Source organism: Paracoccidioides brasiliensis (genome assembly GCF_000150735.1).
Source record: "Paracoccidioides brasiliensis Pb18 unplaced genomic scaffold supercont2.5, whole genome shotgun sequence".
NCBI classification, from domain to species: domain Eukaryota; kingdom Fungi; phylum Ascomycota; class Eurotiomycetes; order Onygenales; family Ajellomycetaceae; genus Paracoccidioides; species Paracoccidioides brasiliensis.
The window spans coordinates 1-137787 of NW_011371362.1; the positions used below are offsets into that span (position 1 = coordinate 1).

At 44.1% G+C, this 137787-nt stretch overlaps 38 protein-coding genes and 1 non-coding gene across 39 annotated transcripts; 21 read left to right on the forward strand and 18 right to left on the reverse strand.

Moving 5' to 3' along the window:
• Nucleotides 1-8026: 8026 nt before the first annotated feature.
• On the forward strand, nucleotides 8027-9481 carry PADG_04463 (uncharacterized protein; the record flags this gene model as incomplete). The annotated part of the gene is made up of 4 exons (XM_010761699.1): nucleotides 8027-8196; nucleotides 8401-8627; nucleotides 8673-8856; nucleotides 9325-9481. The coding sequence occupies 4 exons, from the start codon at nucleotides 8027-8029 to the stop codon at nucleotides 9479-9481; spliced, it is 738 nt and encodes a 245-aa protein (XP_010760001.1).
• A 2016-nt stretch (nucleotides 9482-11497) lies between these two features.
• Nucleotides 11498-13374, forward strand: PADG_04464 (CK1/CK1/CK1-G protein kinase; the record flags this gene model as incomplete). Its single annotated transcript, XM_010761700.1, has 7 exons — nucleotides 11498-11626; nucleotides 11708-11777; nucleotides 11844-11992; nucleotides 12058-12463; nucleotides 12526-12799; nucleotides 12859-13127; nucleotides 13322-13374. 7 exons carry the CDS (start codon nucleotides 11498-11500, stop codon nucleotides 13372-13374), a joined length of 1350 nt encoding a protein of 449 aa, XP_010760002.1.
• A 2052-nt stretch (nucleotides 13375-15426) lies between these two features.
• On the forward strand, nucleotides 15427-17571 carry PADG_04465 (uncharacterized protein; the record flags this gene model as incomplete). The annotated part of the gene is made up of 1 exon (XM_010761966.1): nucleotides 15427-17571. One exon carries the CDS (start codon nucleotides 15427-15429, stop codon nucleotides 17569-17571), a length of 2145 nt encoding a protein of 714 aa, XP_010760268.1.
• A 410-nt stretch (nucleotides 17572-17981) lies between these two features.
• PADG_04466 (uncharacterized protein) lies at nucleotides 17982-18365 on the reverse strand (the record flags this gene model as incomplete). The annotated part of the gene is made up of 1 exon (XM_010761701.1): nucleotides 17982-18365. One exon carries the CDS (start codon nucleotides 18363-18365, stop codon nucleotides 17982-17984), a length of 384 nt encoding a protein of 127 aa, XP_010760003.1.
• Nucleotides 18366-22965: 4600 nt separating this feature from the next.
• Nucleotides 22966-23337, reverse strand: PADG_04467 (uncharacterized protein; the record flags this gene model as incomplete). The annotated part of the gene is made up of 2 exons (XM_010761702.1): nucleotides 22966-23098; nucleotides 23156-23337. The coding sequence occupies 2 exons, from the start codon at nucleotides 23335-23337 to the stop codon at nucleotides 22966-22968; spliced, it is 315 nt and encodes a 104-aa protein (XP_010760004.1).
• Nucleotides 23338-27552: 4215 nt separating this feature from the next.
• Nucleotides 27553-28467, forward strand: PADG_04471 (uncharacterized protein; the record flags this gene model as incomplete). The annotated part of the gene is made up of 1 exon (XM_010761703.1): nucleotides 27553-28467. One exon carries the CDS (start codon nucleotides 27553-27555, stop codon nucleotides 28465-28467), a length of 915 nt encoding a protein of 304 aa, XP_010760005.1.
• A 1345-nt stretch (nucleotides 28468-29812) lies between these two features.
• PADG_04472 (uncharacterized protein) lies at nucleotides 29813-30432 on the forward strand (the record flags this gene model as incomplete). The annotated part of the gene is made up of 4 exons (XM_010761704.1): nucleotides 29813-29870; nucleotides 29948-30009; nucleotides 30036-30215; nucleotides 30238-30432. 4 exons carry the CDS (start codon nucleotides 29813-29815, stop codon nucleotides 30430-30432), a joined length of 495 nt encoding a protein of 164 aa, XP_010760006.1.
• Nucleotides 30433-31256: 824 nt separating this feature from the next.
• Nucleotides 31257-33713, reverse strand: PADG_04473 (uncharacterized protein; the record flags this gene model as incomplete). The annotated part of the gene is made up of 7 exons (XM_010761705.1): nucleotides 31257-32039; nucleotides 32107-32151; nucleotides 32244-32581; nucleotides 32665-32728; nucleotides 32789-32801; nucleotides 33098-33195; nucleotides 33552-33713. The coding sequence occupies 7 exons, from the start codon at nucleotides 33711-33713 to the stop codon at nucleotides 31257-31259; spliced, it is 1503 nt and encodes a 500-aa protein (XP_010760007.1).
• A 255-nt stretch (nucleotides 33714-33968) lies between these two features.
• On the forward strand, nucleotides 33969-34754 carry PADG_04474 (uncharacterized protein; the record flags this gene model as incomplete). The annotated part of the gene is made up of 1 exon (XM_010761967.1): nucleotides 33969-34754. The coding sequence occupies one exon, from the start codon at nucleotides 33969-33971 to the stop codon at nucleotides 34752-34754; it is 786 nt and encodes a 261-aa protein (XP_010760269.1).
• A 1493-nt stretch (nucleotides 34755-36247) lies between these two features.
• Nucleotides 36248-36716, reverse strand: PADG_04475 (uncharacterized protein; the record flags this gene model as incomplete). The annotated part of the gene is made up of 2 exons (XM_010761968.1): nucleotides 36248-36546; nucleotides 36635-36716. 2 exons carry the CDS (start codon nucleotides 36714-36716, stop codon nucleotides 36248-36250), a joined length of 381 nt encoding a protein of 126 aa, XP_010760270.1.
• A 2098-nt stretch (nucleotides 36717-38814) lies between these two features.
• Nucleotides 38815-39816, forward strand: PADG_04477 (uncharacterized protein; the record flags this gene model as incomplete). Its single annotated transcript, XM_010761706.1, has 2 exons — nucleotides 38815-39359; nucleotides 39471-39816. The coding sequence occupies 2 exons, from the start codon at nucleotides 38815-38817 to the stop codon at nucleotides 39814-39816; spliced, it is 891 nt and encodes a 296-aa protein (XP_010760008.1).
• Nucleotides 39817-40243: 427 nt separating this feature from the next.
• Nucleotides 40244-42294, forward strand: PADG_04478 (polynucleotide kinase 3'-phosphatase; the record flags this gene model as incomplete). Its single annotated transcript, XM_010761707.1, has 9 exons — nucleotides 40244-40424; nucleotides 40499-40665; nucleotides 40722-40834; nucleotides 40909-41217; nucleotides 41282-41409; nucleotides 41511-41647; nucleotides 41743-41803; nucleotides 41876-42021; nucleotides 42121-42294. 9 exons carry the CDS (start codon nucleotides 40244-40246, stop codon nucleotides 42292-42294), a joined length of 1416 nt encoding a protein of 471 aa, XP_010760009.1.
• A 1072-nt stretch (nucleotides 42295-43366) lies between these two features.
• Nucleotides 43367-43819, reverse strand: PADG_11773 (uncharacterized protein; the record flags this gene model as incomplete). The annotated part of the gene is made up of 1 exon (XM_010762196.1): nucleotides 43367-43819. One exon carries the CDS (start codon nucleotides 43817-43819, stop codon nucleotides 43367-43369), a length of 453 nt encoding a protein of 150 aa, XP_010760498.1.
• Nucleotides 43820-44009: 190 nt separating this feature from the next.
• PADG_04480 (uncharacterized protein) lies at nucleotides 44010-44629 on the forward strand (the record flags this gene model as incomplete). Its single annotated transcript, XM_010761708.1, has 2 exons — nucleotides 44010-44237; nucleotides 44261-44629. 2 exons carry the CDS (start codon nucleotides 44010-44012, stop codon nucleotides 44627-44629), a joined length of 597 nt encoding a protein of 198 aa, XP_010760010.1.
• A 2048-nt stretch (nucleotides 44630-46677) lies between these two features.
• On the reverse strand, nucleotides 46678-48318 carry PADG_04481 (uncharacterized protein; the record flags this gene model as incomplete). Its single annotated transcript, XM_010761969.1, has 2 exons — nucleotides 46678-47918; nucleotides 47994-48318. 2 exons carry the CDS (start codon nucleotides 48316-48318, stop codon nucleotides 46678-46680), a joined length of 1566 nt encoding a protein of 521 aa, XP_010760271.1.
• Nucleotides 48319-49048: 730 nt separating this feature from the next.
• Nucleotides 49049-49309, forward strand: PADG_04482 (uncharacterized protein; the record flags this gene model as incomplete). The annotated part of the gene is made up of 1 exon (XM_010761709.1): nucleotides 49049-49309. The coding sequence occupies one exon, from the start codon at nucleotides 49049-49051 to the stop codon at nucleotides 49307-49309; it is 261 nt and encodes an 86-aa protein (XP_010760011.1).
• A 6140-nt stretch (nucleotides 49310-55449) lies between these two features.
• Nucleotides 55450-56597, reverse strand: PADG_04485 (uncharacterized protein; the record flags this gene model as incomplete). The annotated part of the gene is made up of 2 exons (XM_010761710.1): nucleotides 55450-56439; nucleotides 56538-56597. 2 exons carry the CDS (start codon nucleotides 56595-56597, stop codon nucleotides 55450-55452), a joined length of 1050 nt encoding a protein of 349 aa, XP_010760012.1.
• A 643-nt stretch (nucleotides 56598-57240) lies between these two features.
• On the forward strand, nucleotides 57241-60035 carry PADG_04486 (uncharacterized protein; the record flags this gene model as incomplete). Its single annotated transcript, XM_010761970.1, has 3 exons — nucleotides 57241-57366; nucleotides 57435-58271; nucleotides 58329-60035. 3 exons carry the CDS (start codon nucleotides 57241-57243, stop codon nucleotides 60033-60035), a joined length of 2670 nt encoding a protein of 889 aa, XP_010760272.1.
• Nucleotides 60036-61262: 1227 nt separating this feature from the next.
• PADG_04487 (chorismate synthase) lies at nucleotides 61263-62630 on the reverse strand (the record flags this gene model as incomplete). Its single annotated transcript, XM_010761971.1, has 3 exons — nucleotides 61263-62083; nucleotides 62179-62540; nucleotides 62596-62630. The coding sequence occupies 3 exons, from the start codon at nucleotides 62628-62630 to the stop codon at nucleotides 61263-61265; spliced, it is 1218 nt and encodes a 405-aa protein (XP_010760273.1).
• Nucleotides 62631-63026: 396 nt separating this feature from the next.
• On the forward strand, nucleotides 63027-64567 carry PADG_04488 (uncharacterized protein; the record flags this gene model as incomplete). The annotated part of the gene is made up of 3 exons (XM_010761711.1): nucleotides 63027-64040; nucleotides 64101-64208; nucleotides 64334-64567. 3 exons carry the CDS (start codon nucleotides 63027-63029, stop codon nucleotides 64565-64567), a joined length of 1356 nt encoding a protein of 451 aa, XP_010760013.1.
• A 693-nt stretch (nucleotides 64568-65260) lies between these two features.
• Nucleotides 65261-68233, reverse strand: PADG_04489 (uncharacterized protein; the record flags this gene model as incomplete). The annotated part of the gene is made up of 1 exon (XM_010761712.1): nucleotides 65261-68233. The coding sequence occupies one exon, from the start codon at nucleotides 68231-68233 to the stop codon at nucleotides 65261-65263; it is 2973 nt and encodes a 990-aa protein (XP_010760014.1).
• Nucleotides 68234-82102: 13869 nt separating this feature from the next.
• PADG_04493 (SUMO-conjugating enzyme ubc9) lies at nucleotides 82103-82875 on the reverse strand (the record flags this gene model as incomplete). The annotated part of the gene is made up of 4 exons (XM_010761972.1): nucleotides 82103-82356; nucleotides 82443-82466; nucleotides 82565-82725; nucleotides 82838-82875. The coding sequence occupies 4 exons, from the start codon at nucleotides 82873-82875 to the stop codon at nucleotides 82103-82105; spliced, it is 477 nt and encodes a 158-aa protein (XP_010760274.1).
• A 1182-nt stretch (nucleotides 82876-84057) lies between these two features.
• PADG_11774 lies at nucleotides 84058-84129 on the reverse strand. The gene has a single exon. It is a non-coding gene; the product is annotated as a tRNA-Arg (tRNA).
• Nucleotides 84130-84739: 610 nt separating this feature from the next.
• On the forward strand, nucleotides 84740-85517 carry PADG_04494 (uncharacterized protein; the record flags this gene model as incomplete). Its single annotated transcript, XM_010761713.1, has 3 exons — nucleotides 84740-84978; nucleotides 85293-85348; nucleotides 85387-85517. 3 exons carry the CDS (start codon nucleotides 84740-84742, stop codon nucleotides 85515-85517), a joined length of 426 nt encoding a protein of 141 aa, XP_010760015.1.
• A 1049-nt stretch (nucleotides 85518-86566) lies between these two features.
• Nucleotides 86567-88559, reverse strand: PADG_04495 (uncharacterized protein; the record flags this gene model as incomplete). The annotated part of the gene is made up of 6 exons (XM_010761973.1): nucleotides 86567-86634; nucleotides 86702-86738; nucleotides 86873-87741; nucleotides 87803-87839; nucleotides 87890-87912; nucleotides 88055-88559. 6 exons carry the CDS (start codon nucleotides 88557-88559, stop codon nucleotides 86567-86569), a joined length of 1539 nt encoding a protein of 512 aa, XP_010760275.1.
• A 497-nt stretch (nucleotides 88560-89056) lies between these two features.
• PADG_04496 (uncharacterized protein) lies at nucleotides 89057-91499 on the forward strand (the record flags this gene model as incomplete). Its single annotated transcript, XM_010761714.1, has 6 exons — nucleotides 89057-89240; nucleotides 89338-89787; nucleotides 89850-90634; nucleotides 90715-90807; nucleotides 90870-90940; nucleotides 91205-91499. The coding sequence occupies 6 exons, from the start codon at nucleotides 89057-89059 to the stop codon at nucleotides 91497-91499; spliced, it is 1878 nt and encodes a 625-aa protein (XP_010760016.1).
• A 2460-nt stretch (nucleotides 91500-93959) lies between these two features.
• PADG_04497 (uncharacterized protein) lies at nucleotides 93960-95561 on the reverse strand (the record flags this gene model as incomplete). Its single annotated transcript, XM_010761715.1, has 5 exons — nucleotides 93960-94126; nucleotides 94227-94442; nucleotides 94506-94553; nucleotides 94629-95254; nucleotides 95389-95561. The coding sequence occupies 5 exons, from the start codon at nucleotides 95559-95561 to the stop codon at nucleotides 93960-93962; spliced, it is 1230 nt and encodes a 409-aa protein (XP_010760017.1).
• Nucleotides 95562-98561: 3000 nt separating this feature from the next.
• PADG_04499 (uncharacterized protein) lies at nucleotides 98562-99964 on the reverse strand (the record flags this gene model as incomplete). Its single annotated transcript, XM_010761716.1, has 3 exons — nucleotides 98562-98829; nucleotides 98908-99745; nucleotides 99901-99964. 3 exons carry the CDS (start codon nucleotides 99962-99964, stop codon nucleotides 98562-98564), a joined length of 1170 nt encoding a protein of 389 aa, XP_010760018.1.
• A 4111-nt stretch (nucleotides 99965-104075) lies between these two features.
• On the forward strand, nucleotides 104076-105593 carry PADG_04500 (DNA-3-methyladenine glycosylase II; the record flags this gene model as incomplete). The annotated part of the gene is made up of 3 exons (XM_010761974.1): nucleotides 104076-105172; nucleotides 105291-105413; nucleotides 105533-105593. The coding sequence occupies 3 exons, from the start codon at nucleotides 104076-104078 to the stop codon at nucleotides 105591-105593; spliced, it is 1281 nt and encodes a 426-aa protein (XP_010760276.1).
• A 539-nt stretch (nucleotides 105594-106132) lies between these two features.
• On the reverse strand, nucleotides 106133-107003 carry PADG_04501 (ubiquinol--cytochrome-c reductase subunit 7; the record flags this gene model as incomplete). Its single annotated transcript, XM_010761975.1, has 4 exons — nucleotides 106133-106222; nucleotides 106430-106483; nucleotides 106595-106703; nucleotides 106888-107003. 4 exons carry the CDS (start codon nucleotides 107001-107003, stop codon nucleotides 106133-106135), a joined length of 369 nt encoding a protein of 122 aa, XP_010760277.1.
• A 745-nt stretch (nucleotides 107004-107748) lies between these two features.
• Nucleotides 107749-109077, forward strand: PADG_04502 (uncharacterized protein; the record flags this gene model as incomplete). The annotated part of the gene is made up of 2 exons (XM_010761717.1): nucleotides 107749-108229; nucleotides 108299-109077. 2 exons carry the CDS (start codon nucleotides 107749-107751, stop codon nucleotides 109075-109077), a joined length of 1260 nt encoding a protein of 419 aa, XP_010760019.1.
• A 2918-nt stretch (nucleotides 109078-111995) lies between these two features.
• PADG_04504 (Atypical/ABC1/ABC1-B protein kinase) lies at nucleotides 111996-114154 on the reverse strand (the record flags this gene model as incomplete). Its single annotated transcript, XM_010761976.1, has 4 exons — nucleotides 111996-112246; nucleotides 112314-112886; nucleotides 112955-113565; nucleotides 113745-114154. The coding sequence occupies 4 exons, from the start codon at nucleotides 114152-114154 to the stop codon at nucleotides 111996-111998; spliced, it is 1845 nt and encodes a 614-aa protein (XP_010760278.1).
• Nucleotides 114155-115351: 1197 nt separating this feature from the next.
• On the reverse strand, nucleotides 115352-120568 carry PADG_04505 (STE/STE11/CDC15 protein kinase; the record flags this gene model as incomplete). The annotated part of the gene is made up of 12 exons (XM_010761718.1): nucleotides 115352-116243; nucleotides 116314-116764; nucleotides 116841-117045; nucleotides 117125-117403; nucleotides 117493-117627; nucleotides 117763-118260; nucleotides 118326-119171; nucleotides 119242-119674; nucleotides 119749-119813; nucleotides 119896-119925; nucleotides 120061-120195; nucleotides 120344-120568. 12 exons carry the CDS (start codon nucleotides 120566-120568, stop codon nucleotides 115352-115354), a joined length of 4194 nt encoding a protein of 1397 aa, XP_010760020.1.
• An 896-nt stretch (nucleotides 120569-121464) lies between these two features.
• PADG_04506 (dihydrofolate synthase) lies at nucleotides 121465-122745 on the reverse strand (the record flags this gene model as incomplete). The annotated part of the gene is made up of 1 exon (XM_010761977.1): nucleotides 121465-122745. The coding sequence occupies one exon, from the start codon at nucleotides 122743-122745 to the stop codon at nucleotides 121465-121467; it is 1281 nt and encodes a 426-aa protein (XP_010760279.1).
• A 798-nt stretch (nucleotides 122746-123543) lies between these two features.
• On the forward strand, nucleotides 123544-125342 carry PADG_04507 (uncharacterized protein; the record flags this gene model as incomplete). Its single annotated transcript, XM_010761978.1, has 2 exons — nucleotides 123544-123554; nucleotides 123749-125342. The coding sequence occupies 2 exons, from the start codon at nucleotides 123544-123546 to the stop codon at nucleotides 125340-125342; spliced, it is 1605 nt and encodes a 534-aa protein (XP_010760280.1).
• Nucleotides 125343-128407: 3065 nt separating this feature from the next.
• PADG_11775 (uncharacterized protein) lies at nucleotides 128408-129221 on the forward strand (the record flags this gene model as incomplete). The annotated part of the gene is made up of 3 exons (XM_010762197.1): nucleotides 128408-128575; nucleotides 128688-128836; nucleotides 128945-129221. 3 exons carry the CDS (start codon nucleotides 128408-128410, stop codon nucleotides 129219-129221), a joined length of 594 nt encoding a protein of 197 aa, XP_010760499.1.
• A 951-nt stretch (nucleotides 129222-130172) lies between these two features.
• On the forward strand, nucleotides 130173-131030 carry PADG_04508 (uncharacterized protein; the record flags this gene model as incomplete). Its single annotated transcript, XM_010761979.1, has 2 exons — nucleotides 130173-130212; nucleotides 130357-131030. 2 exons carry the CDS (start codon nucleotides 130173-130175, stop codon nucleotides 131028-131030), a joined length of 714 nt encoding a protein of 237 aa, XP_010760281.1.
• Nucleotides 131031-131812: 782 nt separating this feature from the next.
• Nucleotides 131813-132508, forward strand: PADG_04509 (uncharacterized protein; the record flags this gene model as incomplete). The annotated part of the gene is made up of 3 exons (XM_010761980.1): nucleotides 131813-131907; nucleotides 132059-132204; nucleotides 132279-132508. The coding sequence occupies 3 exons, from the start codon at nucleotides 131813-131815 to the stop codon at nucleotides 132506-132508; spliced, it is 471 nt and encodes a 156-aa protein (XP_010760282.1).
• Nucleotides 132509-133476: 968 nt separating this feature from the next.
• Nucleotides 133477-136326, forward strand: PADG_04510 (ribonucleoside-diphosphate reductase large chain; the record flags this gene model as incomplete). Its single annotated transcript, XM_010761719.1, has 3 exons — nucleotides 133477-133728; nucleotides 133807-134747; nucleotides 134808-136326. 3 exons carry the CDS (start codon nucleotides 133477-133479, stop codon nucleotides 136324-136326), a joined length of 2712 nt encoding a protein of 903 aa, XP_010760021.1.
• Nucleotides 136327-137787: the final 1461 nt, after the last annotated feature.

Sequence of the window (137787 nt, forward strand, 5' to 3'; positions counted from 1 at the left end):
ATTTTCAAAAATACTTTTATTAAAATTTTTTTTATATTAAATTTATTGTTTTTATTTTATTTTATTTTATTTTGTTTTATTTTGTTCTGTTTTGTTATTTATTTTATTTAAATTAAAAAAGAGACTAGATTAAAATTGAAATTACAAATGTGTCTTTTGTTAAAAGATTATTAAATACTATATTATTCTGAGATGAAACTCTATAAGTACATGAATTGATTGCTATTTATTAGTTAGATTAGTAAAATAGTTAAATCCTAGTTTTAACTAAGTAGATGTCATCATTACTAACTGAATACATCTTAAATGAAGAATAATAATAATAATAATAATAATAGCCTCATAGTTACTGCAGTATGATGAAGCTTACTGATGAGATATAGCTTCAATCTAAGCTTTAATCTAAGCTTTAATTTGAATATCAAACTGTTGAATATTGTGATGGCGTAGAACGGAATCCGTCCAGAGACTAACTGACCTCGTAAAGTAGAGCAGACTAAAACAGGCTTCGTCCGAACATCGGCATAGCAACGGCGCTAAGGAAAGGGGTAAGACGCTTAGGGGTAAGGAGCTAAGAATAAGGCGCTAAGGGCTATATAAAGCAGGCCTTGCACGGACCCGTCTTTTAGGAATCATCTTAGTATTTTGTTGATGTAGCTTACATAGTTGGCAATCAAACACCTGTTTACCTGCGCCTAGATTGAAGTTGTGACAAATATATCTATAATCTTTCTGTATGAATAGAATAGTATTTTGATTTAAATTATTATATTTCTATATTTTTTTTATCTTTTACTATTCTCTACTTGCAGAATCTTAATTTCTTGATAAAAAAGATTTATAGTTATCTATATAAATTTTTTTTAAAATATTAAAGATAAGATATTAAGCTACTAAATAGCTATCTTTTATTAAAACTTCTTTGTAATTAATAAATCTTATTATCAAACTAATAAGTGATTTAAAATATTTAAAATACTGAAGATATTAAGCTGTAATTATTAATTAATAATAATAGTTATAGTGTTGATGTACACAGTTAAAAGATCATTTTTAATATAACTTCTTATACATTTAATAATTTAAATCTTACTTTAGCTAAGTTATTATAAATATTTTTTTATAAAGATCTTCTCTCATGTATATAAATTTAAAAAAAAAATTATTTTATTAATATAATTATTTTTTACAATTATTATCTCTTTAATCAGCTTTCTATATATATATTTTAATAGTTTTAAAATATTAATATTTAATAATTGAAGAAGTTAAAATATAATAACAAATATACAAAAGTAAATAATTATAGTATTTTTATAAAAATCATCAAATTTACAATTCAATAGCTATTATAATTATTAAAAATAAAAAACTACTTTACAGCTACTAAATAGCATTTAAAATATAATTTAAATACTTTTTTTAGTTAATATAAACTTGTTATATCTATGATTCAATAATTAATACTTATAATTATTTTTTAATTTTGAAAAAACTGATTTTTAATATTAAAATTTTTGAATTTTTTTTTAAATTATCAATAATAAAATAGAATATTTACTTAATTCTATATATTTAATAATTATAACTTATTTATATTTTTTTAAAATAATTATATATAATCTCTTACTATATTTTACTGCAATAATAACTTTAAAGATTATACAAAGCTTTATTGCAAAGTCAATATTATCAAAGTTTTAAATATTATCTTTATAAATTTTAAAATTTTAAATAATTTTATATATTAATATAATTCATTATTTAGTCAATCAGATCATCTAATTGATCAGTTTATCACTTAAAGTATTTCAGATTAAATTAAGCAATAATTATATACAGAAAGTAGTAAATTATATTAAGAATTATTTTCTGCATGCTGAGAGTATATACAAGTAGTATATTCAATAATCTCATATACACTACATTGTGATGCTGTGTGTTTTTATGATTAAGAGTTAGTAGCTTCAATCACTCTTTCTTCTTATTTATTGACTCTTTATACACAATTCAAGCCTTCTTCAACTCTCAAAGCATTCTTTTGAGCTATATATATATGGTTTGTTTCTCATACTCTCTTTTATTTGCATTTACAGCTCTTAGTTCCTTGATCTTCTGCTTCAAAAGTGCCATTTTATGTATGATTATTTGACAGTTCTTGACAAGCTGGCTTAGAGTCTGATGAGTAAGACTGAGTGGACTCTGCATACAATGTTTGATATATTTTCTGATTTTCTCAGTCTGCTGCTTCAATTGATGTATATTATGTGATGTGACTGTGGTTCAGAAAGCTTGGAAGCTATGAGAAGTTCCAGAAGAGGTAAATGTATGCATTGTAATATTAAGATGTGAGAGAATCTGTTCAGAATTGTGTCACGGCTTCAGCTAGGCGCAGACGAACTGGTGTTCAATTGCCAACTAGGTAAGCTATCTGAGCGAATCCTAAGATGATTTCTAAAAGATGGGTTCAGGGAAGGCTTTGTTTATATATCCCTTTTTCTCTAGCGCCGTTGCCAGGCGATTGCTGTTTACCAATCGCTTTGGCCCGTATGATGACCGATCGCCTCGTCCTGTATGATGACCGATCGCCTCGGCCTGTGGCGATTACGCTGTCGGGAAGGTTGGACATAAGCCTGTTCTGCGCCATCACAAATTGTATGAAATCAACCCAGCAGCTCTAAAACTGCTCTTGATTTTGTTCTCATTCAGAATCTGTATATGAGTAGTAGAATATAAAGTCAAAAACTTCTTTTTGTCAATGTGATTGATTTCAAGCTGCATCTGCTTCTCTATTAGTCATCTGTATACTGTTTTCAGAGAGGAGAAGTAGCCAACATTCAATGACTGAAGAAGATAAGAGAAATAAGCTGGCATGTAGAGAGCAATAATATTGTTCTTAGAGTAGAATCAGTCAAATTCAGCTGAAACATAACTTTCATGTTTATCAAGAATCAACAGTCAGTATTTGCTCTTTGTATGGGGTAGAGTGTTCTTGTTGAACATTTTCTTTAGTCAATACAGACCCAGCTTGTCAGTTGTTCAGTCATTATCACTGACTTCAATGACTTAGTTGCCTGACAGCTCTTCCATCTCATATTAACAGAATTGATGCACTTTTTCTTTGAGAATGATCATTGTATGAAGAGTTTAATCTGTGATATTGATTTCAGCAATAACAGTCATTCATTTTCAATTTTCAGATTGAATCAGTTTTAAATAATTAGTTTGTTCAGACTCTGTCATCACTCTAGCAGTGCTAATAACTTTCATCTGAAATTCAGTCTCATCAAAGTTGTAGATATCATCTTTCAAAATTTCATACTTTGCAATGATGTTTCATACAAGTCTAAATCACTTATAAATAATCTTAAAATTCTCACCTAGAGCTCATTGATGATTGTACTTGCATGAGAACTTGAATTTGAGCTCAGAATGATGATTAATAAATTGATTAACTCAGCATTTATCAACTGTAGATGAAGATTTGACCTCAGTGCTAGAATCTTAATTGATAAAAAGAAAATTGACTGTTTCTTGTACAGTATACACTCAAGAAAACTGATCATATTCATTCATGAATAAAATTCACTATACAAGAACTGACTCTTCAGTAAAGATTAATTTTCAATTGTTGAGTTGAGAATTTTCTTATGTTATATAATTATTCAATCAGTTTTGTAAAATGATAAAAGAAATGTTGTACAAGCTTGCAGCTTTCTTACTACTTAAAGTTTGACCTCTTTTTAATATCTGAATAGTCAAAAGAATTTTTTCTTTCTTAGTGGAAGCTTGAAAAGATCATAGAGTGAGCATTTTGTTGATGTGAATGCTAGACATATACATATTAAATAAATCAATCAACTAAATGATTCAATTAACTAAGTGATAAATTACATTATCTATAATTATTATTATATAATTTTTAAATTTTTCTACTTTACTTATTGATAAAATATAAAATAATTATAATAAATACATAGTTAAAATTAATATTGAATGAATTTAAATATTCAATTGACTTTAAAAGTAATAATAAAAATATCAAAAGTATATATTTAAAGTATTATATATATTATTTTATATAGAAATTTTGATTAAATTAAAAAGTTTTATTTATATACATTAGTAATTATTTAAGAAGATTTTTCTCTTCAAGCTATATTAATTTATAAATATTTATATATTTTTAAAATCTTTATCTTTATTATATATTTTAAATTTATATAAAGTAATAATCAACTATATATAAGATTCTTGAAATAAAAATATTTTTAAAAAAAGTATGAAGAAATAATATATTAAAAATAATTGAATTAAATATTTAATAATTTTTAGAGAGAATTCACTACTTAATAATAAAGTATATTAATTATATTAAATGATTTAATCAATGATAAAATTATATTTTTATAATCTTAAAAGTTTTAAAATGAGATTCTCAATTATTATATTGATAATATAAAATAGTAAATTATTATTTAAAAAATTTCTTCTAAATTTAATTTATATAATATTAAAATAATAATATAATATCTTATTAGAAATCTTTACTGTGTCAGAGAATACTTTTAGAGCAATGTATAAAAGTGAAATATGAAACTTAAATTCACTTTGAAGTTAACTAAACATCACATCTCTTAGAACTTACTAGATAAAGTAATTTCTATTATGATATGAACCCAGATATATTCAAATTGTCAATCTTTGTTTTGATTTTTGATTGGCATATTGATTAGCAGTAAATGGATGTTCTTTGAAGAGATTCCTTCATAGTGGTTTTCCCAGTCTCAGAGAACGGATGACACTGGCAGAACCAAGAGTGAGTGCAATCGCAGCCATTTAAAGAAAAGAAAAGAAAAGAAAAGAGGGAATCCTGAGATTCATCTCCAATCAGAAGGCTGGCAAGGAGAGGGAAGAGGCAATGTCGTGCAAAAGATTAACGAGAGATGCATATATAACTAAAAAGGTGCAGAGTAAAACGTTTCAGATGATCTTGTTTTGCTTGATATTAGAGGTCGCCCTGAGCCAGTGAGTGAGCAAGAACAGCACACTCTCCCATAAAATAGGGGAAATGGTCAATCAATTGGCTGGCGACGCCTAGGTGCAGGATTCCAGGGTGGGCACTCAGTCGAGTATGCATAGATACTTGCCGGTTGCATATTGCAAGTGGTGTCCGGTATCGAGTGGTTCAACCCAATAATAAACAAACAAAGCCTGTTGATGGTGACAGATGCGCAGGATGCAGGCAAAATATGCAAGAAGGTCCATGTGGTGACCTTAAGAGTAAATTTCCGGCAGCGGAGACCTAAGAGTGGATAATAGGTTAAATAGAGTGCCTGAAAATTGACCTACGGCATTCTGCATAGGCAGGTCTGATGCTGTTTGGTCCTTTGTTGAGACTTAACAACCTTGGGAAGGAGAAAAGGTGTGTAATTACAATACGATATGGAACTGAGTCACGCGCCAAGAGCAGCCTTGGCCAGTCACATGCCAGCAAAGGACGGTGTTAACGCCGGGTTTTGTGTGTTGTATTGGCAAAAATAAATAATACCGCTAGCCCCTTTCTGGCTAAGCAAGCATGGGGCCATTGAGCACAGCAGCACATCAGCATATATAGCATATAATGAAGTGCCTTGCTCACCTCTTTTTGAAATCAGATTCTACTCAACATTAATTTACAATTTGAAATTATTTTTATTTTTAATCATTTTTTTAAATTTATTAATTAATATATTATATATATATATTATATAATATTTTTATAAAAAATTATTTTTATTAAAGTTTATATTTATATTTTTTAATATTTTAATTTTAAATTTTATAAAAAATATTAATAAAATTTTAAGTTTTAATTTATTATATTAAATATAATTTATTTAATTTTAACTTTATATATAATAATAATTATTTAAAATTTTATATTTATATTTATTTTAATATATTTAATTTTAAATTTTTATAAATTTTTTAAATAATTTAATATTATATATTAAATTAAAACTTAATAATATATTAATTAATAAATTTATTATTATTAATTTAAATAATTAAATTTTTATTATTTTTAAAATATAAATTATTTAAGTATTATTTAATTTTTTTAATTTAATATTTATATTTATATTTTATTTTTAATTTAATATATTTATTTATTAATTATAATATATATAATTATATAAAATATATTATTATTATTATTATTATTATTATTATTATTATTATTATTATTATTATTATTATTATTATTATTATTATTATTATTAATATTTATTATTATTAATATTTATTATTAATTTAAATTTTATTAAAATTTATAAAACTTTAAATAATTTAAATATATTAAATAATTATATAATAATAATATAAATATAAATATTAATATATTTTTTATAAATTTAATTTCATTATAAACTTAATTATTTTATAAATAAAATAATTAAATTATATAATATATATATAATATTAAACTTTAAAAATATAAAATATATTTATTCTTTAATAAATTTATAATAAAAAAATATTTCAATTAAAAATTACTTATATTTCTTTAAATCAATAGTTATTTTATTTATATAAAGTGAAATAATATTATATAAAAAGAAAAAAATAGAAAATAAAACTCTAATATTTTTTATATTTATATCATTTAAATACTATAATCTTATAATGAAATATTATAGTTATATATTTTAAGTTATATTATTAATTAAATTTATAAGATTCTTAAATTTTAGTTCAATTAGATAGATATTATAATTTAACTATATATATTTATATCATATAATATTATAGTTTAAATAGTCAATTAAAATTTATATTTACTTATTTTAATATGATATAACTTTATAAATTTTAACTAAATTTGTATAATCTAATAACTTAATTTATAAAGTAATAAAATCTATAAAGATTTAAATATGTTACTATTCAGAAACTTCATAGTATTAGTTTAAAAATAAAAAAGTAAAAGTTTAAATTAAAGTAAAAGAATAAAAACTTTAATGAAAAAGTATAGAGATTGAAGATAAAATATTTTATAAACTAGTTAAAATTTTTTTAATTAATTAAATTATTAAAATTTATAATCATTTGAAGTCACTTTTATAAATTAATTATGAAGTTTATCATTAAATATTAGTTAAATTTAATATATTAAAGAGATATAAATCTTTAGAAATTAAAAAAGTTTACTTATTTTTAATAGGAATTATTATATATGTGTTTAAGTCCTTTTTCTATTTCTGTGAAGTTTCTTGCCTTTTTACTGCATATTGATGGAATTCTCAAACATTGAAGTTGATTAACTAGCAAGATTGAGGGTATTTTTGGCTTGAAATGCCTGCTCAGGGTAGATTACGTTATTGAAGTTATTGAAGCGGGGAAGCCACAGTTATCAGGCAATCAATCGCATGAACATAACCCTGGGCCACATATAACTAGTTACCTAAGGGTCGTTCAGCTCTTCTCCTCTCTAGTGCACTTGCACTGTTTGCATCGGAGTGTGCACCATTCCTAATCACCGTGTTTATCTGCTCAAAATCATTCGCTGGTTTAGAGACGACATCTACAAAAACAGTTTCGAAAAGCGCAATGAAGCAGAGAGAGCGATGTGAAAATTCCATGACATAAACAGAGCAAACATGGAACAACGAGAGGTTAGTTAGTTTACCGAAGCGATTGTCACGTGGGAAACCCTCTTGGAAGAGATGAAATTTACTTCCTAACGCTCCCTAAATGATCCCAGGAATCCAGACCCTCAGGGTGACCTCTAGAAAATGGTCACGGACGGAAAGCAGCGGGTTTGTGACAGAAGAGGCATGTGGGAGCTACCCTGAAGCCGAGAGAGACTATACGAAATGGAGGGGATAAGAAATGATGTGTGACTTTTTCTACATGTAATAATACATGGTTTTTCGGTGGTAGTCTTAAAAATGATAGAGCAGCAAACCACCTTGGCAGCTTGCTAGTTACATACTCTTTGAGTAGTTAACTAGAGCTACTCAACTTAGTTGAACCTATGAAGATGGAGGTAAATATCACATTTTTGCACATCCAATACTGTGGTATGAAAAAGCAAAGACCACATGAATGCTCCCACAAAGGTCAAGTTTATCGAAATGCCGAAATCATCACAGTCATCATGGATGTTCCATGGGTGCTCAATGTTTCGAAGGGACGTGTTGTGTACATCAAGTAAATACCTAAATAGGTAGTTAACCGGGGAGGGCCATCGTTTCATCTCAAAAACAGGGAAGAGAAAGCGGCCCTTAAAAAAGAGTGGTCTCTTTTCAGAGGATGCTTGTATCATCAAACTCAAGATAGTTATTTGTATAAAACTAGATACAAATATATCGGGCTTTCATGCTGGTTCAACTAACACTGGATTGATGATTCCAGAGTTTTCAGAAGCATAATTAGCTATAACTTCCAACGTGCTCCAAGGTTCCAAGGTCTCCATATTTCAATTAGAACTGGTGTCAAATCAACTGCGACAGCTGATTGGCTTATTACCGGGCGCATCTCGGAGAACGCAGACCACCCAGTTCTTCGGTCACATGAATATTCGACCCGCGAAACCTTAACAAGGGTTTTTCCTCTTCGTGACTTCGAGACTTTTTGTGCTAGTTGGTGGTATTGAACTGCTGTCGCTACGATGACGAGTTCATTAGAAGGGTCTTTAACCCAATTTCGATCTCGAATCTCGAAGTTCTTTGGGACGCCCTCTCAACTGGCATCATTAGAGCGTGTGAACCCTTCCTCGGTCGTAGAAGAGCCGGACTATGACCGAATCGGTGGTTTCATCCCATCTCTCCAGGCGATAGCTTTCCATCATAAGCAATACGGATTTTTTAAGTGCGTCGTCCGCAACCGCCACATACGAAGCTAATATAGGATAAGCATCAGAAATATGTAGCACTCAAGGTGCTGGGGGCCGCCATAACAGTCGGCCCTCAGCACATCTTTGAGAGAGGAATTCTCTCAAGAATATCGGAAGCTCCTGGGCAAAGTTCTCATCAAGGCCCCAACCACGTGTCTCAATCTTTCTCGAGCAATTCTAACATTCAGGACCCATGGAGATCATGTTTGCCTATTGTTCAATGTCCTAGGACATCACTTGGATTTCCGAGCCGCCAAGTATGAAAAAATGGAAAATTATTTTGTGAAGGCTGTAAAAGTAATCACACAGCATCTGGGCTTGACTTTCTCCACAGAGAAGTGTGATATATTCATACCGGTATGGCAAATTACAATTTCCAGCCGCCCATTTATAATGCCGACATCTCCTATCTTATTGATAGATTTGAAGCCAACAAAATATAGTTCTAGAGATGGAGAATTCGAACAGAACGATTTCCCAGTGTCTGTCGGAAGTTCCCGGGCGAATAGGCTCTCAACGTGGTGTTACAGCACCACTTCGAGAGGTTATCCCGACAACACTCGTCTCAGAAACACAAAATCTCCACATCAGGATAATTGATTTCGGCGTCGGTAGGCAGACCATTTCAGTTGCATTCGTACATGAAACTTATTATGGTCATAGCATCTTGGAGGGAAAAGCATTTGTCGGATTTACTTCACTCATCCGTTCTGGGGGTTCCTGAAGTAACGATGGGCGCTCCCTGCGATGCTGGTGTGGTTATATGGAGTCTCCTATGCCTTGTAAAATCTTCTTTTTCAATACAACTTCGCATCACAGAGCAGTTCATTCTGGCTATACACTGTAATAGATTATGTAGCTTGTACAAGGAATAGTTCTTTTCTTTACTCCGGAGAAGTATCATCCAGGGGAACGTGGACGGCTGAAGATGACCAACTAGCAAGAATGACTGAGAGATCCTTGGTCAATTTTTACTTAACCTCTTAGAAAATGGGCATCGCGCAACACACTTTTTTGATAAGCAAGGTAAGTTCTATTAATGTCTGCTTTGATAATTGCGTCATCATTTTTATTTAATGTGGCTTCATTCTAGCACATCTCGCCGAATTTATAATACGAAATCCACCACCCTTAAACGCCTGGTAAATGGCAAAACAAACCCTTTCCTAAAAACCTATTAATATGTGCCCGACTCTGAAATCCAATTTTTATTGATTTTTTATTTTAAATGAGTGCTTGAAATCGACCCAGGGCGTCGAAAATCTCACGGCTGACCTGCTGCAACACAATTGGATTCGTCTGTAGAATTTAGCAAAACAGGGCTGTAAATGAATTTGAGAAGACTGTATTGAAGATGAGCAACTCATCGGAATTGCAAGTAGCAAGCGAGGGAACATGAAAGCGGGCGCCTTTTCAATTATAAAAGGATTAAATGTTCGTTTAAATGTTAAGAAAATTGAGCATGTCTTAAGAACTTCACTTTTAAAGAGAAAAGTTAAAACTCTTTTACAAATATTTATATAAGTAGAATGTAAAAAATAACATATAAGATATAAAACAATTCTAATAATGTTATTAAAATAAATATAGAAAAAACAATCACTTTTAAAAATCTAAAGGGAAATAGTATTAGTTGATTAAATGAAATAGAAGTCAATTATCAAATGCTACAGATATTGTTCAAAGCGCACAGCCACATCTGTGAGGTCTACTTACATAATGAGGTCAGGTGGGAACTTAACTTAGTTCATCAATGAGGTGCAGCACAGCCATAGGTCTGCTTGCACTTACTCATTCTGCTCTCTCAGCCTCTTTCACTGCTAGCCTCCCATCCTCAAACCTAACCTCGATCTTATTTTTCTCTCACCTCAACCCTCTCTCGTTTGCGAGGTTGATCCTCTCCCAGAATGCTTATCGTCGCACTTCCTATCCTCCGTTGCCTTCGTTGACACCCTATCTCCCGTTCTCTCTCCCCTTCTCTCTCCTTAATTTTACTCTCTGGTTGTTGAGTCTTCGTCTTCCTCTCCCAGATTCTCCAACATCCTCTCTCCTCCCAACCTGTCAACCACACGCAGCTACGACACAAAGGAACCCCTGATCCCATTGACTGCATACATCCATCGCTCAGTCACCCCCCCCCCTCCCCTTCAGTGGCTGGGTTTGATAGAGGTGCCATATTTTGACGCTTGGGACTGTCGCAGGACCTATCCCTGGCCCATTTTTCCAGTGTGGAGAGAGCAGTCGTTACTCTGCTTGCTACAACTAATTGTTGCTGAGACTGGGCAAATCCAACACACTCTGTAAGCCCCTTATATACATACATACCCATATCCCTTTGGATATTTCGTTCATCATGCATCATGTGACTGTCATGTCGGACTATTACAACGACATCTGGTTTCCCGAATTGTCAATTTCATTATTTGGAGGAGTCATCCGAACTAACCTAAGCAAACCCCCCCAAGCAAGCATTATATGCCAAGCCTCAAATCACGCACGACCTTCAGTCCTGCGACCTTTACCAACCCAACCTAACCTCTCTCCCACCGCCATATTGCCTTCCCACATTCATCCTACCGACTTGCTCCAAGACTTCGATCATCACTGCCATTCGTGATGACCTCTTCGTCGTCAAATGTCGTCGGTGTCCATTACCGCGTGGGCAAAAAAATTGGTGAAGGCTCTTTCGGTGTGATCTTCGAAGGCACCAACCTGTTGAACAGCCAGCAGGTTGCTATTAAGTTTGTATGTAGCTTGGAATTCACTGTACAAGATTTCCATATCTGTATAGATAGATCTGTGCTAATTACTTTGACCTGACCTCAGGAACCCCGGAAAAGCGATGCTCCACAACTTCGCGATGAATATAGAACGTATAAGGTTCTCGTCGGATGCCGTAAGTCGAGTGAATATGACCCTGAATTTCTGAAGCGACTTTGTTATTGATATATTATCGTGATAGCTGGCATCCCCAACGTTTACTACTTTGGCCAGGAGGGCCTTCATAACATCCTTGTAATCGACCTTTTAGGCCCGAGTTTAGAGGATCTCTTCGATCATTGTAATCGAAGATTTACCATCAAGACAGTGGTCATGGTGGCTAAACAGATGGTACGTATCACCTCTCCTGCCATTTAAAATTGTTGTAGTTTGTTAACTGTGTCCGTCCTGTTTAGCTTTCGAGAGTCCAAACGATACATGAAAAGAACCTAATCTATAGAGATATAAAGCCAGACAACTTCCTCATTGGCAGGCCAAACTCCAAGGCTGCAAATGTCATCCACGTGGTGGACTTTGGAATGGCAAAACAATATAGAGACCCCAAGACTAAACAACACATTCCTTACCGGGAGCGCAAGTCACTGTCCGGTACCGCAAGATACATGAGTATCAACACTCATCTTGGACGAGAGCAATCACGACGAGATGATCTTGAAGCGTTGGGCCACGTTTTCATGTACTTTTTAAGAGGAGGTTTGCCATGGCAAGGCCTTAAGGCCGCTACGAACAAACAGAAATACGAAAAGATTGGCGAGAAGAAGCAGACAACCGCAGTGAAGGATTTATGTGAAGGATATCCTGGTATGAAACAGCTCTAATTATATTGATACTTGTTAAGATGCGCTAATAAAAGCCCGAAACAGAGGAATTCAATAAATACTTGACATATGTCCGTAATCTGGGATTCGAGGATACCCCCGACTATGACTACTTGCGCGACCTCTTTACCCAGGCATTGAAGAACACTGGAGAAGTTGAAGACGGCGAGTACGACTGGATGAAGCTAAACGGCGGAAGGGGTTGGGAAGCAGCCAAGCAATATCCCACCCAACACCACCTCCACACGTCGAATGTTCCAAATACCTCAACCCGTGATATTCACGGAGCTTCAGTGCCCCGGGGGCCGCACAGACCAGGGTGTAACAGCTGACCGTTTAAACGCCGCGCAACCCCCGCCCCCTTCTCCCGCGAAGCAGGGAGTTGGGAAAGCGCGAGAGCGGCAAAAACGCCCCCGGCGGGCCGCAAGTCAAACGTCAAAACGGAGCGGCGGGGGTCCTCGAAACAACACCAGCTGCGTCGACTCAGGCTCAATTTCAAAACTCCAACACCCATCTTCCCGGTCGCATAACCACCCCTGGTGGTAATAATCATGCCATGAACGCTCAACCCGCCACGCAACAAATGCGACCGGCGCAAGACCCTGATCCGACGTTCGTACAGAAGATAATGAAAGCTTTGTGCTGTGGTAAGTTTTAACCAAGCTTCGTCCCCTTCTCACATTTGTGCCGCATTCGGGTGTTCTAATTCGTTTCACATAGGCTGAAATTAACCATCTGCAACTCTGGTGCATTTCATTGCTATCCCAGTCAACACTTCAAACTTCAACCTCTGTCCTGCGCACACCTTTCCTTTAATCAACCTAATTCTTTCTATTTCCAGTCGGTAGAGCCATTGGAATGAATGGCATCGGTATTTGGGCTTCCTGTATCTAATATACAGCTTTTCTCTCGGCTCTTGCTGGATCGACTAATTGCATAGCTAAAACGTCCACTTACGAAAATGGGCTCACGGTGGAGTTTTCCTTTTTCATTTCGTTCATAATATTTCCCTTTTTCCCTTTCCCACACTTCACGATCTTCACATTTCTTTTCCTCCTTTTCTCTTTTTTCCCTTTTCACCTTATCAAGCGAAGATAGGAGTTGGTCAAATATATATTTTTTTTCTTTCCTCGTTGAGAAAATAATTTCCTCCAAGTCTGTTAGTTTCACACTCTCACTTCTGTCCCACATGTTCTCCTTTGTGTCTGTGTGTTATACGTACGGCTTCCTCAACTCGTCCCATCTCATCCCCAACATGAAAAATGTTCCACTTAAAAAAAGTGAACGTGAACGCGAAATCCTTCTGTCTCATTGAGAAATCCGCAGAATTAACGCGGGCCGCATTTTTATTTTCTCTGTTTAATATTAGACTTCTATTTCCATTTTGTCTCTTTTACTGCTCTCTTTTCCGCCCCCTCCATCGTACTCAGCCTATTTTCCTTCTTGAAGGCGTTTTCTTTAATCATGCAGTCCACACGCAGCAGTTTCCTGTCGAAACCGTAACTGCTTCTGATCATTACGGCGTATCCATGTCGCAGATTTCATTGCACATCAGTCCCAGCGAAGCGTATATGGGTGCAGTCATAGCAAGCTGCGACTTGTTCGATATCATATTTTGACGGGGTTTGTTAATTCAACCCTAGCGTCGCTTTGGGTTGGATTGGGGAGTATTCAAAACTACCTTCCCCCCCTCAATCTGGAACATGATAACTCCAATGCCGCAATTGGCATTTCGCGGGCTTCATTGAATACACGAGGAAGTGTCCCATGATGGCAGCAGCGGATGAGATGAGCAAACCCTACATTTTTGCGTCTCTTTTATTTCCTTTTCTTCTCCATTCCTTATCTCCTTGTTGCGAACTCCCATCTCCCTCCCCTTTTTCTCCTTGTTATAATTGTCCCGAACTGTTTTAGTTTCCTGTTGTTTCCTTCCGCCTTGCTCTCCGGGCTGTATTGATTTCATTGCCTGTAGTTCCCTGCTTTTCTTTGCTGTCAACTGTCATGTTTCTTCGCGTGGTTATATTTTATAGGGTCTTTCCTGCTGTGTCCAGAACCTTTTGTTTTTGTTCTTGTTTTTTTGTAGAGGATGCACGCACAGAGCTGGATACATCGGATATTATTAAATACATAAGGACCTTGTGCAAAATAGGATAATTAATCATATTGGTTTATTGAATGAAAGTTATGGTTTGAAACGTCTACAGAGGAAGTGTGTAAATGTTTGTTTGAAACAGGATTATGGAGTGTGCCCTTGACTTCCGGAGTTCAAGTGTGATTTTAATTTCAACATGGTGTGCATTTGAAAAACTTAAAATTTTTGTTGTTTCATTAACTAACCCTAGTTAACCCTGACCCCAAACAACCCTTAAAGCGCCTAAACAAGCATAGTGATTCTATTTGTATTTCTCTCATCTTCTGGTATACAGTTCTCTTTTGGTAAGCCGAACAATCCTCAAATTATGAAGACCAGTTGGATTAATAATTTAATAGTAGTTGTTGCGGGACGCACATGGAGCCACAGCCAAAATCCTCTCACTGCGAACAACACTCTTAAGGCGCCTAAGAACCTCAGCTGGACTGTAAGCACTGGAATAATTGGGGCCATGCCATCGTGTTCAACTAGCCTTGCGAAGGATTCAGAGGCCCCCAACCAATCAAGCAAGCAAAGATTGGGTCGTCACAGCCTGACTGATAAGGGAGCTGTTTTCGCTCCCAGCCCAGCCCCTTGTTTTTGCATGCTTGGACCGCCTGTTAGTTTCTAACTTGGGGACATAGATCCGCTCCTTTTTCTTGCCAAACTTGAGATGGAGGGGGCCAGAGTGTGAATTTGGGTCTTGACTTAAAAGGAGGGTCATCAGATTGCACGGGAGTGTGTCTGTCGAGTTGTCAATTGCTTTCTCACCCTGATATCAAACCTCAGCCCCTTTTCGGCATTGAGCTACGTCAATGTCTTCAACGGCAACAACGCAACGCTCTGGCTCCCCTAGAGAGACTTCCAGTTCCCCTATGCAGTACCATCCTGTACCATCATCTCAGAACGATGGCTCGTCTTCCTCTGTGGCCATTATCTCCTCCGAACCCAAGTCCGATAGCCCAGCAGGACCAGGACAGCCAGATGAATCTCCACAAGGATACCCGCTCAGGAGATTCTATCTGAGGTCTGTGTTATTGGTGCTCGTGCCACCAGCGATCACTGCTTACTTTTGCGTGATTGAATGGGCTGTTATAACGAGAAATGCAGAGTCAAATCAATATGGTCACCGCACTGCTCTATGGGTTTACTACTCGTGGTTCATTATTGGTGTCTTCGGCTTGGGTATCTCCAAATTTGGACTCGCTGGCGTAGAGGCAGTTATGCTTCAGGACCGCCATTGGCAGGTCAATGATGCTATGGTTCTTCTAATGCATAGTGGACAGTCTTGGTCTGGCTTCTCGGGATGGACGGAGTGTTTGCAAATGTCAATTACGCAGAAGAGAAGTGTGCCGCAACGGTTATGGTACTTGCTTGCCTTCATAAGTTTGATGATAACAATTGCACTGCCGATTTCTGGTCTTAGCATGGAACTGTTTGATGGATTTGTTCATACAAACGAACGTGCAACAGTAATCGGACATACTAAGGATAGCTTCAATGAGAGAAATCCAGATCAAGTATCCAGGCGTGGTCGTCTCATGTTGCAAGCAAGTACCCCTCCTGTAATCCCAGGTGCAGGAGTAGTCTACACACCACAATACCTGGATCGCAGCCAATACGGCTATCTGGAGTCTTTTCCAAACTCTCTTCCACTTGATGAACAGGCTCCGGAGCTTTTTCTCGCACCGCAGGGTGAATACCCAGTTGCTGGAAGTACATGGGGACTCCGGTTGGGATACAACTGTTCTGTGGTCACGTCTGAATCCGAATTCACGGTCGTGGGACGTAAGCCCGAGTTAAATTCAGAGGGGAAAGTACTTTCATATACCCTGGGGCTAAGTTCACAAACCTTCAACCTGCTTGCGTACATGGAAGTCGGCGTAAGAAAGGTCACATCCTATGCAACCGACCAGGGTCAAAAGGAGAGATTCTCCCACGACGAAAAGCTCAACGATGTCGATATCTTCGAATACGCTATGTGGCAGATTCGTACGAAGGCTACTTACGAAAACGAACGTCCAGTCAATTTTAATAATACAATCGCTTCGCCCATTTCCGGCCTGGGAGGTCCACTGATCAAATCGGACAACGGCTCCTATCAAGTCAACACTACCTTCTTCGAAGAAGGCCAAGATCGATTGTTTAACCAAAGGAGGTATTTCAACCTAACAACAGATCAGTTGCTCGATATCATCGAACCTGCTCCCCCCATCGGGGTCCGCTGCCGCTTTGTTTCCCAACCAGGCGTCGCCACGCTTGACCCATACCATTCGACATTCCACTCCTTCATCCACACACTCCCCAAACCTCTCGATCACAAAGGATCCGAATACCATGCTGACCCCTTCGGGAGTACCATTTCTGATATGCTCTTTACCGCCACCTACGGCGCCGCCTCAGTGAAATACGAAGCATACGAGCAGCTATTCCAATCCACAAACTCGCCCCCACCGGAAGCATATTCCAACGCCTCCCGCTACCTAGGCTTCCTCCAGCCGCACATAGTACTCCAGGCGATCATGCGCGCATTTGGTACGGAAGCTCTACAGCTGATGTATGATGGCATTCAGGGGTTTGAGCAGGCGTACGAACATGAGAGTCTAACCGCTTCGAAGCCCGGAAAGATTCTTGGACCTGGCTCCGTGCCGGGTGTTTTCTCCATTGTGCTTTTCTATATTTGGTCAATTAGCTGTGTTGTGCTTGGTGTCGTATATGGCTTCAGGCGCCGTTGGGCAGAAACATTGGATGGATATAGTTTCTTCCGGTTTGGGGCGGACCGGGTGGAAGATATTAAAGGACGGCCGGACCTCGTTGGCTGTAATAAGGAGTTGGATCAAAGTGAGGGGTTGAGGGAGATCCCTGGGTTGATCGGCGATATGCGCGTGGGACAGCCGATTGGACATATTGGATTAGTGGCAAGGAAGAATGTGGCAGACAGAAGTAAACTGTATATGTGATCGTTAAATTCTCTCTTTTTTTTTTTGGTTTTTTTGGGGGGGGGGGGGGAAATGGAAGGATTGGGGTATTACTAACCGTTAATGATTAATTATCATTAATTATCATCTATTTTGCTAATCAAAGACAAGGACGAGCTTTGTGCCTTTGAAACCATGCGAGTATAAATTCTCAATGGCATGCCGTTGACGTTACTTAGTAACAAATCACGGCTTTTTCACGGAACAATTCAACAGGGGCGGAGTGGAGAGTGTCTCGGAAGAATGAACACTTTTAGTATTCATAATTACTACTACCTACTTAGACGGACACATCCATATGAAAAGCACTTTTACCCCATTCCCTTTCCTTGGCTGTACTTTTTTTTTGCAATCCAACCCAGTCATATACACATATATTTCTTAAATTATTGTTACCACGCCTCCCCGACGCTGATATCAACAAACCCAATGGGTCCACTCAGGCTGACTGACGGTATTCCCACCGAATAGTTCGTGTTCGTGTTCGAGGCATACAGATAATTGCTGCCGCTGTAGGGACATGACCAATTTATTGTGCAAATTTTGTCATAATTGGTTTCATCATACAGCTCGAAGGACCCTTGGGTGCCAACCGCCGTATCTTCTCTGCCGCAGCTGTACACATTGTTTGAGCCCCCATCCTCTGCGACCACAATTTCATCCACTTGTTCAGCACTGATCTCGTTGTCCTTGTCGTCGTTTGTGTAAAATTTGCCGCTGTACAAAGGTGGCGTCAGGTTATTTAGCTTGGTCAATTCAATCTCAACCACAGCCATTCCCCTCTCTCTCCTATCTTTCGCCAACGGCTTCAGGGTTTATATGTATGTTTGGGAGGTGAATGGCATGATGTTGCCTACCTATCTAACTGGGCATTTTGAACAACGATGGACCCATCAAGCGTATTTGTAAGATGCATGTCAATCCAGTCCCCGTAACCCATGGTGGCAGGATATGAAAAGGATACTAAATAAAAGCAGTTCTTGGTTGTGTACGTCGGTGGTTCGTGAAGCGGGCTGTTAGAATCATCAAAGCTTGTGGATGACCCGTATGATATGAGAAATAATCCGATGTCATCGAGCCATTTTTACACTGGACTTTTGAAAGAATACACATTTTTGCAACCATGGACAGCGTACAACAAGGAGATGTCATAATCGCGTCAGTGAACAACTCAATCCAACGAACTTACCAGAACAATATGCTTCAGAGCTTCCGCTAGTTGGACTAAATACCTACTTTTTGAGAGGAAGCCCTGGAGACCTACGGCCTTGGACAATATATCCACCCTGAGCTTAAAAAATTTACCTTTTCACATTGTATTCGTCATTGAGAACCATGCCTGAAGTTTCTGACGAGTCAATCTCCTAAATTGTGGAGTTTCTCAGAATGTCGGTGTTGAACACGCTTTGATGCGATGCGAGAACAACCCCTTCGCTGACCACTGGTCAACTGTGCTTGTTAGGTGTTAAATATGCATCATTGCGATGTGGCAGTGTGCGCATTCCACTTTTCGATTTTTTTACGCTGTTCGAAGATAACCTGATGAGAGAAACAATTTGTCAGAAGTTACATGAGGAATTGAACCTTCTATGTCATCCCTATCCGGCTGTCGTGCCATCAGTCCCCTTCATTCACAGCGAACAGTTATACGGATATATACACTGAAGGTAAGCTGCGTGACGATTGCATGGTCTCTACAATCCCTCAGACACTGACCTGTCTGAATAGATCGAGAGTTCTCTGTATGCAGCTCAGTTCCGTCTGTCAGGTCAATTAGGGCCTCAAGATAGTAACCAGTGCCCTGTACCATTAATTGCTGAGGTCAGAAGGATATCATGATATTGGTGAAGAGGAATCCTTTGGTACGAATTTGAAAAACCAGCAGTTCGAGCGACTCACTCTCCACTCATATGCTCTGGGGGTTAATTTTGAAATAGATACATGAATTTTCGATGTGGTGGTATTCACAATAAAATCTTCGAAGTCAACCTGGATCAGTAGGATTCCACCAATAAGCACCCCTGGTGAGCGGTGATTGCGCGGTCTGCAAAAGAGATACGACTTCCTCAATCAGACCACAGCAGCAGGTAGAACTGTGCTCTCAGACAGCAACAAATACCTGTCGAGAGTGAGTCAAAACCAGAGACGACCAATCGTTTCACCAAAAGGTGTATCAAAATTGCACTCTGACGTGTTCCTTCCGGGCTTACTGGGTCCATTCTCTGCCTTGTTACACTGATATTCTAATCTCCCGGTGTAATGTCGTCGCAGGTCTCTCAACCGCCTGGAGAGAAAGGATGACAGCCGATAATATTTGTTGCTTTCATTCTAACCCACGGGATTGCTTGTGGTATTTTAGAAGATCTGTTAGCCAGCTGTGATGGGAACAGACAGAGAGTCGACAATAAGGTTCGGTAATATTGTCATCCAACAAGGAGACGTCAGAATCTTGCGAGGAACGTTCGACAAAATGTCCCTGCTTCATTTTAGAGGGGGGATGAGAAGAAGCTTTAATCAAAGCTTAAAGTTCTCAAATTCATGGGCCGAGAGAGGGTCATGGGGATGATTTCCAATGGATTTCCGGGATGGATGGATTCACTGGACAATTGAGCAAAACCAATTGACAAGGTTGCTATATAATGACAAATGAACACAGAATAACAATCCGAGAAAGGGTCGAAGCTTCGCTCTACAAAACGGGCATTCCTTCTCTGATTTCGATCGCTATTGCTTCTCCGCGGCACTGTCCCTCGACAATACACTGCGTGCACCTCGGAAGACTTGTATTACGATACCTTTACTACCCCTACTGTGCAAAGATTGAACTTCAAATTGTGACATATATCCAATGTGGATTTCTTTTACGAGGCAAATGATCAGCGTTGCCAAGTTTGATTCTAACTGAGAATGCGGCTAGTACGGGTATTTCTTTACTTGATTCCTCTTGAGGTTCCGCCTTTCTTGCCTACCGCCCAAGAAAACCCACGTTCAGGGAGAGGAATTTGGGCAGTATGCAGAGTACGTGTATCATAAGTGCACTCAGACACATGCGTGGCAAACGATAGGTTGTCACCTGGAAAATGATGCTTCAAAGATAAGAAGTCGGAACAGAACATCGCAGTCATTCGACAGAGGCACATTCAAGGAGAATAAATGTGCAACAGTAGAACATCTTACCCTAGCAACTATCATCGCTCACTCCCAGATGGCCATACAGGAGGCAAAATTCGCCTATTCGCCTCCTGATTCATGTCCATGCCTTCATCTTTGAATAGTGACTGGAAATACGGCGCTTGTTTATCACCATGCTAGGAAAAATGTTAATATTTGTGACGTTTGCCCGACCCCCCCTGACATCTAAGGCGTATCCTTTCTTCTGAGACTCTCGGCCGAAGTTCTGCCATACCTACCTTTTAATAATGAGTTCATAGTCGTTTTGTTCTCCCTCCGGAGCCTAGCCATCTTCGTGGGAATTCGGATTTCTCCGTTAGGCGTGGCGGATAAATTTAGAGAGAATCGTTATCTTGTAAAATAGATTGCAAAGGGATACGCTGGATACGGGCATGTTGTTATATCTGTGTGTATACATGTCCTGTACATACACCATACATATATCAATAAACATTTAACATAAAAAGGGCGGCAACGGACGGCCTGGCGGTCACCGGGGGTATGCATGACTTTGCATACAAGATCAAGATCAAACCAAAAGGAGAAGAAAAGGCTAAATTTTAGGATGCCTGCAAATTTCAGCTTCAGTAATAAATAATAACAATAAATATCTTGATTAAAATATCTCAAATCCTTCCATTCCGGTTCTTAGTGTGTTCCATCGAAGTGGATTACTTGCGCCACTGATAAAATTCCTTCTAGAAGAGTTCTGGAAGGTCTTGACCTGAAATGAAGCGTGGCATGTTTTCTTGCTTGTCCAGGGAGGCATCCATGTATCTATCATATTGGAGGTTGACTTTACTGGTGACATGGATATGGCCTTGTTTGGAATTGTCATCAGCAGCCCATAGTTGGTGTAAAATGTCTTTTTGCTTTTCAAGTGGCTGGGTTCAGGGTAGCTATTAACATCGGTTATACTTTCATCTTGGGTGGAGGGAGGAACCTTGTATTCGCAGGACAGATGGATGTATTATGTAGAATCCTTCTGGAATGAGGACCGGGAATTGATGCATGTTATGTTGCCCGTGTATTTTGCTGTCCACTCCTCATACATACATATACATCATCTTCGTCTTAGGGTTTGAACATTCCACATGCCCTGGAGACTGTTCGAGACTGTTCTTCACCTGGACACTTTTTCCATTAGTTATTCATTCCGTACTTTCCTCTCGTTGTATGGGGGTTTTGTTGTTGGAACTACGGAACGCAACAAGAAGAGGAACTCCTAGCCATGACAAATAAACAGTATCCTATTGGTAATCTATGACAGCGCTGATGAAAATATTGCCTGCATGAAGAAAGATAACTGGTGCTCACCACCAAAAGTCAAAAAAGTCTGACCATGTTTGAGCTTCCAGTTCCCTCAAGAGGCCCAACTGTGAGACTCCATTTTCTTAATTTTTGAATTTCGTATATGTTTCATCTTTGGCGACGGACGACGGGTATTTGCCTGAAGATAATGTTTGAAGGGGGGTCACAGCTTATATCACCTCTGTCTAGGTTTTTTTGCCTGTCATGGCTTGCATGCATATGCAGAATAGGGTTTTCAATTGAAAGTGCCCAAGAAAAAGAAAGAGATGAGAAGAGATGGAAAAAAAAAAAAAAAAAACCTAATGGAAGAAATGAATATGTAGTGACATTGGGGGGTGCACGAAATGTAAAACATCAAGGCATCTCCGCATATTTGTAATATTTGGTCTCATTCAAGAATACCTTGCGATACCTCAGTATCCGTATATCCAGCATTATTCTGACTAATAAATAGCTCCAGCCCCCGAGCATCGTCGGCCTCTCGCGTTTGAGACGAGAATTGGAAGAAAAATGTGAGCTGCATAGGCGAAGGGCTCGCTCTCATCTATTTGCCGAAGATGTTTTCGCAAACGGAAGAAGCGAGATTAGGGTCCTCGCCGACAATGTCAGACAAACCCGTTCTGGCCCAATCTTGTCCGTTTCCATTATCTATCTGATAACCTGCCACGAGCATATACATACGGCTTTGAATGCTGGGTGTATCCTTGGTTTCATGGTTTGTTCAGGAACGGGATATTTGGCATAAACCACTCGACTCGAACCAAATTCTTGGCCAGGGAAATGACGTGACATCCTGGAGGCGTTTTATTGGCCATGCGGTATTCATCACGTGGCCATCGTCTTTGTGCGCTTCCCAGGATCGAGTTTCAGCGCTAACCACAACAGGGAAAGTATTTATTTTTCGCCGCCGCTGGCGTCATTTACTTGCTTTTTGCTGGACGAACCCGTCGACGAGACGCGGGCGTGCGTTGATCCATTTTTGATGCGACGACAATGGCAGTATTCATCTTCCGATTCTCGCCATTCACTGCTGTGCAACAGTGGTACTGACGTCAAACACACACACACACACACACACACACACACCCGGGTTTCTTGGTACATGGTTTGTGGAGGTGGCTGGTGCATATATCCATGCCAACTCACCCGCAAACAGGCCCTCGAACTGACTGCCTTGAAGGTTTCATGGTTAAAACACTCCAAGGCTGATTGTTGGCCAATAGCAGTGGGACGATCGTCCTGGAAATACTTTTCGCTGAGGTTCATTTTTCATGCTTGAAGAGAACCAGGCGGCAAGGAAAGGGAAGTTATCCTATTGCTGCTCCAGCCCGCTTCCACCCCATGACCATAAAATAAAGTTGCAAATACCGGCCTGAAAACCATTCTTCCTTTTTATTTATTTATTTATATTTTTTGGATTTCCGTTTCTAGCCATGAAGAAAAGTCGCGGGAGTCTTCGAGAAAGATTAATATCTTCTTGAAGTTGTTCCGGGTGATATGCACCACTTGGGAGTTTTGGAGATTGCAATTATTATTCGCAAATAGCGGTTATCAGTAAATTGACTCCAGTTTCTTTAATTTTATTTATTTATTTATTTTTTTTTCGAGCCAGAGGCGTAATGGTTAGTGCCAGAGGATTTCCTGGTCATGGCAATTTCTCACACGATCCTGTCGAACCATTTTTGTTTGGTAGTGGTGTCTTGGTGCCTCATGCTGTGGGCTATCAGAAGACGCGGCGAGCAGCGGTCAGGAACAGCATCTTCCCACATCTTGATATTATCCTATGTCATTGCTATGTATCTGTGAAGTAAACAATGCAAAGTCCTTGCGCCGTTCGGGATGAAATTCGTCCGGGCCGTGAATTATATTCCCGACGCGGCTGCTTTTGATCCTCTGTGGCTGGCCCTCCTGCCGCGCCGCGCAAACAACCACACCAACATACGGCATTTGTGAAAATGACGATGAGTTTGGAGTAATTAGAGAACTCCAAGATTAACTCTCCACATTCGGGAAACAGGGCAACGCAACAGTGTTTCAAATAGCCTTTTTTTTTTTTATTTAATATGGCGTTCGTTTGCCGGAACCATGTGGAATACCCTTTTGTGGACACACGTGTGGTCGATCCATCCATGCATGTCTTTCTTCGGGAGCCACCTCGTTGCCAGCTTGCCAATTGTCTGCCTGAGAAACAGAACCTGGGTTGATGTCGGGGGTGAGCAAGTTGTGGGGTTGCGCGCCGGAACCATTATTATTCACCGCCAATCAGTTCCGGCACCACGGTGGGGATCAACATCAACGCCCGTAAACGGCCGTAAACGGCCAACTGGAAGGTGCTAGAGAGCGCCGGAGACCGGGGAGATGTCCAGGCCAGTGACCAAATCCGGCTTCGAGGGGTGATAGGAAGATTCACAATATGACCAATAATGTATTACGGAGTCGTCCGATGGGAGGACTTGGGGGGAAGAACTTGTGTTTTGAATATGACGAGCAAATGGGCAAGTAAATTCTGGTTAGCTGCCTTGCGGAGTCAGAGAAAAGTCTGTTTGGTTTTAGGTATTTTTTCCGTGATGAAACTAATTTTTAGAGCTTGCTGCTTTGCTTGGCTCTGCTTCTACTGAGGCTAGTTTTAAGCGTAATTTTTAGTTTCTCGAACAAGAGCGAAAGTACGGACGGATTCATGGAAGAATCCTTGAGGGCCTTACGGTCTGACATACCTCCGGAAGTATAAATAATAGCAACTATCGATAGCCTTGACTGTGCACTCATGAAACCCTCTTCCCTTGACACAATACAAAAAAAGGGGAACGCTCACGTACGTAATATCGTCGGCTCCTAATGCGGAATGCATATCCGACCCGTGGAGATATTTTTGTGATAGTCACTTGACGACGCGTAGGTAAGGGACAGGGTGGCGCTGGCGGATTTTATTACCCTTTTGCATGTTTGTTGGTTGTTGGGGGGGGTGGGGGAATGGGGAGGGGGGGGGAAATGGGGGGGTTGTGTGGTGTGTGTGGTGGGTTGCTGTTCCGTATGGTAAAGCATCTGTGGTGGTATTACAGTTACAAGGGTACAAGGGCACAGACACTCAAGAAAAGAACAGCCAGAGAAGCTGGACAGAATGAAAATGGAAGCAGTTTAAGGTGGGGCGCCCAGGGCCCCACCTGGTTGCAGATGTGCTTGAACTAATTGTGGATCTTTGTACTTATTGTTGTTACTAAGGCTTCGAACCTGTAGGTTATTTTGGAATTTCTTTTTTCTTTTCTTTTTTCTTTTCCCTTCTTTTTCTTTTTCTTTGGTATTTGTGTCTGGTTGTCCGGCCATTTCGTTCAGTGATGATCTTTCACATTGGGCACGACACATTGCAGAAATGAGATCATTTTGTCCAAAGTATCAATTTATGTATGTGGAATCCATGTTGGCTACTTTGCTCCAACCTGGCAGCTTGCAGGAATGTTCCTAATTTTGCTCGTTATTTACATATGAGTATGTTTGTTCCCATCAGTGTGTCTGTTTTCATTTTCAGCCCAACAACATAACCCGGCCTATGGAATGACTTAATTGTTACCTGCTAGGGATTTTTGTGTTGCTGTGATTCGCTCTTTGAGCTTCCATTTTTGAAGTCACTTCGGAGTACCTTGTAGTTAAAAACTATAATAGTAACCTAAGGTTCTTTTAGCCGTGTGATTTGCCTTATAGGGAGGATTTGTTCTGGAATTCCGGCTTTTTCGCCACACGGAACATCTGAGCAACAGGCCTTCGCCGGGGGGGGGGGGGGGGGGGGGGGGAGCGCACTTCCACCCCTGTCAGCTTTTGTCGTTGGATAACGACTGGGGGTTCAGGCCTGCATGGAATTTTCCAGTTGTTTCAATAGGGAACTTATAATTATCAGTTATCCATGGACTGAAAGGTTGTTTGCCTGGAGGCCTGTAAGGGGACTGACATTATTGGGCTCCACGGGCTGGCTACCAGATCAACCATATTAATACTCGGTTCAAACAGCCTAACCAGATCTGCGACTGACTGTACCATACATACGCTGGCAGTGGGTATGACAATCCCGTAATATTCTAGAACAAATTCATTACCATGACCCCTGTAATACCAGGTATAGGTTTCTAAACCAGCAGAGTCAACCACCCAACCCAGTCATACCAACCCAGGGTAGGCTGAAGATAACCATGGCAGCCCACGGTAGCCCACGGTAGCCCACGGTAGCCCAGCCAGTCCAGCCAGTTCGGGGCTCTCCAGGCATGGTTCTCCCGCCAATCGATGATGAGTGGGCGCTGTGGGAGCCTTTACGCGCTCTCTGATCCTACAACCTGCAACCTGCAACCTCCAACCTCCAAACCTCCAAACCTCCAACCCTACCTCCTACCTACCGCCTACCACCTATCTACCACCTACTACCTAACCACATCTCTTCCTCTCTTCCTCTCTTCCTCTCTTCCTATCTTCCTATCTTACTCTCTTCCTCTTTCTCCTTCTCTTCCCTCCGTGACCCGTTATATGCCCCCTCCTACCTCATTCTTTCTTCTCAATTTCTGACTGTCTTATCTTAATCGTCGTCATCGCCGTCGTCGCCGTCGTCGCCGTCGTCGCCGTCGTGACCTCACCTTCTTCACCTCTATAAAATCCTGCTACTCCATCGTTGGAATCGCTGTGGATATTCCTAAATCCCCACCTAATTTCCCTATCCTTGACGTAGAACACAACCCCACTAACAACCCGTCTTTATTATATTCATCATATCATTTCTGCCCTTCACGACAATAATTTGCCTCCTGTCGTTCAGCCTGGAAATATTTATGCTTTTGGTCGCGCAACCTGTTGCGTTCTTGGGCGGTCCGTTGGTTAACTGTAACTAACCGACCTTTTTAAGTCACATTACTGCTGAGACGTCCGACGGAAGTAATTATCTAGAGTGTGTGGGCGGGAATTCCAGACACTTAAAAAAACCTGTACTTTTATATTGCAAAGACGAGTGATTTGTTTCGAACTAAAGCGCATTTTTGCGGTCTTCACTCCGAGACATACATATACTCTGTTTTTGACATTTCCCTGAGCTCCACAGTCCGTCCTCTCACCCTTGGGATTTTGTCGTGCAGCCTTACTTTTAGCCTGAATCGAGGTTCCCATTCCCGTCTACCACCCTGAAGTCTCTGATACTACTGAGCAAGCAATCTATATACGCGAGGGTTGTGGCGACTTTTAAAAGGCGGTTGTCGGGCGGCGGTCGAAGAGGGACGAACCGAATCCCTAGAATAAAACATCTATAAAAAAAGGAAGAAATCTCTTGAAGAGGAAAGGCCAGGATCCAAGTTCCCTGGGATTAAGAGACAGAGGGGGGGTCGGTCGTCCTCTGGGCGCAATGATTGCGGGTACATCCCGATTTACTTCACTGTTGTCCTGGAATTTCACACCCGATTCTACACCTCGACAATACCCTGAGCCCTCGGACTGTGATCAGACGAGGAGCACGCTATGGAAGGTTGGCAGCCCTCTTCGAGGCCTCTCAGTCTAGCTATCCCGAATTTCGCTCCTCGACCCACGCTCGATGATGTGCTGTCCAACACATCATCACCACCTTACACACTGTCAGCATTCATGGCCTTCCTTTCTCAAAACCACTGTCTAGAGACCCTCGAATTTACTATGGAGGCAAATAGATATCGGGATAGCTATTACGCCGATCCAACCAAAACACAACATCTGTGCATGCTCTTTCAGAGGATATTGAAGGCGTACATCGTCCCGGCAGCACCCCGTGAGATCAATGTATCAAGCGAAGTCCGCGACGATCTCTTAAGCCATTCAAACTCACCGACTCCGCCTCCACCGGAAACATTACACCCCGCTGTCAACAGAATGCGAGATCTAATGGAAGAATCAATATTCATTCCATTCCTCAACAGCCAAAGCCCGCCCTCATTGCCCGATTCACATTACGACGAAATGACAGCTCAAGATGATAGCCAAATGGGACTCCACGCCTCCATGCGCCGGCAGCTATCCCCACAGCCATCTTGTTTGTCACCACGTTCACCAGCAACAGGGCTTGCTCTACAGCAGCTCAAAATAACAGGAGGGATAGGCCGGTCCGGATCTCGAAGTTCGGGCTATGCCCTCTCCCCACTGAGCGGCGACTCAGGCTCCGCCAATCTCACGGACGATTCTGGAAGTATGACTTCCAGTCTTGGTGCCGGTGAGCCAATGACACCACCCACGACGCCACCATCAAGTGATGTACCCTTACATTTTGGTCCCTCAGGCCACAATCCCAAATTCAGACCGGCAGATAACGCTTGGAAGAAGATGGGCTTGAAGCTCGGTTGGAAGAAGAGGGCTGGAGGACCTGGTTCGAAAGATGGGCGGTTTCCTGCCACGGAAGAGGAATGATGCTTAGGGGTCTTTTTGGCCCCATTCCCATATTGATTGATATAAATCCCCCCCCCTTTTTTAATTTTTTTTAATTTTTTTTTTTTTTCAATTTTTGCAGTGTAGCGTTGTTACCAGGTGAGCGTGTATATGAAGCGTCTCAACCATGATCTCCCTCGCCGCAACTACCACACCCCACAACCCCACAACCCCACTGTTCTTCTTTCTTTTCATTTTCTTGTTTTTTCTCACTTAGTTGCATGCTCTTGACAATGCTTTCTCTTCTCCTCTCTCTTTGGTCTAGCCTCTTTAATTTTTGTTTTGCATGTATCGGACGGTTTAGCATGCATTTCTGTTAATATCTGGTGGATTGCATTTTTTTTTTATGCCTGTTGTGCTAGTATGTTTTGTTGATTTGGTTGTTAGGGCATGTATACCCATTACGTGCGTGTTCCCATTAGCATGCGACAGTTTATTTTGTTTCCCCTCTTGCCCCCCCAAAAGGATCTGCCTCTCAATTCTTCTCTCTCTATCCTTGTTTCTTTTCTTTTAGGTGGGTTTTGTCTAATTGCTTTGTCCACCGTTGGACTTTACGAAATGTTTGGATGTTTTTTATTGTTGTCTGCTTGTGGCATCTGGGCATGCCAGTGCTCATGAGATTTAGAATAGATGATTATTTCCCACATACCCTTCCCCACAATATTTCACTTTAATTTATCATGATCACCCTCCTGAGCTTATCAGTATTGCAGCTATTTTCCACCTGTATTTTATCATGAACTACCGGCCATTTTCCTAGGGGGCATTAACTACTACGGTAGTTACGCTTACCACGAAAAACTTGAAGAAAGCTCAGTGTCTCTACATTTCTTTTCTGTCTTGCCGTCTCATCTGACAAAAGTCAAAGAACTGAAAAAGCTCAAGGAGAATAAGAATGTAATTTATTATTCATTTTTAAAGCAATTTGCTATACTTTTACTTTCTTTGTCCTTTCCGCCCCCTCCCTGAATTGTATTTAAATAAGTATTAAAACGTGGTGGCTGAAAGTTAGGGGAAGACGCTTCAGCCTCCTTTCCGCCGTTCCGCCCCTTTCTACTCCTTTTTCTTCTTCACCAGCCCCACGCAAACGTCGATTCTTCCAAGGTTTGGTTAACTGGTCTTTGCAAGACCGCAAAAAGCATAGGAGGGAACCAGGGGAAAAACTGGGTATAATTTTGCAAGAAAGCGGGGGGGTTATCAGTGCAACGTAGGGAATAGTCGGGTACCCACAAACGTTCCCTATCTCCCTATATATAACTAACTCTAGCCTATTCTCCCCCCCATCTTATCTCCCTTCACTTCCATATCTCCATCTATTTTTCCCCCAATGGCCTATAAAACTCAATTAAGCCCCCAATACACATCGCCAATCAGCCCAACCTCAGGTATGTGGCGTATCAGATATAACCTTCCTTCTCGTAAGCTATAAATAATAAAAGACTTTTTTTTTGGCTTTCTTTAGCTTGGTTGGTTCTTCCCCTCAAACTAACCCCACCGCTACCCGCTTTGAGTTCTGCTGCCGCTGTACGGTAGTTACGTGTTATCTACAGTACATGTATTTTACGTCAAGCTCACAACTTTCTCCCGGGGCAACTGGCTGCATGCGTAACAGGAATGTTGGGCATAGCCCTGCTGGCCCCTGTTGCGAGGATACGAAGACGACGTCCCTTGACACGTTTTGTGTGCCATGTTTGTCAGTGGGTTTGGCGGGAAAAGGGCAGGCATTCTTAGTAAGTGCTATCTATCTATCAGCATCTGCTACGTAGTTACATGCAAAAATCGCCCCACTCGAATAGGCCAAATAGAGAGCGGGAGGGGTTCATGTCTTCTTCACAAACTGGAGACCGATTTTCGATGTATTTCAAAAGCCCCCCACCCACAGGCTATTCTCGAACGGGGCCCCATGGAAGCAACAACGAGAGCCAAGGGAAACGAGATGAGCAGTAAACACATCAATCCCCAGGCGGAGCTTGAAACATTTGAAACGGTAGCACATTGAAGCCCGGTTTTTGTTTGGTGGGTGAGGGGTTTTTGGGGAAAATCATTTCTACTTGACTCTTTGAGTGCCGTTTATATGGAGTCTTCACTTAGATCAGTTGCATGTGATTCATTATAGTGATTGGAGTTGGCCGTTTCAATGCTCTTATCATCTAAGTTAGGATGTTATAAGAAAGGTGATTCCCCAGAAAAGCTCACTACAGAAGAACCATGCGGCATGCCTTATTCTTAACACGAAGATCTTGCTAGAGTGTGGGACATGAATCTCATGGTTTGTTAAAATATTGCAGCTATGGTGGTATTATTTATGGAAAAGCATTATTTGCTGTTGTTCTGTTTAGAGGGTCAGAAGTAGCCTGCCTAAAGTCATACTTCAAAGATTGTTAGAACATTTTCTTCTATATTCAACCCCACTGTGTTGAAAGGTTGCCGGTTCGTTTCTTTAAATTCCAACATTCGATGTTGGCAAACTGGACTGTGGTTAGGCTGCAGGTCTTCAGGAGCGGAGGTCTCTAGTGGCATCGTCCACATAGTTGAGCCATGGGATCGGGATCTATCATGGCTCTATTGAATCACGTCCCTTCGGCGGGTGGGATGGATGCCACCGCCCCATGCACAACATATTTATCCACGCATCGATACCGGGGCACGTACGGGCGCATGACATGAAAAAGATGAAAGAAAGCAATAGGCGTGCTCGTCGGTTTGCCATGAATCCAGAACTGCGACGAGCCCAGAAGACAGCTATCTATGGCATTGGCCACCGAAATATCTCATCCTACAACCTCAAGCCTCCTACCTGCGGTCGTTTCTAGAGACGGCGTGTCAATATCCCACCCCGCATCTTTCAAGCGTGATATCTGGTCAGCGAAATTCATAGAATGTGTCTGTAGCGTGGATTCAAGAATCGAGAGCATCGTGTCCGGATTTGTGACGTCAGCAGCGGTGTCCTTATAATTTTTCTTGCGGTCTTGACGTTCCAGTTTCACCTCTCCCTTCTTAATTGGGCTATTGTTGTTCTTTTCAGCATCTTCCGTTGTCTTCGTGAGGTGCTTCGCAACCAGAAGCGCATGGCTCCATGCTTTCAGTTGCGAAACAGGTCTCACATCATTCTTCAGGACAATGGTTCCCCTTCTACTAACAGGGTTGAACCATAAAATATATTCCTCTTTCTCAAAAAGACGTAACAGCCTGGGAATATCAATTGGGGCGTCACGGATGGAATTTGCTCGATAACTTCCGTTCGAGCCACAGAGTAACTCTTGGAACGAATTTCCTATTCGACAGAATCCCAATGTCGTGGAGGAAGCTTTCCAGCGGAGAATTCCATCACGCTCAAAAATCCTTTCACATTTGGATGTTTGTTTTGGGGTTAGAGCACGGCCTTCTTCGAAGAGCGTTGAAAAGACGATATTAGCTCGTTGACGGTTTAGAGTGGTCATGTTGACTGCACGCACTGCAGCGTAGTTTGTTGAGAGATGGATTAGAAGGAGAAATATGAGGGCTAACCCTGTCGTTAAAGGGGTGGAGATGTGTGAAACAACGAGACTTCCGCACTGTGATTCAACTAGTTAGAACGATGTAGAGCACACTAGGAAAAAGACAACTCTTTTATTTACTTACCAGCATTCCCATAAGTGAAATTACTGTTTCCTGACTTGAATCTTTCTAAAAAAAATACTTTCGTTATTATGAGTCTTATGAAAACTAGATTGATAACTAGGGTTCCAAGAGGGGAAACAAGCCATAAGAACACTAACAGCATTCAACTCCCCCAAATTACCCCATTTCGCAAAATGACTGCTCAGGCTTGCCTTCGAGCTCCCCGCAGCCACTCCACACAGGGCCCTTAAGATACTGGAGAAAGTCAAAAGCACAACTCTCAGGTGTTTCGGAAATGCTGGGGATAGACAGTCAACCACCATTGCCGAGTCATTGAGGACGTCGGCGGCAAATCTGTACAACTTGCACTCAGGCTCGAGGGATGTTCCAAGCCGGTGGGCAAACAGAATAGTGGCTATCCTGCCTATGCTTTCCTGAAGGACGCTGTGTAGCAAAGCTACCGTTGGGGATGCGGATGCATCTCCGACTCCTACACCTAATATATAGCATTTAGGTCAGATTATTACTTTATTTATTTATTTACTTTCTGCGGCTAATTCATGGACATATTTAGCGTACCTTGCAGCACAGCACGGGATGCCAGTAGTCCGGCAATTGAGCTTGAGAATGCTTGTAGTGAATCCTAAATAGATGGGCTATCAGCTCAAATATCCTTTAGGAATGGTAACAGTGGTGCACGTACATATATTTGATATCTTCAAATACGTATGCAGAAAACCAGTTAGCTTGGTACCAGAGAAGATTAATATAGCGAATGTAATAGGGGAATTCGCTCAGTTTGAGGCCCAACAGAATGCACTAAACCTCCTTGGACATTCTGACATACTAGTGCTAGACACAACGTTACGTATGCTATCTATTCCTTTGATAGCAAAACTTTATATTTGCGGTCATTTTCGAGAGCAAGAAATAACAGACTGTGTCAAGCTCCAGTAAACATTGGGCGAGGTTTGGGTATAGATGCAAGGGCCGAGACCAGGAAATCACTTACTCCATGTAGTCATCGCTGACGCTATGGGGATAGCCCGCAGGGAGGAAAACGATCAGAAGAGAGGTTAGGTATGAAGGAGACTCCTTTCGTGAAGGCCTCTACAGTTATATAAGTATTGTAAGTTAGCTGTTGGTAGTTGCGGCTTTGGCGATGAAGTCCAATATTTCCTCATTGGAGAGTCCCATTTTCGCTCCTCTCCTCCCCCCCGGCCACAAAACCACCACGCAGAAATGGGGTAGATTGAAATAATAACAATAATACATGTGCAAGGACGAGAGAAATAGCTAGCAATATAGTTGTTCTTGTTTGTATTGTTAGAAGAATTCATGCGGAAACAAGTAAAGCAGAGAGCGGAAATAAACACGAAAGAGAGACAATGTTAAGGTGTTTGTTGACCGAACTTCGCAAGGAAACAAATAGAAAAACATGCTTGCAACCTAGGAAGAGAACATACGACAACATCAACTCTGCGCCTCTGACGGTGAAAAGCAGCACCTTCAGGAGAATCCGGAATACGAGGTTGTAGGGATTCCGTCGTCGCCGAGTAGATGTAAGTTGCGGTTGGTTCACCTATTTCATTGGTTTCTCTGATGGTTATTGCATCGTTGGAAGGCATTGTCGTTTGCTCTGCCTAATAATTAGCTCGATGGTACGTTCGGTGTGATATCTCCATCCATAAATCTGTTGTTGAGTATCGATTTCGTCCTCTATTTAAGCCATAGTTGTTGAGGAGATGTTGAGGTCGTGGAGGCGGAGGGTCATTTGCTCTTGTTGTTCTAGTCTTGACTAACTAATTGAGTTGTGGAAATTACATATCTACCCGTACTTGGATTCCCAACCGTCCTCAACTGATCTCCTCCTGTCGATTCCAATGGCCACAGACCCACAAGCCCAAATAACAAACCATCTCCTCACGACCAAATCCCTTCCTGTTTCCCGCACTTGGCTCGCCCAATTCCTCTCCTCGCAGCGTGTAGCAACGACTCCCCTCTCCACTCTCACGCAAACCGCCTTATTCCGATTGCTAGCTTCCGATTTTACAACATCCCTCTCTGCAACAAACCCCTCACACACTCTCCCGGAGGACATTTCAGACCCCACTATCAAAGAACGGCACGTTTCCGGGCCGGTCCCGTTGCAAGTGCTTGATATAGAGGATATAGAAAGCAGTCTATGGAGCCAAGTCGAAGCAATTGAGAAAATTGAGCGGGGAGAAGAAACGCATGGACGAGAAATAATCCACACTGTGACGCGCGATGAGACTGGGGAGGTTGAGGCTGTTAATAACAACGCTGGTAACACCTCTACGAATGCAGCTGGAGCAAATCGCAATGCACCAGGAGCACGGAATACATCAATTTCTAATTCTGCTAAGGGTGGGACACATCGGTTGGTGCTCCAGGATGTGAAGGGAACAAAGGTGGTCGCAATTGAATTGAAACCTGTTGAAGATGTTGGGATTGCAAAATTGCCCATTGGTGCAAAGATGGTAGTAACCAATGCAACAGTTGCGAGGGGGATGTTGTTGCTTGAGCCAGATTGTGTTGATGTGCTCGGGGGGAAGATTGAGGCATTGTATAGGCAGTGGACACTGGAGAGGAAAAATAGGCTTCTGAGTAGGTTGGAAGACCAGGCTGCTAATATCACAGCTCCATAAACCTTTAAGTATCAAAACATTTCACTTATTTTCCTCCAAATCACTAACCATCAGTAAAATCAATTTTGGCCAATTATGACTCGGATATAAAGTGGAAAAGTTCTTTTCCAATCATCTAATTCCCAAGGAGCTATCGTTATACTACGGCATCTCGATGACCAGAATGGATGTAGTATTTAAGATGCATCAAATGTTCAACAAAGTCATGACATCCAAAAGAGTTGCGTCAACATGTGTAGGGATGCTTGCAATACAACACAAAATGTTGCACCTTGAGCTAGCTGCGTCTCTTCCCCCCCCACCCAATTAGCCCACAAGACTTGTATCAGGAGGCAATACTACGTCTGGCGAGCTCTTCACTTCCTGCAAAGCATCGTGGAACAATGTCAATTGCCCTTTCGATGTCTTTTGAGATAAAAGTAAGCCAGTCCGTGACGAGAGTCACAGCTTTTGATTAAGCTTAGAGTTAAACTCTTCTTAGCCAACCCTCAGAGATAAGCTTAGAGCCGTCTCTGCAACTTTCAGCAGTTAGCAGCAGCTTCACAGTCCAATCAGAGCTAGCTGCACCTGAGTCACATCTGCCTTTGCCTGAGCAAAGCGTGATAATGATGATGTTGACTCTGATGATTCATACTACTCTGTTTCCAATAGCAGTGCACCCCATTTTCAAGGCTCGAATCAGCAGCGGTAGAGCTTCCCATTCTCCCAGCCAAACATGGGCTGAAAGATGTGAAATCGGGAGGTTTGGAGGGTGATGTGCCCTTTCCTTTATGCAGCGGTGATTTGCTGAACCTATTTCGATGTTTGCTAGGACTGCAGATCGCACATGATGATTGGTGGCAGGAAAATACTATATGCTTTTTTACTTTTTCCTTTTGGGATATGCAAGCTCTAGAGTTGAACTACGAAAATAGCACGGGCTCTGGCCCTTTGACCGCTATTGAGGGGGGGAGGAGAATAGTTTTATGGAAATTGGAGTGATTGTGATAGAGTACTGCGGAGAGTGTATCGAAAGCACCATCTGACACATCGTGAGATTGTTCGAAGAAAGAAAAGCCTGGCCAAGCAAAATCAATACCCAGAGCGAGGTTGCAAGTAACATCAGCAGAACTGTATCTTTTAACAAACAAGCCAACAACGCCCAACAGCAGATAATAGCGTAACAGTAGTACCAAGAAGACCAGAATCATATATGTCTGCGCATCCCATAACCCATGATACCTTTGGAGAGACGAACCCATAATAACGCTGAGATAAAATATATTGGTGATACAACAGCGGCGACTTGAAGAAGAGAATGAGAAGAGAGGGGTACGCACGGGCACGGCGATGTCGACGGCACCACCGACTGCCCAACGCCGAGGATGTCTAGCCTGCTGGGATGACTCTCGTCGTTTCCTAGCAGCCCTGGCCCTATGGAAGCCACAAGAACCACCACGGACGTCCTGGTAGAATTCATATACGGGGGGAAAGTATCATCACGACTGCCCTAATCATGCGAACAAGCTGGCTCCGCCCGTCTCGACCGCATCGATCTCCTCTTGCGACCAGGTCATGCGGCGGAATCTCTCCGGCAGCTCGTTTCGGTCGAAATATTCGCCCTTCCTGGGTGCAACGGTCCCGAGAGATGCGCCCGTCTGGCCTCCGATAGCACCTCCGTATATTCCGTTGGATTGCGGGGTGTAGTTCAGCGGACCGTGCTGTTGTGCCTTGGCTCTGTAGGAGGCGAACGACTCGGGGAGAGATGGGGAGGGGGAGGCAGGGTGGACGCGTGGGGAATGGTCAACGGACTCTGAAGAACGCACAGGTTAGTTTAAGGGATGTTGCAGATGGCCTATATATATATATATCTCCTTCCTGTCCTTGGGAGGGGTACATACTGGGAACAGAGCGTTTTCCAATGAATTTAATCAGTGGAGTTCTAGCGGCGGCGGCTTGCTGCAGAATAGATGATGCACGCATTGTAATGTATTGAGATTGTGCGTGTGAGGAGTGTGGGATCGATGCTAGGTCCGTGCTAGGAGAGAGATGGAAAGGTGCTAGCTGCCGCAGGTAGTGACACAGGATGGAATATATACACGCGACGCCCGTTGACCAACTGTTTTCTATTCTCCGTCTCTGCCAGCTGAGGAATTGATTTGTCTGTGTCTGTGCGGGAGTGACAGGGGTGAGAGGACAGAAGAGGGAGCGTTTTGGGGATGGTTATTATAGTTAATACTGGAAGTTGGCACTAACTATGAATTAGCAGAGGCGGCTTGTTTATTTAACTAACTAGTTAGGCCCTTTGGGACGTTGTGGCACAGCGCAAGCCGTTGAGATATTTAAGCGTTGCAGCAGCCTTTGGTTAAACGCACAAATCAAGGCGGAGCGTTGCTTCAATTGAAGCTGTGAATGATGAAATTGCCCATTGGAAAGGTTCCAAGATTTAACGAACGGCCAGCAACGATTAATCTGCTTGCCTTCTGCACCGCCCGAGCAGCACAGCTCCAGAACCAAACATTGCGCATTCCTCTTCTCCCTCTTCCTTCGCGGCCCGTCCCCAGCTGGCATCGGATCTAACACAAGGGCCGGGCAGCTAAATAATAGCACCAACCATCGGCGGTCGTTATCACCAATGGTTGGTTGCCAGCACCAAAATGTGGCCTGACAATTCACTCTTTTATTATTAATAATAAATTAACTTGTTAACTTGTTAACTATTAGTTAGTGAATAATAGTTAATAATATACCCGCGTTATCATCGTCCATGCGGGGTTGCTCCCAACCCGCGGTCGTTAGACTCATATCGGCGGTAAATTGAATGAATCACTCGATGCTCTTATTGCGTACGTATTATTGCGTATTACCGATGTGGCCTTTGTCAGATACAAACCAACGCCATCGTCGGCTTTCTGACAAATCCCCCGTTTCCCGCCTCCCTCGTGGCTTTGGCATCCGAAAACACCCGGACCGATTCCATGGCTTGACACAGCTTTCCTCCAGGTAGCTGCGCCTGTTTCCGCCTGTTTCCGCTAATTATATCTCTCCCCGATTCCTTCCTCCCCCCTTGCCCAGTGATCCAACGAGCCGCCGCAGCCGATCCAACCACTTGGATCACGTGATTGCCATTTCATGTGATTTTATAAGACATATGGGGCAGTTTTGGAGGCTGTATCATAAGTTAGTTATCGTGTGACCGATTGCGCACGAGGCGTGTTGAGTGCGAAGCCGCAGATGAGAACTTCAGCCGACTGTACCCTTGTGATAATATTCCGCCGCTATCCTTGCGGAACGCCAAGGCGTGTCGGGCCTTTTTTCAACTCGGAAGTTTTTTTTTTTTTTTTTTTTTTTTTTTTTTTTTTTTTTTTTTTTTTTTTTTTTTTTTTTTTGCGCGCCCAAGTGATTAGTTTAAGGTTTCCACAATTGAAACTCATGTTCCTGACATTGTTAGGAAGTGTGTTGCCGTAACTCTTAAGCGAAAATAAAAAATTGCGGAAAATGTCAACAGTGGAAGTACTACCAACAGGATCTTATCCAAAAAATGCCCTCATAATGGCCCGAGAGATAAATGGCACACTGTAATCATAGGGACATTTTCAAATCAATTCCGCTCATAGCAGAGACAGTACCTAGAGATCCTCGATCTGAGTGGTTTAGAGGAGGACAGCCATTTAGGTCACGTGACTTGGATGTCGAACTTCATCTGGAACCTAAGCTTCAATATATCTATACAATCAAGCAGTAATATCATTTGACATTGAAATTCGGAAACGTCATTAACCTGGGGCTTCTTTTTATTGAGTCTGTTTTTTTCCCCTGTGCTCTCCGATAACTACTCTACATAGGGTGCCCGTCTTCAATCTGCTTGCTTCATGAGAACACGAGAACAATCTGCGAACGTGTTCATAAACATCCTCCCTACAATATATCTAGCTTTCACACTTCCAGAGAGAAAACATCTATCAAAAGTTCTATCGGACTAAAAAGGCCTGACAGTCTCTCTATATCATTGGATGATCTCTATGGAAATACATACAATAAACTTCAGGACAAGAGAGTGCTGTTGTTCTACGGATATCATATGCATGAACTCCTGCTCTTCGCTTCCGTGCCAGCGAAGCAACATCATGATTTGCTGCAACAGCTCTCCGGCCTCACTGCCATGCAGCCGACCCGCACTTTAGAGCGGCATCTGGTTTTCAAAGCCTACAGGAAACCGGGCTTTATAAAAACGCGCCCAGGTGGTAGCCAGGATGTGCAAGCTCCCGAGGTCCAGAGGCTCAACAAGCTTCTGAATGGAGGATTGTATTATACGCAGGTTGTCGGCAATGTCCGGGAAAGGGACTTTGGCTCCGTACCTTCTCCTTCCTCTGTGTCGGCATCTGCGTCTGCTTCACACCCAAGAGCAGATGATAGTGCTCAGGCGCACGAAGCATCGTCATTGATGAACGGAACTGCTCCCGCCACCGTGGAGGGCGGATACGTTGCGGCGGATCAGTCATGGAGATTGGAATTTAAGGATACGCCGGAGGCTGGGCAACGACCTGCAGTTACTTCGCGGTTTGTGGGGAGTGCGAAGCTCCCTTTTGGAAATATACTTGCTGAAATGAAAGCTTGGGGGTTTAAGTAGGTTTTTTTTTTTTCTTTTTTTCTTTATCCCCTTTTTTCCACTAAGTTTTAGACATACACAATGCGTTCACTTTTGAGCTAGGTACTAAGTTGTTAATCCTGATGTAGCTTCGTCTCTGAATACGTTCTTGAAGGCCATACATTTATCCTTGATGACACGGTATTGCTGGTGCACCGGGTGCTCACCTTCCCACCCGGCAATGCTGGGTGTGGCGGTGGTGGCAGCGAGGCAACATCAACGCCAACCAGTTATCTACCCCCTCTGGATAAGATGGTACCATTGGACTCTAGTGGCGCGTACGTTTTGCAAGCTTCGATTACGGTTAAAGAGAGCGGCAACCCGGACATGCTGAAGGCAAACTCGCAGCGACTTCTGGGATTGAAAGAGCGTTTGAAGTCTGTTGTGAAGCTGGAGCCTGCGGATAGGCTTTCTCTTGATACGAGGGTGAAGTGAAATGCCAGGCTAAATAAACTTCAGTGTAATAATAATATAGCAAACATGAGCGGATATGAGCTGAGATGTTGTCAATCGAAGTGGTTGATGTGATCTGACTGGTAGAATGGTTGCCACGAATAAAACTTAAGATTGGCAACCATCCAAAATGCAAAGTCCCAAACTTATATTCGATATGGACTTACTGAACGAATACGGAGTAGATATCTCCTCACTGGACAGCTGATGACTACATCGTTCTTTTATGCCTAGTTTCAAACTTGAATGCAGGCAACAAAGACAGCCTGGAAATCAATTTAATCCACGTGACTTGGCGATCCAATCAACGCGTACTCGCGATTTCAACTTGTGAGAGAGATACCTATCGCTTAGTTGGTATTGAGATCCTAGTATCCAACCCATCGTCAAGCTCAAGACAGTTGTATATATGGCTTCGTCGCCCCTCACAGTCCTTCCAGTTGCCCGTGGCACATTTTCATCTACCCAACTTAATACTGGCCCGGTTCTCCCTTACATACGATCAATCATGACAGGCACTAAGAGAATAATACCGGATGGAGCTATCTCCCCTCCCCCGCCGAAACGCGCAGCTACAGGAGCGGTGACTAGTGAGTGTATTCCCAAATATATTGTCCGGCCTCCAGTAATGATCAGAAGCAGCTAACAGATGGTCTGCTTGTAGACAACAGGACACTATCCAACTTTTTCACGCCCTTGTCCCAAAAGAAGCCTGATATCACCACTTGGAGAATAGTCAACAACAGCTGTGTAGTGGGAAAATACCACTCGGAACAGGCTGCAGAAGCTGTCAAATCCGGATCGAAACGAAGAGTTGCTGCCTTCGATCTTGTATGTTGAAATACAGATTTTGGAAACAGAGTATAGTTAGGATCTAATCTGGATAGGATTCTACCCTGATCGCAACAAAATCTGGCAGACGGTTTGCAACAAATGAGAATGATTGGAAATGGTGGAACCCAAGTGTTCCTAAAAAGCTGAAGGAGCTGAATGATGAAGGGTTCGTTGTGGACCTCACTTCTTACATGCCAATTGCCAGTTGTTCTTTGTTGAGTGTTTTATGTCTGTTTACAGGTACCTGGTCATCGTTCTGTCGAATCAAAAGGGCATAAGCCTGAAGAAGAACCTTAAAGGTGGTAGGCTGGAGTCGAAGAGCTTGTCAATATTTAAGCAAAAGGTTGCAGCGGTTATGCAAACTTTGAATGTACCATTTGCCGTTTACGCCGCGACGGAAAACGATGAATTCAGAAAGCCACGCATGGGGATGTGGAGGGAGATGGTTGATGATTACGACCTCAACGTTTGTGATTCCTTAGATCTGAAACAGTCTATTTTTGTTGGTGATGCTGCTGGTCGTGAAGGCGACCATTCCTGTGTAGATCGGTCCGGAGCCCCTAAACCACTGACCCCTCGCATCGTTTCTGGTGTGCTGATATACCGTACATAGTGATTTTGCATCAAACGTCGGAATCCTTTTCAAGACTCCCGAAGAATTTTTCTTGAACGAAGACCCCAAGCCGATTATAAGACATTTCGATCCCAAGGCCTACATCGTTGGCACATCGGAAGACATACGTAGGTGATTCATTTCTTCCTAATCCCCTCGTGGATTCCAGATTCCTATGAACTCTATGTTACGTCTTAGCCACGCATACTAAAGTGTAATCATGCTGCAGAAATATCTTTTGAGAAGAAAAATGATCCTGAACTTGTCATATTTTGTGGAAGTCCGGGGTCAGGGAAATCGACGTTTTATTGGAGATGCCTGGAGCCCCTTGGTTATGAGCGGGTGAATCAAGATATTCTAAAAAGCGTAAGGCGCTCTCGACTCTGTCCTGTCTTTGGAGAGAATTAGAATACCAATATTTGCCTTATATGTGCTAACATGAGTTTATTCTTCACTTGAAGCGGCCAAACTGTCTCAAGGCTGCAAGAGAGCATTTAAAAGTGGGAAATTCGGTAGCTGTTGGTACGACACAAGTTTTTTCTCTCCTTTTACTTTGAATTCTTTAATCTCACAATTACTCCTTTCCTTTTCTAGACAATACAAATGCGGACTCGGAAACCCGTGCATATTGGATCGAACTTGCGAAGGAATTTTCAGTTCCTATCCGGTGTATCTATCTAAACACTCCGCTGCAAATCTGCAGGCACAACGATGCTGTGCGCTCAGCCAACCCAAAGATGGTATGTAATCAAGCCATCCATAATTATTTACTTTGTCCATATATCGCTCTTTGTGGGCGCTGAAAGAGAGAAGCTGATTTTTAAGTTACTGTTGAACAGGAGTCGCTAAATCCTGAATCCCGTACCGCTCTCCCGGGAATGGCTTTTGGAGATTTCATGCGTCGATTCCGTGAACCCACCCTCTCCGAAGGGTTTCAAGACATTACTCAGGTCGAGTTCAAATTCCGGGGGGATTCTGCTGCCAAGGAGGTTTGGGGGCAGTTCTGGGTTTGATACCGCCATCAAAACTGGCATTTCCTTCACGTTTAATGAAGATTGAAAACTGATAACGACTTTTCCGTTTGCATAGCTTCGGCTGGCTTACTCCTTTTATCGTTCCTTATTTTCGACTGATATATAGATTGGTTTTCGTTCCAGTAGACAGACGAAGAAGATGTCTGTACAGGTAAGCATACGCTAATTTGAGAGAAAACACTCCGAGTCATGGAGTATTTTTCATCGCATCGATGGTTTTCGAAGTTCGCTTTGGGTTTTAAAAGTAAACCGGTTATTTTATAGAAAGTCGTCGTGCATTTCGTTACACCTCCTATGGTTGAGGAACTTATCAAGAATCGAGCACTAATGCTTGTTGAGGCCTACATGTTTATAGAAGATGGGGAAAGAATAGCTAGTTACTCCGTATAAAACCGCTACAAATCCTTCTGCCTGAAGATCTGCAATAGTTACGAGACAACGGCTAAGCTTCTGATGCGACACGCTTAACGAAAACCCCTGCCGGCTTCGCAATTTTTATCCTACACTTGTCCAGTGACTGTTCGAGAAAGTCAAGCTAAGCATGAGTTATGTATTGTTAGATAGGCGCGATATTGATCGGCTGTCTATTTTGAAGCGATATAAACGGACATCATCCTCCAGAATGAAATCTGTGCACATTCTGCAGCACAGTGAGCTCTATCTCATGTTTCTTGGAGGGCCCTGGACTTGTAACTAGTCATGTTCCCCTCTTACGCATCTCTCCCCAACGAGCCGATCCGCGACGTGCATCTGACAAGTTCGCTGCATCCCAATGTGGACACACATATCCCATCCGACGAAGGATGGTAACGCTGCCTACGGGGATCAAGTAAAGAATATTGAAAACAGACAAAGTTGGTATTCTAGGTTCGTGGTTCTGGGAACCCAGTGATTGTATTCTGAGCCTCAACCCTGTATGTATAAAACTCAGAAATCAACGGCGGATTCGACATTCAAAAAATTATTGACGAACGTTCAAGTTCAACGCTGATATTTCCGTTCTCGCCAATGCCGTCAATGCCTCGGCACTGTTCGCTGTTGGAGCCTCTTATCACTCAGCTGAAATGGTTGTGGTTAAAAGATACGAGACGCTTGTAAGATTTACAGCTTTTGATGATGCTAGTCGAGGCCCTTTGGGTCTCTTCATTTGGTCTTTTACCTTCGTGGAGGGTGAACCCATCTGTGAGTGACACTCTCCACTAACAAGCTTGATATGAGACAGTCTAACATATCCACCTAGACATCTTGCATCCTTCGGTGCTTTGGTGGTTTTTTTCCGTCTGGTGTTGGAGCTACTGGCTGTGTACCAAATAGAGATCGTATATAAAAGTCGGCTCAAGCCCCGGTTTCGCGTATTAACAATGTGACATTTGCCTACCCAAAGTAAGGAAACAGTGTTCTCGAACCCATCATCTCTCAGCTTAATGCTTATGGCATTTCCCCATCCAGGGATGGAAGACCTTTCAGTGGGGTCTGTTTTGCAGCAAGGTCTTATGAACGCCATATTCAATAGAGACGCTGCTCCTAAACTCGAACCATCCTGCCCTACGGGGAACTGCACTTGACGCCACCCCTGCATTCTCTCGGGGTTAGCAGCTACTATGTTGATATTGTAGATAAGGTTATATTGGAGGGGGCATGTACTCCAGGAGATTTTCTAGGAATGGAGAAAACCTGCGCCGTTTCGTTTCCGCATGGTTCTTCCTGTCGTCAATCCCAATGATGAATCTGGAGCAGCCTCTTACGTCTCTTGGCTCCTGAATGAATTACGTACCGGACAAAGGTGTCGACTTCTCAGTCGGAGCCCCGAAGATTACGGAACATATGCGGAAGTGCGCAATCCGCTCTTTGCCCTAGGCTGGCTGGAAATTAAAACTACACTTCACTCACAAACACAGAACTCATCTCTGCAGCTTTGGAGTGTATGTTTCTTTGCTGCCTCCAGCGATATGACGTCCCCGTCTCAAAGGTCGCCACTGTTCAGCAGGCGTCAATGGACAAGCTTTTCCGGCTGAAATGTGACGGCCCCTATTTTAACAAGGGTAAGGAGAAGATGACCACGTTCGTCATAGACCAGGCCGCCAGTCACAGCGTGTGGCGTGCTCTCAACCTACATGTCCTTGGCAACGCAATTACATGGCCTGAATCAACCGAATACTTCATCCCTTCCAACGATTTCATCGGAATAGTACGAACCGTTCGCGACAAAGCCCATATGATGGAGATTGCTGCCCTCTCACACATTTATTTGTTGACAACAAAACAAAAGGAAAACACGGCTCGTATGTTGGGATTTGAACGTCGAGCGGTATAGTCTTCAAGATGTATATCCATCAGCATGGGAAGTTGTCGGAAAATAACCCTCACACTCCAAGAATCCCCTACACGAATATGGACGGGCAGGACACAAAGAGGAGGAGCGAATTCCTGAAAAGAGAGAAACGGAATCCATCAACAGCACTGAGGGAACCGTGCGGGAAAACTCACTCGTTCCTACGTCATTTATCAGCCTCGTATTCAACCCGAACCACTCAATCCATGCCAACAACCGACAATATCAATTTCTTACCCATTTGTGAAGGTCACGTACTGCTTCAACCTAGGCCATGACAGAACCTAACAACACCCATTTTACCTCGGGCAAGGTCTGAAACGGGAGAGCTCCCTGAGCAATTGCAATCATACATCCCACAATGATCGCCAAACATGCTGCACAACCCTATCCTCTACCGATTTCGCAAAAACCAACTATTTTCCGAAACTAATATATTGATTCAAAGAAAGTGTTCAACAGTGGAAACACTATTTTGGATATACCATCTCACATAGACCTGGAACTTCATCCTGCATTGCTCGCTGGTCCAGCTCAAGTCAATTTCCTTAAGTACATGTGTATATAGATAAAACATAAACACAACTACAACATGAGTTGTAGATAGCATACTCATTGTCAAATAAACTTTTCTGATTTTAATTGCCTTTTTGTAAAGATGCTTTCCTCTTCTACATATCGACGATTTTTGTGAATTTTGTTTGTCTCGACGCCAGGTACCGATACATCATATATTATCATGTATCCATCACTCTGTGTCTACGACAAAAACACCACACATGCTCAATTTATAAGTATAGCCATATCCCCAGTCTAGCACATCCACTTGTCTCCTCTCATCCCTCTCCCTCCCCGGCCAATCCCGCCACTAAGTCATCATCCCTTCCATTCTGCGTTGCGGTTATGGGGTTGCCAGGTTCGTAATACTCGTACAGTAGGACACCAAGGAATAATACAAAAGGAAGCCATGCTATGATTAAACATGTTGTCTAAGGATGGGGATGGGGTATCAAAGAAGATGGACATTAGGAACCAGGTCTCGGAGAGTAGTAGTATTGAGCCAAAGATTTAGGAACAAAGGTAAAAATCATACAGTACACAATAAACATTATGATGAATGGGGGATGCGGTAAGCGAAACTATTTAAGAGTAGGGTTATAGGATAGGAACGGGGCGGGTAGTTTAGGGTATGAAATGAAGCGGACAGAGTGATCAGCCAGGTAGATAAGTGGTGAGCAGGATGACCAGTCCATTCGATATTAAGCTTAGTGGGAGGGAAAAGAAGAGGAGAGTAAAGCAGTGTAATGGGGAAAGACATTCGCGTGTTCGGAACGACGCAGTTTGTCTGTTGCAATACCGCGGCTTTTTTGCTTCAGCCCTTCACAACCGTTGCCGTCTTCTCTCCAGCAGTTAGTTTATAGCTAGTTGTTCTATGTCCACCTCATCAATTCAATAACCGCTTTCTAGAAATAAAATAATAGCGGGAGCGTGTCCAGCTAGAGCAAATTCTCCGACTGGGCTATATGGGTGTAAACAGGAAGAGAAGGTAAAAATTGGGGTAATCCGGTCTTTTAGTAAAAACTTCCATAAGGCTGTAGCAGAAGGAAAGAAACCTGGAAAACATGAATCATGTAAATAGTAATAGATCTTGGGGTATAATAAATTGGTAGGAGAAATCAAGGCACTACGGCGGGGGGTCAAACCAGGAATGAAAGACAACTAAATGGGATATCAAGGAGCGTAAAGGTATCATCATATCGTTGGGATGAAAGCCAAAAAGGAGCGTCATCGTCATCACGTAATATTTGATTAGTCATCAAACTGTAGGTAGTTATAGTCTGGTGGGAGAACAAAGGAAAGCCATGATAAATAGGAACGCATGGATGAATGCATGCCAGGATGGCTCGGAGGAAATCAATTAAGAAAATAGGCAAGGGGGAAAAAACATGATAATACGGTACAAGGGTTCGAAAGTGCCAAAACCAAGTCGACTCTGCAACTTCTTTTCCTAGTTTATCTTCTCTGGTTGATCAAGCTTTCACCCCAGAAGGACTAAATAAGTCCCGGAGGAACTTGAAGAATGTCCGGTTTTTCGACTTCCAGGTCCTGCCAGGTGACATCTGTGGTGGCCCAGGAGCCACAGACATCGGCCCTACAATATCTTCATCACCTAGATCTGGAAACTTCTCCTTGTCCAGCTTGGGGATTTTGACAGCTTCAACCAGGTGAACATGTTTCATAATAATAGGCTTGTTGCCCATTCTGACCGGGTTGCCCTTGCTATCTTCCAGACCTGCGACAAGTTGGTCATGCGTTTCTCTCCACTGTGCATCGACGGAGTCCCATTTTTCTTCTGTTAGGTGGTAGATGTTGGAGGTAAGGCCGTAATGTTCACGGATGCGGATGAGGTGCTTCGCGTAGTTACAGCGGGCGCGGGACCAGTTTGTTGTGTGTGATTCCAAGGCTTCGAGGGTTCGGGTTTGCGGGAGGTAGGGTTCGGGCCTGATGGTGAAGTTGGCGTGGCCTAGTTTGTTCGACCATGCGTCATTTGGTTCTGGCATTGCGACCGGGGAAATGTCTGGAACTTGCCCTATGGCAGCTGCTAGTTGTCGGCTTATGGATGATACGGATGGCTGATTTGATAGTGGGGGTGAAGGTAGGCATGCTGGTCGGGAGGTGTCCAGGGAGTTGTGGGAGGTGGTTGGGTGTGAAGTGTCAGTCACATCTGCAACGGAGGGGGATTGTAATGGTGATTGAGTGAGGGATATGTCATCCCCTTTCAGGAATTCCATCATCATAGGTGGTAAAAGCGGTGTTGTCGCCTTCGGTTGAATCTCTGTTATACTTTGTCGATTTGCCTTGTCAATATCCAGACCTGGAATACCGGCCTCGTTTAACCGATCTTCAAATATCGCTCTCGCTGGCGAGGAGGAATTATGGCTGTGTTGAATAGAGAGAGAGCTGACTGCGGGCCTCACTAACATCGATGTTGCGGAATTGGCACGCGATCGCAATGATTCATCATATTTCCCCAAAACTGCAGCAGTATCTGGTCTCTGTTTTTGTTTCCATTTGGATGACATGGAAGTAAATCGGGTACTTATTCGAGATATACCGTGAAAAGAGGCAGATTGGGTATTTTCTGGTTTTCGTTTCTTAGGCGTACCGTTGATTTCTACAACATCGTCGGAAAGGTCGTATTCATGAGACCCCAATATCAGGTCATCACCGCCACCAACATGATCACCCGTGTGAACCTTGTTAAAATGACCTGTAATTTGACCAAATCCGATGTCAAAACTAGGGAAATGCTGGTTTCTAATTTCCGTGCCACAGGAACACTTACGAAAATACGGACAGCCTCCAACAGGACTTGTCTCGCGCTCCAGTGGTTCCTCTTTCACATCGGTCAAATGTGTCTTCATCGTGCTGAACCCCTCAGAGAGGCTCCCGAGACCAGGGGAAGATGCTAGCGACGAGGAGGAGCTGGGGAATCTGTTATGGGTTCTCGTGGAGAAGAGCGAAACGGCAGGGGATCCTGAGTTGGATGACGCGATGGATTGCGGTGACTGCGGGTAGGGAATGGCGAAGGGCAGAGTCTGAGTTGATTCCATGTCTGAGTGTGTGCTTTCGCATTTGGTTGCTTCGAAGAGGTGTGACAGACGGAACATTGTCACAAAATAATATCCTTTTTGTTTCTTTTTAAAGAAACGTACTTTAGGGCAATTGAGTATACGGCATGGTATCATATAAGTACGGTTGTGGTGGCGTGTGTATGCCCTGTGAGCCCTTTTGAAGAACGACTTTGCAGGTGACAAGCCCAACACGCGATAGAATACGTGGAATTGAGTGGATGGCAGTCAAGGACCTAAGCTGGCAAAAGGCGGGATGATTTTCTCTACAACTTCAGGCACAACAACGGCAGGAAAGGGAAACGCGGAGTTGTTCGTGGAGGTGATATCGCTCTTTATCCTGTTTGACCACAACCTGATCCAACAGTTGTGTGGTGTTGGTTGTATGGATGGATGGATGGATGGATGGATGGATGGGATGTTCCGACGGAGATAGCAGACTTGTTTTTGCTGGCGTGTAGGATGGCGTTACCGCATTGGACAGTTGCTAGGAGACTATTTTAAAAGACCCCAAGACTGGCGGCGAGACTGATCTTAATACGATTTGGGGCGGGAAGAGACAACAGCAACGAGACACAGGATGGGGGTGGGTATTTTAAAGACGAACGGGAGAGTTGGGAGGAAGAGAAGGATGGAGAGAGAGAGAGAGGGGAGGGGGGAGCAATAGGTACAAATAGGTAAAAATAGAGTGTCAGACTGGATCCAAGTCAGTGAATTGGAAAGTCAATGAGATCAGCAGCAGAGTTGCACAGCGAGGAACAGCACCAGTATGAAGAACGGGTTGAGGCTTGAAGAGACTGGAAGAGGAAACGGTGAGATTCAAGCACGGTGGGCAGCAAGAGTTGGTAGCTGGTTGACCCAGCCAGTCCCACCAACAGACCGACAGAGCAGAACAAAGACCCGAGGGGAGCAGAACAGAGCAGACAGTCACTGCAAGGCCCAAGCAGAGCGGCAGGAGAATGCGAAGATAGTCAATGCGGGAGATAACATCTGCTGTGGACTGGGCGGTGATCGGGAGAGCGATGTGTAAGGCAGAGATCGGGCAACAAGAAAACAGAGCGAAGACTGGGAATGCTCTGAAGGGCACACTGTGAATGGTGTGAATTGAGTGTGAAGAGTGAGGAGGGGAATAACGCAGCCACTTACACCACTGACACTTAACCCTGCAGCCAACCGAGTAAGACTGAAGAGAAGACCGAGGAGAACAACAGATCAGACGCTAGAGGAGTGCTGTTTTCTGCGCCAATGGATTTGTTTATTTTATTTCTTGGATGGCGGTTCTTGACTCATGAGAAGAGGAAGAAGAGGAGGAAGAAGAAGAAGAAGAAGAAGAAGAAGGAAAACGGTTACAGCCTTACCTGTTCCTGGTAACTAAAGGCGGGAAGTTAGAAGGATCCAAAAGCAGAGAACAGAGCAGACTCTGGTACCTAAATCTGGTTGACAGATTCATGTGTTCTTTTACTCTGCAGTCTTGTACGGAAATATCCAGACTTGATACCCCCCATAAATCTCCTTGCCTTTGGTCTACATGTGTTTACTTCCCACAGAATCATCCGGAAAAAATGGAAGAAAAAAATCATATAAAAAGCTGCACGAAAAAGGAAAATAGAGGAAGAGAAGAGCAGTGACGAATCCATTTTTGACTTTCCATTTTTTTTTATCGGTGGTCTTATAAAAAAAAAAAAAAAAAAAGGCTCGCCCGCCGAAAGCCCGAAACTGACATTATCGTGGGAAGATTTTTCGATCGTTGGCTCCATGTTGCTGGTTGAACCACTAATTGCACTTAGCTTATCGTACCAGCAGCAAAAGTGGCGAGCGAAAAAATATAAAAAAAGAAAAGAAAAGAAAACGGAGACTGTGGGCGCTAGAAGTTAGTTAAACCATGTCTTGCATGAATACGTTGAACCGTTTCTCGAGGGGGGCCGCCTCGCTGCCTCATTCGTTGCGAAAATACTGTGAGGAAGGGTGGAAAGCCGAAAAAAAAAAAGAAAGAAAGAAAAGAAAGAAAGAAAAAAAAAAAAAAAAAAAAAAAAAAAAAAAAAGGGAGTAAATAACTACAAAAGCAGCTGACTTAGTTATTAGTAGTAAAAAGGTTAAAGAAGAGGTCAGAGAGCTTAAAGAAAAGGGGGGGGGGGGGGGGGGGAAAGAAGAGCGGATTCCTGCCGACCCAAAACCTAGAGTCAAGGGATTTTCTTGTGGCAATGGGGGGGGGCCCTTTTGGTGACCTGACTGGTCTGTGGAAGAGTGAGGTGAAAGCAGGCCTGAGAAATGATCCGTTCATGTCCCTGGTTGGGGCGACCCAGGCCCGGGCAAGGAAGTTTTTATGCCCCGGGCCCTAGTGAACGAATTGCAGTTCTTGTGCCAGTGGACTCTTTGGATCGGTGGGCGGGCTTTTTAGCCTCAGCTAGTGAAACCTTTTGGGTTTGTGTTTCTTTTGCCTGTTTTTTTTATTGTTTATTTATTTATTTATTTATTTATTTATTTTTGTATATGACTGTGGTTCCTGCAGCGAAAAGGGCGGTTGATAGAGAAATTTTTCTTTTTTTTTTTTTTTTTTTTTTGAATGGCGAAACAGGAAAAGAAGCAGAAGCGAAGAAAAGAAGAAAGAAAATAGTAGAGATGTGAAGGGATGAGAGGTCTCGCGCTTTGTGTGCCATTTTTTCTTCTTCCTCTTTTGTTTCCCCCCTTGCTTGGAGATGCATATTAAAATAATACATCCAGGTTTTTATTGCATTGCGGCATGGATTGTGGATGATGGAACCCATCTCACCCAAGGGCCGCTGGTTGAGGAATGGCTAGGGGTCAAAATATTGGTGGATTCACATGTTAGCATGACATATATACCTAGGTAAGGTTGCAACTTATCACATACGAAAAGAGTTGCTGGCAACAAGAGTCTGGCGCTTGATATATCCAGCACATACGACGTATGCAAATGGGAGCAATAGCATGACAGCCTGCCTCGTTGTCATTCTTCTTCCGTGTCATTTAATTTTCAACCTTGTGTCCAACCTGTCATGTGTGAAGGAATGCATATGCTGCAGTAAACATAACCGCTCACAAGAGCAATTGCGTATGTAGGCCAGGAACTAGCATCGGGTTGTTTGGATCGGACTGGACAGCTTTAGAGAGGGAGAGTAGGAGAAGTGATGTCTTTCAGGTTTACTTGCGGACAGCAACAGATCAAGAGAACAAACAAAAGCGCGACAAAGAAATGGGATAGAAAATTTTCCATGGGATGTGGAGGTTATCTTACCGTTTGGCTGCATGCAATAGCCCTAAGAAGTATGGAGAACTTTTCTTATTTGTAAAGTGGGAGAAGATCAGCCCTAAACTATTGTTTGACAGCTGCGGCATTGTTGACTCGTCGGGTGTTTCTAGCAAACGACAGCCTGGGGCAGTGGGGGTTACTAGAGCAAGGCTCGGGTCTTTTGCTTTCCTTTTCTTCCTTCATCTGTTGAAGCAAACGTAAGCTCAAGGTTGTGTGGCAATGCGGGATGCATGAAGAGATTGCCGTGTAAGCGTCCCTGTGAGGTCCAGAACTTCCGAATTCCATGCATATCAATCCAAAAGAAGGTTGCCCATTCCAAAGCTTCTTCGTTCAATAACTGCCAATTTGGGGAAGACACCAATGCAGTCTATCAAGCCATGCCAGAAGTTGAGTTTTTGGAAACTATCACTGGCCTTCGATGTCAGGGGTAACCAATAAGAGTACATGATCCACGTTCAAACGAATCATTGACATAGCGGAAGGATATCAACTAACCGTATAACCTAGCCGCCTGTAAATCAAATCCGTACAATACTGACATGCTGAAGCCGGTGCACTATATTCCAGAAAATTTGCAGGTTCAGTTGAGGGAGCAAGTATGCCATGCACATTAATATGTGCCTCTTCTGTCTTTCGCATTCTGAAATTCGAACGTTCATTCTTGTAACTCTTCTGGATTTATCCTTCGTAAAACACGTTAAAGAAAGAGTGGAATGGATTTTCTCAATTTTTATTTACCGCTACACCTACACCGAGCACTCAGAGAACCCCGCCATCGTCCAATTTCAAACACGGCTGGAGATCTGATATTAGGCGTGGGACTGAAGCACAGACGCACGCAACGTAAACACGAACACCAGAATTTGAGATCCGGGTGATTGTTCACCAAGCAGCAGCGGTATGAGCAATAGTGGGTTTGAGGAACATTTTCAGTTTTGTTTTCATCCTCCAACAATACTCTAGAAGTAGCTACATCTGTCAAATGGGGTTGGATCGTGCAGCAGTTTGGATCAACGCAGCATGGCAGTCCGTAGGAGTAGTTGAAACCTGGGGAAATCCAATATGCTCTCGTGGATCAAGCAGTTTGTGCATATTTGGGTCTGTTGCGGGTGAGATTTGCACTTTGCAAAGCTCTTCATCGTCGCCATCTTATAGTTAGATTATTTTGCTTTTTCTCCTCTTCTTCTTCTTTCTGCCAAAGGCCTGGACTCGCGTTGTGCCTGGATAATTATGCTTGTCCAGGGATTGAATCGGCAGCGTTATTATTTAATATTGATAGCAATGAACATCAGATCCGGGTTGCGTAGGCCTCTCAACTCCTGCAATGAGAAGAGTTTTCTTTACTCTTCTTCCCTCTAATTGCTGTCAAATGGTTAACACCTAAAAGAAAGCATATCACGCATTTATCACGAGCTGCCAGGGTATAAAGCTACTCGATAGAGTGCTTTTATTATTAGATGATAATACTGCAGCACAAGGAGAGAGTTTGGGATGGAATAACAGAAATATGATCCGCGATGTTTAGTTCCTTGCTATTGTGTGAAAGATTTGCCATAAAGTTTGTCTCCTGGTTATACACCTTGATCTGTGCCTGGTGCCGTTGGGATGTTCTATGGAGTAAACCAATCCGAAACCGGATTATCCTGGAGAGACCGTCTAGATCTAATTTCCTGTCTTCCAGGGTTGTCAAAGCCGGTGTGTGCCTCACGATACAACCTTGCATCCAAATCCGACCATTCATTCAATCCTTTAAAGTCGTGATTGACTCAAGGGAATGTCTCGAGGGTTCTCCTGGCGATGACGTCAGCGGCGGTGTATCTGCAGCCTGTCTTTGTCAGCGAGTCTATGTTCCATCCCACTCACCACTGCCCACGTCTTCACGCAAGGCAAATATTCGGAATTGCTTTCTGTCTTATGGATATGTTGCCAATTGCAATTCCCCCATGCTAGCCCCGGATTACTGAAAAAGCAGTCAGTTGGATTTTAGATTTTGCGTGTTTCAAGGACAGAAGAAGGTTCCGCTTGCGACTGGTTGTCAAAAACTCACCAGGAACAAAGACATTTCGAAAATATAGGAGCCAAAAGCCCGCCTTCAGGAACTGCTATGGTAGAAAACCGACAGGTTTCTTGTGGCCCAGCTTTCCCTCTTGGCTGAATCCATAGGCGGGTACTCCGGACACATTCTTCCATCCAGGGGAGAAACCCTCCACGGCTCAGCGGACGGCCCAGCGGACGGCTGGCACAAACTCAATTGGACCTGATGAAGGAATTTTCTATCCGTCAAAAAGATTTAGCCAACGGAGTGCTCATAGCTTTGCCCGGGATTAGTTGCACTGGCAAATTCCCAACCTTAACTTTTTTTTCTTTCCTGGGATACACAGGTCATACCACCATACGGTCAATGGTCATGGCTCCCCTGTTCGGCTTTCCAATCAGCGCGCTTCTTATATGGGATGGAGCAGGATTGACAACGCATACGGTTGTTGAATTACCTTAAACTGATCGTCAGGGCTTCCGAAAGACGACGTTCTGGGCTCTGAGCTTACCCCAAATCAACCCACTCCACCTACTCATGATTTTGATACGTTTTCCTCACTTGATTTCTTAGATGCGAAAAGTGTGATTTTTATTTTAGTTTTAATTATTATTCTTTGGTGTGGAAAATATTGCTGCAGCAGACCAGTTTAACGGGTCAGTTTTAGCTTCCGCATTAAATGCGCCGCCTTCTTAAATTCTGAGCCGCAGCTTAATAATATGCTGTAATCCGCATCGCGTGGGTTTTGAACCTCTGCCAGCGAACACCTGGATCAAAGGATGTTTGGAGTCTGCGAGAGAATACACGTGTCGGCTGTCTGTTATTATATGTATACCTCCATACGTACACAGACACTTGTCAGATAACTCCCTCAGAACTCATGTCCCAATAATGTGATCTTGGACGATGTACGGACTCGCCCTAAAACCTTAAAAGAGATCCTGCACACGTCGCACAACTTCTCATCTCGAATACGAGAGATATTAAGAAATCCAGCTTCTTTCCGATAGCTACTTGACGGCCAAAGACGGTCATGTTGGAGCTTTTTCGTTCCGCAGATCAAACAAATCTTTGTTGCAGATGCAACTTTTTTATAACCCTCACAGACCAATGTTTTAGAGATCAATGGATGACTGTCGCGATCTTAAATGCAGTGTAAAATGCCTGTGGGTCGTTGAATTGTCATCACCTTAACTATGCCTTGGTGGGATTGATCGTCCTCTCCTGTGTTGCATATATACGTTCTTTAACCGCCCGCGATAAAGACATGGGTAGCTCTATGCTGACGTGTAACTACCGGAACCAAATGTTATCCCAGCCCTCTTTCGATTTCTTCCATTTCTTTAGGGCTTAGATATCTTCCTATGCAGGCGGCAGGTAGGTGAACTGTGTGCCCATCAGTATCAGGAGCCCAAGTACTATATCTTCTTGGGGTTAACTGCCCTCTTTCTGTCGAGGCGTATAGAGTAAAATGAAACTTGATTGCTCGTATGTTCTGTTCGTAGTTAACGGCTGGATGAGATAGATAGACTGTTTTGTGCACGCTGTCTGAAATGAATGGATAGATTTCCAAAGGCTACCTACCTACTACTTTCTTCCTGACCCTCCAGCATGCCTCATCCACCCATACAGAACATTTATTTATATAAACAATGGTATAACACACTGCATTGATACAGTATCTTACGATATCTCACCATTTCATACACGTGAATGAAAATTTAAAATAAGTTCCCAGAGGAAAGAAAACGAATTAATCAATTTACTGAAAAACTTGGATATGTTCTCTTCGAAAGTAATTCCTTCTAATAAATTAATAAAAAAAAAAAAATAAAACCAATCGAACGAGGATCCCACCCTTCTCCTAGGCCACAAGCGCACCTGCAAACTCCGCCTTCCCACCTAACCAGCTCGAATACCCATCCAGCCCGTCCCATTGCACCAAGAACCGATCCACAAGCGGCAGCACGATCTTACCCGATAAGCTAAGCGTCGTGACGCGCGCCCACGACTCGACGAATATGGTGCGGAGGTATCTTTCCCTAAGGCGTGGGGAGGCGCCTTGTGGTTGTTGTTGCAGTTGAAAGAAGCAGGAGAGGAACGGGAATATAGAGTCGGTGGTACGCAGTATTTTTGCAGCGATGATGACACAAACGGCTGTGGCGGGGCCGTTTGTGAGAATTATATCTGGGTAAGGAGTTGATGGGGATGGAGTTGTAGAGGATGAAGGCGGTGATGGTGAAGATGAGGATTGGGAGGAGTAGTTCTTTTCTTCTGATAACTTTTGATCAGAGTGATTACATCGTAGAATTTGGATACAGGCCCATAGACAATGAAGAGTGGATATTGGCGCTGTTAGGTATGATTGGTGGACCCTTCTTGCACGGGGTACGGTGACGATTGTGTATGGTAATAGTAATTGCGATGGCGATGGTGATGGCGACTCAAATGGCGTTTTAGGTGAAGGTGTATCTGGAGCGTTGGTTTCATTTTCCTTGCCTTGTAACCGGATGTCTGTTGCTTGATTCCGACCCGGCGCAGGTTGAGATTGAGAATTTCCGCCTTCACTACTGGCGGAAGCGGGAGGAGAATTTTGCTGTTGCTCAAGAAGATACTGCTCATACTCCACTGCTTTGAGTGCGCTGAAGGAATCTCCTGAGCTAACCACATAGGTGCGTTTGGTGAAGAGATTAGTATCCAACGGGGCATGTTTGAGCATGGAGAGCATTTCTGCGGTGTGCCCGCCGCTGCCCAGGACTATGAGAAGATGAACGGGGCGGCGAAGTTCCTGGCCTGATGACTTTCTATTTTTGCCGCTGACATTGTTGGGTTTGTGGTTGTAATATATGGCAATCTACATCATTTGGTTAGCAGGAGTTTGCTTTTAGGGATCGTTGTAACCCCATGGTTGAGCAGAATGGGATGCATTGCTTTCAATGAAAAGAGTCCTACCAGCAAAATAGGTGTAGAAATCGTCACGAATAAAGTGAGTATGAGAGTCATAAATGCCATTGAGGTTATTGAAGGTGCGATATTGCGATATTATTGTACTTCGAGCTGTCCTGGAAGAGGAGAAAAAGGCCTATTGTATATATTCATTTAACCAACTTCGAGATAGCTCTGGCTGCATTCAGTCCAAAGATAGTCGATGTTGTAGCAGCACACCTGAAGCATCCACCATCTGGAGTGTCGAAGCAACTTCTCGATGATTGTTGTGCTCAATTCAATGCTGTTGAAGCAGTGACAGCTAATTCACAGCGGGGTTTCCCTGATTCTCCATTGTGTAGAATTAAATCGGCAGACCCTGTCCCTATTGATCATCTGTAAATGGCATCTGTATGTTGTCTGATCCCGTTCAGTTTTCATATAGTTAAATATCTATTCTGTGGGGGATGATTCTCTCTTTTTTCATACACCTGACAAGTTGACAAGTGAATGTTGCTCGTTAACTTAACATTGTTTTGGTGAACTTCATTCAAGCTGGTTATTTAGTAAACTCCAAATAATTCCACGATGTTGCCAAGCCCTGAGCCATTATTCTGTGTTGACTTTATTAGCTCCTCGCGTTCATCACCAAAGACAAAACATATCTTCCTTCGTTTCCCTGCACATTGGTGTCTTTCAACCCCCTCCGGCCTCGTCGCATGTAATAGCCATGTCGTCCCTTTTCAAAAAGCGACTGTGCTGCTTCTACTGTGGCCGTCGATCAGTTCAGTCCCAGCCCGGTCCCATCCGCCAGTGGCAGTGCCAACAGTGTCTGGCCGTCAACTACCTCGATGAAGTGAGCGCGTTTCTATCCCTCCCGTTTGTGTTGGCTGATACTAACTCTTCTGATACTTGTGTTGATAGCACGGTGAAATCACGGATCCCCCAGCCAGCGCAGCTTCTTCCGGTGTTGGGTTTAAACAATATGCGCAACCGCTGCCTGGAGAATTTGCAGCTTCAGACTCCTCGATATTCTGTTCGACTTGCTTGAAAAATCAACATGTTCTTACTCAAACTCTTGCTTCATACCTGCCGATGCCGACACATCCGGACTTTGAAACATACGAGGCGTCGTATCCAGAATACCGGAAGAGCTTGGAGGAGCGTTATCCTCAGGTATGCGAGAAGTGCGAACCCCGTGTGCGCAGTCGCATTGAGCAAGCCGGATATGTGGCAAAGGCGGATCACTTGAGGAGGATGATGGAAAAGAGCCGAAATGGTCGATCTACTCGTCGTTATCATGGATGGAGCTGGAGAAGCTTGCTTGTTTCTGCGGGTGCCATGTGCTTCCGGGCTAGTGTTGCTGGTCAGCTTGTCTGGAATCTCATGGGAGCAATGGTTGCTGGCAATATAACCCAGAACACAGAATCCGATCTCTCATTGTCGTTGTTACCGCTCTGCTTTGGTCGAATCTGGAAACATCAATCGGCCTTTGAGGAATGTTCTTCCGTTCTGACCCCTTATGCGGGGCTATCTTTGATTCTGGGGATTCTGTCAATTTGGTGGAATCCGAAGCTCAAGCATAAGGTGGAAGGGAGGGGTGGACGATTAACTGGAATTGGCGAATACTACAAAGTCCAGATCATCGTGCTTGTTGTGAGATTTGTCGCATGGGCGTGTTTGGAAGACCCTTCAATCACGGGCATCAATCCAAAGCTTGGTCCTGGTATCCATGCTTTTATGGGTATTTTCACTACCATTGTGAGTGCAGCTGGTATCTGGGATTACTTCCTATACACATATTAACGTATATTTTAGTCCACGGTTTTGTCGAGATACGTTATCAAATTTGACACCACACCTCTCATCTCCTGGCAGAGCAACATCGGACCCCTGATATCACAGAAATCAGAAGAGAACAATGCATCCACGCTACAAACAGCAAGCCCACCACACTCCAAAATCTCGTCTTTTCGTTTGGATCCTAGCTTGCAACGGTTCCCGATAAACAGCCTTGCACCTCCTCGACCCCTTGCCCAAACATCGTGTCTTCCGCCATTTCCAAAGGCGGATGTCACTGACGACTCTGACGCAATGGACTGGATACCATCTCAGCAGCCACTGCAGATAAACGTTACACCCAAACACGTTCAATCTCAGGAACCCAGAGGACCACTGCCATTCCAAGGTCAATTGCCACCAATTCCAAAGCCGCCTGCCTGGCGATTACGGAACCCTATCCAAGAGCGACCCAAAGCCCCGGAACCCAAGCCTAATCCTTTTCAGAATGCCCCAGTCCTGCAGCCAAATCTTCCTTCTAACCAGGGAAGTCATATGGAGAGTGTTATGGCTCCTCCAAAATATTTCCCGCCAGGCGATTTTGCCGCGGAAACGGGGTTGGAAAGTCTGTTCGACGAAGCCTTTTCAATCAGAGATGACCCAGTAAGCGTGCAGAAACAACCATGGAGCTCAGAATCCAAGCAGCGCGCCCGAGCTTCCGCTCGCTCGTCTCGAATTTTGAAATGTGTGTTGCTTGCTATTTCTATCTCCATATTGCTTGCCGCCCAGGCTTTCCAATTGCCTGGAAACTCTGTTGGAACTGCGGTTCTAGGAATTTCACTTCTTATTTCTGGCTTCTCGCTCCTCGAATCTCTCATGAGACCACTGGCGGTCTGGAGTGCGATTGATATAATCCTGTCCGTTGTCGAACTCGCTGCTTGCATCTGTCTTGCTATCTATTCTCCTCAAGGACTATATGATAGATATAAATTTGAGACGGCTGGAAAATGTTTGGTGGCTTTCATGGCTGGACAAGAGATGATTGCGCTGGGCTCGTTTTTCTCACGAAAGGCCGCGCCAGCACAAAATAGCCGGAAGAAACAACAGACTCAGAGCAGCCAACCACCTCAGCCACCAAACCAGACAACCCGTCCTCAAACCCAAAGATGCGACGACCCTCTTAAAAAAGAACCTAATCTCCCATCTCTCACCAACCTCAGTATCAAGCAAAAATCCATCAGAGGAACCCCTGCAAACAGCAACAGTAACAACAACCGTACAAGGAATACCCCCAACAACCCAACCTCCAGCAACCCTCACAGCACCAACACCCACAGCGCCAGTCCTGCCTACAACAACCTCGCTTCCCACTCCAATGACCCAACTGCAACTCATCCAGCCCCCTATTCCGCAATCCCCCGTCCAGGACACCTTTCCTCCTTTTCATCCTTCAACTCCCTTCCCGACAGCCTCCGCTTCACACCTCCCTCAGCCACCACAGCCACTACCTCAACGAGCTGCGCATCAGAAATTGCTTCCGAACCCGCTACTCCTCAGCGCAGATACGCATATTCTCGCTCCACGCTCTCACCTGCTCGACAGACCCCCAGCTCTGGGATCGGCGGGTTGAGTTTGGATGATAATCCGTTGCCCCAATGTCAACCGCATTCACAATCACAGTCGCAGTCGCAGTCACAGTCGACGACACGAACGATGCGATATGCACTTCGCTCGCGTCGGGGCTGAGATTAGCCTGCTTTCTTTTCTTCGCACTATTTGTGTGTTTTTTTTCTTCTTTTTTCTGTTTATTTTCAAATGATTATTCTTGTATCTGGGTTGCTGTCAGTTGATTGCTTTCCGTCCGTTTATAAAACGTCTTATGACCCCCTCTTTTTCTCCTCCTTCTATATTTGCTCTGACAATGTTAGACCATCACACCTGTTCCTTTTCGCCTACTCTTCCCACCGAATACATTCCTATGCTCACGTCCATCCTCTTCTCCCCCCCTCCTTTCGTACATTCCCTTTCTTTCGAATGGGAAAATATCATGAGAATACGCCCGGCGTTTTCCCCTTAGCATTTCCTTTTTTTTCTTTTTTCTTTTCTATTTATATATTTAAGTTGGATGGTTAGGTTAGCTTCTTTCACCTTTCCTTCTCTACTGTTTTTCTGTAAACCGTACAACTTTTTATTTTTTACTTTTTATTTTTTTACTTTTTTATGATAATTCTTTTTGTTTTCTTCTTAAACTGCCTCTATCAGAGTACGGAGGTACATACACGCGGACATATAACCTGCAATAGCGTTTTTCAGTGAATGAGATTGTTTAGTCAGTATAGGATGGAGGATAACGATATGATCAGCCCTATGTTATTTCACCTTTTACTTCTCTCGACGGGAGATGAAGAGTCAGTTCAAAAATCATGTATGTTTTATTCAAAGAGGCATGGATTTTCATGTTTTCTTGTTCACCACCAAACATGACTTTTCACATGAGCACCACGTCCCAGTAACTAGGGTATGGTATACTCGAGTAGGGAACCATTTCCACCAGGCTATGATGCAGAACTTTAAAGTATTAGGAGGGAGATGCCTTTTGACAAATCAAAATGTTCTATTGAACATGTTCTCTTGGGAGTGAGAAACTATATATTGCCTAGAATGAAGGGGAAAAAAAAAAAGAAAAAGAAAAGGGGGGAAAGAGAGAGAAATGCCAAGAAATGCCCGCTAACAGACCTTTTACCTTTTATGACCCCAAGTTTTGATCCCTTCTAATCGTAGAAATATCCATCATAAAGGACGCCTGTCATGTCTTTGTTGCCAAACTAAAGCACAATTGAATGTAGTTGCAGAGCTCGCTTCATGCTGATTAAGTAATGGATGTGGAAATGCTAAGTGGGTGCTAAAATGGCGTTTGCTCGTCCCTGGTTATCACAAGGTCGGGAGCAATTTATACAACATACGAAATTATTCTTAACTGGCGGGATGAGTGTGTGTGGTTCCCGGAAGAGGTGGCAGCAGGTTCTTGGCTGTCTCTCGAGCATTTTGTGCCATCAATGCATCGGTAATGACCAAGGCAGCCATAGCTTCAACAATAGGGACTGCTCGAGGAACAACACACGGGTCATGTCGCCCTTTAGCCTCAAGGACACCTTCTTCAAAGTCATACTTGGTTGTTGTTTGAGCCTGCCCAATTGTAGCAGGGGGCTTGAAGGCAACGCGGAAGTATATTGAAGCACCATTTGAAATGCCACCTTGTATACCTCCTGAATTGTTGGTTTTTGTGGTTAATCGCTTTGAGTCGGGGTTCTGTCCATTCCGGGTGTCTGGGGTTGCGACGAATGGGTCGTTATGAACAGAGCCCGGGATTTCGCAACCAAGGAATCCGGATCCTATCTCAAATCCCTTCGTTGCGGGGATAGAAAGCATCGCGTGCGCGAGTTTGGCCTCGAGTTTATCAAAGCAAGGCTCCCCCAGTCCAACGGGGACGTTTCGGATAACACAGCTCACTGTTCCTCCGATGCTATCGTTCTGATCCCTGAAATTTTCGATGACTCTGGTCATCCGCTCCGCGGCGGATGCTTCAGGGCACCTGACGGGGGCAAAAGAGTCGACTGTCGGCCGATCGATGGTCTCGATCAGTTTCAAAAATTCAGGGTTCGTTGTCGGGTTAGGATGAGCAGCAGTGGGAGGAAAGAGATGTTCGTTCCCCACGGAGGAAACAAAGGCAACAATGTCAATGTCATGGGAAAGCCTAAGGTATTTCTCTGCGATAGCTCCAGCAGCAACCCGACCTGATAATTTAATTGTGAGCAATGGCAATCTCGACAGGTGAATTCTTAGATACAAAAGGGGCTGGGAAAGGATCGAAGTTCCAATATGGACACACCTATAGTTTCGCGAGCACTGCTTCTACCGCCGCCACTGCTTGCTTTAATGCCGTATTTCTCTAGATATGTGAAATCCGCATGGCTAGGGCGGGGGTAAAGGTCCATGGTGCTTCCACCGTAGTCTTTAGGTCTCTGATCCTCGTTCCGGACAATCATACCAATGGGCGTGCCCAGAGTGATACCAAATTCGGTGCCAGACTGAATCTCAACTCTATCCTTTTCATTTCGGGGGGTGGTAAGAGCACTTTGGCCAGGTCGTCTGCGGGTCATCTGGGGTTGGATGTCCGCTTCGGTGAGGGCCATTCCTGGTGGACAACCGTCCACAATGCAGCCGACGGATCGACAATGGGACTCGCCATAGCTAGAAGATATGTTTAGGCCCGAACAGAACGCTGAAATGAGTGGTCAATTCTTACGTAGTCACCCTGAAATACTCCCCAAATGTGGACATGGCGGGCGCGCGGCTAAAGAACGGGCGGAGCGGACTTCTATGGGAATGGTCGTTTTGCTCGATTCTCAGAGCAACGAATTAAAATTAGCAAAAGCGATGGGGCTCCAAAGGAGGATTTCAAGTGACCTTTGGAGTCTTCCAGCGCTCTGAACAAGCATGAAATATAAAGATCAGGGGGCAGCGGCGGTGGGTTGAATAAATAAATTGGGGCCGAGCTCAATTCCGCCCAAGTCGGATGACTCAGGCACTGACCGACCTTTCCTGTTCAAGCCTAGCCGCAATCTTCTCGAGCTTCCCACTTTTTGATGTTCCCGAAGGTTTGAACATTGACAAAAGATTATAGCAGATCGGTGGACACTTTGCAAGAGGACTTATTATGAACTTGTCGCCCCATCAATGCTCCCATTGCGCCCTTTGCAATGGACGCCTCCTACGCATATATCACCGCTCCATAAGGCCCAGCAAAGGCTCGTTCTTGGTGGCAGAAGACATGTTTCAAGTCTCGCAGTTGCTGCAAGCAGTCGATCCTGTCAGCATCAAATCTATCATTCTCACTCCAACGACCCCTTCGTGAATCTCTCAATTGAGAACTTTTTACTCGAGGATACACCCCAAGACTCACGCATCCTTTTCTTATACGTAAACAGGCCTTGCGTCGTCATTGGCCGGAATCAAAACCCATGGCTTGAAACAAATCTCCCGGCATTACAACGTGACACAGCTACCAACAATGCAGATATTGTACGGCGGAGATCTGGAGGCGGTGCAGTATTTCATGACGAGGGCAATCTGAATTATTCTGTCATCTGTCCGAAACCCATTTTTCATCGGGACAAACATGCGGAGATGGTGGTCAGGGCCCTCCATCGTGTAGGGGCGACCAATACAAAGGTAAACGGGCGGCATGATATTGTCCTTGGGCAAGATACTAAAGAACCATCCGCCAAAGTCGTCCAGCTTCAAGCGGAAGATGTGGAGGGTCCTCAGGACGAGAAAATACACAATACAGTCAAAATATCGGGCTCCGCGTACAAACTCACCCGATTTCGAGCAATGCACCACGGAACTTGCCTGGTAGATTCCCCGAACCTTGGAAACATAAGCGCTTTCTTACGATCTCCTGCGAGACCTTACATCAAGGCGAAGGGCGTGGAAAGTGTTAGGTCGCCTGTCGGGAATATTTCAAGCGCAGTTCCCTCCAGCTCCTGTCTGATGGAGCAGGTAGTTTGCAATATCATAGAAGAATTTGCCCGGCTTTATGGCATACACCGGGATGCTGTTTTACGTGCCCAGAGAGCCCACGCAATTGGCCCGGAGCTTCATACGGGAGATAACTGGGCTGTTGGTGGGCTTGATGACTTCCATGCTCTCGAAGAGCCGGCAATTGTCAAAGGGATTCAGGAGCTTCAGGTTTGTACGCTCGCCCTTGTAAATGTCCCCCCTGAACTGCCAGACTAATATATTCATTAGTCTTTGGAATGGAAATACTGTCAATCCCCTCAATTTACTTTCTCAACCCATCCCAACGACGAGGACGCTAGGCCCAGACCGCCTCTTCCGCCAGACCTGCCAACCTCAGTAAGTACTAACCAAAACGCTCACCCGGCCCTGTTCCCTCTCCTCCTTTGTGATAAAAATCAAAAATGCCGTTTTCCCGAACGGCAATACCGAGTCCTTACTAACATGTATCTCCACCTGCACAGACACGTGTCTTCCTGCGAGTGAAATCCGGTGCAATTATCTCCAGCGAGGTTTCCACCTCCACAGATAGCGAGCAGGCTGACATCCAGTCCCGAAAAATCCACGAGGTCCTTGCCAATAGGAAACTACATGAAATCTCCGATTGGACGAGTCTGCTGGCCGGATCCGGCGCTTTCGATTCTTACGCAGATATTGGCAGCATCTCCAACTGGCTTACGAGCAAGCTTGGACACTGATGCATGCATTCCTCTTCTACGTTTCACCGTTTGCTTTATGACTTTGGCGGGGATCACATGCATATGAATGTGCATAAAATCCGGATATTTGGCAGTAAGATTAAAACACGGTATCTAGTTACGGCAGGTGAACGTAAGCGTAACAACATATATGTATTGAAATACCTGACAAGCTCTGAATGAATTATGATAGATATATAGCCAATAGATTTCACGCTTATACACATTAAGGAATTGAATGGGTGATGGAATGGCGATGTCTCTCACTGCAAGGGAAAAAGATAGGAAAACATGAAACAGAAACCCATCATTCAAAGAAACCACGCCACAAACTCGCCAGCATATATGCCTTCGCAATGTTCTTGGTATCATTAAAATCATATCGTTCACCACATACATCTAAAAATCGCCACATAAATATGGACATCACAGATCATCAATAAAACATCTCCCTAACCTATTTCTCAAAATACTCCCAAAGAGAGTCGAAAAATCACATTTTCAACAAAAGAAAGCGAGAGGGGAGAATCAAATTAAGCAATCGACTCTCCCGCTGCTGAAAACACAGCGCCCAAAAGCAGCCAATCACCGACCTGCTTTCTGTTCAGGAACCGAATCCGACTATTGGTGGCCTTGATCCCGCCCATCCCTATAATCACCCGTATCGCGACTCGTCAGTTCTGTAGTTTCCGGTTACCTAACAGAGTTGTCATCACCATCTCCAACGCCTGGGTTGACAACTCTCAGCTTCTCCTTCGGTACAGTGTACGTGACCTGCACCAGCCTCCCTTCCGCAGCAGCCTCAACATCCCATTCCTCCTCGTCATCATAATCAAAGAAATGGGCTGAATCGCTTCTTCGAATTCCACACGCACCACCATCCGACAACGCTGGCCCATTGGCATGAGAATTTCCACCACGAGGCGCTGGAAGCATCTCGTTATCAGCAAAAGATCTCTTCGCACCCCAATCCTTTGCACCTTGTTTGCGCCTTAGCATGGATGAGCTGGTGCTCACAGCCCTTCGAGGAATGCTGTTTGTTTCCGAACCAGTCGATTCTCTATCATCATGGAAGCTATATAGGCTTTTAGAACGGCTCGTGTTCGTGCTCGTGCTTCGTCGCCGTTGCATCGTCGACACGTTTTCGGAGCAGACAGGGTATGGTTCTGCGGGGTCTTCTGTCCTCCTCACCAAACGTATAGTGCGTCTGGAATTGTTAATCAATCCTAGACCTTTGACTTTTGACAGGTTTAGGCTTCTCTTTGAGGATTCCAACGGTGCAGTGCCAAGCAGCAACCCACTTTTTGCCTGCAGTTGGCTGAAAGAACTATTATGTGCAAAATTCAAGGGTGTAATTGTTGTGTTTGAGGATTGCGTCATCTCGGGGGATAGGTCGTTAACTGGATTGAAACTACTAGAAGTTGTGGGTTGTAGATGCGATTGGTATTGATTGTGCTTTTCTGGGGACGAGCTACGAATTGGCTCGTAACCAATGGAAGAAGAACCAGCAGATCCCCCATTCCTTTGAGACCGAAAGCTAAGCATTGGCGCCAAATTTTTGTTCAGATATAGAGGATTCGTTTGATGAGAATATACCGACAAGGATGAGCCGGAAGCCTCAGATAAGTTAGAGGGAGTACGGTCACTTTTATTAAGTGGCAGGCAGCGGTTACCAGAACCATTGGCATTGACGTCATCTATCCATTCGGGGGGTGCGGATTTTTCATAAAACGCCGACATTCGCCGCTGCGTATGGCCCGCGCTGTGGGACTCACTGTATTGGGCAGGATCACGGAAAGGATTGGAGATTACAGAGCTGCTGTTCTCTCGATGTGTTTCTCCCTTCTCTGCAGCGATGGATTCATCTTCTCGAGAGTCTTCATACTCGTCTCCTTCGTCGATGGGATGTATAGCACTGAATCCCACATTTTTTCTCGAATTGTCATAGTGCAATGCTGGTTGATATCCTCGGGAATGCATACCTCTTCGAAGCCCTTTTGTAGGACTTGATATTTCCACGAGCAGTTCAGTTCTTTCTGCAGCGAGCGCACCAGGTTTTTGCGAACCATGCAGCCTTCCGCCCATTTCATTGTCAAACGAAAAGTGAGCATTGGGATGGAGAGACAGTTTATCTGTTGTTACGTGACTCACCGGGTCATGAATGTTCCCGGATAAGTCAAAATGTGGACGTTCCGCTCCTAGAGCAAGCCTTCGCAATTCCTGTTCTCGAATTCTCCGATGATCCCGCGAGTGACGAGAACTAATACGGTAAATAAAAGAGACTAACACAGCAACAATTATAATCCCAATTCCGACACCCATCCCAAGGCCAGCCTTCTGTGCGGTCGACGAGAGTGGCCCATGCATCTCTATGGGGCTAGATTCCATCCAGTTTACCGGAGTGTAAGAAGCAATCCAACTACCCGAAGATGTGTTGAAAAGATATCCCTGCGTATTGGCGATAAGCGTGGTAAAGGATTGCTTTGATGTCGACTGATGAATGCTAAACCCCCCTGCTACCAACATAATACCTCCGGGGAGCATTGCCGCACCGTGGCCAAAAATTCCGGTGCCATCTTTTGGTCCGAGTATGTTTTGCTGAGGGACTGTCCATCTCCAGTCTCCCGTTCCTCCATACGACTTTCCAACTTCAAGAATCGCAAGCTGAGGTTGAGCGGGAGTGCTGATGTCGCCAACCCACCCTCCAAAAACAATGATTTTGCTGCCATCTGGTGTCATAACTGCGGTATGACCAGAACGCGGTTCTATTCCGTCGATATCGCCCAAATCTAGCTTGGGGAAATTTATGCCTTCCTGACTCACAGAAACAAAACTCCAAGTAGCTTCAGGGAGGGAAAAGAGTGCAATCTGGGACATACTGACAAAGGCATTTTGGGTATGTCCACCAGTGAGAACGAAACTCCGATGCTCCAGGAGTTTACCACTCGAGGTATTTGAATAAGCTGGAATCATTGGTGTCATGGCAAACCCTGCTTCGGCGACCGGAGGAGATCGTGAAGTCACGATTCGAAACTGATAAGACGAGTTTGATGACGACCCCTCCGCGGTGAGGGATACCATAGTTTGGGAATAGTTGGCAGAAGAGACCCAGTCGTCATTCTTCCTGCCCACCGTAAACGGACACATTCCCCCGAAAACAAAGAGGTCGGGCCGTGGCGCATCTCCAGTTGCAGGATATGTAATTGCTGATGACAAGAACGCTGGTCCAGGGTTCCCTTCATCGCCATGGACTGATGACTTCTGCCATTGGAAATTGCCGCTCGACACCCCATTTCCTGGCAGAAGCCTCCAAACGTTGGAAGTGTTTGTATGACAGTCCCCGGTATAAACCGTCAAGACACCCTCTGCATCGGTGGTTGCAATGAATGTTTGCTCGCCATCATCCGTAGCAAAAGGTACATTGTCCCGAAGTTCTGTGATCGGGAGCTCGGAAGAGTTGAAGGGAGCTGAGATATTTAAAGACTGTAGTCGGAATCCTGTCGATGGGGCCAAAGGAGGAGATAGGATGTACAACTCGGTCTGGTTCTCGGAAGTCGGGTTGCTGATATATGAGGGGTTGTAGGGCAGTTTGGCGACTGCTTTCCCGATCAGAAGAGATAGGAACCCGGCAATGGTAAAGTCTAGAAGGATCATCGTTCTGAGCATCTTGAACCGCTTGCACTAGCTGGAGGTGGCTTGGCAACATATCCATGCGTTTATAATTCCTAAAGCCAATATTGGAACCATGGGGGGTGACCTGGTCAATGCAGCGGTGCGCTGTTAGCTGGGTCTTACGTACGACAGTTCAGCTTAGTAGATACAACGTCAATACATCCTCTTGATGTAATTCACCGTCAGACTCAGGATTGTGGATGGTAAGCGGAACGGAAGAATAATGGTGAACAGAGAGACAGATGATAATCCCAACCCCTCTTCCGCTACAGATTGATTCGGGTAGGAAAGCAAAGTGGAGACTCAGCTATTGCCTTTGGCCATGCTCAGTGCTGGAGATATTAGAAGTTGGGATACACCATTATCTAGATCCTGGGAAGGTGTTGTGAAATATGATTCAATTTATCAACAAAGCCTTAATGAAATAGTTGCCGAGCAACGAAACCAGAGTTCTGGCTGACATAAGTCCCGAAACCCTGAATTATGTTTCATTAAGAAAAATCTTTCTAATTATATTTTAATATTTATAATATTTAATATAATTATTATATACATTTAAACTTATAATAAAAGGAATTGAAATAAAACTTTTTAAGAAAATAATAATAAAAGAATAAAAATATAAAATATAAAATAATATTTAAATTAAATATTTATTAATTATATACTTTAAATTAAAATTTTATTTAATTTTAAAATTTAATTTTTTTATAAAGTTAATTAAAAAACTTTTTTAATTTAATATTAAAAAGAAAAGATATATTTAATAAATTAATAAAGTATTTTAATAAAATTTATAAAATATTATTATTTAAAAAATAATTTATTAAAATATAATTTTACTTTCATTTAAATTAAAAAATTATATTTAATTAAATTTATATAATTTTTAATTTTTTTTATACTTTATTAATAAAAACTTTTAATTTTATTTTATATTATATATATTAATTATTTTTTCTTTTTTAGTTCTATTTATTTATTAAAATATAAATTTTTAATTTTTTTTTAATATATAATTTTAATAATTATTTTTTAAATTAATTTTAAATTTATTTAATTGTTTTATATTTTATATTTTTAAAATATAAATAATTTAAAATAATTTAAAATATTATATAATTTTTAAATATTTTTATTTAATTTTTATATTATTTAAATATATAAATAAAAAATTCAATTAATTTTCTATAACTTTTAAATATAAATAGTTTTTTTAAAAAATATAATATTAAATGAAAATAATTAATTTAATAAAATTTACTTATAATTAAATTTTTTTATTGTAAAGAACAGTTCTATATATGTAACTTTATAAAATAATTTATAAGTTAGAGTATTCTGTAAAATTTTATTTTCTTTATAAAATAACTTATGAATTGACTGCATTTGAATGCAAAAGGAAGTTCTCATAACCTCAGAATGGCAAGCTTAGCTTGATTCATTGTGTGTGTGTGTGTGTGTTTTTATTTAACACCTGGTTAGTCCACGTGCCTTAAGGGCATGTGATCTAGTAGAGTCTGCGTTGAACTATAGGGCAGATAGAGCTACGCCTGTAGGCGACTACCTATCTAGTAGCTATCTTACAAATGAGGCAAAATGGGTTGTGTATTGCTACACTGGCAGAGCCCATGAGTCAGTTGCCATAGGGCAGAGGTTTTGAGAGGTTTTAAGTTTGTGGGAGGGAGGTAGAGGAGGTGGATAGAAAGAGAGGCAAGAAAGGAAAGAAAGAGAAGGAAAGAGAGGAAGAAGAGAAAGGTGATGAAGAAGATGAGAGCAAGACAGAAGAGGGAATGGTCTGTGAGATCTGATCTGAAGGTGCATGTCAGTGCATTGAACAGATGTTCTGATAGAAGGCTGTTTCTCTTAGCCATCTATCAAATTCTAGGGCTCTACATGAGATTGCCAGTGTCTTGCAAAGATTGTAGATAGGCCAGTGCTGCTTTGCCACTTTTCTTGCAAGAGTGCAATAGTAGAAATGTTCTGGGGTTTTGCTATGTCCACACCAGCAGTAGCACTCTGCATCTTCATGCTTAAGGTGGCTGTGGTAGGCTGCAAAGTCTCCATGACCTGATCAGACAGCATAGAGCTTTCCTAATGTGAAGTGTGAAAGTTTTACCTTCATTGAGGCTCTCTTCAGTGGGATCTCCAGCTCCATATAGCATTTGAGCAGGTTTTTGGCCCAGTAGTTCTCAAAGGCCTGTGTGATTTGTTCCATAGTGTACCACTTTATATAAGCTAGAGTGTCTATGCTGTCAGGTTGAGGTACTGTGCTTGTACTTGCTGCCTGTGCTGCAGCTGCTTTGGCTTCAAGATCTGCCTTTTCATTACCAGCCATGTCTGTGTGGCCTGGGACCCATCTAATGACCACTCTGCTCTGGGTGGTCAATGAGAGCCTATCCCTGCTCTGCCAGGCCTTTATGGCTGTAAAGGGTTAAGCTCTAAGAACTAGAGGCTAGTCCTCCTATATAACAAGGACGAATTGCTTGAGAAAGGGAAGAAAAGAATGAGACGAGAACTCGAGCTTAAGCAAGCTCGCGTAGCATGATCACGTGCGCACGTGCAAACGATGGCTAGGCTGAGTCAGCCAGCCAGAGCGAATCTAGGGGTTCAACCCCTTATACTACCCCCCTTCTCCCTCTTTGTTGCGGGCCTTTACGACTATTTAAAGCCCTCTTTACACCTAATTTTGCCTGCTGAGAGGCCTCCCAAGCGTTCAAGGCCTTCGCTTCTTGTAGGAGACTCGCGTCATTCCACGTAGGCTCAGCCCAACCTACCCATTTAACGAGGTATTGCTTTTTCCTCCGGTAGGTTCGTTCGCCCTGAATTTCCTCAATCTCAAACTCAGGTCCTTCCGGGGTCTCTATAGCGGGTGGCTGCCAGTCAGTTTGCCTCTGACTAGGCAGGGGATCCGTCGCCGCAGCATGTAGAAGCTTTACATTAAAGACATTGTGAATGCCGGGTGGGACGTCCAGTCGGTAAGCATGGGATCCTATCTTTTCTAGCACAGTATATTGATTGTATTTCGCGTCCAGCTTCTTGCACAGGCGATTAGTTCTCATGTTCTCTAAGCTCAACCAGACCTTATCTCCAGGTTGAAAGCTTGAAGCCGGGTCTCTTCGTCTATTCGCGTATTTCTCTTGAGATTGCTGAGCATCCGCCATTTTTACTTGAGCCCACTCCAACACTTCGCGGGCCTTCCTCATGTAATCATCCGCAAACTCAATGGGATTACGTGGCGTTTCAACGGGGGGTGCATCGGCTATATCAATGGAGGAGACGTGGAAAAGGTGCGTTAAAAAGAACGGGCTCACACCCGTTGAGGCAGCATCTCTATTATTGATGGCCAGCTCTGCTAGAGGGAGCCATTCACGCCAGTCATCCTGTTGAAAGCTAACGTACTTGCGTAGGTAGGTTTCCAGGGTCTGGTTCATTCGCTCTGTAGCTCCGTCAGTCTCTGGGTGATAGGCTGTGGAGAGTCGTCTCTTAATGCCTAATTTCTCACACACCCGAGTCCAAAACATGCTTGTGAAAGCTGACCCTCGATCTGACACTACCGCCTTAGGGATGCCATGTCGAGGGATGATGTTGCGAAGGAACACTCTAGCCACTGTCTCCGCATCAGTTTTCTTAACTGCTTTTAATATAACCCCCTTGGTCAGTCTGTCCGTTATAACCATGATGTTCGTGTATCCTTTAGAGCTCGGTAAGTCCACGATAAAGTCCATGGAAAGCTCCTGCCACATGCGTTCAGGAATGGGGAGAGGCTTAAGCAGTCCCTGACGTCGATCTCTCCATGCGGTGTTTGATCTGCAAAGGTGGCAGTTCCTGGTCATTCTTCTCACATCGGCGGCATAGCCTGGCCAGTAGAACTCACGTCTTAGAACTCCTGCCGTTTGCTCTCGCCCGGGATGGCCGGTAAGAGGTGAGTCATGAGCCTCGTGCACTAACCTGGTTCGAAGAGGTTCGAAGTCTGGCACCCACTTACGATCTCGAAAGAGAAGCTCCCCGTTCTCATTTAAAGAGCACTCAGAGACGGAGGCCTTAATGCCGAGTTCAGAAGGAAATCTGGATCTTCCCTCACGAAGAGTTTGCTCCAGACGCTGCAGGATCTTGTCATTTTTGCGGGCCTCATTCCACTGAGCTTGAAGAGACATCTCAGGTTCCACGCTGGCAGCGGCCACTATTGGTTCCATTCCAGGTGCCAGTACATTAAACTTAAGTAGTTGAGCTTGCCTCTGCTTGATCCTCTCATCATCAGCGCCCTGTGGCATGTCCTGCTCTCTTCGCGATAGGGCGTCCGGTCCAGCGTTCAACTTCCCTGGCCGGTAATCAATCCTGAAGTTGAATCGATAGAGAATATCCATCCAACGTAGCTGTCTTTCATTTAGTCTGCGTGTAGTCATGAAGTATTCTAGATTCTTATGATCTGTGAGGATCTTGAATTCCTTTACACTTCGTAGCTCAGCGTCCCATTCCTTTAAACACTCAATTATCGCTAATAACTCCTTATCATGAATCTCGTAGTTGCATTCCGCAGGTGAATGCTTGCGAGAGAAGAAGGCACATGGGCGTAGAATGCTCTGCTCGTCATATTGTAGCAGCACTCCTCCTGAGGCGTAACCTGAGGAGTCCGTTTCCAATATAGTCTCACGGTCAGGGTCGAATTGAAGCAGGATCGGAGCGGAGATAAACATTGATTTTAGACGCTTAAAAGCTTCCTCAGCCTTGCTCGTCCACAAAAAAGGAACATTCTTGCGTGTAAGAATCGTCAGTGGGGTCGCGATCTTTGAGAAATCCCTGATAAATCGTCTATAGAAATTGGCAAAGCCTAAAAATCCTCGTACACCTTTAAGAGTAGTAGGTGTTGCCCATTCCAAAACAGCTTTAACCTTCTCCGGATCCATTCGTATACCCTTGCCCGCTTCAATGATGAATCCAAGATATTTTGTGCTGTTCACCTCAAACTCACTCTTTCTGATGTCTGCCTGCAGGCCTGCTTCCCGTAGACGCATAAGCACCTTTTGTACATGCTCGCGATGCTCCCGTAAGCTTCTTGAGGAAAATATCAAGATGTCATCTAAATAGGCCGAGCAGAAGTCGTCCAGATATCCACGTAATGCCCAGTTGATATATTTTTGAAACGTGCTCGGAGCATTGGCCAAACCAAAGGGTGTAACCAGCCACTCAAATAGCCCGTATCTGGTTCTAAAGGCCGTCATCCACTCATCACCTTCCGTGATTCGAATCTTGTGAAAAGCTGCAATAATGTCCAGCTTAGTGAACCATTTAGCCTGTCCAATTCGCTGTAGAGTCTCGCTGATTAATGGTAGAGGATATCGATCCTTTCGGGTGATTTTGTTAAGAGCTCGATAGTCCACACAGAATCTTAGCCCACCCCCAGGCTTCTTCGCGAATAGTACGGGGGCGGCCGCAGGGGAGTTGCTCACCCTAATAAAACCCTTATCTAGATAATCTGTAAGAGTCTTTCGCAAAGCCAGTAGTTCCTCTCGAGACATATTATATAGCGGGCCCCAAGGGGGTTGTTCCGCGCTACCATCGGCCTTTTTAATCAGTTCAATCCCATGATCTCTACCTGGGCCACGAAGTGGGGGTAGAGCGTCGGCGGCTTCCTTATCAAATACGTCCAAAAACTCATGATAATGTTCAGGCAGCTTTTCTCTAGGGTCAATCTTTGGTTTCACTTCTAGAGCCTTTTGAATGTCGGCCAAGCTGACGGCGAAGATCTCGATGTTTCGCTTCTCTCGAGTGCTCGCAAGCCTAGAGAAGCTTACAGCAGAGATGGGAATCACATCAGCTTTTGCATTTGAACTAGGCTCTACCTCTATGCCACTCTCTTCAAATCTCACAATTCTTCGATGAGGGATCACGGTCGCCTTTTGCTGGGCCAGCCAGGGGTCACCTAGATACATATCATGACCATGTAACCCATTCACCACGTAGAGAAAGGCCCGTTCAGTTACGTGACCGCCTATATCAATTCGAATGCCAGTCACTATGCTCGTGGAGAGTCCCATGGAGTCTTCAAAGCCGGTCATTTTAACAGGGGGAATTTCAATGCACAGGAGCTTATGCTTGTTAACGTAGGATTGAGAAATAAGACCATAGACATTACATCCACTGTCTATCATTGCTCTAGTTGAAAAGGCATTATCTACTAGAGCATCGACAGTGAAGGGTTTGGATATCATCTTAGATTTAAATCCTCTCCATTGCTTCTTCATAAGCTCCTTATTTCGCTCCTTCCAGTGTCTTTTGATTGGAGCTACTCTTTTTCCTGAATCCTCGCTCGTATCCACATCGTCGTCGTCCAGTACCGGCTCGGGGATCACCTTAGCTATTGTGGGGGTGGCAGGGCGTCTGGGAGGTTTGAACGGGCAGCTCTTAATCATATGACCTCCGGCTCCGCATCTCAGGCACAGGCCTTGCTCTCTTCTTCGATTAACCTCTGTCTGATTTACCAATTTGGCGTGGCGGGCGCTTGGGGTCACAGCACCAGGAGAGAGATCCATCAGATCATCAGCGGAAGCTTGAGGCTGGTTTCGTCGATTGAGGACAGCATGACGAAGTAGAGAGTGTGGATTAGGCGTTGTATGATCTGAAGAAGATCTGCCCTCGCGACGTTTAGACCACTGCCTTAGAGTCTTAAGCTCAGAGAGTTGATGATCAACTAATCTAAGCTCCTTGCAGTAATCCTCGTAGAGAGACGGTTCCCTTACGCCCACCATGCCTTCCCTCAGCTCCATGCTTAGGGCGGATTTCAAATACCCCTTTTTAACGCGATCATCCCATCCGTGACCGCCAGCTTCCAGCAGTAGCTGATTAAATTCGGGCAGAAAGTCGAAGAGAGCTCTTCTACCCTGTCGTAGATTGTTGAGCTTTTGCATAGCCTTTTCCTGTCGTGTGGGATCACTAAAGAGCATGCGTGTCTGCTCCAGTAAGCTCTCTACCGTGAAGTTGACCTTGTCCTTATTATTCTCAACCCAGGGGTAAACTCGAGCTGCTGCCATTCCTTCCAGTCTCGAGTACACATACCAAGCACATTCCTCATTATTGCCTAAAGCTTTCCCATCGACCTTAAGCTTTGATTGAAGCTTTAGCTCCCACTGAGGGTAGTGCTCCAGATTAGAACCATCATACTTCTCGCAGTCCGGTAGCTTGGTCTTTGGTCTTCTGACTGCAATGGGTGGTTGCGAGTTCGATTGAGAGAGGGTTGATGTCAGGGTGTTCAAAGCTTGTCGTAGATTAGCTATTTCAGCTTGCTGAGCTGCTATTAAATCCCTGTTCTCACGCTGGACCTGTTCCTGCTGTTGGAGAAAGGCCATCCATTGTTGTTCGAAGCTGCTGGGGGCGTCCCTGCTCATTGCTTCGCGTTGATCCATTTGTGTATTTGTTGTACAAGTCTGCCGCTTTATCTCGTTCGGCTAGACGTTTTCAATGTTGCTTGTTCGTTTGTTAGCACGATTGCTAACCCAGTCTATTCATATACCAGTGCTATCACTGAACTTCGTGATGCAGGATTTAAGGCTCCCAATAGCCTATCATATGTCAGCACGTTTGCTGAGCTTCGTGATACAGGATTAAGGCTCCCAGTGGCCTATCAATGAAAGGAGTGAAGCAATTCGTAATGTAAAGGGTTAAGCTCTAAGAACTAGAGGCTAGTCCTCCTATATAACAAGGACGAATTGCTTGAGAAAGGGAAGAAAAGAATGAGACGAGAACTCGAGCTTAAGCAAGCTCGCGTAGCATGATCACGTGCGCACGTGCAAACGATGGCTAGGCTGAGTCAGCCAGCCAGAGCGAATCTAGGGGTTCAACCCCTTATAATAGCTTCCAGAAACTGTGCAAAGACTGGCTGGCTAGAGGTGTTTGGCACAGATTCAAAAGCTCATGCTACCTTCAAATTGTCTAGGCAAATGTAGACATTGCTGGTGAACTTCATCTGAGGAGAGGTGATGACTTTCTTTAGACTCTGTAGAGCTGTCATTGTCTGTGTGTTAAAGACCTCTGCTTTATTCATTGACAGGTTTTCTGTGAAGACTAGACAGTGTTCACTACCTCAGCATATATCTCATTCTGCACCAGTCACACACTGAGGGTGCTCTATCTGTGAACCATCAGTAAAGATCATCAGATCCAGGGGATTGTGTTGTTGTAGCCAGCTCTTAAAGTCTTGTGCTGTCTGTTTCTTTGTGCAGTCTGTCTTATACTCAATCTGCAGATCTTCTTTTCTGGGAAATCTCATTCAAGAGGGTGTGAGTAGAGGGTCATGTGCTTCTATCACACCAGCATGACTGGACACTCTAGACAGATGTGTGGTATAGGGCTGGGTGGTAGCTACTTTATTAGAGCATCTCACTAGCAGATGCCTCTTGTTCAGCTTTTTGATTCTTAATGCAAATATGACACATCTGTTGTCTAGTGTCTCTTTCATTGGCATGATTTCTAGCTCATAGTGTAGAGCTGAAATGAATGTGGTCTTGTAGACTGACAGTGCCTCTCACAAGGCATCTCTAAGAGCTAGATCTAGCTTTCTGACTAGACAATTCATTTGATTGAAGATTTTCTTTCCCTTCTTCATTCATGTGACTTCAGGCCATCAGGCCTCTGCTCCATAGCAGAGCACAGAGAGCACACAGATCTGAATGAATTGTCTAAGTAGTTGTACTGAGACATCTCTTGCTATGTTGCTTAGTGTCTGTATGTCATTAGACATCTGTTGTATCTTAGCTGTCATGATCTTCACATGTTTCTTGAAGCTCAGTTTTCTATCTAGCCAGATTTCTAGATATCTTATGAAGCTTTTCACTGCATTTGCTGTAATAGAGTGAATGTCAGATGTCATTTCAAAATCAATTGAGAGATTTGAAAGAATTCTGCACTGTGTGAAGTGTGCTATCTCAGTTTTGACAAAATTAAATGTTAGTTCTTCTTTACTGACTCAATCATTTAGCAACTTGAAATCCTTCTGAAGAGTAATAACATTCTCTTCAAAAGTGATTCCAGCACTAAGCAGTCCTAAATCATCTGTGTAGTCTGAATGTGCATGTCTTCTTTGTATAGTTTCTAGAAAGAACAGAGGCTGAATAGACAGCATGAATAGAATAGATGAGACTGATGAGTCTTGTGAAAGCTCTGCTAAAATATCAAAGAGCTCTTTCAGAAGTTCATTCATTCTGATTCTGTCTGTGCATTCTGTCATGAAGCTTTTCACTCATCTAATTAAATTTGATGATCAGTCTTGTTCTTGCAGTCTCCACAGCATTCTTTCTCTGAGTACAGTATCAAAAGCACTTTTGATATTCAGAGTAAGAAGAGAGACTACTTTTCCATGAGTTCAGACTTTCTCTATATCATGAATCATCACTGCCACTAAATCTGAGACAGCTCATTCAGAGAGGGCTTTAAAGTGCTGAAGATGAACAATCTTCTCTCATATAGTCATTCAGACCAGTCTATGAGCTACCAGACATTTCAGTTCCTTTCTCAATGTTGAGAGAAGGGCTATAAGTCTGTAGAATTGCAGAAGTGTTGAATCTCTGTTGACCTTACACAGCACAACCAGTGTGACTTCTTGAAAGAAGGTTGAGTGCCAGTCAACTCTAAGGCAGACTCTGAACAGCCTTTTCACTGATATCTTAATATGTGGTCATGTCTTTTGTAGCACCTCTGTTGGCACTTCATTGATTTCTGAAGTGATATTATCTGTGTTCAGCAGAGAGTTTTGTATCTCATGTACTGAGGCAACAGAAAATGATAATTTGACAGATGATAAATTGAATCAGCTAACTGAGATATTCTCTCTGCTTGCAGCCTTCTGTAAGAGCATCTGTTGCAGAAGGTCTCTTTTCTCTCTAGAGATTGTTCACACTAGCTCAGTCTATTCCTCTATGAGAGGAGAATGAAAGAAGCCAGTTGAATGGGCTCATTTGATCATCTTAAAGATATCTTTTCCTGCTGAGACCTCTGCTATCTTGCATCATCAGTATTTCCTCTTGACTTTTTTGGTGATCCTGGCTACATTGCCTTTTGCTTCATGTAAAAATCTAGAGTCTAGATGCTGTGCTCAATGTAGTGTTGTCACTGCTTTCTGACAGTTCTCATTCCACCATGGCTGATCTGTGTCTTGTCTGATGCTCTTTTTGATGAAGCTTTTCAGAGAAGCTACTAGTGCATCTGTGATATCTTGAGCCAGGGCATCCAGCTGATCTGTATTGAAGTACTCTGAAATATCACATAATTTGTCTAGTTTTGACTTATAGACCTTCAGCATCTGGTTAAAGACCTTCTCATCCATGATGTCAAGACAGAAAAGATGAGATGATCTGTCAGACCTTGCATTCCATGAAAGGCTGATTTTGATGAGAAGAGTCTGATGATCAGAGAAAGTGTAAAAGAATCTGTCCATCTGTGTGTCCACTTCTTTGATAACTAATTCCAGAGTGGCCCAGGCCAGGTCTAGCATGTTATGCCCACATGTGGAGGTGTCTGAGTCCATGATGAGAGTAAAGTTGAAATTCATGATTCATTGCAGGAATGGTTCCACTCACATGCTTGAAGGCACTTCTGATTGTCACACAGAGTGCTTGATATTGAGATTGCCAGCAAGAAGCAAAGAGAGTGCTGGAATGAATCAGAAGAGAAGACAGCTGACATCTTGTTCAGAATTCTCTGCATCTAAGAGTGCATTGTATATGTTGACCATCTGAAGCTGTAGACCTCAGATCTGTATGTGCAGCATGTGGATGTTCTGGTTTTCTGCCCAGAGATCAGAGACTGCATGAGCATGGATTTGTGAGTGTTTATGCACATAGATGAGAACCTGTGACTTCCTGTCTCACTTTTTGATTGAGGCAAAGCAGTTGAATGCTGAGTGCTTTTTAGAGATGTGTCAGCTTAAGTTTCTGTGAATTCAGTGTTTCTGTATGAGAAGAATGTCAGTCTTTCTTTCAAATGCTAGATTGAGAGCTGTCTCATGTGCTGAGCTCTCTTTTTCTATATTGACTTGCATAATCTGCAGAAATTGTGAAGACCTAGAGTTCTTCTTCATTGAGTAGCTGAAAGGAGAGTGTTGTTGCATGAGATGTCATGTTGAATGTTGCATTAGATGTTGAATTGAGTGCCATGTCTAATGCTGTGTCTGATGCTGTGCTCAATGCTGTGCTTAATGCTGTGTTTGATGTCAGCATGAGATTAGATCTACACTTGATAGAGTCATTCAACCTCAGATCTGCTGATGGACCTCAATCATCACATTTGCTGTTACTTGCTTTGATCAAGTATGTCTTACTCTGTGCATTGTGGATATCCCTCAGCTAATTTCTTGAGTGTCTTTGAATAATTTCATTCTTTATCTCTGATCTGACAGAGCAGAATGAATCATTCACAGCATGTGATTCAAGACAGTTAGTGCAGTGATTGAGGCATCCACATGCTTCATTCTTCTTATGACAGAATAGATTTTCTTTCACATGATTCTTAGAACTGCATTTTTTGCAGTGAGGAATGTGAAGACAGTATCTCTCTTGATGAAATCCTCAGCATCTGCTGCATTGTTGTATTTTGATCTTAGATGTCTTTCTAATCACTGATCTTTGATATTTATATAGTTCCACTCTTGATGGCAGATTTGCTGCTGTCTCTTGTGAAAAATGTAATATAAGAGTGGCTGTTGAGTTTTCAGAGTGTATTTTTGCCCAGCAACTCTGAACAGACTTAATTCTGATTTGAAGTGTGAATTCTTCTGTCATGAATTCTGCTGAGAGACACAGAGTTTCATCATCATAGTCACTAATCTTCATGAGCAGCTCAGAAATCAGACAGATGATTCAATGTTCTTTCTTCTCTATCTGAGTGTTGGTGAGAGTGGCTGCTACAACATTCTTTTTGACTAGCAGAGTCTTCATGTCTTGAAAGCTTCTAGAGATGATGACAATGCCAGTGGAGATGACTTGAACTGCTGTGATGGCTGCTGTCAAAGACCCCAGAAGTTCAGTCTTCAGCTTTCTAAGAGTAGTGATTGGGCTTGCTTTGCAAGCTAGATGATCTGAAGGCAGGCACACAAGGATTTGTGATGTTTTTCCTTCTCTGGGGTTATTCCTAAGCAGGGGTTTCTGCAGTATGGTTGTTGATGTTTTGCTACATTAGTGCTGTCTGCAGCTGTCTTTGTGTAGGTAGGAGCTCTTGCATCATTTGCACCAGTGGAGTCAGTAGGCTTGATTGTGATGGACTGCTTAGCTGTTTCTAGACTTTCATTGTACCAGTCCTTGACTAACACCTTCATGGCGGCTCCAAGGGCCAGTGCCCTTGATAGGTCTTTTGCCTTCATGCCATCTAAGTCTTCTTCAATCTGATCAAGCATATTTGCAGCAGCTAGTGCTTCTGCATGGGATTTCTGTGCCTCAGCCTCATGGGCAGCTAGGAGATCGCTAGCCATCAGGCCACGTAGGTTGAGACATATTGGTGCGACATTTATGCTCTTTGAGCTGCCTGCTGGTGTAGGGGAGCTTGGAGGCTCCATGTCATTCAGTTCACATGTGCAGCGGGCGATTGGGGTGGAGAGATGGGGTCTCTTGGGTGGACGGCGTATGGGGGAGCAGATGCGCGTCAAGGCTCGGGACGCGTTCGGTGGTGTTGGGGGGCTGGGCGCGCTGGCGGCGCTGCGTCGGCACGCCATCAGGCTTGCTGCCTGAGGGGATGGGAGAGAGCTTATAGGGATGTGATCAGGATTGATTAAGATGTTTTTGTATATGAGACTTGTTGTTTTTGCGGTTGCTGCTTGATTCATTGCAAAGATTGCTAACTATGAGAATGACTGTGGCAGAATATATGTCACGTGACAGAATGGTCAGACAAGTTTTGCTTGGGGATGTATGATAAGCTTAGTGAACACTCTTGATAAGATAGGGTTTCAGGACTGGCGAGCTAACTGAAAACAGTAACCTTGATGAGCGGGGAGAGTCTGCTTATATTTCTTTTCTTTGCCTTTTTTCTTCTCTCCCTTGCAATTTTTACGCCGTTTTGCCAGGCACCTTTATATAGAGCTCAACTTCCACAACACTACTTAATTTAATAAGAAGATAACAAATATACCTTTAAAACTAGATCATGCCCTGCTACAGAGTTCATCACCTACGTAAGGTGATTTCCCCCTTGTCAGTTTTGACATAATGCCCTGGCTGGTTGTTCAAACCCTGTCATAAATCCATGCCATTTAAATATAAATGAATATAAAAAATAATCCCGAACTCTATCTGCTTTTATATCGTTTCAACTCTAACTAGCTGGGATAGCTCAACTTTCCCGCACATTCCTCCCATTTCCAGGCCTCTTTACGGTATTGAAGAGCAAAGTATAAGGTAAACTAGTTAGTGAGTTATTCGATAAGGATTATTAAATAGATATAGTGATCGCTCCGCTACAATGTGGAAATCATGTTGATGCAATTAAAGATACAATAATTAGAAGTAAATCTCTCCCTCCCAAACATAGCTTTCCAAGCATTTTGGAATTGTATCACGTGTAAAGAATTATCAGAATATGTTGCTCATCATTTATTGTAAGATCTCTCCTAACCCAGTTCCTGTACTAAAGAAGATGGAAAACTATAGAGGGAAAAAGAGTAATGAAAAAGGTAATAGAAAAAGTAAAAGAAAAAGAAAATTGCCAAATAAGAAACAACCAGGGACGCCCTGCTACAAACCAAGAATTAAAATACACTTTCAGAGCCAGGACAGCAATTCCCAACCACACCCATCTCATCTCATCTCCTCCTCATAATCATCATAATAGCAGAAGCATCGTAGGCTTTGTATACCAGAAGGAAACAAGAAGATAGGAGAGCTACAGTCCCGGATTCTCTTTAACAACCTGTCTAACTTTCTTCTCGTACGCAGCACGATCTTTCTTAAATAGGGTATAGGCTTCTGCCTGCGCAGGCGACTCCGGGTTCGGGTCGTCCAGAAGCGCTTGGATCCCAACAAGGATTTGTGGGATGGTTATAGCTGGCTTCCAGCCTTCTTCTTCGTTGAGGATGGATAGACAGACTGTGCCGGAGGGGTAGACGTTGGGATGGAAGAGGGGCGGCACGAATTTGCCTTGGGAAAGAAGTTAGTAAGTATGTATGTGTGTGGATGTGTATGGGGGAATGAACGGCGAAAGTCGAGAGCGTGACTCGACATACACTTTGGCGGCTTGGTTGGGTACTCTGTAGTTAGGTATCAGAAATCGCAGTTAGAATCCGGTTTTCCAAATAAATACGTGAATATACATATATATATTTGGGTTGAAGCACAGCACACCCACCGTCGGGAAAGATGACGTCCAGCTTAAACAGTCCCCCTTCCCATATTGTGTCAGGCTTCCCGGGGATCCCACATTGCCAATACTGCATGTCCTGTGCTCCTGCTGCGTTTCTGCGTGGCTTTGCATAAAAGCCATAGGGGTGGTTTCTTCGCCATTGCTTTCTGCAGGATTATAAGGGAAGGATCATTGCGGAATTGTCAGTAAAAAATGAACCGCTGAGAAAGGGCAAATATCGAAATCAAAAATTGAAATACTAGCTAGCTTCAAACTGACCGTTCTTCCGTCAGACGATTTGTGCAGAGAGATGACATGGTTGCTGATGGGTTCGAATGCTTGTAACCTGGAATGGGATATGGATGGTCCAAGATAAGAGGGAGAGGGGCGGCGGTCTTGAGAGATAATCAATTGAGCTTTTGAAAGTAGAATTAATCCGGTATATAGTAATAAATAAGCAGTTTGAACGGTATTAGTTTCACTTTACCAAAAGAGAGAGAGAAGATGTGATGATATGATAGTCAAGGACGTTGAAGCTGAACTCAAAGCACTGGGAAAGTTGCCAAGCCTGGGACAAAATCAGGTAAGATCAGCGGGAAAGTCGCTAAGCTATCATTCCACATGGTTTGTTGGCGGCTAACCACCTTCTCAAACCTTCTTTTCTTGTTAATCTGAACTTGAGGGAACAGAGACAGGCTGCAAATATATCATTTGTTGAATTTTGTTTGTGGGAACTACACTCATGATGAGGTGAGAATTATTTCTACCAGTTCATGATTAAAGAAAGTGTGTATTCTTTTGTATAATTTCTTTGTTTTTCTTTTATCTCCTCGTTTTGCCTCCTCCATCGCCCTGATTAATATTTTCAAGTATATATGACGGTGCGCTGATCGAGACAGAATGTCTTCAGCTTCTCCTGGACGTCGTATAATATCATGCAGCTCATAGTTCAATTTCTTAGTATATCCTGATGTGAGAGTCTGGAGCCTTCTTACACCTTGCACTGTTTTCAACTTAGCAAAAGTATATCACGACGCTCGGGCACAATCCCGGGTAAGCTGTCCTTCCGTCGAAAGCGACCCCAAGGAAGTCGTCGCTCAAAATCATACCAAATCAGATCCCTCGCTGATCACAACATTCCTGAGAAAAATTGCTTGGGTGATTCGTAATGTTTTGATCTCGGACTACTGCAATTCAACCTAGCTCATATATGCTACATCATTGCTCACATTTCCCTTCCTTTCCGCCCCAAAGAGATGGATCCATAAATATATTCTATACTGGAGAAAACACCCTCTACAGCAGATTTCCCCGAGAGTAAACAATTGATGAATAGATTTGCTATCCATTTAAATATTAAACAGCTCCAATCCGACGAAAGGCTTCTCCACCCAAAATATTACGCAAAGCTGAAGAAGATAAGAATTATAAAAAACAATCTCTTCCAGAGGAAGCATGCAGCAACGTAAAAATCATAAACATCGGATATAATCGAATTATACCCCCGGCGGGACTCGAACCCGCAACCTTCAGATTAGAAGTCTGACGCCCTACCATTGGGCTACGAGGGCTGTTACATGACTTTTTAGATTCTGGAAAAAAGTTTTCAAGTAGGTTCATATATGCTCTGTTGCCAAGCAGTTCACTAATCCAGGTATGGTAATTTCCCAGTGCTGCTCTTTGTACTACACATAATTTATTGACAAATTTCCATCAATTTGAAACAGATAATGTTAGAAATTATTGTTTTGTTTGGAACTTTGAATTGAAATATGAAATTGAGCGCTCAGTTATTGTCAGAAAGTGCCTCTGATAACTAACTGTTGCAATCTCATCTTTTTGTAACGATAGTTATCTGCCAACAAATTGTCTCAACTTCTCTTCTCCATGTCGAGACACAATTCCGGTGTGCTTGACATTTGGTGATAGAACCTAATGCACAGACTCATTTTGGTATGTATGTAACATTTTAATTGAAAATAATTCGATACTTAAAAGTGATGTATTTACGGGACTTTTGAGGGTTTAAGACCATTTGAATGTTGTTGCTTGCTTTGGTTGGAGCGCCCTAAAACAGGTGATCTATAAATAGTTCAATAAAAGGCGTCGTTATATACCATCTCTCCCGAACTCCAATTGCCCCACATGAGTTGACCGCAGCGAGAGGGATACGTATAACAAATGGCTTCCCGAAACCCCCTTCTCTCCCTTCATCGTCGCTGTCGTGTTCAGTATTTGTATCAATATCATTATCCTGCCTCTCCCACAAAGAATCTTCTAGCTGCGAACCATCTCTTACGTTCATTCATCAGCCCCCATCAGCAGCGGAAAATGGGGTCGACTGCCGGAAAGAAGAATGAGTATTTGGTAATTGTGCCGGATAAGGAGGGGTCATTGCAGAGGAGAATAGATGTTCGAAAGTGAGTTTTGAATACACATATATGCCCTCTTCCTTTCTTTTTTTCTTGTGTCGTAACTTGTTGCATGTCTTTGCGATGGGTTCTGTTAAGGAGAGTATGAGTATCTGGTACCCCTTTTGGGCTACCGCCCGTGCCTGGGGCTGGCTCAGCGGGAGCCTTATAGATTGCATGTAAACTAGATCAATGTAAGAGGGATATGCATAGCTGTGCTCATGACAGCTTTTCTAGAGGCTAAGCCTCTGGTATCCCCTTCTCACCGCCGTGACTTGCCTCTCTCGATATCATGTGAACAATGGCTAATTACATATATGCAGTGTTCACCTCGCCAACATTAAACCAGTACTAGACTCCGGATTTCTCAAACTTGGAGGTAAAATATGAATCTTCCCTGACTTACCATGATGCAAGTCCTCCAATTTGTGTCTGATATTGCCAGAACCGGAGAACTGGAAAATTGCAAAAGCCATCAAGTTAATCAATTGGATTTCCAGGAGCATTGCTTGAATATCATCCTGAAGAAGGACAGACACCCCCCATGAAAGGGAGTGTGTTGATCGTAGTTTCTGAGTCCCCTGAAGCTGTGCGAGAGCAATTGTCAAAGGACATCTATGCAACGTCAGGAGTGTGGGATATTGACAATGTATGTGTATTCCCGAACCCTTCCTACTCCCCCTTCGTAATTATTTGATCTTTTTGTTTCGTTTTATCACACCCTACACATGTCATTCCTCCTTATTCAGTTCTCAACTTCCCACTTTTCTGATCGGAGTCACTCAAATCATATACTAATCAAATCTCCAGATGCAAATTACTCCGGTGTGTTGAGCCTCCAACTCACAAGTTCCCCCGCCTTCATATTTTCATGTAAACTAATCCTCTACAGTTTAAATCCGCTATACGGCTCCCGCTGTAACTTTGGGGGTTTTCGAAATTGCTTTAGCGGCCATGGTTATCGGAGCGAAGTTTTGGCCGAATCTGAGCCAATTGAGTGCACGAAGGAAATGTCCATGAATAAATGCGGTCTGATTTCTCAAGATCATAAAGCGCATATAGATATATATAGTTGTCTTTGATTTTCGGATTTCAAATCTGGACTGATTAACCCGGTTATATTCATTTAAATACCGTAAATATTCTTTCTTTCAAGCCTTTGTATTTTGAGTGATAGTTACGCAAAAGGAAGGCGGGCTAAAGTATAAGCAAAATATATGTTTATCTTCATAACAATGTCTCATGTAGGACTTTATACTTCTGCTGTAGAACAAGCATAAATAGCACTGTCACAAGATGTCAAGTGAACCAATCATCATCAAATACAACATGAGAATGTGAAATAAAACCAAAGCGGTGACATTAAGCAATAATATTTTTCAAAAAAAAAAATTTATTAGTAAAACATTGATTCCAGCTGCTCTTTTAGTCCAGGTGCAACAAATTCCTAGACAGGTAAAATTTTCATAGATTCCATCGATTTGTGGAAGCGGCCTTATCTCTTGGGCCGGGAGTCTGTTGTGAGGATGGATATGCTGCACATGTATCTCTCTATTGTCAACTTTGCAAACTTGAATACACATTTGAGTTATTGATTTTACAGTTTTGGACTGGGGGACTCCCTCTTTAATATCGCTTCAGCAACTTTGCGCCGCTGTATTTTACCTGGAGATATTGAGTTAGTTAAGATGGAAGGAAAATGATCGATGGATGGTACAGAAAGCTTAGTTACCAGTTGCTGTTTTAGGGATTTCGGGGAGAATCCATATCTGCAAAAAAAAAAAAAAAAAAAAAAAAAAAAAAAAAAAGTTATATGTTAGTTAAATGTACGAAGAAAATAGGAACAACCTCGGGCTTTTTCTAAAGCAAGGGGGATGATTGGTGAAATATATCTAAACAGTACCTTCTTCGGAATCTTGAACTTGGCAACCTTTGGAGCAATCCATGATTTCAGGTTGTCTTCCGACATACTTCCTTTTTGTTTCAAGACAACTGCTACCCCTATGTCTTCACCATAGTGGGCGTCTGGAATAGCAAAAGATACTGCTTCCGCCACATTGGGGTTATGCGCAATTATGTTATCAAGCTCAATAGGGCTGATTTTCTCACCCCCCTTATTGATTAGCTCCTTAATACGCCCCGTAATGAAGACATAACCATCCTTGTCTTTCTTTCCCTGGTCGCCTGTGCGGAAGAAGCCAGATTTCGTGAAGGATGAGTCGTTTGCTGCAGGGTTATTGAGGTATCCCTTGGTGACATTCTCTCCACGAACACAGATTTCCCCTTCAGAACCCTGAGGAACTTCATTTCCGTCCTGGTCGAGGATTTTAACCTCCACGCCCTGGCCTATACCTACTGTTCCTGGTTGTCGTTTCCCTGGAGGCAGGGGATTGCTCGTCATCTGGTGCGCTGCTTCTGTCATTGCATAAGCCTCCAGAACTGGGGCATGGAAAGTTTTCTCCAATTCATGAAAAGTTTTGGGGGACAATGGGGAGGAGCAGGAGCGAATGAATCGAATTTTCGGCATAGGATTAGGGAGAGGAGTCTTTAGGAGGATCTGGTGAATAGTAGGTACTGCGGTGTACCAGTTTGCCTTGTACGTAATAAATTCAGACCAGAATGACGAAGCTGAGAATTTTTCGGGAACGATGACAGAGCCTCCCGAGAGCAGGGGTGCAAGGAATGCTGCTAGCAAGCCATGAACATGGAATAGAGGCATCACAAGCAGCGTCCGGTCCTTCTCCGTGAGTTTGTATGTTTCTTTGATATTTTCTGAAGTATTTTTGTTAGAATAGAGATTGAAAATCAAATGGCTTTCAACAATTGAACATACTCATGGTCCTTATAAGATTCCGGTGGGTCAAGGGTACCTAGATATCATGAGCAGAATATTCTAACGGATGATCTTTTGTCAACTTACAGCTTTCGGCCTGCCAGTAGTCCCTGATATAGATATTAGCATTCTTGTACCCTTTACTTACAAATGGACGGTAGAGAAACGTCTTAAACTGCGACATTCAGAGGATATAATTCGATTTGCAGCTGTCCAAATTCCTGACCACTGCTGCTTAAAACTTAGACTTACCAGATGTGTGGAGCACCAAGGCGATGTCATCAGGCTGAGGCTCCTCCCTCTTAACACCACCCTTTGCAGCCAATTTCCCAATCTCCTTCACGTCCAAAACCACCTCCTCTCCATTCCAATAGCATTCAGCGATGGCAGCAGAATATTTTCTAGCAGCACGGACAGCGGATACATCATTTTCCAAAGAGCCCTTAGGGACAAGCGCCAATGCAGAACTCAGGTCATCAATGTAGAATTCGAACTCATCCTGCTTGTATGCTGGATTCAGAGGCGCTGCAATTGCTCTCTGCAATGAGACGGCGAGGAAGGAGACGATGAACTCGTAGGAATTGGTCAGCGCTATAGAAACAGCTGCCCCTGGCAAAATCCCCAGGTTGGCAAGTCTCGCTTGGAATGACAGGACGTCGGAACACAGTCGCTGATATGATATTAATACCGGTGGTTTGCCGGGAACGATAATCGCAGTGGACTTGTTGTCCGGGAATGAATTTGCTAAAGTAGACATCGCCGAAGACGGAATATACCAATTAAGACAGAATCCAAATTCTAAAATCCAATATCATAGTTACTGTAAATCAAAAAAATGGAGCAAGTATCTTGTGAATTGTATAATTAACTTAAAATCAGGTATGAATCATACCAGAGACACATCAAAGATCTTTGATGCTGGTGACTATTTACTATGACTCCGGAACCTAATGTCATGACGAATAAAAGCTTAGCTAACCGATGACGTGCGCGGATAATAAATGTTCCCAATCAACTGCAAACACTTGCAAAGCTGCCAAGTATCCCCCTCCCCGACTTCGCTTGAAATTTCCCTGCGTCTGCGACAGACCGACGACAAAAACAACAACGTTCAAGTTCAAACAAGCAATCTATTTTCGCACCACGGCGTGTAGGTGTCTATGCCTTGTGGATACCCAGCGTGTTTGTTGCCGCTAATCATTTATTGTGCTGGCATTTATGAGCAGCCGTCGAGCCTAATTCTTGCTACTCAGCATGGCTTCCCATCCTCCCCCAGAGGGTGGTTTGATGTCGCTTTACGCCAACTTGCTTGATCCGTCTTCAGATAGTAGTTTCACCCCTGGAACTATTTCGCGTGCTCCAGCTGTGTTTAAGCAAGCCGGAGAAACCGAAGCACAACAAGACGATGCAACTTCAAAGAAGCAGCAGATAAGTTCTGGTAGCCAAATTGCCCTTCCCCGACCATTCATTCTTAATATACCGATTTTATTTGCTCACTCGTTTGTGCTGTTGGCCTTGCTCTATGGAATAATCAGCTTCTCTACGGTTTCAGCCTACCAAAAGGCCTCAGTTGGCTTCCCATAAAGCTAAAGCTAAATCCGGAGTTCCCAAGGCTCCTGTAATTGGATCCGCGACTGGCACATCTCCTGCGGTTGGAACTCTTGCGAAACCTGTTGCAAAGACGACGCTTGCAGATTGGGCTACAACAGCCGACGATGACGATGTGAACGGGTTTTATGACGGAGAAAAACGACAGCGGGGTGGCCGCAAAAAGCGCAAGAAGAATCGAGAGGAAGAAACAAATCTCCAGAATTGGGATGATATTTACGACCCTTCGCGACCAAATACCTATGAAGCATACAGGCACAGTGAGGAAAAAATACGGGAAGTTCGAGAATGGAAGGACCGGCTCTATGCACATCGGATGGCTAGAACAAGCAGTGATACGGATAGTGATGAAGACTATTCGCGATCTCCAAGAAACCGTAAGACTCGGCTAATTCTTTACCATTTGATGGAATTCTGCTTTTCTAACGTTCCTATACAGAACGACGATTTGTACCTCCAGGACTCAACTTTGCTCCTCCTCCAAACCTTAATGAACCTCGCCCTGCACAGCAGGATTCGGAGGGTTCATCAGAACCCGCTCCGGCGCCTTCTGCACCAATCCCAGATGATGCAACTGGGGAAGATGCATATGCTCGACGGCTCCGGCTGAGTCAGAATATGTACCCACCACCAGATACTAACCCGACAAATATGCCTAGTCCTTCTGCGCCCCTGCCGTCATCATATCAACCTACTCCTCCTCCAGTCACTCCGTCTGACCAAGTTTTTTCTTCTGCCACCATATCTAGAGCCCCAGTCCGGTACACGTTACCTCCAGCTCCTGAAGAGATTCCTGCAACGGAAGCGGAGCTGGAGGCGACTTTTGCAGAAGAGGAAGATAGTAAACAAGAAGTAGATGGAGAAGCGCCCCGATCCCTTCGACCCGGCCAGAAAGGATTTGCGGAGAGGCTGCTCACAAAGTATGGTTGGACCAAGGGGTCCGGTTTGGGCGCCAGTGGGGAAGGAATAGTCAAACCCTTGCAGGTCAAGCTAGAAAAACAAAAGAAAAAACCGGATTCTGAGGGCGGAGGCTTTGCAACCCCCGCTGGAAGAGCTAAGATTATCGGTGGAAAACAGAAGGCATCAGATGATGGCAAATTTGGGCGAATGAGTGAAGTGGTAGTGCTTCACGGCATGGTTGACGGAATGGATCTGGATGCAGAGCTTGAGGGTGGTGAAGGTGGAGGTTTGATGCAAGAGATTGGAGACGAGTGTGCTGAAAAGGTATTTGGGGCTATACTCCCTGAGAAAACGAGATCTCGGCTTTTGTTGATGTTGTTGCTAACATATATGCTATGTAATAGTATGGAAGAGTGGAACGAGTCTTCATCGATCGCAACGCCACGGGGACAATTCCCGTATTTGTAAAGTTTACGAGTCAGCTTTCCGCATTGCGAGTAAGTTACTAGCCCCGAAGTGATTGGATTTTCAATTATGGTCCCTAATTAAAGAATGATAGGCGGTCAATGCACTTGAAGGGCGGATTTTCAACGGAAATACCATAACGGCACGGTTTTTCGATGTCGAAAGGTTTGAACAGGGCATATACGAATAGGTGATATGGGCTCCTCGTATTTCTTGCTCTCTTCCTCCTTGTCTCTCTTTTGCATGATTTGGGTGAAGAACACATCCCCACCCCTTGTATCATTTCAAGTGGGCACTCTATAAAGCCTATCTTACATATAAGTCTTGTTCCACGCTGGATTTACACGCCATAAATTTAACTATTGTTTTCAAAACGTGTAAATTAGATATATACCCACCAGTCTATATTAAACTCGTGTCCCTTGTCAGATACCACCACTCCACTTCCTCAGATCTAGCAATTCCCAATCACTCTCAATCCCTCCTCAACCGGCCACCTCCACGCAAAAGCCATCTCCCTCTATCTCCGCCATTACCCCCTCCTCGTTCCTATTTGCACCTCTCGTTCTCCACCTCAACCCTCCTTTCCACACCTCTAAATGTCTCACCCCTCAAATCCCTACAGCGCGCACACATCCCATACATCGGAATGCGCACTTCCTCAACCTTTGCGCACGCGGTTCCTGAGCGCATCGCTGCGTCGCAGGGCAAGTCGTTATTCTGAATGCCGTTGGTGTTAGAAGAGTCGGAAGTTCCATGGCCGCAGAGAACATGGCACCAGTGGATTTTATGGCACATAGCGGCGCGGGTTGTGGTTTATTTTTATTTTATTTTATTTTATTTTATTTTTTTTAATTTTACGAATCGATTTTATGGGGTGTTGACTTTGTTCGATTTGGGAGGGGGGTTTAGGATGATGTGGCAAAAGGATGTTGGGGAGCTTCTCGAGGGGTTATGTGTATGCTCGATGGATGTTGAGTGGGTGAAACAGGCAACAACAATTGTCTAGCTTGCGATGGAGAGGGTATCTTCGCATTCTAACCCTTTGATATGTCCTTTTGATCAACGGTTCGATTTTCGTGATTCTTAAAAGAAGAGCTAGCTGATGCTTAAAGAAGAGGTAGATAATGTGGGAAAGGCATGGAACATAGAGTTGGTAGGTATGCATATGTATATATGTGCTAAGTTCTCCAGAATATTCAAAATCTCGGCCCGTCTTCCTCCATATTACATGTTGAAGGGAATACACAAATAGCACAGAGGCCATCTTGCTTGTGTATCGTGGACACGAACATCTCCCAGATAACTCTATTTCATTACACTGCCCCTGACCTAGATGGAACCTGTGCAACCATAACAGCAGCAACAAGCGGCCATTGTCTGACAAGAGGTGGAAAACTAAAGTCATCCCGAAAGTAATCTCTATGCTTGCAGAATGCCTTTTGAAACAACCTACCGCAAAGATATTCCCGTACTTCCTCTTTTGAGGTAAACACGAACCAGAGCATACGTCACCGTACTTCGTCTGCAGAGCAGAGAGCAAGATGGTGAGTGATACAATATCTGGAAGAGCGATAATGCCCTTGATATTCCTACAGTCCCTTCAAAGCCACCAACTACGTGCAATTGAGACGCGTCAGTCTGTGATCTTCACCTCTGCTTTGCAGTAGCCAACATGGACTGGCAGGTCTACAGGGTCGTAGAATGCGTTGATCGTTCCATACCCCATGCGTACCATGTTGACCACTTGTTTCCTCGAGAGAGCGTGTAAGTTTTGGGGCTGGCTGATTTGAACATCTAGAGCTATACAAAACACAGGAGAGGCCGGAATATACAGGCGGCACGAAACAATAAACAGCCTCCAGTTTATCATCAAGTAAACATTGAACCAATTTCGAACAAAAAAGCTGAATATAATCACCGTGTAAAGTATTGCATATACTCACATATCCCCATATGTATAGGGAGGAGATAACTATTAGCTCCTTTTCTCTTCACAACTACAGAATATAAGTCAGGGTACCAAGAAAATGAAAACTGCCCCAGGTATAGGAAGAGCGAAATAAAATGATTACATAGATAGGTACCTCGACTTTTCCCCAGTATCTCCTCTGCTCTTTTTGAAGGCAGGATAAAAGCTCAAGAAGGGGAAAACCGGACAGAAAGGCATCAATTACACACATGTTCCATTTCCAAAAGAAAGCCAAGAGAGAGACAGGAAGCAAAAAGGGAGGGAGGAATAGGAGAAGTATTTTAGAGAGACGTATGGATAAAGAGTACGAAGGATATGCGGAATTTTAGGTGCGGAAGTATTGTAGCGAAAATTTAAGTTACTTAGACAAGTCTATAAAAAACAAGCATGGAATCACAACAAATAAGTACAAGAAAAAGAAAAAACAACCTACACTTCTTTTCCACGAGTAACATAAGAAAGCTAGGCAAAAGTGAGGGAGGAAGGGAAGAAAAAATTGAAAATTTTCACACTGATGCAACATTAGGCACAATATAATGTGCTGACCACACATTACCAGCCACACTTCAATAATGACAACGGGAAAAAAAAAAGAAAGAAAAAAAAAAGTTGAAGTCCCCGTTTCCCCATAGCGCCGGATGAGTATAATAAAGGGAAATAAAAGAGAAAACAGAAAAAGTGATAAAAAACAGATAATGCAGATCACAGCTCAAAACAAAACAAAAACAAAACAAAACAAAACAAAGATAGAATGGGGGGTCAGAAGCAAAGGCAGAAGATAAGAGTAAAAGTGCTAAGTCAGGAAATAATGGAATACCAGTTATGGTAGTATTTTTCTCCATGAAATCGCAAGAGCAGTGGGCAGAAGAGAAGAGGTAGACAAAAATAATAAACATGTATTACACAAGGGAGAGGGTCATTAAGTTATAAATATTTATATTTTCCCGTCCTGTGCTGGCAACTAAATACCACGCCAAGGTGCATATAGCATTGCATATGCTGGTGGTGGGTTGAAAACCTTTCCGTAATTGAGGGTTCGTCCCCTTTCTGGAGGGTGTGGGTTAAGTAAGGGAGTAGGGGGTGAAATACCAAATATGTGACAAGAAAAAGTTTGCTGGTGTATGCACGTCTGGTAAAGGGATCGTATGTCGAAAGACGACCATGTAGGGGCCCCGGGCCACACATTGGCTGTCGCAATACCGGATCATTCCCTTAATAAGCTGGTCGGTTGCCCAGGTTTCCTGCCTTTTCCTTGGTATCGATGTGCCAAACGACATAATTGGGCAAACCGACGACTTGATAGCCTGCTCGTTTGGCCATTTTGGCAAATCCTTCTGTCTCGGCCTGGTTTTCGAAGGCATAGCATGGGAAGTTGATACCTGAATTTCAAGAGTCAGCATTTTGAATATGCCAGATGGAAGAGAACGAACGGGTGGGGGTATATCGTAGAAGAAAAATTGAAAAGAAAGAAACGTTTACCTGCTCGATGCACATCAGCCTTCACAATTATATTGACGCCTCCAATACCGTCTAACTCGACCTCCTGGTCCTTGTTGTTTCTCCAGTCACCCATTGAGACGAGGTATTCGCGGCCAGTGTCATATTCCTTGTAGCCTTCTGCCAAAATAGTGTCTTTATCAAGACTAGCCGCCAACTTCAAGCCTTTCTCACTTTCTCGCCACGAATTGTAGTCGACTAGAATCTCATATTAGCAAAACAGCACAATCAACACCCCGGTCTCAGGGATCCAATGCGTACATTTTCCTTCGATATCCCTTCCATTCTCGTAGCGATGAAACCAGATATCTATATATAACCCTGTTAGTTGGATTCTATAATAACGGCTTCAAGTGAAAGAAAGAAAAAAAAACAATGACGTACTTGGCACAAGAATATCCTTATCATGCGCAACGAAATCTTCAATGATTCTCTTGGGGCTATCAACGATGTCAACGTCGCGCCAGTAGACCCACGAATGTTCCGGTTTTAACGCCGCACTAAGCAGAAAATTCCGGGCTTTCGCAATCGCTTTTCGTCGTGGCCCTTGCGCCGCGAAACCATGTTTTGAGTTGACCTCCATGCTAACTGTTGCTCCAAAATTCTTCTGAACAATCAAAGCACTGCGGAAGGCCGTCTTTTCAGACTTCTGTATCCGGTCAAGCTCCGCCGATAGAACAGCCAGAGTGTCATCAGCTGAGTCGCCGACCAAAAAGGCGATATCGATCAGGTGATGGGGATAGGTCAATTCGCTGACAAGATCGAAGTACTTATTAAGATACGGAGAGGCATCTCGGAGAGGAGTAACAATAAGGACACGTTCGCCATTCAAGACAGCCTTGGGAGTGCTTGTGACAGTGTTCAAGTCGACAGTTTGGATAGTAGAGGAGTTGAGCTGATAGGGCTCGTGATGGTTAAATAATACTGGCGTTTGGAGATGTGCGTTCCAATCGACCAGTTCATTTGCAGACATTTCTACGGGGGACTTTGAAGGTCCAAAGCAATAGAAACTAAACGAGGAGAGATCACAGATTCCATTAGCATTTTCCATCTTAACCAAAGTAGAGATCATTGCCAGCGAGATATTCACAGAAGTGTGAAGGTCAAAAAATTTTAAGATCCCCACAGGGCAGACAAAGCATACCTCTGCATTTCCGCCGCAGAACTGCTGAGGCCCTTCCATAGCAGCAGCACCAGACCCGTGAGGACAACAGAGATGAGAAATCGTGGCCGGGAGATGACAGAGACAAGAAACCTGACAGGAGGCATTCTGGCCTTGGCCGATTTCCATGTAACACCACCTTTGGGGAGCAACATATCGAGATGGACCTGTGCTCACTGGAGGGAATCTACCATAGAACGGATGACAGTGCGCAGAGGAAGATGGCTGGGGGAGGTGGGGGGAGAGGATTAAAAGGACGCAGCGAGAAGAGGTTGGACCAGTTTCGATTATGTTATCAACGATAAGCTTTCGTCTGCGAAACCCGGATCTTTCGATGCCTCACTCAGCTTTGTCGTCGCCAGCTCGCCAGCTGCGGATGCCCTGGCCTTTCCGTGATTGCGAAGAATGGACAGATGTTATATCGTGGCTATTATTTCTTATCTCTCCTTTCGCCTGGAGTTTGGCAAAAGTCAAGGAGGACGCGAGGTTACGATTAGAGTTGCGGACCAGATTTGTTCGAAGTCGAAGGGGAGATGAGTTGGGAGTATTGAGCGGGAGAATGGGGATCAATTGTCGGGATCCCACTGGGAACAGGTAAAAGGGTTCTAAGGCCGCCAAAACGAGTGAGCGCCAGCCGGAGAGGAGAGGAGAGGAGAGGAGAGGAGGACGAAAGGAAGAAAACGGAGTCGAGGGACGTTGGTTGGATGTTAAAGGGGAATCTGCGTGGAAGGCATTACGAAGCTGCATTCACGTGATTCGGTAAGGCCCCTGCTTGCGGCGAGAGGAAGACGAGCTGTGATTGGCTGTTGTCAGTGGAGTGCTGAGTCAGCTAATATAAAACTGGCGTCTTCAATAGGGGAGATATAAAAACCTTGGAAAGGGAGCTTCCAACTGGGCAACCGTAACAGCTGTTAACTGTCTTAGATAACTGGTGAAGTTCCTTAGTGAGTTTAGTTTAGTTTGCTTATATTAGACGATCAATGACCTAAGTCAAAGTCAAGGCCGGCTGTGGGACCAGGCTGTGGGACCAAAAGGCCCGGGGGGTCCAAGTTTGCTTTTATATAACTCCATACCGCAACTGGAAAGTTGTTTGTCTACCCACAAGGCAAAGCTCAAACTGGCTTCTTTAAGATGAAAGCCTCTCAGTTTGAGCTCGATGGTCTTGTGGCTATGCCAGGCTCCCCGCTTCCCCTCTTCAATATACGTAACTTAATATTCCCCAGGCGAAAAGGTTTTGCAGCTTCAGCCGGTTGGTTCCACTCGTCTGCAGATTGATACCAGCTAGACCAGCAAATATTGCTTTCATTCCCCTGGAAGATTCTGCGGAAGCCGGATATGTACGTCATATTAGACTTCGGGAACCTTTACTCCCGAAGAACGGTGTAATGCTCATGTATAGCATCCGCCAAACAATGCGGCTGCGCAGCATTGATATAACTAACCGCCAAATACTCTCTACATTGTTTTATTTTCTTGAACTCTTGGCCCACATGGCCCAACAGGGCTAGATAAATCTAATCATATAAACCCCATCTCTCAGGGATTGACACAGATGAAAGTCTCCTGGTCTAACTCCTGACCACAGTAGGTCGAACAGGCGCCCTTGGTGGCCCATCGAGGACGACTCAAGAAGATGAACGGGAACCACCCGGCTATTCCCAACATTTCTTGTAGCGACATTTGGATATCCGATAACCAGTTCCTCATAAATGGTAAATACATACGAATTTCATATGCTCATGGAGGAAGAAACCGATAAGAAGCATATATTTTTCTGCCTCCCGTCTCGTCCCGTACCCACCTGGGTCTGAGATCCACTGGAGTTGTACGCATAGTTATTCTGGCTCCAACTCCACACTCGCCTGAACCCCTAAATATATGATATCTCCTCAAAGCCTTGGAAATGGATAGAAATTCTCTCTGGTAAACGCAAATAATTCATTCAATCCGATGTCCACTGGCATATCTCTCAAATCACCCCCATACATGTGTATCTTCTCAATTGACATCAACACCTGATCCCCAAACCGGGTCCATGACATTGGTTTGACAGAATTAATTCCCCAGGAGATATTCAACAAGGAATAGCAAATAGTAAGAAAGATATTACTCAGCAAGGGAAGAGGGGAATAGTTAAACGTGTGGAGAGAAAGAGGGAAATAAAGAGAGGGAGACAGACAGGCTGACTACCCTCCGCCCCTCTCAAAAGCTCCATTCTTCCGAGCTGTTTATTTTTCATCCCCGCCCATAACCTCACTCCCAACACCCTGCCCCCCCCCAAACACTTGTTCTTCCACCATCAAGAAAGACGAGAAGATAAAAGATCATGTTACGAAGTAGAGACCGATTTCTTGTTCAATAATACACAGCAGGCCATGATATCAAAAAAAAAAAAAAAAAAAAAAAAAAAGAAAGAAAGAAAAAAGAAAAGATAAGAAAAGAAAGAAAAGAAAAGAGAAAAAAAGAAAAAACGATCATCTTACTGACCGTACCCTCTTCCCCGTCTCTATCTCCATTCCCGTCCCCTTCCACATTTAGCAAAAGTACCAGACTTCTGAGAAACAATAGATTTCCCCATCCCATCCCATAATCTTAACAAATTACAACTACAGCAGAGAAGTAGAGGGAACTAAGGCCTTTATAAACAGGGCAACATTGCTGTCACTGATGATGATGATGATGATGTCATCCACTGTCTATTTCCCTTTTATCTCCAACTCACAAATCCTTTCTCAGTCACACAGCACACACTATATCCCACCACTATCACTATCATACTCCTGCTCTATAATTCATTCTCAACATCTCACTCCCTATTCCTTTACCCCATCCCTCCAGAACAAGATTATGAACAAGATTATGAACACGGAAGAGGGAAAACTATATATCCCACTCTCAAAGATAACAAAGCGAGGTAAGTGTTCAGGCAAAAGAGAAAAGAGTTTATTAAAAGGGAGAGAGGTTTAATATTACCATAAAAATGTATCTGCCATTGGAAAAGTTGTCAAAAAAGACACACATCGGACCCATTAAGGAATTCACAGGGAAATCAAAGAAAAGAAAAGAAAAGAGAAGGATAATTTAAAATGAAAGAAAAACGCCATTTGTTGTGCAAAGCTACTAGTTATACCAATCCTACCCGACCACAATTCGATCTACAGAGCAAATCCAAGCACACAACCAACCAACGCAAGCAAAGTCATGATGGCAGGAGGCGACAGGGGTCCCATAGCAGCGCCGCTTGGCTTAGGCTTGCCAGGTCCAGAGTTAGTGCCCGTTCCGGTCTGTGGGTTGGATTCCTCAGCTTTGCAAACCCACTCGCCAGCCTTGCGAACCTCACCCTTGAGCTTGTTGCAGTCGAATTTCTCGGTGGTCTGGAGGTTGAATTCGCCGCGGACTTCATCAAGGCTAGGGAGCTCGACTCTGTAAGGAAGGAAATGGTGTTAGTAGTAGTTCGAGCGCATAAGTCAGGAAAAAGGTGGGGAAGGAAGTGGCACTCACTTGGAGATTTTGCCTGTGATATCGAAGGCACCGTAGACGGTCTTCAGCTTGGGAACGCCATCGACGGCATGGAGTTCGGTGTTGTTTGCGATCTGGAAAGCACCTCGGACGGTCTCGAGGAGTGGAAGTGAAATGTTCTTCAGGCCTGAGTTATCAGCGAAGACGAGATCTCCAGTGCTGGTCAAGTTAGGGGCCTGGAGTCCCTCGAAATAGTTGGAGTAAAAACCAAGGAGACCTTGGGTGCTCCGGAGGGAGGGAATTTCGATGGAGGAGACGTTGCGGAATGTCATGTTCAAGGCACGCTCGAGTTTGGGGAAAGAGATCTTGAGGTCCACGTGGTTGGCAGAGAAGCTAGCATAGCCGGTGATGTTGGTGATCATTGCAACATCAGCTTCCTTCAGATGGGGGTTGTTGCTGATTTCCATGTCTCCAACTGTTTCCAACATGATACCCTTCAGGGTAACCAGGTCTGTGTTGGAGATTCGGACGTTCTTGGCCTTGGAAACACCCTTGCCGAACGCGAGCTGCTGCAGGTTGGGGAGGGCTTCGAAATCAAGAGCACCGGCCTCGGTAAGAGACTCAAACTCGAGAGTTCTCAGCTCAATGCATCCGCTAAGCTGGAAGGTGTCGCCAATACTTTCGAGCTGGGATGCGCTCAGGGCGGTCAAATTCTGGGAGCCTTTGGCGATCAGGCTGCCGGTGATTTCCCGAATGCCATCAAGGCTGATGCTGCCCTTGGGAACTTGGGCAGCGATCTCAATGTCCCCATCGACTTTGCTGCAGGAGGAGAGAGCAGAGGCATCTCCTTGGTTTTGAATGACCTTGTTGCCCTTGCAAGCTAGAGTCACGCACACAGCGAGTTAGGTGGATGTAGAGAGTTATATATTTCGAGAGCCAATTGAACCCCCCATTGAGATCGCGGCGGCCAGGAGTATATCGAGCGAGTTACATCGGGGACGCTGGAAATGGAGAAGACGAAAAAAAACAACTCACAGCTTTGCCCAGCTACCAGGCCAGCCACAGCGAGAGCGGGGATGAGATACTTTATAAACGCCATTTGATCTCGTTCGTTATAAAAGAAAAAGGGCGGTGTTAATGGCTAGAAAATGGTTGGTATAGGAGATGTAGAGGAGGACTGTTATCTAAAGAGATTACGTATAAAGGTAGGACAGTCAGTAAGCCGCAAGGGGAACCGAAGAGTGTACGGGATGTTTTTTCTTTGGGGGGATTGACAATGAGACGGAGGGGGGATTTATTTTAGGGAGTGTTTGTGTTGCGTTTCAAGAGAGATTGGACGTGCCGATGACAGCTGGGGTTGGTTGGTTGAATTTTGGGTTGGAGGGGGGATGATTGTGTTTTTATATATATATATATATATATATATATATATATATATTATTTCTTGTTTGCTGGTTGGCATGACAGGAAGCCAGTCAGACACTGTCGACAACACATGAAAACACACACACAACACAGGTGGACACACAGCACACAAACACACAGCAGGGCAACGGGTGACACAAGTGACAAGGCAAAGATAGAAGGATGCCCAGAAGGGGGGCCAGAAGGAGGCCCAGAAGGGGGGGGGTTTACTATTAAACTAATCGCTGATTGATGAATTGAGTGATGATGGTGACGACGGCGTTGGATGGAGTTGGATGAAGTTGATGTTGACGAGGGTATGGATCGGAGTAAAAAGGGAACAGTGAAGGAAGGACGAGAGAAAAGGGAATGAAAGAGCACCTTTAGGGAGAGAGAGTCAGCCTCAAGATTGACCCGAGGGAGAAGGTGCGATTGACGGAGGACGAAGCAAGAACAATACCTAAGCAGGAAGGAAGCAGGAAGGGGCTAACCCTTGGAAGTTCCTTGAATGAGCGAAGAAGAAGGAGAAGAAGGAGGAAGAAGGAGAGGAAGGAGAAAGAAGGAAGCGATAGAAGCGATAGAAGAAAGTTGGCAGTCTGAACAAAACAAAAGAAATGAGGAGAGAGTGGGAGAGAGTTGACTGGAAGTTGTGCGAAAGACTACGACTAACACTACATTACACTACGCTAGGTACCGGTCCTGAGAAACAGGAGACAATCCTTGAACAGTTGACCGTCAGGCACAATTACGATGATTTTTAGTTATGTATTTGCCTCTTTTTTAGCCTTTCGGGGGGGGCATCATCCCTTGGAGCAAAATCTCGGGATACATAAAAAGGTTGGAGGAAACCTTGGGGCAAGCGCCAAGATAGACACGGGGTACCGTATCCAGGTATGATGCTATACCGTTCCTGGTTTAGTGCGGTATCTTACACCCGTTCGCGGCCAAATTACCCGGGAATCCCCAGACGGGGGCCCCTGGAGCCTTTTGGATAGAGAGTTTGGGTCGCCTTGGTAAGTTTTTTACTCCCCGAGATGCGTTGTTGTTTTTGTGTACTTTGTAGTTAGCACATACATCCACAGCATATTCAGCATGCGTATTCAGCAGCTATTATGAAATACACCACGCAGTAGTCAACTAGCGAGTTAACTGGTTACGGCTCATTTAGCATGTTGCAGTGGAACAAGGCAGGGGGCTTTGCTGCAAAGACAGAGCAGTTCATTCCTGGATACTTCCCCTGCATACTCTATCTACATACTATTACGACTCGGATTTGCAACGCAGCAAATTAGTCAGTGAGCCTGTGCTTGACTTGATCCCCCAGAAAGGCACACCCACCACAGAGTTACAAATATAATCCGTATGGAACAATTTCCATTACTTGTTGTCTGCCGCCGCAGTTAGTGCTTCTTTCAGTGGCAAGTTCTTCTCCTCCAGCTACCCGCGGCGTGGCGTTTTAGCCATCTCTTCTCCTCTTCATTCCTCACCCATGCCGCTTTCTGAGACAGTTTGGGCCCACCCGGCCTTGCGTTCTCTGACAGAACAACAGCCCATGCCCGCCCATCATTATGTTAATTTACTATTACCCCATGCAACCCAACCTGTTCATGACATGGCGCTGCTTACAATCTTCCTTCAGGGGGAACATTCCTCAACACAATCTCTTTTATTATTATATTATTGGTTCCATCCTCTCTTCAACTGTCCTTCCCAAGTTCCGCTCTTTTCCTTGCTAACCACCCGAACTGGACTGGACTGGATGTCCGAATGAGATTGACGTCGATTATCACCTCACCTACGTATGCAAGAAAATTTTTGGCTATCTCGCTGGTCCAATGAGGATCCAGCCTCGGTTCGGGGGCTTTGCAGTGTGGATAAAATAATCGGAATTGCTCAATAATTCGATGTTTGTCCCCCAGAGAGGTGACAGTTGGACGTGGATTTAAAAAGAGCTTGTAATGGGTTTAAAAAGTTGGGCCCACTTTTTTAAAACCAGTTAAGTTATGCTCTGCATAGTTTAACCCAGGCTCTGGTCACCTATGAATAACTACATCTCTCTCTATCTCTTCAACCCCACCGCCTTCAGCATTAGGGGTAGGTCAGGGTTAGGGCTGGAGGAATATGATAAATCACCACCATTAAAAAGCATGTACTGCATAGAGATATGTGAGATATGTGTGAGTATGACTAGTGCATGTAGTTTTAATGGGGGTGTCAAGGTGTAAAGGTTTAAACCCTGCTGAAGGCTTTCCATTCAACTCTGCCTGTTCTTTAACCCTCAAGAACTCTGGGCAGGATTTCTAACACTTTTCCGCTTGAATATGAGAAGAAGATTGGGCATATTAAGCTTCACCCGCCGCTCTCAGAGAGTGACGAAGATACCGCCAACAAGGTGTGAAGGATGAACAATGACATTGTTAAAGAGAAACAAATTGGAAATGCAATCACATAGTTAGCTCTCAACGGTGCACTGTTACCCATCAATGGATTTGACGCAATGCCCGGTTTGACTATCATCTCGTAGTTCTCCCAGAAAAACAATCTTCCAAGGATGAAGATTTATATTTTTACCTTTTAATTAAGTTGTGCAGCCATGACAGTGATAGATCAATATCATATCCGGGCGTATAAACTGCCGTGCTGCTGGAGCTGTCAGTGCCTTATCCGAAGACAGATCCTGGGAATATACCGCAGCTCGAGCAAGAATTTTCTTTCTTATTTATTTTTTATTTTATTTTATTTCATGTTTATATATATAAATTTTATTTTTCGGTGGGAGGTCCGGAACTTTCTTCACAAATACATAATATCTTGGACTGGCCGACTTTCAGCCACTGACAAGTCAAGTTTTTCAGCATGGAATACTGAGCTCCGTAGACTTGGAGAGATGAATGACGATAACCTGAAGAGTTGAAACAGGTTTTTGAGCATAGCACATGTACCACCGTCGGGAATAAACAAGAGACGATCCAGGTGATCGTCAGCAGATCGAAATAAAAGTTAACCCTGCTTAGGCCCTGAGCGGCTGGTCCCTGGGCATAATAATAATGGGCTGGTGCCAGTGGCTGATATCAGAATTGTTTCATTGTTGACCGTTGGCCAGAAGATGTTCTCTTGATGTGCTAGTTATCCTCCCTCAATCTTTTTAAGCCTTTGATTATAACCCTGGATGTAACTATGAAATCATGACGAGATTATTTGATTTAAAGCTTATCTAGATATCTTCTTTCTTCTACATCTTCATCGGTAATTACATATGAAGAACAAAAACAACACTAGCTATATTATTACCCGAAAGTATAGCATATTGAGTACTATTCTGAAAAAATACATTCCGAACATCTTCCATTGAAGCTTGAAACCACGGAATCCCGCTAGGTGCGAGTAGCTTCGTACCAACCAACCAACCACCTCAAATCCCCTTTATCCCAGTCGTTGTACGGAAGTACCCCGTATTCATTCAAACGCGCCCAGCTCTGGAACTGACTCACTCGATGTCCATATCCGGGGCAACGCGACGAGCTTGCAGATATCATCACAAACAAATCTTGTAAAGAACACAGGGTGTCATGCTAATTTATATACTCGGACGGCCTGCGAGAAAATAGCTGTTTATATCTCAACATTTTATATCCAACTGGCGTCTGGTCTGCGACGAATTGAACCGGTTAAACAAGTACCGCGACTGCTTGTTCAAATCAAATATATCTGACAATATTATTTTACATGATCTTCTTCCATCCATCCTGGCCAGAACAGCACGGTCGGTTCTTTTCATTGAATTCAAACCCTGGACTCTGATTCACATGGCCCCGAGACGATCGGCCCGGGTAAGCGCTATAACGCAGCAGGCTGCGTTGGAAAAGAACAACGTACTGAAACAACAGCCTCCGAAGAAGGAGAAGAAGACTTCTCAGAACAATGGCGTTACAAAGAATAAATCTACAAAAGCTACCCCAACACAAACTGGCGGGAAGGGGAGGAAAGTATCTACTTCAAAAGCCACAGCCGCAGTTTTAGTCCCATCGACAGCAGACAGTGAAGCCTTCAAAATCCCCGACATCCCACCCGTCTCAACCCCCAAACGTGCACGACCAAACAGCACAAACACAGGAATAGACGCAGGGAACCCCAACCACCCAGCCCCGCCCCTCGACCGCCCCATAGACCCACACCTCACCAACGCAATCCTCCGCACCCCGCGCGGAAGCCATCTAACCGCCTACCCAGTAGAGAAGCCTTCAGATGCAGCCACCCTATCCCCATCTAAATGCAGCGGCCGCCTCCCCCGCCCAACAACGACCACAGGCACCGTCCTCGAAGAAGCAGTTGCACATCTGATAACCGTAGCACCGCAACTGAAGCCCGTTATCGATAAGCATCCGTGTCCGCTGTTTTCCCCCGCGGGACTGGCGGAGGAGATTGACCCGTTCAACGCGCTTGTCAGCGGCATTATTGGGCAGCAGGTGTCCGGGGCGGCGGCGAAGAGCATTAAGAGGAGGTTTTTGGGCTTGTTTGGGTGTCTTGATTGTAATGGTAATGCCGAAGCAAGTAATAACGGCGTGAACGCCACCGAGAAAGGCGTCGGAGAGGAGAAAGAGAGGGCGGAAATGCGCTATGACCGCGACGACCACTTCCCGACCCCCGCACAGGTAGCTGCATGCGGTGTCGCAACGTTGCGCACAGCGGGTCTCTCGCAGCGCAAGGCGGAGTATATCCAGGGGTTGGCGGAAAAGTTTGCCAGCGGCGAGCTGAGTGCGCACATGCTGCTGCAGGCGAGCGATGAGGAGGTGCTGGAGAAGCTGATCGCGGTGCGAGGACTGGGGCGGTGGTCTGTGGAGATGTTTGAGTGCTTTGGGCTGAAGAGGATGGATGTGTTTTCCACGGGGGATTTGGGGGTTCAGTGAGTTTTCGATGCTTCCTTTGTCCCTTTTTCTTCTCCTTCTTCTTCTTCTTCTTTTTTTCCGCTTTCATTCCATATATCAGTCCCTCCGCGTTTTAACTCCCTTTTACTTCTGCAGAAGAGGAATGGCCACTTTCGTCGGCCGCGATGTCAGTAAACTTAAAACCAAAGGCAGTGGGAAATTCAAGTACATGTCCGAGAAGGAAATGCTAGAGATTGCGGCGCCATTTTCTCCGTATCGGTGAGTGCTCTACAACTCCTCCTTTTTCCCGCCTAGCCCTCAATCCCTTGGGGGAGGGGGTTGGGTGATTGGACTGATTGGTTCATGTGGCTGAACTTCTGCTATTTATTTGCAATTAGGAGTCTGTTGATGTGGTATATGTGGCGAATTGAGAATGTGGATATTTCGATCATGCAGTGAAGTTGGAGGGGTAGGTCGAGCTGAAGGATTGAACGGGATATAGGGGATGAATAGTTTGCATTGCGTTTTGTATTTGGATATATTGCTTTGGCGATGCTGTGTCCCATGCTGTTATTATTAACCATCTTACCAATATAATTGAATATATTCTTCATATAGATACATACCCGAGAGGCATATCGCTCACCACGCCATCTTGTCGACTTACGCGACTCCCTCCTTGCTTAAATGCTTGGACGATATCAAAAGAAAATATATCCCATTCCATCTATGTAGTATAGAGTATATTACCTGTACAGAACAGCAGTAGAAGTTATTCCTGAAACATGCAACCCCTAATCAGACAGCCACAGCAACAGCAGCGACCAATTGCCATTCGCAAATCACCCAGGTAGTTGATTTCCGAGTCTAAAATTTAAAAAGCGGTGATATGGAGAGGAGCTATTTCAAATTTCGTACATTCTTGTCTCTCAGCCAGCAATTTCAAAATTCCAGCGACATCACACACCTCCAACTCCTTTCATCAACATATATACATTTTATCGCTTGATGACAAGGTTATCAAGCTCATCCCGTTCCTTGTTCTCACGTTCGATCTCTCGGATAATGGGGCTGAGATATTCGACGTCCTGAAATTTTGACAAAATAGCTCTATTAGTTTCCATTGTTTTTGGGATAGTGGACCGTTTTTGAAAAGGAAGAGGGAAGAGTGGGTGCAAGTTGCGGAAATCAATGGAAATATTTTTTTTATTTTTATCAACCAATAAGGAATCGTTTGATTCAGATTAGGCAAGGAGGGAGAAGTTATTTTGGGTGGGAGGGATTATTAGGCTCACCTCTTCTGGCTTGGTTTGCTGTTCGATAGGGAGGAGCTGATGTTCGATTGAGCACTGTTTGGGTATATATGTAAGCGAAATCGATATCTCCTTCCCCTCTCCATTGATTTTTATCCATTGACAACAAGACAGAAGTGATTGAAAAGAAGGCTAGACAAAACTGACCTGGAATGCGCGTCGGATGCGAAAGACACGGTCATAAGCTTCCTTGGGAGGAAGCCTTCGAATTGCCAGCTGGACGGTATCGTTCTCTTCAGGGATCAGGTCATCGGCTCTGTATGGATGCAATTGAGAGGTGTGTCATTTGTCAGCACTTTCATCGCGGTCGATCAATCAAGTGTCCATCTTCATCACAAATATATCGACAAAATGACATTCCCCCCCCCCTCCACAAAGATTCCCGTGTTGACTCCCTCATCCCACTCTATCTGTGCATACACAGCATCAGGTATAATTACCTCAGTCCTAGTTGTCTGTATCCAGAAGCATTGGCATGCCAGTTGGCGAGTGGCATCAGCAATCGCTTGAGCCATGGCCGTACGTTGATATAATTGATGAGGGAGGGCGCAGACATGGTGTAGAGGGTGGAATCAGCAGTCGAAAGGTGCAGTTGGGGAATCTGAACGGCGCAATTTTGGCGGCGGCACAGACAGTGTAGTAAAAGGTATATACTCCGTCCTGTTTGTCTGCGTGGGGGATGCGATGGGATGAGGTTGTGGAAAATCCAGGCTCGGACCACTCTCGGCGAGACTGACCGCCTTTGGATTTGCCGAGTGTCTCGTGACCGAGCAACTTCCGTCCCTCCTCACTACAACAACCAATACAACTGCTATACATCGGCTTAAACTCCACCTCCTTCACATATGTGTTGGTTTCCACTCATTACAGCTGTCGCCAATTCTGGCTGCTATTTCCTCCTCAATCTCTTGCCGCTGGGCTCCCCGTCTCTCTCTCTCGGTGTGTTCCTCTCAACTGTGGCATGTGTATGGTCGACCGATCGCTGAGTTGCGCCGCTCCTGCACGGAGCCGTGAGGGTAGCGAACCCCGCAGGCGCTGCAGTTAAATAGACTATATTCACGCCAAATTCATATCTACGGGCCCGAAAAGGGAAACTCTTTAGATACCATTCTGCAACCTCATGGTGAGCGCTCTGCGACCCTCTGCAAAAAATAAAATACAATTAATTGTATTACGGGATCCGACGCCGCAACGGCATCGAGACGCGGCGGCCCGGTTTCACCGGCTTATTTCCATGTTGCGACAGTGACTATAAAATTTTTTTTTTTGAGATCCATCTCCCTTCGTTATCCTAAGACATAATGACTCTGGGCCGCACCAATTCGTCAAGGACTGTAGGCGGCTCGACATCGCACCAGGGGATTTCGCCGGACCATCGACAATCAACAACTCCTGGATTACATGTCGGTGCCACTCCACCGCCAGGGTCATCGCTCTTGAAGAGTCTCCAGATCTATTCCACACGGATTCCACAAGCATATATTACGCCGTTTTGTGGGGCTAGTGCCGGTGTCGCGTCAGGAATCGTGACATGCCCCTTGGATGTGATCAAGACAAAATTACAAGCGCAGGGAGGGTTTCAAGTACGGCGGAATGGCAAGTTGGTGGAATCCGGGACCCTATATCGCGGGATGGTAGGAACGGGGAAGATGATATGGCGAGATGAGGGTATTAGAGGGCTGTATAGAGGGCTGGGACCGATGCTTTTGGGATATCTTCCAACGTGGGCCATGTATTTGACGGTTTATGATAGATCTAGGGAATATTTCTCCAAAAGCACAGGTTTGCTCTATCCGTTTCCTCTCTTTCTTCCTCGATTTACTTGCTGGTGCTGATGTGTCGCCCTTATAGACAATTGGTGGTTGGCCCGAGGATACGCATCAATCACAGCAGGAGCGTGTTCGACCATAGCAACAAACCCGATATGGGTGATTAAAACAAGACTCATGTCTCAGAGCTTCCGACCCGCAAGTAATGGATATCGAGCCCCTTGGTACTACAAAAACACTCTGGATGCTGCACGCAAAATGTATGCCAGCGAAGGTATCCGTGCTTTTTACTCTGGCCTCACACCCGCCCTCCTTGGTCTATCACATGTCGCCATCCAGTTCCCACTGTACGAATATTTCAAAATGGCTTTCACCGGATACGGGATTGGTGAACACCCCGACGCCGGAAATCCCCACTGGGCCGGAATCAGTGCCGCCACTTTCCTCAGCAAAATATGCGCAAGCACAGCAACATATCCCCACGAAGTCCTTAGAACCCGACTGCAGACACAACAAAGATCATCCCCTGCCTTTTCAACTGAAGGAATCGCTTTTAGAGGTGGCCTCGAACAACCGCAGGATCATGGCCGGCCACCAGGCACTGGTGCTGGCGCCTCATCCTCGGATGGGATGCCTAACCGACCCCGATATCGCGGTGTGATTCGCACATGCCAAACAATCCTAGCGGAAGAGGGCTGGCGCTCCTTTTATGCTGGAATTGGAACGAATTTGTTCCGTGCTTTGCCATCCGCTATGACTACAATGCTCACATACGAATATCTTCGGAACATTATCCATTGGATGCAACATGAAGGTGAAGTCGCTCTAGCTGCAAGCGAGGACAAGTCATCGGTGTATTGACAACGTGCATTCTGATCGAATTTTCTGGAAGATTTAAATCTATGTTTAAACTTATAAACAGCTCAGGGTCTCTCATAAGGGAGTTTTTAATACAGCACGGAGCAAAATGCTCGAGTGCATCATCTGCCATTGCCGATACCGAGAAATTTATTCTGGACCAGTTACATATGTCTATGCATCGCAGCCAGCCTTGCCATTCTTGCTGTGCTTTACTTATTACCATTCCCCCCTACCGATCTCTCCCTTTTATTATTACCTTTCTGAATGATAAATCTGACAACCCTAACCCTACTTCAATTTACTCTCTACGCTCCCGCCTTTAAAAACCTCATCCACTCCTTCCTACCTACCTCCCGACCTCTTTCATACCTTTTCTATCGTCATTATGTCATATCGACTAATGATTTTGAATGTCCATTTCCGAACGGACAATGGAAACTTAATAAAGACGTGACACATCGGGGCATTTCTCTGGCGTTCTTTTTTATCTCACTACATACACAAAAGCCAAATCTGGAGCGTGGCAAATGTGCTTTGCAAATCTCAGCTCGGCTTGAGTGGATTTTGACTTCATTAAATATCTTTCTTCCTACTTCTCTCTTTTACTCCAATACCTGACCTGTTTTAATCACAACCACGTCTTTCATCAGTTTTTCTTTTTTTTTTTTTCCCAGAGGCTTTTCCCGTGCGCTGGCATGGTATCATTCTGCTTTTTCGATTAACGGTTTTATCTGTTCTTGTTTCTTCTGCTAAAGGATAGTGCTTTTCTGCCCCATGAGCTCTTCCTTCATATTTGTTTGGCTTTCTGAGCTCTTATGATTTGTAACTTGCGTCCTGAATTTTTCCTCCCATTTATTTTTTGCCTGCTAAGTTAGGTTTCTCTTGCTTCAGATATATATACAGATGCACTGTTTTATATAAACATTCCCCACGGACGCTTTTTTTTACAAATACAACCAGTTTAACTGCCTTCACTTTTACATATTCCATGAAAAAGACTCGTGTTCTCTTCCTTGTTTTAAACCAGTGGATTACGCGTTATATCCAATTTGGCGTTTTTCAGTTAGGTCAAAGTGGTGGATGTGGGTGAAACATCTGCTCATTAATGAATACGATGAAGAGGGTTCAGTACGAGCACTAGTATGGACATTCGGCCATATATATGTGGTTAATCATTGTGCAGGGAATCGTCATAATCCTCCGTGGTCATATTGTGTTTTGTCTTCATATTTGGATTCAGGATAAGCCAATCCCATGACCACTAACATATCCCCTTTATCTTATCATTGGCAGGATAGAGCAAGGACCTCTTCCCAAATATCCCCTCAACTCAACCTAAACCGTCACAAAACGTGCCTCCAACACAATTCCTATATAGTAAAGCAGCAAAGATTTCATTTCAGCTACATAGAAAGAAAAAAAAAAGGTGAATAAAAACCATGACCTGCCTTCCAAACACCCATTAAACCAAATACAAACATTCCAAATTAGTATACAGAATCTCACAGAATGGCGAAATAACCAACACCTATCCCCAATCTCCTGCTTCCTGAGCACCTCACCAGCGTCAATTTCTCCTCACATCCCCCGATAAGCCACTCGGGGCTTTTTGGGTTAAGGAGGAATATCTTACGTTGCGACGGGCGCTGCGGATACTGACTATGCAGTATGCCCCCAGGACGAGTGCCATTCCGAATGCGGCCATGGGAACATGTATTGACTATTGACGGCGTGAGCGAGGAAGAACGAGATAGATCTCAGAAACATATATTGATTAAAGGGGGGTAGAGGTGCTTCAAGCTTGAGGGGATGTGATTCTGTGCGGGTTGGAGAAGGGGAGGTTCGAATGGGCTTCTTAAAGATTTCGTAGTATGGACAGATATTTGGGGAAAGGGTGAAAAGGAGCAGGAAAAAGGTGCGGTTTAAAAGAGGCGGCTATCAGCAACGAAGAATATCGGCGTTTCGCAGAGACGAGATCTCTTTCGCGACCCCGTTTCAGTGTTTAACGAGATTAAAAGCTGAGAAACTTACTCTGGGATTGCTTCTGGACAATCTGCTCCCTAGAGACGGTTTCTTATTCGTCATCATGTTCCTCTGCAGGGAGACAATATCCTTCACTGTGAAGCTTGTCAAGGCCAAGGGTCTTCGTCTCCAGATTCTCCGCCGCCTGGAGGTGTATTTGTTGTGGCCTAACTTCCCTGAGCCTACTGCTCAATAAGGCCTCTGAAAGGAACCAAGGGTAAGTATGTGTATAGGTTCATGAGATATTTCTCCGGATATGAAGAAACCATGTACAGAGTCAAATTATATATGGATTTCACGAGTAGCCCTTCAGACTCAGAGACTCAGATACTCAGAGAAGAAAAAAACAATGTGAAATATTTTCAACGTCTACCCCCCAATCAGTCGGAATAAAATGACACCTTTTCTATACAAGGTTGACCTGTAGCCTTGAATTGGAGAATTGCAGTCACGTGTATTTGGAATTCCAAATCATGATCCAGGATCTAACATCTCCGCGGGCTATCTCTGCTTTATCACAATTGTGATTCCAACTTATCCTTCAAGACGCTATGTCTAAAACCTGCCTCGACTAATTCAAATTAATTTCGAGGCCTGATGTGTGGCTAAAGAAATATACACTTCCTATCTATACAAGTTGTCTATAAGTGTTTCTTTCCATAGAACAGCAAATAAAAATAAAAACGGAGAAAGGGATATCCCGCACATATGGCTTAATACAATATCTCCAGAAGAAAAGAAAATACAATGATTCGCTATGCAGGCTTATCATCAAAACACAGAGAGATGGGGATTGGGAACAGGAAGAAGCACTTAGAGCAGGAATCGAGAAACTCAAACCTGATGAGCCAGGGGTCCTTAACCTAGCTCATCGTGGACACATGGATACGTGAGAATCAGTTTATCAAACCCAGCCGGCCCCTGATTGAGAGCCAGTGTTCGTACATCTCTAATTTAAGCTCGACTCTTAAATAGCTTGCCCAGGCCTGAAGGAGCCGGATGAAGTTTCTTGGCCACAAGATGCTGCCATGCTGGCGGATGACCTCCATTTGTTCTTCGAAAACAGTACATGTAGCATATTTTGCGAGGATAAGGAACGTTCGTAAGGGCCCGTGCCGCGTGTGAAGGTTTTCATCAAGGCTACGGGCTGGATTAAATATTTCATTAGCTTTATGTACGGTGTGAACACGGGAAGAACGACGAGTGATACTCACTGAGATCGTTGGTCTTGAGAATCAGAAGGATGATCCTTGGGACCTTCCCGAGCAAACTGACAAGTTCTTGAAGCAAGCCATCACCTAGAGCGCCTGATATCGCTTCCTTCTCCTCCGCAGATCTGGAGGATACAACATCCTTGTTCGCTAGGACGGTGTAATCCCTGCCCGTAATTGCACTGGCGAAAAGAGGGAACTGGTCATCTGTGACTCCAGCAACCTTGTATGAATACTTGCGCATTCCAGCTTCGTCGGAATTAATAACAGCAAGCCATAGCTTGGCATAATTGCGGCGGAGTTCCGTGGAGATGTCGCGGTATAAACCATGGTCGTAGAGAATAATATCAAAGTTGGGTTTTCGTCTTGAATCGTTCTTTCTGACAGCGATATTGCCTCCATGAGGGTCACAGTGTAGAGGAGCTCCATCTCCAAAAATCATTTCGTTGAATATGTGCGCCAGGGCTGCTGAGACCTCGTCCCTATCAATACTGTTGGAATCTAAATATTCTAGATCGTCAGGTCGATGACCTGAAATGAAATCCATAACCAAAATTCGCTTCTTTGCCCACATCACTATATTGTAACATTAGCACCATTTGTTGATGACCTCTCCTCACGATTCATGACTGAAAGATACGTACCCTCAGGAATAACCAAAGGCGCAGAGGTAGTCTGCTTCTTCCGGAAGTACTCTCCCGCCCTCCTCGCATTCTCCGCTTCCATCCTGAAATCCAATTCCTGCGGCAAGGAAAACTCCATCTCTTCCGATAGCCATTCAAGGTCATATTCAGGGAAGAATTTCTTAAGTGCCAAAAAAGTAAATCTGGTCAGGGAAAGATCCAACGGCACCCACTCCGCCAAAGCGGGATGTTGCACCTTAACCGCAACCTTTTGACCCGTTTCTCTCAACACCCCTACATGGACCTGCGCCAGCGATGCAGCACCAATCGGTACTCTGTCGAAACTCGAAAACAGCTCGTCGATAGTATGTCCCGTATCCTTGACAAACATGTCTTCAATAGACTCAAACGAGGAAACTGGACATTTATCCTGCAGAGGGATAAATGTCGTGGTCCATTCCAGGGGCAATAGGTAACCCATGCTACTCAGGTGTTGTCCCAGCTTGATAAATATAGATCCATTCTTTTCCAATACGCGCAGTGTCCGCATTGCACAGCGTTTATGGCAAGCTTTCAACCATAAGGTTTTTTCCTCTTCGAAGTCTGATTCTCGGTTCAACGTCTTGCGATAACTATATCGAAAAGCCGCGGAGAGGCGAAGGAATTAGCAAAAACAAGTCCCTCATATAGGTCTTTCATCATCATATTTAACTCCAACGCAAATCGTAAACAACCTCTGCCATCATTCGCCTCCGAGTCCCCGGAAATCCACATCGCGACCAAGCAAATCAAAAAGGAATATTTCACTAACTCATTAATGCAAACCGCAAGCGCGGTCATGACCCTCCCAGTCCTCTCCGCCGCCGAATAGACATGCTTCACATCGTCTGAAAACGCAAACAGCGTCGCCCCAACAGTCCCGCCAGCCGCAGCATATTTCAACGCTCTCTTTGGCCGTCTCTTATTAGCACTTCCCCCATTATCATTAGGCGTTTGGAACCGTGTCGTTGCTGCATATTCGCGAGAAGGAAAGCGAGAAGTTTGGAGCCCCCGTCCACGTCCCCGTCCCCTTCCTTGCCGTTGCTGCAGACATTGGCGGCACGTCCATTGAGGGAGTCTGGAACTATGAGAGGGGAGGGGATTGGACAACGATGATGAGGATGATGCAGCACCACTGGGAGAGAATGGAATGGTGGCCGGAACTCGAAATCGGATTCCCATAGTGGCGTTTTTCTTCGATTGGTTTCATGAATGTTGAATAGGTTAAATGGAATTTTAAGGACCGTAAAATAGGTAGACACGTTGCGGTGGGTAAGGAAATGGTATAATATTTAAATTGCCATAATAATTAGATTTGGAGTGAGTGAGAAATGTATAAAAACCCCTCCCATTACAACAGCCATAGCCATGTCAATATCGAACCCATTATTCGAAATGGTTGTGGGCTGAGTTGAGTTCGTCTTTGAACGGAAATTGTTCCTGGCGGTGGTCTGTTCCTCACTTTTGGTCTCTCCGGATGCTGGGGGAAGTTCGTTTTTCTTTAGTAGCTGTCGGGTTTTCCTACAAGGTTTCAGATTTGTCACGTGATACAACCTTATTTGAACCGCAGTAAGATGAAGTCCAAAGTCTTTATAGGAGATGGTGCAATGATACACATACCTGAGTATCTAGAAGGTTCGTGGTCTCCAGACTAAAGCTATAGTTTATTTCTTATGCGCGGTATCGATTTAAGGGGATTTGAAGGTAGTGAGAGTACGCAGAAGTCCGGCTCCTACAATGGTTGCTTATGTGAAGAGTGAGAAATAAGGGGGGAAAGTATAGAAAAAGGACAGTGGTAAAAAAAGATTTGGAGAAAATTGAAGCTGGAGTAGTGCGGTAGCGAACACTGAATATGTATTTTTTAAAGAGACAGAAACTAATAGAAGGAAATGGATAGGTTAAGTGTCCAGCCCGTGGTTGAAAACCCGGTTTGTGGAGGAAAATTAGAAAAGAAAAGTGGAAAAAAGAAAAGAAAAAAAGAAAAATTAATGAAACAATGAAAACATTCTGGTCATACCCAATGCGCCTATGCTATGCTATGCAATGTATGTTGTGTTGTGCGTTTGAGTGGTGGATATAATGAGGGAAGATTCTTCTTTCATTTTCCAACAATCCATGTCGTCAAAAATGATAAGAAAGAAGAAAAGGAAAACAGAAGGTTATCCAGACGTCTCAGAGTTGCAGATGCATTGCCAGAGAGAACCCCCAACTGGAGTTGCTAAAGGAGAGAAAGATGCAGGGAAAATGAATAAAGAAAAGTGATGCAAGCGGAAGCAGTAAAAAATGAAAAACAAACCACTACCACCAACGAATATGTGATATAATCTCCAGTAACTCCGTCTGCTCCCCAAATAAATAGAATGTAATTGGCACACATAATCACGTCCATCCAGAACCCGTATTCGTCCTTCGCCGCCTTGCATTGACAATCGAAGGCCGTCTCGTCAACGAAGTTGGCGTCCGTATGTCCTCACTTAACTGTGGTGATGTCGATGAGCCATGTTGCTGATGCTGCTTATGCGACGAAGACGAAGATGACGATGACGGCTGAAGTTGCGTCATGGCACGTGGAAGACGAGGTTTTCCAGAACTGCTTCCAGAGCCACCACCACCTGTCGCCGCTACCCCTGCAGTAGGGATTCTCCCATCGCGACTACCCGGTCGCATAGCAAGTCCGACACTATTGATCCCGTTCGGGCGTCGCGGTGTTTCTCGGCCCTCATACAATAATTTCGATGCACTTGATCGACCTACCTGCGGCGAGGAAGGCATGGAGTGGCTGGAAATAAGGCTGGGAGGCGCCGTTGTGACGCTCTGGCGTCGAATATTTGTCCGACGCTTCGCAGCTGTACTTAATAGTGTATCACTTTCCTCGCTCGATTTTATCAGTTGGACTGCTAGCTCGCGGACGAGGACGCGGGAATCCTTTTGTAGTTCTCTGATTGCGTCTAGGAGACCGTAGCGGCTTAGCAAGATTCCGCGTTCATCTGTTGAGTCGCATATGGTGGAAAGAATGCGGAGGAGGTTCACCCGCACGGCGGGTTTCGTATGGTGGAGCTTTTGCCCGATGCGGCTGAACATGTCTGGCCGGGCTAAGGTGGATGCAATGGGTGGGCTCAGCCGTAAAAGTTTTTGAAGAGGTTCGAGAAGATTTTCAAATGCATTTGCTTTTGATATCGTGAGGCAACGTATGATGGCATCCACGAAGGGAGGTGGTCCATTTCTATCGTCCAGGAGATGTTCTTCCACTTTTGCGGTTTCTTCTTGCAACCTAAATTTTGCTTACGTTAGCTAGAAAACTAGGTTACCGCCGTTTTTCACCTGGGGAAAGATGGAATTACCATGTAAATATGGCATCAAGAGCAGTCACCTGCCAATACGGATCAGACAGCAAAGATACGTAGAATGAAAGGCCCTTATTACGCCACAACTCTCGACGACCAACTTTTCCAGAATGAGCCATATCACAAAGAATCGGCAAGGCAAATTCTTTCAAGGGCCGTTCTGTCTTGACAATTTTCTGAAGCAAGGGTATAACGCCGTTTAAAGCAGCATCCTCTTGCCGCGGTTTACTTAGCCGGCACATATTATAGATGGTGTTGAGAATCTGATTGGATACTTCGCGGAAATGTGGCCCCTTCATGGTTGATCTCAGTAACTCAGTGAGGACATCAATAGCATTAGAGTTTTGGAGGCACTCGAGGGTCGTGGACAGCATGGAAAGGTTCTTGATAAATTTCAGCATCGTGATTTGGTGGACGGGAGTCATCCTTTTCAGTTCCTTAAGAACTCCTGCAAACATGTGTAAGTTAGAAAATAAATACGTAAAAAGTACACAGTGATGCCTCCTTAGACTCGTTTTACGTACTATGCAGAACGGTTCTTTCAGCAACCATCTCCTTAACGTAGCTTTCCGCCTGAGAAAATATAAAGAATATGTTGGCAATGCGACCTTCGCAAAGCTCAGCTAGTTCCCCTTCTTCATCCAGGACTCTGCTCAGAACCAACGACAGCGGGTCTAAAACAGAATTCCTCGATAAAATACGACAAAAGTCATTTTTTGGCGTTGAACCCTGTCACAATTTTGTAAGTCTCCAGATATCTATCTACAACATCGAAGGGATGGGATAAACAAGAGCAGGTTCCAATTACCTGTAATTCAAAAACACTCCATATCCCATTAACCCCAATCAAAACAAGGTCCCGCTCGTCCTCATAGTCATCCTCAAGGAACTCAACAAGGACATTCAAACCACCAGTGCTGACAAACATCTGTAAAGTCAATGTGGAAGTTTGGTACATCTGCTGCACAAACGCAGCAGCTTCAAGGCGAATTTCTCGAGGATACTTCTTGGAAGCGAATTTATTAATTATCGGGATGCCTCCGACGAAACAGAGGTTCTCTTGAATTTCATAATCGTCGAATATGATCTAAGCTCGGGGAAAAACATTGGTTCATCAGCTCAGTTGGACTTCATCTGACGGTCGTTAGAAGTTATGGACATTAATAAATAACTCACAGCATTAACAATCTTCAAAAGGTTTGATATCACATCCCGTCTCCGGCAATTTTCAAGAATTTCCAGAATGGGTAGCATGCCATGGGCACTGATAATGACGCTCTTCGTCTCCGGCAAATCATCATATAAAATCAACTGAGGCAATAAATATCAGCAGGTCATCTTCTGGGAGCTAAATGGTTTAAATAACCAAAAAAAAAAAAAAAAAAAAAAAAAAAAAAAAAAAGAGAGAGAGAGAGAGAGAGAGAGAACAAGAAAGTGGACACATACCAATTGCTCAGAGATATCTGCAAGCACATCATCCTCCTGCGACGTCTTCAACGAAGTGACCAACCCTTCAACCTGATTCCTCAGCCTTGCATACTTATCCCGAGCAATATTAGCCTCAAGGTCCATCTCATCCAGTCCCTCCTCAAGCTGCGCAAACGGATCGTCCTCATCGTCCACATCGCCTAGCCACGAGTTATTCGAAAGTTTCGAATTAATGAGCATCAGCGTACCCCGGTCAGAACTGGCACTGTCGCTCTCCGGTTTTCTACAAAGCGGATCCTCATCAGCGCCCAGAATGTCAGAGAAATCCTCGTCGTTTTTATCCTCTGCGAATTTTTCTATTTCGATGGATGATCGGGAACGGCTAATTGGGGGCCGTCTGCGTACTCGGGGTTGTTCGGGAGGATGGTCCAGGTTATTACAATCTGTGCTTTGCTCCAGAAATGTCGAGTTGACCATATCGACAGTGTCGGGTTTACTTGTATCATTTCCGACCCCCTGACGCAGTCAACTTAACGTGATCCTAATAAACTGGTGGCTCAAAAAGGAAGAAAAACCCTTACCTGGATAACTCGTAACTTCTTATCAAGAACAGCATCATTTGCAGCAATCAAATCAGAATAATCCTCAATGGAGCTTTCCTTATAAAATGCAGCGGGTCGGCTAAGATGGGCCGGTTTGTTACTGAGATTGGACCTGGGCGTAACAATAGCGCCCGATTTGGCAACAGGGATAGAGAGCTTCCGCTGCCGCGAGCGTCTTGGATTTTTTGGCGGATCTAGGGATTTATTGATTTTAGGTATAAACGGACGGATAGTTCGGAGCGGGTCAGTTTCGCTCTGCTCAAAGGAACGGTTTACAGTCGTATCGTCATCGGCGTCGTTATCTGTACTTCCAAGTTCAGTTACATTTTCAAAAGAAGCAAATGCTTTAAGTTTCTCGGACGATAGCATCCCACCAAAGTTGTCATGTGGTTTCAAGTGTGGCAGTCGCAGGGCACTGGGGCTTATCGCGGAGGAGAAATCGTCATCCCAGTTATCATCGGCATCTCCATTTGGTGACCGAAATCTTTCAGCAGTGTCTTTGTTGATGTTGATGTTTCCTCCCGGACCTGAAAGTGATTCTCTGGAAGGTATGACGAGCGGAGGCGCAAGTTCCTTCTGTCCTGGCATCGGGCTAGCGTGTCCTGGCCGTAAAGGTTTCCGAACGGAGTTGGAATTCGGAGATCGCAGGGCTTCGTTCCATTCCTGCACACTCTTGACAGCTACTTCATACTCTGTGGATTTCGTCGGGACGACAGAATCAGACCTTCGCACATTGACTATCCAAGGGTGCTTTAAAAGTTTCCGGGCAGACACTCGGAGGTTCGGGTCCTTTTGGAAACATTGCATGAGAAAATCCCGCACAGCCTGTTAACTACTAATCAGCCTCCAAACCCCACAAAAAGATAGCTCTAGAGGGAATCAGAGGAAAGCTGACAGGCGATGCTCCTTGGGGTAAAGGAGGATGATCATCATTAACAATACGAAATAAGGCCTGCATGGGCTGGAATTTGTAATAGGGAGGTTTCCCCTCAAGCAGCTCGATGACAGTACAACCCAGGCTCCAGATGTCAGAAGCAGTCGTGGCGCCAGACAGCTCAATCACCTCAGGAGCCATCCAGTACGGCGTCCCAACGACGCTGGACTCGTGAAGGCCCGTCGTACGACTAGCAACACCAAAATCAGCCAGCTTAACCAAGCCCTGTTTAGTGGTGAGTATGTTTGCTCCTTTGATATCCCGGTGTATAACACCTTGCTCATGGAGGTATAGAAGGCCATGGAGCACTTGAGACATGTAAAGACCGACGAGGTTCTCGGGGAATCGGCCGAAGTTTTTCGAGATTGAGTGCAAAGAGCCATTTTCGCAATATCTAAGCAAGCAGACAGGGTCAGGGACCCAATTTATGACCAAGATGCTAAGGAACTGGAAGCACATCCAACGTACTCGAGAATAATATTTAGAGTCTCGGCAGACTTCACAAAGCCATGGTACTTGACAATGTTTGGATGCTGCAATTTCGCCGTGATCTTGTTAACTTCCGTTCCTTGAAAATGCAAATGAAATCAACCATGGTTGAGCTTGTTAACTTACGTCAAGATTCTTCAGTAAATCGATTTCTTGCTATTAAAAGAAACAAACACAGAACCCGTACCACAAAGTTAGAACAGGGACAATCCACGTAAAAATCCAAAGAGTTGAATTTTGTTTTGCGCGCAAATATATGGAGGTGTGTGGAAGGGGTGTTTTATCCCTAACCATAATAACTCGAAGCTCACTCTTCGGAAGATCCGTAAGCTTGATCTGCTTAACGGCCACCGTCTCACCAGTACCCCAATTCAAAGCTCTGTATACCGATCCAAACGCGCCCTTGCCCAGACAATCGCCCAATTGCTGTTGGAAGTGATAGAAAAATCATATGTCATTAGCCTGACATGTAACCATTGTAAATTTACGATGAAACACGTGCAGCGTCGCGTATTTTCATTAGGCCACATAGAAAGGAGTAGAAAGGAAGATAGAAAGATAGAAAGAAACATACAAAGTCTGTAAGCTCTGCAACGTCCTTCGCAGTCAATTTGGAGCTCTTATCCCGTTTAGAGGGGCTTGTAGCCGCTGCTGATGTTGCTGGTGTTGTTGGTGTGGGTGTTGCTGCGGCCCTTGCTGCCCGTGCCTTCGAAGACGTAGAAGGGGTATCCTGAGGTCGAGATGACGGGAGAGACGGAGGGTGAACATCCCCGAAGTAATCATCGGCTCGTGACACCATCTTGGAAGAATGGCGTATGTGAGGAGATGGAGAAATGAGTGGTGGGGTAGGAAATTCGAGACCAGGTCAAAGGAGGGTGAGATGGATCATTGGGCGTCATGTCAGACAAAACAACGCAGGTCAACGATGTCCTTCTTTTTTTTTTTTTTTTTTTTTTCAGTCGAGGGGGATACTACGCCCACAGAGGATGACAGGAGAGGTGTATATTTTAAAAGGTATACAAGATAGGGAAGCAGTCGTGGTTGTAGGAGGGGGTGGATGTAGTGTGGAGCGGAGGGAAGCAAGAGGATTCGCAGCTTATCAGTTGGAAACTGGAGGGTAAAACTGGGGAAGAAAACAAGCTATCCAGTCAAGCTTCTAAACATGGTCAACTCATTTGGTGAACTTTTAATTAGTAAAAGTACAGGAATTTGCGCACGCTTGGAAGTAAACAAAAGTTGTAATTTGAGTTTCCCGCACCGTGAGATTTCAGAGTTCGTATGACGGGGGGTTTAAATTTGCTGTGCCGCCGTTGGACTCTCGCGGTGTGTTGCGATGTGTTGCGATCGATAATTATGGCTGCCCGCAAAAAAAAAAATGCTAAGGGCAGGGATGACACAGTGATGATCAGCCGTGTTTATTATCATGAAGATAGGGAACAATAAAAAAATAAAAAATAAAAAAAGCATACATACTCTGTACAGTACATATGTACTTTCAGATGAACAATGTCTTTGCAAAGCATTGTGAATTGTTTATATCTTAACCTGAACAAATATTAAATTTTCTATCTAAGTTAACCATTAACTAAATAACAAATTTACAGAGACTTTTTCTGATATTTCATTTCTTGTAACATTTCCCTACATCCTGCTAAAATACGTTCTAAATAACAGTGAAATAAATGCCCGGGTGCATCACGACGATTTCAGTATATCTACATCAGAATTCACCCCACGAAGCAGTCGCAGAACGTCAGATACCAAATATAAACTGCCGGCAATCACCAACGGACCTCCGCCTGAGATTTCATCAGCCCATTTCAGCCCTGATAATACATCCCTACTAAAGATTTCAAACCTAGCGATGTCGGGTATGAAGGCCTTTACAACAGAGAGGAGTTCGGCTGCCTGCACGCTTCTCATCCATGGCATCCCATCCACAGGGCCAAACTCAACAACAGCAACATTGTCGCCTGGTTTAACAATGCAGCTGAATAATTCCTTGATGTCTTTACCCTGGGATGCGGAAATTACCCAGGTGATACCAGCATGCTCAGGGGTTTGTTTTCGAAGATTGCGGTCTACATATGCACAGAGTACCGTGGCGGATTGTGGATTGTGCGCCCCGTCGAGTAGGACTGGTTGCTTACGTGGAATCAAAGGGTTGAGAGAGATTTCTTGTAGTCGACCGGGCCGAGGTGTCTTGGAGATATACGGGAATAGACTTGGTAGGGTCGAGTTGGGTTTGAGTTGCGGTAGCGCTTGCTGTAGACCTGTCAGCGCGCATGAGATATTGGCTAACTGGTGGGGTTCGAGATGGAGATGCTGGAATATCCCCACAAGTTCTGGGAATGTTTGTTGAATGATGTCTGGACGAGCAAATGTTATTGGCGTATGTGCCTTGACCGCAGCTGCCCGGAGGACCTGTTGAACCAGCGGCTCGTTTGTCCCGTCAACGACACAGGGGACTCCCGCCTTCATTATGCCGGCTTTCTCTCGCGTGATCTTCTCAATGGTATCTCCCAGTATAGCCTGGTGATCATAGCCAATTTTCGCAATGACAGAAACGAGAACATTGCTTAATACATTCGTCGCATCCAGCCTGCCTCCCATGCCAACCTCGATAATGCCCACCTCGACATTTTGATTGGTAAAAATTTCAAACGCGGTAGCTGTCAGCAACTCGAACTCCGACGCGTTGACGCCCAGCATCTGGCTGCGGAGTTTGACCTCGTTCTCTACACGGCGAAAGAAGGATTCCTGGATCACCCGCTCGTTGATCGTGATGCAGTCCCATCTGTCGATAAGGTGCGGGGAGGTGAAGGAGCCGCAGCGCACACCGGCTGCGGCGAGCAAGGCCGAGAGGTACGCTGTAATGGAGCCTTTGCCGTTTGTGCCAGCGACGTGGATAGCTCTCCAAGGCAGATGCGAGTGCTGGACCAATCGCGAAATACGGGATAGGCCGAGTTCAATCATTCTTCCAAGGTTCTTTTCTGGATCCCGGTTGGCTTTTTATCAAATGAAGACAGCAACCTTGTATTCGGAACCGAGAGAGTTCATTCTCAGGACCTCCATCCGATGGATGCCTTCTTGCACATTCACACCCTTGGAGTTTCTAAATGTATTAGTACTATTAAGAGTCAAATGATAAATACTATAACTAGTTATAGTCATGCCATTGTCACAGATGTTGGTTGTTCTGTATCCAATTCTGCGTGTGTCAGCTTTCGATTTCTGCCCAAGCGGTTCAGCTTCTTTTCTCCGCCAATCACCTCCTGATTCTCTCCGCTGAACCGTGCCACCACGTGACCACCATTTCAGCCTCAACCTCCAACCCTGGCAATGTTAGTCAGCCACTTGGCGCGCTGCTTTCGGATTTTCCCTTCTTCCAGATTCAAACAAACGGGGAGAGCAATACACAACCAATACGTGTAATTTACCGTCCGTTACCTGTCAACACATGCCTCATTTACCCAAATCCGTGCAGCGAATACCGTTCCCGTACCGCAAGCCTTCATCCAATTCATCATCCCGTGACTCCGGTCAGTTCTGCCCTTCCCCGCCACTTTCCCAGAACGGAAATCGGCGCTCTTCCGTTAACCTTCGCAGCGCCCAACTTGCAAAACTTCCATCTCCGCCCATCCTCTTCAACAACCCAAATCTCCCATCCACACCCCGATTTTAATTTTCTTCTCTGTATATTCTGGGTCGCGGACTGATTGTCATTTCCTTTCCTCACTTCTTATCTCTCATTTCGTCTGTTGTTGCGCGAAAATGGGAATCCCGTAAGTACACGCCTGCATTTTTTGGTTGTAGGTCAAGTTGGTTGCACTCGTGACTTTTTTCATCCACGCTTCCCTTGCCTTGTTGCCCTCTGTGGCGCCAAACAAAACTACCATGTTAACCCTTAATCATTAATAAAAGCCCTTCTTATCAGTCAAAAATAGTACTAACATACTATTATAACTCTGTTTATTAGACTCATATGGACACCACCTGCACAATCTGGTGCAAGTAATAACCGAAGAAACAACGCGAAATCTCACCCCTTAGCCCCATCGCGCTCCACTATCCGGCGCCAACGACCTTTCCGCCGCTTTCAAAGAGGCAATAATGATACAAATAGTTCCAATGGTTCAAGCCGAAACCATGGCTACGTGCCTTATTACCGGTCCTCAATGCCCCAATGGGTAGAGACCCTCAGTCGCGAAATCCTTGGCGACTCTACCGCCGGCGAACAAGGAAGTGTCCGGAACCCTTCCTCCCAGGATTATGAGTCTCGATTGGACTGGCCTTCATCTGCTGTATCGTCTTCCTCCTCTACTTTAGCGAGACGTGAAATTGGCCAGCAGTTGGCCAGAGATGTCGTGCGCTATGAAGCGCCAGGTCTCCGCATGAGGATCCCCCGCGAGTCATCATTGAACTCCGACACGCTCTATTCCCCCTTGTGGCCTCCAAGGAATGGGCCCTCCCGCCAATCAGCGTCGAATGGCAATGCGACTAGCTCCCGGTCGGCGGTGTCTCCCCCGGACTTGGCTCCCTACAGCCCTAGGTTTGCACCGGCATTCCCACCCCGTAACAACAACAGTAATGAGCTCACAGCTCCCGCCAGTTACACCTCGTCCACCACCACACTCCGGTCCAATAATAACGACCCATACATGCCATTATTACGGAGAGTTGGCCACCGCTCCATCGGCTCGGATACAGGTTATGCAGGCCCACCTCGTACCCGTAACATAAATAGACTTGAACGTAGTTCCTACTACGGCGACGGCGCCAACGATGACGAAGACGAAGACGACGACGATGATGAGCATAATATGTGGGAAACCTTATTCACAACCATAACACCAGACGATAATCTCCCCAGCTTCGAATCCTCATTTACCTCCGCCACGGCATCCGCTTCCACACCACCCACCCGCAGCTCAGCCAACTCCTCACAAACAACACTCCCCTCGTCAATTGGTGTCGCTAACCCGACCCGTCTCTTTATCCCCCTCGAATCATTCGCCGATCAGGGCAACCACTGCGATTTCCTCTCCTCATCCGAAGGCTCAGATACAGAGCCTGAGTCAGACATGGAGCGCGATCCCACACGTGCTCGTGTGGCTTATCGTCATCGTTATCAACCCCGTCGCCCAAGTCCGCTCCCAACAACAACAACAACAGCAGCAGCAGCAACAGCAGCAACAACAACAACATCATCAGCGATATCATCGTCATTGCTGTCGATATCGACGCTGCCACCGCGGGAGGATAATAGCCAACAGCAGCAACGAGAGTCTCGACAACATCAACAGCAACAATCCAACACTCCCACGGAAACGGACTCGTCAACTCCAACTCCATCCTCATTCAACGTCTCCCTCGGCCAGAGTAATGTCCTGGAAGATCTTCATCAGGTCCAAGCTATCATTGACCGACTGTCGCGGAGACAGGATATTCCGGATGAATGGTGGGCAGCTGTGGGTTTATCGAGGAATTTGGGTCGTGGTGTTACTGATGTCCCTGCTCGAAGTGGTAGTAGTGGTAATACCAATACCAATACCAATACCAATGCTTCTTGAAGGAGTAAGGAGGGGATGGTTGTGATGTTTCCTTTCTCTTTCTCTTCTTCCTCTTTCTCACATGAAATAAAATCTAGTTTACAGGTTTATGATGGATGCACGCATTAAAGCTGGGTGTCGAGTTTTATTAAGAGTTCTCTGCTGCCATTTCTTTTCATTCTTTTAAAATCTTGCTCAGTTCTGAGAACATCAATATCTCACATTCTCATATACAAGAAATTTTCTGTTGTGCTTTCGTCCTTCTGTACCTCCATGTATTATCAGATGACTGGTTTTTAGTTTACTACTTTTGAGTCAAATATGTTTTTGTTCTTGTTCTAGCTCCTATTCATCTTTATTTCATATTTTATCTTCTCTTTTAATTTTTATTGTAGGAATTCATGAAGAATACATGAAAAATAGTACTTTATATTTTGCTTCTAATTTTTTAATCCTGTTTAGTTATACTTTCTACTCTTGCTTTTTAAAATATATGTTGTGAAAGTCTTGAACAGAGCACGCGACTTTCTACTGTGTGCCATGTTGTTACCTTCAGTGTTCCCTTTTTCTCTTTTCCTTTTTTCTCTAATTAATATAGAGTACAAAACAAGTAGTTGTGTATGATGTCTCTTTTCTTCTTTGCTTCTCTTCTTCCTCATTCATCTCCGATTTTTACGAAATGAAATTGTTATATCCATGTTTCGACCCTACCAATGCGGCTCCCTTTCTCTATGATATAGTGATGATAATGACATTTCCCAATTCCATTCATGATATGTAACCTATTCATCCATATTTACAATTCTCTAACGTATATTTTGAAGAGACGATTTTAAAGTTGAGATTCAGAGGGTTTGACGGAATTCGAGAAGCGTTGATACGTATGCACTGGTCCGTGCATCGCCGTCCATCGATCGGTTTATCAACTTCATGCCAAGTGGTATGGATCGAACCAGATAACTTTTTAAGGTTATTTTTTTAGACTTTGTTTTAGGTTGTGGACCTCATGGTTGTAGGAGTGGTTGACTCTACTACAGATCCTCGATGAGGAGTAAGATTACTTAGTAACTAACAAAAGCACTTGAGATTGTAGCAACGGGCATTTCCGGACTAGTTTTAGCCTACGGGCATATTTGTATCGGATAGCGCACGTAACATGCTACCTGCCTGCTTTCTTTTCCCGTTCATGCTACTCTAGATAATCCCATTCGACTGCCTGACGCGAATGCCTGTGGTATCCCTATCTTCGAGCACACGTCTGCCCTCGGTAGGATACTGGTCTCTAATTCACCTGACTCAGCAACGATGCAATTTTGCTGTTGCAATTCACCAGTGCAATAGGAGTTGCCTAGACATGTTACGGAGATTTGCTGATTTTTGCTTCAATTAAATGATCTGTAAAATTCTGACACATCTCCCAGGTTAAGCCAATCACTTCTTTTGTTATATCTCCGCCGATTATGGGAAGAGGAATAAATGACATTTTGCTAAGAGAATAGTAGTTATGTGGCAAAAGTTGCGATATCAGACAGAAAGAACTGCAGGGATAAACTTATATCCTAAAGAAGGAAATACATAGTTAAATATAAACATTGCTGGTAACTATTTAGATATTAGTGCTGATCTCCATCTGATCATGGGCAAATACGCATATATCAGTTGCCCAACTCATATCAATAAACAGGGTTTCTACTGGATGCTGCCAAACAACCTGAACTTTTCAGCCATAGGACTCCACGCTGTCATCCCAAGTAACTCCTCAAGCTCACTACTATTAGAGCCACACGGAATTGGACCTTTGCATGGGTCCCTGAAACAGATTTTGTTCTGTCCCACATGACTAAATATAGAATCAAAGGGGAGTAAGCAAACTTCATTTAGATGCAATGGTTTCAGGTAACTAACAGGATTTGCGGTTGAATATTATTACGTAAATTTTGTGATATTCAGGCATGTTCACTTTGTCCTTATTGTAGTCCTCTGATGTCAACAGGGCAGAACATGTTCTCACAAGCAAAGTGACTCCATGTCTACTGTAACATGTATGCTGGCGATCTTCCACTGACACTAGGAGTTGAACGGGACACTTTAGTTTTGATGCGGAAGATGAGAGAACACACCACTGGGCTTACATCTAACTACAAATATGGAAAATAAAAAAAGGGGAAAAAAAAGGAATGAAAAATTTCAGAAAGCCTCTCAATGTCAAATTAAATAGGTGGGCCTCACAGGTTTAACTACCATGTAAGATTCTTGAAACGTTGGGCGATATTTCCCACTTACAAGGAAGAGACGTTTCATATTTCCTTAACTATATGGTTGTTGCTCATTCAAATTCGTTCAAAATTCGATCAATAGATTAGTAGCAGTTAAGATTTGAGTCAACCCTCTAATTAGGGACCAAATCCAACTGTAAATTCTAGAAAAAATTAAGCCAACTATTCGTTTTTCTTGATTGCTAGCAAATTAGTTGTAATTCGCTTCCACTAAGATCTTTGAACCCGACCCATTCGATAAATTTAACTACTGCCACATTGAACGGTTGAAGGAGTGCTCTGGGCCTTGCAACATTCCATTGTTCAGACACTTCCGTCACGTGACCTGATTTCCACCATATAGTCGTTCTCGTAGCGTGCAAACTCTGCAATCAATCAAGCTTGCCATTCTGTCAGATTGCTTGTAGGCCGATGTCACCTCAGCCAAATATTATCCGAGCTTAGCCTTCTCTTGACATACTGGCACCCATGCACTAGGCAGAGAGCGCAAACGAGGCTCATGGCTAGCTGCGACCCACCCTGAGAGGATGGTGTGTCGAAAGACAAGGCGAAGGGGCTTTTGATTGAGAACGCCGTTGAAAAATGGACAATGAAGGCTTTGGAGAAGTTTAGTTATATGATTCGCGTTGGCTTTCTCCCCCCATGTAAATTGTGCTTTCTAACTATTTTGGTTGCTGTATAAATTAGCCTGGCATGACCTGATAGTAGGCGTTATTATCATATAAATTCCTCCTTAAACTTTTCTATCGAGGAACTGAACAGAACATACTAGTTACAGGAGTAGAATCAATATCTACTTTACGGACAACCATGATTAAAATCGCATTTCTCACGCTGTCTCTGGCGGCATTGGGAATGGCAGTCTCATCTACAGCTGCTGAGCCTGTGACAGCTACAACAACTGGCCCTGTCACTGTCTTTACCATCATGATTCCCGGTGTCACTCCAACTCCCAGCCACGCATCTATCATCGGCGTTGTACGTATACTCTATTGCATCATTTGCGCACCCTTTCAGTCCGCGTCTTCCAGAACTCACACCTACAGAGTCATTGGAAATTCAAGCAACTAAACATCTTCCTTTCTCATAGGGCAAAGACGCCATTACATTTGGAATAGAGGTTTCAGGCTGTGTCAAAGATCTAGTAGGCAAGAGCTGCCGAGAACTTAAGGGTCTTAGCTCCATGACAATTATACAAGGCCCCAAAACATACTCGCAAAACCTCGCTATTTCTGAAATGTAAGGAACCCCTCTATGGTTCTCGGTCATTTGTAATCCAAAGTGGACAAATAAATTTACACAGGACGCTTTCTTTTCATACCTGCGTACTAAGTTTTTTGATTCCAGAACGGTTGATGCCGCCTGCTCTCTTGACGGAACAGTCCTAGCCGATTGCACATTAAAAATAAACTCAGCCAAGACAAAAGCCTCTGTCACAACGAAACTGACTGGAAAAGATTTAGAAAACGCTTTCGGCCCGATCACGGCTACAGCTGGTCAAGAGAAGTTGCAAGGCACCCCAAGCGCGGGTAAGGGACCAAATGCTGGGCCGAGAGCCACTGAAAATGCAAATTGGGCCATTGGTGGTGCGGCTGCGGCGGTTGTGATTGCTGCAGCTTTGTAGAAGAGACGAGAGAATGAGATGATTTAATATGTTGGAAATATCCTTGAATTTTGTTTCCCCCCCCCCCCCCCCCCCCCTTTTTTTTAACCTGGCAACAGATTTTTTTATATTGCCAGATGATTGGCTCATTTGTGTGATACCCTTGTTGGTTTGATTGGGTCTTGTTTAAGTTGTCAACTTTGATCATTCACTGGAATCAATAGAAATGGTATTTCATTTCAAGAAATACTTGCTCTATCGGTGTTCAGTAGCTGTGAATGCAAGACATGATCTTCGATGAAGCCACGGTGAGAAGCTCCTTCGTTGCCCTCTGATAAGCTTGGCTTTTCTCAAATTGTGGCAAATAATAGCAGTAATCCTCACAGCTGGTCAGCAGAGTCCTAGGCATATTTACCAGAAGATATGTATTGTAAGACATCAATTCATGAGGATAGCTGGGTTGTGCTTCTGGTAAAATACGCTCAACATCAATCGAAATTATTATTCATAGGATTAAAGTACCCATCACATTAGTTGTCACCATCACGCCCAATATATCAAATAATAAAAGAATCAAGAGACGTCTGAAAAGGCCCCGGGACACTATATTTAGGTTTGCTGATAGATGAAAAGCAAAGTAGGGATTTCGGCCCGACAGTAGCTCCGCTTTCCGAGCCTGGAGAATGTGGCGCAGCCGAAACTTGGAAGCCCGGGATTTCCTGCAACGGAGGCTCTTCCTCTGAATTTCAGGGGCCGGAGGTACATGCGGGATGCCTGCTTATGTGTAATACCGTATATCGTCAGCCTCTTATAAAATTCCATCGTTTACTTCCTAGTTGTTTAACTAACTGAGTTCTGATTTTATTTTCCTCTTAGTTATATTACAAGCATCAATACTATCACTGTTCAGGTGACACTTATCCATCTATACGAAATATACCCTTCTACAGAGAATACCAGTCAAATGAGAATATGGAAGAGCAGGTCAGAAGGCTCGTGGACAAGGCATGGGGTAAGCGCCGCTGCTGCACAGTTAATCCGTTATAAAAATGCCATGTCAATGGAGATGAGGCGTTCACGTTTCCCATTCTGCATTATATCAGTCTCTCAGGGATCAATATGTCTCCCTAACAAGTGATATCTCCCTTGTTCACAGCCAAATTCCAATCCACCCCACCTTCCGCCCGTCTCATGATCGCCATCAGCGGAATCCCTGGCTCCGGCAAAACTTCTCTGGCAACTGTCATGGCTGAGCGAGTAAATCAGCTTTACTCTGCGATTAACCCAGGCACATCCACACCGGTTTCAACGGCAGTCTCAATGGACGGCTACCACCTCTCCCGCGCCCAGCTTGCCGCAATGCCAGAGCCCGCTTACGCAACCGCCAGACGGGGCGCAGCCTTCACATTTGACCCCGTGAAATTCCTACGATTAGTGCGTGCGCTGCGGGAACCGCTGACTCCTGACTCGCCGACACTCTATGCGCCAAGTTTCGACCATGCAGTTAAAGATCCCGTGGAAGACGATGTGACCATCCCCCCGACGACGCGGGTGATATTTTTCGAAGGGAATTATCTGAGTTTTGATAAGGAGCCGTGGAATGAGGCGGCAGGTTTGATGGATGAGTTGTGGTTTGTTGAGGTGGAGTTCGAGACGGCGCGGAAGAGGTTGGTTGCGAGACATGTAAAGGCGGGGATTGCGAGGGATGAGGAGGAGGCGGATCGGAGGGCTAGGGAGAATGATTTGGTTAATGGCAAGGAGATTGTGGATTTTCGGATGGAGGTTCAGGAGATTATTGTTAGTCAGGAGGATGAGGGTTGGAAGGTCTAAATGGCTATGGGGAGAGAGGTGTAAGGTGGGCTAGGGGGTTTAATGATTTGATGTATTTTCTTAATTCAATCTCTTTTGTCTTTGTTTCTGCTGTTCAGGAAGATGAAAATCATGGTCAGGTTCATAGATGGATTGTCTCATGGAATAGAAATGAAAAATCGAGCTCTTTTTTAAGGCAGGGCATGATATAAACTTTCAGTATATATGTACCTGGCTATGTTCAGTATGTAAGTCATTGCTTTGGTTATTCATCGTTCAAGTATTCTCATTTGTCTGCTTTATTCTGATATCACAGAAATTTGTCTGTAGGTTTCGGAACGCAAGTCAAAATTAAGGAAAGCTCTGGGTCCCCCTTGAACAAGGGAAGGAAGCTAAACCATAAGCAGTTAGTCTATCCGCCTCCAGAATTTCCACTCGATGCGACTATTCCTAATTTGGGACTTGCAGGGTTTTTGACAGGAACAACCTCGCACCCAAAGAATAATACTTGTTGCCATCCCTTTTTCAATTTCAGCACTGTTCAACAAACTTCCAGGGTTCCCTTTCTCCCGGACGCTCCTTTTTTCTCTCTGCGTTTTCATTAAACGCAGTCCACTCCTTTCCATATCAAATACCTCACTCACTCAATTACACTCCTTTATTATTTTCATTTCTCCCTCATTCTCTCTGCCGTGCAGCCTCGAGTTTGTGACAAAATCAAGACATTCCATCGGATTAATCGAATCAATTTCGGTTTCGAACCACGTCCCCGACCCCGGTTAACAGTGCCATACACCGCCGAAATGCTCGCTGCGAAATCTATTTTCGTCGTTGTGCTGTTCGCTCTGTTCAATGTCGTCTTTGCCATCCCTCCAGGATGTCTTATCAGCGCCATCAAGTACGTTGTGTTCAATCTCTCCTCCCAAATTCCCCACGAGGAAAAGCAAAAGGCAGCATCGGGAGCGGCCAAAAGAAAATATGTATAAAAAAAAAACCGAAAGAAAAATTTACATTTGGAAATAATTACACCGTTGTTAATTGTTCCGTAGCACCCAAAAGGACCCAGCTGACCTTAAGACGGTCTGCGCCAACAAGAACGTCCAAATGGAGATCCTTCGTCTCTGTCCCGACAACCAGGTCAAGGAAGCCCTAAACTCCTTTTCCACCTCCTGCGCCGAGGCTGGCCATAAAGTTTGTAAGTGTTGGCTCTCCCGCACGTTATTTAAACAACACAATAATACAATTTGACTAATGGGACTCTTATTGCAGCTCTCATCGACACCAGCTCCAAGCCAACCGGATCTCAGTCTACCTCCGCTCCAACGGGAATTACTAGTAGTGGAAGCGGCAGCGGAAGCCTCGACGGCAAGGGCAGCAGCACCACCTCGGGTGGCTCTGGTGCCGCCCCAACCGGTTCTGGTGCTGGATATGTACGCAAGGCTGACTCTATAGCTGTCACAGCTATCGTCGCGTTTGTGGGATTTGTCTCTGCATTGTAAGATGGTGATGGTACGGTTTGTCCCAGCAACCTCCGACACAAGTACCAATCTTGCGTTTTACACATCGATATGAGAGGATGGTCGTATGGTTTGTTATAGACGAGGTAAAGTCGTGTAATTGTTTTTAATTTTGTCCTTCCCCCCCAACCTTCTACATCCGAGATTCCCCATCTTGTATCATCTATATATCTATGTTAGTTGATTTATGTCGTTAGCTCGGGTGTTGCATATAGGTATTCTGCCATTGTAGCCATTCGAGTAAAACTCGCAGGATATTTTATATTTTCTTCTTATTTTTGCCGTTCTCTCTATTCTCTAGTTCCCTAGAATATTCATGGAATCTTAATCGTACTGGTGGCCATTCATGGAATTTTTTGAGCTCTCTGCTCTCAAATCGTTCGCTTTAACATTCTCTAAAAATGTCAATAAACCTCTCCCTCAGCTACAAACCCCCAGTCACTCAGATAAAATAGCCATAGTGTGTATGTGCTGGACCTATTTTAAAGGGATGCACTGTCGTCCATTTCATAACTGGTGATGAAATCCCTGGGACCATTTGTCACGTGAGCTCCCACCACCACCTTAATTAAGCCTTGGACACACGCCTGCAGATCGCGTCTCCCTTTCCAGGCCCCGAAAACGCGTCTTTGGCATAAAAGCAAATTCTTCCTCACCACCTCGTCTCTTTTCCCCACTTCCAATTCTCATTTCTTCTTCCTCTGTTCTTCATCACCATCCTCCATTCATTTAACTCTTCTGTCCCTCATAATAACTGCCGTCTTCATTAATACGTGTTCTTCATTCGACATCTTAACCCATTTTGCCTCCTCTTCCCGTTTCCCTTTTACAGGACTTGAGATTTGCCAACTACGGAGGATCTTCCTCATTGCCTTGAGACGATTCAATAGAGAGTTAATTTCAAGATGTTTGTCTACAAGAGAGGTAAGCTCCGATAAACCTTCGTCCCCATGTCAGGCTGTATTTCCTCCTTGCAAATCATTTTTTATCAACCTCCACTGCGGGCTGAGATACGCCATGTGCTGACACTGGGAAATTGCTTAGATGGACGCAAGGAGCGTGTGCAGTTCGATAAAATCACAGCTCGTGTGTCTAGACTCTGTTATGGCCTAGATCCAGAGCATGTTGATGCCGCAGCTATCACCCAGAAGGTCATTTCTGGCGTCTACCAAGGAGTAACAACAGTCGAGTTGGACAACCTGGTCAGAACATCTCCCCAATCCCCCTTCCGACGTAATCCTGGAGAATGCGGTCTAACTTCATTTCTCCGCGATATATAGGCGGCTGAAACTGCTGCATATATGACCGTTACCCATCCAGACTACGCAATTCTAGCTGCTCGGATTGCTGTATCCAACCTTCACAAGCAAACCAAGAAGCAATTCTCGTCCGTGATAGATGATCTGTACCACTACCACAATCCCAAGAACGGACGTCCTGCCCCCATGATATCACAGAGTACGTACGAAATCGTAATGAGACATGCGGATGAGTTCAACTCAGCTATTGTTTACGATCGCGACTTCAACTACCAATATTTCGGATTCAAGACTCTGGAGAGGTCTTACTTGCTTCGAATCAATGGCAAGGTTGCAGAGCGCCCACAGCACATGATTATGCGTGTTGCTATTGGGATCCACGGAGATGACGTGGAAAGAGTCATTGAGACATATAACCTCATGTCGCAAAAGTACTTCACTCATGCCTCTCCTACCCTCTTCAACGCTGGTACTCCCCAGCCTCAGATGGCCTCGTGCTTCCTCATTGATATGAAGGAAGACAGCATCGAGGGCATTTATGACACCCTGAAAACTTGTGCTCTAATTTCAAAGACCGCCGGTGGTATTGGTCTTAACATTCACCGCATCCGTGGTACTGGTTCCTACATTGCTGGAACGAATGGCTCTTCAAACGGAATTGTTCCTATGCTCCGCGTTTTCAATAACACTGCCAGATACGTCGACCAGGGAGGTAACAAGCGCCCAGGAGCGTTTGCCATCTACCTTGAGCCATGGCATATGGATATTTTTGAATTCTTGGATCTCCGGAAAAACCACGGCAAGGAAGAAGTTCGTGCTCGTGATCTATTCCTTGCACTTTGGACACCTGATCTATTTATGAAACGCGTTGAGAAGAATGGTGAATGGACTCTGTTCTGTCCAAATGAAGCACCAGGCTTGGCGGATGTCTATGGTGATGAGTTCGAGGCTCTTTATGAGAAGTATGTTTAATCTAAACGAATCTAGCCGTGCAATTAGAGCTAATATGATTCTTGGTATAGATATGAAAAGGAAGGTAGAGGCAAGAAAACCATCAAGGCCCAGAAGCTTTGGTATGCTATTCTCGAGGCTCAAACTGAGACTGGTAACCCCTTTATGCTCTACAAGGATGCTTGCAACAAGAAGAGCAACCAAAAGAACCTGGGGACTATTAGAAGCTCCAATCTATGCACCGAGATCATCGAATACTGCTCACCTGATGAAGTTGCTGTTTGTAACTTGGCTTCCATTGCCTTACCTACCTTCGTGGATGCTGTGCGTGGAGAATATGATTTTGGCAAGCTCCACGAAGTAACTCAAGTCGTCGTTCGCAACCTTAACAGAATCATCGACCGAAACTACTATCCAGTCGAGGAAGCCAAACGAAGCAACTTCCGCCATCGCCCAATTGCCTGCGGTGTTCAGGGTCTTGCTGATGCTTTCCTCGCTTTGCGACTTCCATTTGATTCCCCTGAAGCCAAGCAGTTGAATATTCAAATTTTTGAAACAATTTACCACGCCTGTTTGACTGCGTCCTGTGAGCTAGCTAAGGTTGACGGCCCATATTCCTCATATGAAGGTTCTCCAGTCTCACAGGGCATCCTTCAGTATGATATGTGGGGTGTCACTCCCACCGATCTCTGGGATTGGGATTCTCTGAAACAGGAGATCGCTAAGCATGGAGTCCGCAACAGTTTGCTTGTTGCTCCCATGCCTACTGCCAGCACTAGCCAGATTCTTGGATTCAACGAATGCTTCGAACCTTACACCTCTAATATCTACTCGCGCCGTGTCCTTGCAGGCGAGTTCCAAATTGTCAACCCGTGGCTTTTGAAGGACCTGGTGGACTTGGGTCTCTGGTCCGACAACATGAAGAATCGAATTATTGCAGATGGAGGCTCCATCCAAAACATTCCCAATATCCCACAGGATATCAAAGCACTTTACAAAACCGTCTGGGAAATCTCTCAGCGAACCATTGTTCAGATGGCTGCCGATCGAGGTGCCTTCATCGACCAATCTCAATCTCTCAATATTCACTTGAAGGAGCCCACCATGGGTAAGATTACCAGCATGCACTTCACCGGCTGGAAACTCGGCTTGAAGACTGGCATGTATTATCTCCGTACAATGGCCGCGTCTGCTCCAATCCAGTTCACTGTGGATCAAGAACAGCTCAAGGTTGCGGACACTAACGTTGCTCGTGTTAATGGTGCTATGAAAAAACGTGCCGCTGTTTCCGCAAGCTATACTAGTGCCTACTCCTCTGTTCCTCGACCCATGTACGATAAAATCCAACCCAACGACCAGGCATCCTCTTCCAATATATTGGATGCGTCTGAATTGAGCTCAAGTTCCGTTTCTCCCGCGTCTGTCGTAGCTATCCCCAGTACCGAGGAAACCACGCCAGAAACCACCCAGCTTAATGGGACCAGCGAGTCTAAGAGTGAAAAAGCAATCACTGAAGAAAGTGAGGCGGATATCTATTCTCAGAAGGTTATTGCTTGTAAGTATTCTACCCTTTCCTTTTACGCACTATAAAACGATAATGCCCCGGCCCTCTTCCAATACGGAATACTGATGAACTTTACTCAACTACAGGCAGCATTGAGAATCCAGAGTCTTGTCTGATGTGCAGTGGTTAGAAGATATGGCCATTGGATATTACACTGTCAAGGTGTGAAATGGACGAAAGTACATGTCCAACGTCCGCATCTCACCTCCCACGACTGCAGCCCATCTGTCGATAAATATAGCATAGATTAGCACATGATCATCGTCTGGATGTTGACTGATCAACATTCTCTTTTCCTTTCCATTCTTCCTGTTTAACCCGTTTCTAGTGTTCTCTTGGTTTTTGCCCGTGTTTCCCACTTATGTCATCGTTGCTGTAACGAGAGCATCCACGGTTATGTATGATTTTTTGCTTTGCTACTTTCTTTTTGACGTCTCTTTTTTTAACGGTACCAGGCTTTGTGTATTTCTTTTCTCCCTTGTCTCCACCGATTGCCCCATTTCCAACCATGAATATTTTACGCTTCCTTTCTCTTTTCTTTTCTCTTTTTCCTTTTCCTTTTTTGTTTGTGTTTCAATCCAATATATTACGCAAAAATAATTCACATCCACATTCAGTTACCTGAGGCAACAGCTATTACCATAAATTATGTATTTCAAGTTTTTCCAGTATGCAGGCTTGTTTCTTATTAAGTAACGAAAAGTGATGGAGATCATATGTAGTTCTGGCCCATTTAGGGGGTCGTATACAATTCGACAGCGCTTCATTCCAAGAATCGGTCTCCCCCCTGGTTAAAATCTCGGTTTGAGTTACTTCAACAACATTTCTCCCTCAATCACCCTGTTAAGTTGATTTTTGTTTGCTAGGTCGAACATTTAATACTAATAATAATCATAGTGCGCGCACTGTAAACCGTTACTTGGCATCTGCTGGGGATTTGACGCTATTCTGTTGAAGAACATAATAACCCCTGTTGCATTCAAAGAATCAAATCAAAAACACTGGTGAGATTGTGAATATGTCTGCCCCAGGGGGGAGGGGAGGATTGCATCTATTCGAATCCGTGGTGGGAGCGCGTAGAGCAAACATTCAGAACCCCTTTCCTTTGAGATGCTATACAGCAAAATAAAAACAAGGGAACCCCCTCCCTCCCCTCCCCTCCCCTCCCATCTGAATGATACTTAAAGAGTTAACTAACCATTCTATCACCCTCCGTTTTAATTAGCTCATGAACCGTATTTGTGCAAATAGTCAACTAAGTTGGCTGGAATAAGCGGATGGATGACCCGTTGGAGTTTAAATATACCTAGGTAACTGTTGACGACAATGTTGAAGAAAAACTTTGGTCGTAGTTGACTATATATTCTTTTCCGTAAGTTTTGCATCGGATTTAAAATGCAAAATTCAAGATGCAAAAAGAGCAAAACACAGAGCGGAATGGAGGTTAGTTGGGATAGATCATTCTCCAAGGTTCGCCACCCCTTGAT